Source organism: Meriones unguiculatus, chromosome 1, assembly GCF_030254825.1.
Source record: "Meriones unguiculatus strain TT.TT164.6M chromosome 1, Bangor_MerUng_6.1, whole genome shotgun sequence".
Taxonomy (NCBI): domain Eukaryota; kingdom Metazoa; phylum Chordata; class Mammalia; order Rodentia; family Muridae; genus Meriones; species Meriones unguiculatus.
In genome coordinates this window covers 89,422,163-89,566,341 of record NC_083349.1, presented here as the reverse complement: position 1 = coordinate 89,566,341, position 144,179 = coordinate 89,422,163, and positions in this window count along the sequence as shown.

Here is a 144,179-nt window from a genome sequence, read left to right as displayed (position 1 = left end):
AGAAGATATCAGAAGATGGAAAGATCTCCCGTGCTCATGGATTGGTAGGATTAACATTGTGAAAATGGCCATACTGCCAAAAGCAATCTATAGATTCAATGCAATTCCCATCAAAATACCAACTCAATTCTTTACAGACCTTGAAAAAAAGATTCTCAGCTTCATATGGAGAAACAAAAAACCCAGAATCTCCAAAACGATCCTGTACAACAACAGATCATCTGGAGGTATCTCCATTCCTGATCTCAAGCTGTACTACAGGGCAACAGTAATAAAAACTGCATGGTACTGGCATAGAAACAGAAAGGAGGATCAATGGAACCGCATAGAAGACCCAGAAATAAATCCACACACCTATGAATACTCGATATTCGACAAAGAAGCCAATTCCATTCAATGGAAAAAAGACAGCATCTTCAACAAATGGTGCTGGACCAACTGGATGTCTACATGCAGAAAAATGAAAATAGATCCATATTTATCACCCTGCACGAAACTAAAGTCAAAGTGGATCAAGGACCTCAACATAAAACCAGATACCCTAAATCAACTGGAAAAAAAGTGGGGAACAGCCTAGAACTCATTGGCATAGGAGACAACTTCCTGAACAGAACACCACAGCACAGGCTCTAAGAGCGACAATCAATAAATGGGACCTCATGAAACTGAAAAGTTTCTGTAAAGCAATGGATACCGTCATCAAAACAAAACGACTGCCTACAGATTGGGAAAGAATCTTCACTAACCCTTTATCTGACAGAGGACTAATATCCAGTATATACAAAGAACTAAAGAAGCTGAAAAGCAGCAATCCAAGTAATCCAATTAAAAAATGGGGAACAGAGCTAAACAGAGAATTCTCGACAGAGGAATATCGAATGGCAGAAAAACACTTAAAGAAATGCTCATCCTCATTAGCCATCAGGGAAATGCAAATCAAAACGACCCTGAGATATCACCTTACACCCATCAGAATGGCCAAGATGAAAAACTCAAGCGATAACACATGCTGGAGAGGTTGTGGAGAAAGGGGAACCCTGCTCCACTGCTGGTGGGAATGTAAACTGGTACAACCACTCTGGAAAGCTATCTGGCGCTTTCTAAGACAAATAGGAATAGTGCTTCCTCCAGACCCAGCTATACCACTGCTAGGTATATACCCAAAGTTTGTTCAAGTACACAAAAAGGACACTTGCTCAACCATGTTTATAGCAGCTCTATTTGTAATAGCCAGAACCTGGAAACAACCCAGATGTCCATCAACGGAGGAATGGGTACAGAAATTGTGGTATTTTTATACAATGGAATACTATTCAGCAATCAAAAAGGAGGAAATCATGAAATTTGCAGGCAAATGGTGGGATCTAGAAAAGATCATTCTGAGTGAAATATCCCAGAAGGAGAAAGACAAACATGGGATATACTCACTTATATAGACCTATAAGATATGATAAACATAATGAAATCTATACACCTAAAAAAGATAATCAATTGAGCGGACATGGGGTAAGATGATCAATCCTCGTTTAGAAAGACAGATGGGATGTGCATTGAACGTATGACAGGAGTCTACTGAGCGCATCTGAAAGACTCTAACTAGCAGTGTTTTCAAAGCAAAGACTCATGACCAAACCTTTGGCAGAGTACAGGGAATCATAAGAAAGAAGGGGAGTTAGTCTGATGGGGAAAGGATAGGAGCTCCACAAGGACCAAATATATCTGGGCACAGGGTCTTTTCTGAGACTGACATTCAACCAAGGACCATGTATGGATATAACCTAGAACCTCCACTCAGATGTAGCCTGTGGTAGCTCAGTAACCAATTGGTTTCCCAAAGTGAGGGGAACAGGGACTATTTCTAACAGGAACTCGATGACTGGCTCTTTGGTCTCCCCACCCCCGAAGGGAGGAGCAGTCCTGTTAGGCCACAGAGGAGGGCTTTGCAGCCAGTCCTGAAGATACCTGATAAAACAGGATCAGATGAATGGGGAGGAGGTCCCCCCCATCAGTGGACTTGGAAAGGGGCACGGTGGAGATGAGGGAGGGAGGGAGGGAGGGACTGGGAGGGAATGAGGGATCGGGACACGGCTGGGATACAGAGTTAATAAAATGTAACTGATAAAAAAATAAAATAAAAAAAAATAAAAAAAAAAAACAAGGAATTAGGGTGACTGTTATTGACACTTCATTAGATTCTCATCATTATTTCCAATAGACACCTTTAGCTTTTGTAAATAAACTTAATATATATATTCACCTTAAAAAAAAAAAAAGAATCAATCCCTGACAGTATTAACGTTACTCTACTATTCTTATAAACAGGAGCCTAGCATACCATCTGTGAGAGGCTTCACCCAGCACCTCATGGAAACAGATGCAGAGATCCACATTCAAACATTAGACAGAACTTGGGAAGTCACATAGAAGAGTTTTGGGAAAGATTGAGGGAACCAGAGGGGTCAAGGATTCCACAAAAGTCCTACAGAGGCAACTAACCTGGAATTTGAGGGCTCACAGGGACTGAACCACTAACCAAAGAGCATGCATGGACTGGTCCTAGGTCCCCTGCACATATGTAACAGATGTGTGGCTTAGTGCTTATGTGGGTCCCCCAACAACTGGAATGGGAGACCGTCTCTGAATCTGATGCCTCCCTTAGAATTGCATGCCTTTAACTGGGCTTCCTTGTCTGGCCTCGTTGGAAGAGGATTGCCTAGAACTGCAGGGACTAAGTGTGCCAGGGCAGATTGCTTCCCATGGGAGACTTGCCCCCTCTGAGGAGAAGGAAAGAGGAGAATGGAAAAGTGTTTTATAAGGGGAGCACTAAGAGGGGAGGAGGGGGGCTACAATCATGATATAAAGTGAATATGTATATATATATGTATATATGTATACTATATGTATACATGCATATACATATATATTCATACATATACACATATATACATATTCATACATATATACATATTCACTTTACATCCTGATATATATATCCTCTTCAGCCGATATGTTACTTGTATGTACATATTTCAAGGCTGATCCCTTACTTATGGATAACCAATTAGAGGTTCTTTACAATGTCTTTTGATTAAGCCAAGTTACTGGCCTATATCAGTTAGCTCTGGATACTATACACTTTAATGGTCACACAATAACACAAGATTCTAATGTGATATTCCTTAGGGCATATCCCCATCATTAAATAAGCCAAGGTTGTACTTAGCTCAAAAACTGAGACAGTGAAATAATCCCTAAGATTAAATATATTGCTTTCTCTTACTGGATAGGGACAGATTTAATGAGATAAAAATCTCATAGTTAGGAGAAAAGTCTTCCCTAGCGCCTAAGAAATCCAGTCATATAAGAGTCTTATGAGCTACAAAACAATACTTCTAAATACGTAGTTATATATTTAATGTTTTGAAACCCATTAAGCCAAGTTGTACTTGACACCATCACCACCTTCTTTCTGTTCTTTCTCCTTTCTCAGTCTGTCTGTCTATCTGTATGTCTCTCCTGCCTTCACCCCCTCCCCCAAAACACAGACACATTCCGTGAAGTAGAAGAAAAGTATCTAAAGGAGTCATTTTAACAAGGAGAAAATGGTAACTGCAGGCTCAGGAAAAATGAAATCAGAACTAGCTGTGTAACTTGGCTCCTGGTGACCCACATATGAGAGCCAGTGGATAACGGTTGTAGCTCAGTAATCTAACTAAACACAAAAATGTGGTCTTACAACTATAAAAAATAAGAATAAAACGTGATAGTGAACCTCCTACATGAAAGTAAAATATCAAAGAGTCATGATTTTGTAGAATTGTATCTATCTCATGCTTGAAACGAAAACCAAACCCTTCCCTTTCTATTTGGTGACATGAAAATTAAAATGAGTTAGACTCATAGAAATTGTTCTGAAAAACTCTGGAAGACACTGTTTTCCAAGGTCACAATTAACCTAAATACCCATCTAAGACTGTTGTAAACTTTATGTTCCCACAGAAGCCAAAGAGAAGCTGCTGAAGAAAGGTTATCCAAGGATGACCAGAAAAAGAATAAAAGCAAATTATCATGAATTCAGATTACATCAAGTTCTAAAATAAGAGACAAAACAATCCCCTTTGGATCTCCCTAGGAAGCTGCCTTGCTCTTACTAGTGAACACATGTCTTTACACGCCTTTATATTCTGTTATTCTACATGAGGCCTCATTCATTACGGCATCTGAATGACTTGAGTTAATTTATTGACCATCTGTGGTGTAACCATAAAATAATTAAGGATTCCTCTACAAAGATCAGAAGATCTTAGTGACACACCACATCCTTTGAATATGCCAGTGACATGAGACAGGATAAGAAACATTTTTAGTTCTAAGGAAACATACTTTGTTGTATCCAGAGAATTCTGTTCTAGCTACTAAAACAAATAATTCATAATAAAATATACAGAATATTTAGAACTGTCTTCAGAATGTATATACAAGCTGTGGGGTACAACTGAGTAGTTCTTTTTCATTCTTTGAAACACAGTCTTGATATGCGGCTCAGGCTTGTGTCTAACTCACAAATCTCCCTACCTCATCCTCCTGAATGGTAGGATAAATAGCTGTTTTAAAAGCTTTACAGCTTTACATTTCTATCTCTCTGTCTGTCTGTTTCTCTCTCTGTATCTGACTCTCTCTGTCTCTGTCTCTCTCTCTCTGTCTCTGTGATTCTGTTTCTCTGTGTGTGTGTGTATCTCTGTGATGTTCAGTGTTATACACGTTATACACTCAGTGTTTGGGCTTATGTGAGTATCCTTCCTTGAAGGTCAGAGAAGAACATGGAGTGCCCTGCTGTGTCATTTCTCTAATAACAGAAAGAATATCTCTCAGAAAGCCCAAGAAATCTTCCTGTCTCCACTTCCTCTATCACTGTTTGAGATACAGGTTTATCTGACATTTTATGTGGATTTTGGAACCTAACCTCTGGTTTATGCTCATTTTTTACTCAGCAAGTACTCTTATGCATTGAGCCATCTTCTTAGCCTCATGCTTAAAAAGTATTTAAATTTAAAGAAATTTCTGGGTGGGTATAACACACAGATAGCTTACTCCAAAGTGGGAGAACCTCTGTCATAAGCCTTGGACGCAATCTGGAGACATTGTTCTCTTTTGAGTTGCTGCAATCTTTTGGGTCTGTTCATTAGATGCTGAAAAAGCCTTTGACAAAATCCAACACCACTTCCTGGTAAGCCTTGGAGAGATCAGGAATATAAGGCCCAAACCTAAAATAATAAAGGCAATACACAGTGAGCTAATAGACAATTCCAAATTAAAGGGAGAGAAAGTTGAAGCAAGTACATTAAAATCAGGGACAAGACAACGTTGCCCTCTCTCTCCATATCTATTTAATATAATAGTAGAAGCTCTAGCTAGAAAAATAAGACAACTAAATAAGATCAAAGGGATTCAAATTGAAAAGAAGTCAAAGTATCACTATTCACAGAAGACATGAAAGTATATATAAGTGAATCTAAAATTCTACTAGAGACCACCCACCCATGAGAAACAATTTCAGCAAAGTGGCTGGAGACAAAATGAAATAAAAACAATCAGTAGTCCTCATTTATAGAAGCAATAAGTAGGCTGAGAAAGAAATTAGGGGAAAACAATCACCTTTCGCAACAGTAACAAAAATATAAAATACCGTGGTGTACCTCTAGCTAAGCAAGTAAAAAATCACAAGAACATCAAGTCTTTGAAGAAATAAATTGAAGATATTAAAAGATGGAAAGATCTCCCATGTTCATGGATGAGTAGAATTAACATAGTGAAAACAGGCATCTTTCCAAAAAGAAAAAAGAAAAACAAAACAACAAAAAAAAGTACAGAATCAATGCTATTCCATCAGAATTCCAACAGAACTTTTTAAAAATTATTTATTTATTTATTTATTTATTTATTTATTTATTTATTATGTATATAGAGTTCTGCTGACATGTACACCTGCAGGACACAAGAGGACACCAGATATCATTACAGATGGTTGTGAGCCACCATGTGATTGCCAAGAGTTGAACTCAGGATCTTTGAAAGAGCAGTCAGTCCTCTTTTTTTTTTTTTGGTATTTTTTTTGTTTATTATTATTATTATTATTATTATTTTATCAGTTACATTTTATTAACTCTGTATCCCAGCCATATCCCAATCCCTCATTCCCTCCCTCCCTCCCTCATCTCCACCGTGCCCCTTTCCAAGTCCACTGATGGGGGGGACCTCCTCCCCATTCATCTGATCCTGTTTTATCAGGTATCTTCAGGACTGGCTGCAAAGCCCTCCTCTGTGGCCTAACAGGACTGCTCCTCCCTTCGGGGGTGGGGAGACCAAAGAGCCAGTCATTGAGTTCCTGTTAGAAATAGTCCTTGTTCCCCTCACTTTGGGAAACCAATTGGTTACTGAGCTACCACAGGCTACATCTGAGTGGAGGTTCTAGGTTATATCCATACATGGTCCTTGGTTGAATGTCAGTCTCAGAAAAGACCCTGTGCCCAGATATATGTGGTCCTTGTGGAGCTCCTATCCTTTCCCCATCAGACTAACTCTCCTTCTTTCTTATGATTCCCTGTACTCTGCCAAAGGTTTAGTCATGAGTCTTTGCTTTGAAAACACTGGTAGTTAGAGTCTTTCAGATGCGCTCAGTAGACTCCTGTCATACGTTCAATGCACATACCATCTGTCTTTCTAAACGAGAATTGATCATCTTACCCCATGTCCGCTCAATTGATTATCTTTTTTAGGTGTATAGATTTCATTATGTTTATCATATCTTATAGGTCTATATAAGTGAGTATATCCCATGTTTGTCTTTCTCCTTCTGGGATATTACACTTAGAATGATCTTTTCTAGATCCCACCATTTGCCTGCAAATTTCATGATTTCCTCCTTTTTGATTGCTGAGTAGTATACCATTGTGTAAAAATACCACAATTTCTGTACCCATTCCTCCGTTGATGGACATCTGGGTTGTTTCCAGGTTCTGGCTATTACAAATAAAGCTGCTATAAACATGGTTGAGCAAGTATCCCTTTTGTGTACTTGAGCAAACTTTGGGTATATACCTAGCAGTGGTATAGCTGGGTCTTGAGGAAGCAATATTCCTAATTGTCTTAGAAAGCTCCAGATAGCTTTCTAGAGTGGTTGTACCAGTTTACATTCCCACCAGCAGTGAAGGAGGGTTCCCCTTTCTCTACAACCCCTCCAGCATGTGTTGTCACTTGAGTTTTTCATCTTGGCCATTCTGATGGGTGTAAGGTGATATCTCAGGGTCGTTTTGATTTGCATTTCCCCGATGGCTAATGAGGATGAGCATTTCTTTAAGTGTTTTTCTGCCATTCGATATTCCTCTGTCGAGAATTCTCTGTTTAGCTCTGTTCCCCATTTATTAATTGGATTACTTGGTTTGCTGCTTTTCAGCTTCTTTAGTTCTTTGTATATACTGGATATTAGTCCTCTGTCAGATAAAGTGTTAGTGAAGATTCTTTCCCAATCTGTAGGCAGTCCTTTAGTTTTCATGACGGTGTCCTTTGCTTTACAGAAACTTTTCAGTTTCATGAGGTCCCATTTATTGATTGTTGCTCTTAGAGACTGTGCTGTTGGTGTTCTGTTCAGGAAGTTGTCTCCTGTGCCAATGAGTTCTAGGCTGTTCCCCACTTTTTTTTTCAATTGATTTAGGGTATCTGGTTTTATGTTGAGGTCCTTGATCCACTTTGACTTTAGTATTGTGCAGGGTGATAAATATGGATCTATTTTCATTTTTCTGCATGTAGACATCCAGTTGGTCCAGCACCATTTGTTGAAGATGCTGTCTTTTTTCCATTGAATGGATTTGGCTTCTTTGTCAAATATCGAGTATTCATAGGTGTGTGGATTTATTTCTGGGTCTTCTATGCGGTTCCATTGATCCTCCTTTATGTTTCTATGCCAATACCATGCAGTTTTTATTACTGTTGCCCTGTAGTACAGCTTGAGATCAGGGATGGAGATACCTCCAGATGATCTATTGTTGTACAGGATAGTTTTGGAGATTCTGGGTTTTTTGTTTCTCCATATGAAGCTGAGAATCTTTTTTTCAAGGTCTGTAAAGAATTGAGTTGGTATTTTGATGGGAATTGCATTGAATCTGTAGATTGCTTTTGGCAGTATGGCCATTTTCACAATGTTAATCCTACCAATCCATGAGCACGGGAGATCTTTCCATCTTCTGATATCTTCTTCGATTTCTTTCTTCAGAGACTTGAAGTTTTTCTCAAACAGGTCTTTCACTTGCTTGGTTAGAGTCACACCAAGGTACTTTATGTTATTAGTGGCTATTGTGAAGGGTGTTGTTTCCCTAATTTCTTTCTCAGCCTTTTTGTCTTTGGTATATAGGAGGGCTTCTGATTTTTTTGAGTTGATTTTGTATCCTGCCACTTTGCTGAAGGTGTTTATCAGCTGAAGGAGTTCTCTGGTTGAAATTTTGGGGTCGCTCATGTATATTATCATGTCATCTGCAAATAGTGACACTTTGACCTCTTCCTTTCCAATTTGTATCCCCTTGATCTCCTTTAGTTGTCTTATTGCTCTGGCTAGGACTTCAAGTACTATGTTGAAGAGATATGGGGACAATGGACAGCCTTGTCTTGTCCCTGATTTCAGTGGGATTGATTTAAGTTTCTCTCCATTGAGTTTGATGTTAGCTATAGGCTTGCTGTAAATTGCCTTTACTATCTTTAGGTATGTGCCTTGTATCCCTGATCTCTCCAAGACTTTAAACATGAATGGGTGTTGGACTTTGTCAAATGCTTTTTCGGCATCTAAGGAGATGATCATGTGGTTTTTTCCTTCAGTTTGTTTATGTAGTGGATTGCATTGATGGATTTCCATATGTTGAACCACCCTTGCATGCCTGGGATGAAGCCTATTTTGTCATGGTGGATGATATCTTTGATATGTTCTTGGATTCGGTTTGCAAGTATTTTATTGAGTATTTTTGTGTCAATGTTCATAAGAGAGATAGGCCTGAAGTTCTCTTTTTTTGTTGGGTCTTCGTGAGGTTTAGGTACCAAGGTGACTGGCTTCATAGAATGAGTTTGGTAGTGTTCCTTCTGTTTCTATTTTGTGGAATAGCTTGAGGAGAATTGGAGTTAGCACTTCTTTGAAGGTCTTGTAGAATTCTGCGCTGAAGCCATCTGGCCCAGGGCTTTTTTTGGAGGGGAGACTGTTAATGACTGCTTCGATTTCCTTGGGAGATATAGGAATATTCAGTCTTTCTACCTGATCTTGACTTAATTTTGGTAAATGGAATCTTTCAAGAAAATTATCCATTTCATTTAGATTTTCAAATTTTGTAGCATATAGGCTTTTGTAGTATGACCTAATAATTGTTTTGGATTTCCTCAGTGTCTGTGGTTATGTCCCCATTTTTATTTCTGATTTTGCTGATCTGGATAGTTTCTCTCTGCTTTTTAGTTAGCTTGGCTAAGGGTTTGTCTATCTTGTTGATTTTCTCAAAGAACCAGCTTTTTGTTTCATTGATTCTTTGGATAGTTGTATTTGTTTCTAATTGATTGATTTCAGCCCTTAGTTTGAATATTTCCAGCCGTCTGCTCCTCTTGGGTGTATCTGCTTTTTTTTTCTAGGGTTTTCAGTTGGGCCATTAAGTTGTTTGTATGTGATTTTACAATTTTCTTCTTGCAGGCACTTAGTGCTATAAATTTTCCTCTGAGCACTGCTTTCAATGTGTCCCATAAATTTGGGTATGTTGTGCCTTCCTTTTCATTGAATTCTAGGAAGTCTTTAATTTCCTTCTTTATTTCTTCCTTAACCCAGCTGTCATTGAGTAGTAAGTTGTCCAGTTTCCATGTGCGTGTCGATTTTTTGTTGTTTCTGTTGTTGTTGATGTCTAGCTTTAGTCCATGGTGGTCAGATAGTATACAAGGGATTATTTCAATCCTTTTGTATCTGTTGAGGCTTGCTTTGTGGCCCACTATATGGTCTATTTTGGAAAAGGTTCCATGCGGTGCTGAAAAGAAGGTGTACTCTTTTGAGTTTGGGGGAAACGATCTGTAGACGTCTATTAGGTCCATTTGATTTAGGGATTCTGTGAGTGCTTTTATTTCCCTATTTGGTGTCTGTCTAGTTGATCTGTCCCTTGGTGAGAGTGGAGTGTTGAAGTCTCCCACTATTAAAGTATTAGGATCAATGTATGATTTAAGATTTAATAATGTTTCATTTACGAATGTTGGTGCTCTTGTATTTGGGGCATAGATATTCAAGATTGTGATGTCCCCTTGGTGGATTTTTCCTTTGATGAGAATATAGTGGCCCTCCTTATCTTTTTTGATTAACTTGGGTTGAAAGTCTATTTTGTTAGATATTAGGATGGCTACTCCAGCTTGTTTTCTGGAACCATTTGCTTGAAAAACAGTTTTCCAGCCCTTATTCTGAGATAGTGTTTATCTTTTTTGCATAGGTGTGTTTCTTGGATGCAACAGAATGTTTGATCCTGTTTCCTTAACCATTCTGTTAGCCTGTGTCTTTTTATTGGTGAGTTGAGTCCATTGATATTGATAGATAATAGTGACCAATGCATGTTAGTTCCTTTTGTAATGGAGTCGGTGATCTAACCCTGTTTCATTGCTTGTTTTCTTCTCATTTTTATTGGGATATTATCTGTATGCCCTGTTTTCTTGGATGAATTTGTTTTCATTGGATTGGAGTTTTCCTTCTAGTATCTTCTGTAGGGATGGTTTGCTGTGTAGATATTGTGTAAATTTAGTTTTGTTGTGAAATATTTTGTTTTCTCCATCTATGTTGATTGAAAGCTTTGCAGGGTATAGTAGTCTGGGTTGACATTTGTGATCTCTTAGAGTCTCCATGATACTTGCCCAGGCCCTTCTGGCTTTCATAGTTTCTGATGAGAAGTCAGGTGTGATTCTGATAGGTCTACCTTCATATGTTACTTGGCCTTTTTTCCTTGCTGCTTTTAATATCTTTTCTTTATTCTGTAGATTTAGTGTTTTGACTATGATGTGACATGATGTGTTTCTTTTCTGGTCTAGTCTATTTGGAGTTCTGTAGGCTTCTTGTATATTTATGGACATCTCTTTCTTTAAGTTGGGAAAATTTTCTTCTATGATTTTCTTGAAAATATTTTCTGGACCTTGGAGTCTGGAGTCTTCTTTTTCATGAATTCCTATTATTCTTAGATTTTGTCTTTTCATAGCATCCTTGATTTCTTGGATATTTTGTGATTGGAACTTTTCTGATTTTACTTTTTCTTTGAGAGAAGTATCCATTTCTGCAAGTGTGTCTTCAGCTCCAGAGATTCTCTCTTCCATTTCTTGTATTCTGTTGGTGATGCTTACTTTTGTGGTTCCTGATCTTTTCTCCAAGTTCTCTAGCTCAAGGGTTTTCTCATTTTGTGTTTTCTTTATTGATTCTAATTCTGTTTTCATGCCTTGCACCATTTCTTTCATGTGTTTGAATTTGGATTCCTGTCTCTCTACGATGGCCTCTATTTCTTTTTTCATTTTTTTTTTATATGCCACTAATTTTTCCTCTACTTGTGTATCTATTTGTTTGGCTATGTTTGCCTGTGTTTCTTTAAGGATATTGTCTATTTCTTCTTTCTTTGCCTCCAATTAACTGGGCATCTCTTTGAAAGACTTGTTCATTTCCTCCTTATGAGCCTCAAATAATTGGGCAAGCATGGCTTTAAAATCATTTTCCTGTGCTTCTGCTGAATTGGAGTATCCATTGATTTTGGGGTTTGCTGGTGAAGTCATGATGTCCTGATTTATGTTGGAAGTGTTCTTTCGCCTACCCCTGGCCATTGACTTATCTGAAACCTTCCCTGTTTGTTTTTGGATTCTGCAGATCAGACTGGTGCTGTCTCTCTCTGGTGTCTGGAGAGTTCTTCAGGAAGCTGAGCACTCTCAGCGTGTGCTGAGGACTAGCTGTACCTGTGGGAGGAAAGTACGCAGGTGCAAACGGGGCAAATGCAAGCGTGTGTGTGTGTGTGCGCGTGTGTGTGTGTGTGTGTAAGTGTGCGTGGACATGTGTCTCGAGGGACAGAGTGATGGCTAATGTTGAACCCTTGAGTGTGGGACGCGCTCTGCACTGTATATGTCGCAGGCGCTAATGATGATTGCAGCGCAATTTCTGGCATTAACTGCCTTAACTCCTCAATTAGGCCCACAGGGCAGGAACTTCAATGTCCCTAGTGCCCCTCTGTTTCCCAAAGTGGGTATGTGGGTGGGAGGGGGGTTTGATGCCTGCCTTCTGATTTAGAAGGACCCAGGATCTGGGGAACTGCAGATTCTCGAGGGTGCACTCACTTACAGGCAGGTCACTTGGCAGAGATTGTGGTATCTGGGGCTCTCTGCTCTCTGGTTTGGCCCTGCTTCTTTGATGTGCTCCGCCAGTTCTGTGCTGCTGTCACTGCCAGGTTCTGAGGTCTTGCTGCAGCTGGAGATTTCAGGGTGGTCACTTCAGCAGGGATGGGGTAACCAGGCTCTCTGTTCTCTGGTTTGGCCCTGGTTCGTCTTAAACTGGAGGGCTGTGGTTCTCTGCCAGTTCAGTGCTGCTCTGCCATCACGTCCCGCTGTAACTGGAGACTGGGTCGCTAGTCTGGATGCTTTCTGGGAAGTCCTGGGATCTCTTCGTTGTGCTCTCCAAGCTTGGGAGGCCCAGCGCCTGGTGTGTCCAGGTTGTATGACGTTTCTGCCTGGTTTTGGTGAGTATATAGCATATTCTCTGTCACTGTGGGATTGGGCGGGCCGTACTGTCAGTGATGGCGATCCTGCGGAGCTAGTATGGTGTCTAGCAGATTCGCGCCCTGGGAGGATGGTGCAGCCGCCGAGGCGCAAATCTGGGACTCTGGGACATTTACTTCTGGCTTTTGTCTGCCGCTAAAGTGCTTGGGGCTCCTTCTCAGTGGCTGTATACCCCAGGCAGTTAGGTCTGCGCTGAGAAAGATGAGTCTGCTGTGCCGCTGTGCTGAGGAGGAAGGAGGTCTGGGGGAAGGGAGTGCCGCAAGATCAAAGGATCATTTCTCTCCTTCCCCAAACAAGTCCCCGGGTGACCCGAGACCAAAGTTTTCACCTCCTGCGATGTTCACTGTTGTTTAGGAAGCCTCACCGTGGTTTTCCTGGGTTAGAGGTCCTTCCAATCACCAACTCAGAAGTTCAGGTATCCCACCACTCAGAAACTGTGTGTGCTAGTCGCCATCTTGGCTCTGCCCCTCCTCGCAGTCAGTCCTCTTAACCTCAGAGTCATCACTCCAGCCCCCAACAGAAATTTTTATAGGTCTTGAACCAACAATTCTCAAATGTCATATGGAAAAATAAACAAACCCATGATAACTCAAATAATTATATACAATAAAAGAACTTCTAGAGGTATTACTATCCACGATTTCAAGCTGTACTACAAAGCAGTGGTAATAAAAACAATATGGTATTGGCATAAAAACAGATAGGATGACGTTGATCAGTAGAATTGAATCAAGGCCCATAAATGAACCCACACATCTACAGACACTTGATTTTTTGACAAAAAATCCAAAACTATACAGTGCAAGAATGATAGTATTGTGAACAAATGGTACTGAAGTAACTGGATATATGCACACTGAAGAATGCAAATAGATTCGTATTTATCACCCTGAACTTAAAACTCAAAGTCCTCAACATAAAATAGACACACTAAATCTCTTAGAAGAAAAAGTGGGTAATAGCCTTGAACTCATTGGCACAGGGGACAACTTCCAGATCACTATCTCCCTACATGCAACACCAGCTGGATTGGTGAGTTCCCTCATTGGTCAGCATAAACATCTCTCTTGGTGAAGATTGAGCGTCCGGCAACTTCCTGGTACTTTTTGAGATGAAGAAACACCCAGCCAAGGCTTTCACTGGCCATGGTTGACCCTTTTTGCTGACCTCCATTTAGGGCCTCATTTTTACCTTGTGTGAGATTTTCTTTCCTTCTACTAGCATGGTTTCACCCCCAGCTCATCTACAAAAATCCTAGCACTAGGTAAATCATATCTGACTCCCTTCTCCACAGGGAGAAGTCTTATCACTGGCCTTTAAGGTGTACCATGGAAGAGACAAGAAAACCCTAGGTCTGGCTATGGATGACTGAAGGTGCCCAGGTTCCCTTGACCTGACAACTGCCATCACTAGCTGGGAGACATGGGTAATTATCATGGTATAATGGTATCAAGGTGACCCATCTTCCTTGTGGACACTGGAGCAGCTTACTCAGTCCTGATGGAATATTGTGGGCCAAAATCTCCTTCTAGTTACTCTATTGTAGGGGTAGAAGAACAGCCTTGCCAGCCTTGCCGGACTCTATCACTCATTTGTATTCCCTTGACTCATTCCTTTTTAAATATGCCAAGCTGTCCAGTTCCATTACTGGAAAGGGACTTTTTAGCCAAAGTGGGAGCCTCTATCTCCTTTACTCCACCCATTCCCCTGATCCCAAGCTCACCAGTGTCCTCTCTCCTCCTTCTCCTAGCTACCTCACCTACCAGTTGTGACATGTCAATTTCTCTATCAGTCTCCAAGTCTAGGATGTCCAAAATCCCTGTCTTGCTAGGCATCATTCCCCTGTGGTCATTCAGCTACAGGAACCTACCTGGTATATTACCCAAACCCTGGGGATGGGAGAAGTAGAAAAGGTAATTAAACACTCCTCTAAATTCATTGCCTCTTTGACATCCTCCTTCCTAAATAATGCAAATCTGTCATTTCATATCCTATTTCAGGCTCTGACCTCGGCCTACAAGCTCCTTAATGTGACCCAACTGGGCCATTTTAAAACTTGCTGGCTGTGTGTCCCACCTGGGACCATTTCAGAACTACTGCTGATAGGTTCTCCGGTGATTCTGTCAAGTAACCTTACTTCATCATTCACTAACTGCCCTGACTCTGATGTTGTCACAACCTCCTACCTTTTTCATATCACCCTCCTAGGCATGACAAGCATTTTCAAGACACCCAGTACACACTCTGTAGGAATGCTAAGTTCCTTATAATGTAATAAAACTATAATCCTTGATACGTTATCTACTGCCCTGCTGCTAATAAGACCTGGATTCTTTGTGGCACTCAAAGACTCAGGTCTACCATTATCTGCCTGCTTGTTGCTCAGGAGTTTGCACACTGGTACTCCTCTTCCCCTAGCTGGGGGTGATAAATGAAAAGAAGCCCCTACCAATCCTGGGCGTGGACTCAATAGATGCCCAGAAGGATAGGATTGCAATTCAAATCCTGCCCCTCTTGGCTATTGAAGGAATCTCAGTAGCTATGAGGACTAGAACAGCAGGACTAGCCACTTCATTAACTTTATTTTATCAGCTTTCTTCCCAGTTCATCCAGGACCTCTAGCAAGTGGCTCAGACAATACTAACTCTCCAAGGATAGACAGACTCACTGGCAGCAGTACTACATCAAAACCAATGATGATAGGATCTCCTTACAGCTAAAGAAGGTGGTGTTTGCATCTTCCTCCAGGAGGAATGCTGTTTTTATGTCAACTAGTCAGGTGTAGTAAAAGACAAAATCCAACAACTCCAGGCAGATCTACAAAAGCTAAAGGAACAGCTCAAGGCCTCTAGCTCCTGGGTCTGCGAGAACCCCATATAGAAATGGATTCTTCCCTTCCTCACACCTCTTCTGCTCATCTTTCTGCTTTTGTTTTTTTATACCACGCATTATTAACTTATTTTCTACATTCCTCCAACAACAAATGCAAAAATTCTCTGACCAAACGTGTAATCAGTTACTCTTAAGGGATTATCAACCTTTGCTCCCAGAACCAGATGACAATGACCCTCCAATTGACCCTGATGGTGGGGACCAGCTATACTCTGAGAATGACAATGCCCCTAATCAGCAGGAAGTAGCTTGAAGAGCAAAGGTCACCCCTATGCTGTCCCTACCATATTCCCTTCCTAGCTCCTCACTTTTAATAAAACAAAAAAGGGAGGAATGTTGGAATCCATAATCAGGCATCTCTACGGACAACCCCAAGGGACCTGACAAATCAGATATCAGGCATCTGTGAGTTCACCTATGGACCACCTGTGGACCACCTGAAACCACCTGCACATGCTCTGAGTCTCTTATAAAAGAACTCACACCACCTGCTCTCTCTCTCCTACCCTGTCCAGAGACGGTCTCTGTGACCTCCTCCCCCTTCCCTTAATAACCTTCCATGTGGAAGCAGTAGGGTGGCTTGATCTGTGAACCTGCTGTGTAACTTTGCTGCACAATCCTAACAGGGATCACACCTCCGTTGCTGGTAGGAGTGCAAACTTGCAGAACCACTGTAGAAATCAATCTAGTGGTTTCTCCGAAATTTGGCAATAGTTCTCTATCTCAAGACCCAGCTATAACACTTCTAAGCATATACCCAAAAGATGCTCTCTATCAAACCAAAAGTCACTTGCTCAACTATGTTCATAGCAATATTTTCATAATACACAGAAACTAGAAACAACCAAGATGTCCCTCAACTAAAGAATGGATGGAGAAGATGTGGAACCTTTACACAATGGACTACTACTTAGCTACTAAAAACAAAGACATCATGAAATTTGCAGGCAAATGGATTGAACTAGAAAAGAGCATCCTGAATGAGGTAACCCAGACCAAGAATGACACATATGGTATTATGCATTTACAAGTGGCCATTAGACATAATGTACAGAAAAAAAAAACATGCTACTACTCACAGACCCAAGAAAGTCAAGGAGGCCAAGGAAGAATGCTTGACTCTCATAAGAAGGGGAAATGAAATAGTCGTCTGAAGTAAGTGGAGGAAAGTAGCTGTGTGGGAAGGGCGGAGGTAACGGAGGGTGGCAATCAGGTATGGGGAAAGCAGGAGGTGAAGGGGGTGAACAGTGGGGAATAGTGGGAGAGAAAAGACCAGGAAAGAGAACAAAAATTAGTGGGGGAGCATCTCTGGGCCAGAGAAGGCCCCTGAGAGTTTGTGGGGGTGATCTTAGCTGAGATCCTTAACAGTAGGAACATGGAGCCTGAACTCACCCATAGCCAGGTGGGACTTGCAGTGGAGGAAGTTGACACCAACCCACCCATAAAAACTTTGACCCCAAATTTGTCTTGCTAATAAGAAGTGTAGGGGTAAAGGTAGAGCAGACATTGAATGACAAACCAATGACTGGCCTAGCTTGAGACCTACCCCACGAGAGAAAGTCAGTGCCTTACACTACTAATGATACTCTGCTATGCTTGAAGACAGGAGCTAAACAATAGTCGGAGCCAGGGGAGTTACATGAAAGAGTGAGTGGGAGAAAGGATTGAGGGAGCTGGAGAGGTCAAAGACACCACTAGAAGACCTACAGAGTAAACTAACCTGGGCTCATGGGGGCTCTCAGAGACTGAAACACCAACCAAAGAGCATACATGGGCTGGACCTAGAACCCTATACAGATGTAGCTTATGTGCAGCATGGTTAGCATGTGGGTCCTCTAACAATGGGATTGGGGCTGTCTCTGACTTTGTTAGCTGCCTTTGGGTCTATTTCCCCTAGTTGGATGCTTTGTCTGGCCACAATGGGAGAAGATGCACTTAGTCCTGCTGTGATTTGAAGTGCCAGGATGCATTGGTACCTCTTAGAGGCCTCCCCTTATCTCAAAAGAAAGGAAAGGATAGAATGTAGAGGGGAAGGGTGTAACTGGGAAGGGCACAGTGGGGGCTGGGATCAAACTGTAAATAAATTAATTAATTAAATGGAAAAAATTAAAGAATCCATGATGGCAAGAACATAGGGCTTTAATGACCATGAAGGAAGAAGACCTGTCCCTGCTATCCCTTCAAAACCCTCCTTCCTTTGCCTCTCAATTTGGCATTAGGGATCATTGAGGAAGAAGGAGGAACCAGAAAGAAGAGCAGAGAGTTTGCTGTGAATGTATCACTTAAGAATGTCAGCTAGGATAAACATATTAAAATCTGTACACCTAAAGAAGCTAAGCAAGGAGGAGGACCCTAGGGAGGATGATCAATCCTCATCCATAAGAACATCAGAAGAGAGAGAAATCAGGAAACAGGACAGGAGCCTACCACAGAGGGCCTCTGAAAGACTCTACCAAGCAGGGTATTAAAACAGATGCTGAGACTCATAGTCAAACTTTGGGCAGAGTATAGGGAATTTTATGAAAGAAGAGGGAAATGAAAGACTTGGAGGGGGCAGGAGCTCCACAAGGAGAGCAACAGAAACAAAAAATTGGGGCACAGGGTCAAATAGGCTAGGGTCAAATGGAAGGGGAAGTGAACCTTCCCTATCAGTGGACTTGGGGAAAGGAATGGGAGGAGAAGAGGGAGGGAAAGTAGATTGGGAGGGGATGAGCGAAGGGACTACAGCTGGGATGCAAAGTGAATAAATTATAATTAATAAAAATAATTAAATTAAGAGAAAACTAGAAAAAGAAACAATGTCAGAAGCTGCACCTATATAAGGTCTCAGTGACATGACCACCTAAACAAAAGCTGAAGGAGGACAAAAGACATGTTAATGTGGGTGGGAGAAAGCCTGCACACAGAGCTACAGGCAGCTAAGGAATGCTGAGAGGAGGAGAAATAGTCTTTCAGAGGGAAGCTTACACCCCTGATTGGTTGTAGAACACCAAATGGTCAGCCCCAAAAGGGTCTGAGAAGAGAACAAGAAAGGATATATGGATGGATGACTGGAGAAAAGGGAGAGGAAATGGTAGAATCATATTATAATCTCAGAGATTAAAAGAAATATTTTTAAAAGAAAAAATATAGAGGGACTAAATGGTTTCTGAAGGTCAAGAACAAGCTCTTCCCCACCATACTTTAATTCTAAACAAGGCAACAGTGAAATATACACCATGAGAGAGAAGTGAACAGGTTGAACATCAAGAAAGGAGTCTTTCTTCAAAGAAACCCTCAGGAAGCTTGCAGAAATATTACCAGTGCTAAGAAATGAGTTTAACACTGTTGCTGAATACCAGCAAAACAAAAGCTAATTGGGTTACACCACACTGGCAATTAGTAATTATAAATTAGAATGATAAAAACTTTATTTACTTCAAAAATTAGATATAAATATGGCAAAATGAGTACAGAATGTATTAGCTCTATTTTTTTCAGTCAGTGAAATGTCTGGAATTCAGAACACATTTTAATGAAAACACTTTTTCACTATCTTTAAGTAAGAGCCATTTACAATTTTGTAGGCTAAAGCCTTTGTAGTGCCAGGAAGTCATTGCTTCCTGCGGGGGTTTTAGGTTTCTTTGCTCTTCCAAGTCCCCTGAGCTCCTCAGACAGTTTCTCTGTGAGGGGTCCTCATGGCAGTTACAGGGGCTGAATCTGTGCAGCTACTCTCAGGGCTGCACTGGCTGATGGGAAGTGTCTACGAACTTAAGGAAGTATGCTGATTCCCATCAAGTTATGAGTATTCTTTTGTGCTATTTATTCTGGAAACATTAGGCAATTGTCAAGGGTACTAAGTATTCATCCTTGTTGAATTTGTCATGAGCTAAAGGTGAAAGCTGAAATATTTATCTACAGCTATTGAATTGATACATGGGTGTACATCGAAGGGCCTCTGAGCTTTTTGTCATGGTCTTTACTCTTTCTGAGACCTGTGAACTATAAAATTTCTATTGTGAGTATGATGTTTATTCATTTATTCAAAATTTCCTTGTGTTTATCATGTAGATGTCCAATTTTTCCAGAAGTTTTTGAACAGTGCAAATGCCCTGTCCTGTAAGGCAGCCTGTGACATTCATCTGTCTATATCTTACCCCTACTCATACCCACCCACTGAGGGCTTTACCTTATTAACCAAACTCATAAATACAGATCTTCTTGAGACAACTTCATGCTCTGAACCTATGATGGTAGCCAGTTGCAGCAATTTCCTGTAGAACCTCCAAGTGTACTTTCTCACCAAAGGTAGACTAAATTCACCATTTCTCACTCACATGTGCTGTAAAAATCACTGGAGTCCAGTGACACATAACACAAGGCTTCCTTGAATACAGGAGGAGACTCAGACAGGGGGATTACCATGTGTGAAGAGTCATGATTTTCTGCAATAGGAAATAGTACTACTGAAAGGAGTTTTCATAGATGGATTTCAATATTTACTCATTTCTGTACAGGGAATGAAGTAGCTAATTTCCATTTGAAGCTCATCTGTATTTTTTCAGTTCTGTTTTTCTGCATATATATGAGTGTGTACGAATTTTAATCCCCTTCCTTTTAGAATTATTGCTTCCAAAAGTGAAGCTAGTTGTCCAGAAAACTGTTTTTGCATATATTTTCTCTAATCCTTTTGAGTTAAAAGGAAGGCAAAAACACAAATCTCCAACACTTAAAATTCATTAGTATTAAAAGTAATACAATACCACATTTCTGTTACACTGTCCACTCCTGATAGACCCCACTATGTCATTCTCGGAAATTTTTTTTCTTTTTTTTTGTTTTTGTTGCTTTTGAGGAAGAGTTGCAATGACATTGATTTTCTTATGGCAAAAATAATTACAATCACATCTCAAAGATTCTGACTCAGGGTACCTGATAAGCATATATCTGCCAGCACACAGCTTTCTAACCAATCATGGAAACTCAGCTAGACACATTTCTAATGCTAACAAAGTTGGATGGTTTATTGAAATCTAAAGTTAGACAGTAAAGGGTATTGAAATTGGCTCCATTTAAAACTTTAAGAATAATTACATATATTATTTTGGTTTTTATTTTTTGTTTATTTTTTTAGGATTTTAATTGGAAGAAAAAAGTGTCCTTTTTTTTAATATAGAATCTCTTGTGTCAATGTTTAACCCTGTGATGTTGAATTCATCATGTAGCTGTAGCCCAGGCTGGCTACAAATTTATGTTCTTCCTTGATCAGCCTCCTAAGTGCTGGAATTACAAACTGGCACAACCATGCCCATCAATTTCAGGAAGTGAATGAGGAAAGACACATGACAGCAAGTAGTTGTCTTTCCAGGATGTGTGCAAGCATGAAGAAATAATTTTAAAGACTGCCCTTCCTTTAATGTATTTTTGACATAAGTATCTTCCCATAACCAATATGACTTCAGCTCATTAAATTTTAAAATTAATATATCCTGGATTTAATGTCCTTCTAAATAAAATGACCATAGAGAATATTGAATTGTTTCCAAATTTTAAATTTATTAAGAACTTTCTCTTCCTTTTCTAATTCCAGGTCAGCTACGGGAGTTATGGATTTGCTCACTGCACTCCCTCTGCCCTTCACATCCCCAGGACAGTAAATTCTAAGGAAACTACTTGAGGTAATTTGGCCTCAAAATTAATGTGAAAAATCACTTGACATTTCTGAAGCATCCTAAAGGCTTTCCTTCATGGCTTGGCAGGTGCTTCTTCCCTCTCTTTTCACTTTCTCTCTGAGGAGGACAATGACTTTGGGATTTTCTGACTTTTAAAGCTCATCTTCATCTTAAGATGTTCCCAGAACCTACCATTAGCTCTGTGCTATGACTTTACAGTAAACATCCAATCAATGAAAATACAATCTAATAAAAAATCAATAGATAAAGAAGGATCAGAAATTAATAAATAAAGATCAGAGCTTGGATAAATGTGGCTTCCATGTTATTTCCTCTTAAATCATTTTTAGTTCACTCTCCCAAACACTTTTCATGTGTTTGTCTCTCACTTCTCCCAGGTTGGGGTGCACATTGCTGAGGTGTGTGTTTGAGGTGACAGAGACAGCCCCAGGAAGTCTACAGACTGCCATTAGGTTATGTATACAGAAAAAAACAGTGCTTCTCAAAGTTCAGAAGCTTTTGTTATTGTTCCTTTTGCTTTTGGTGTAAAGCATATTTGGCTTCATAATGGGTTTGGCTGCTTGTTAAAGATGTCTGGATCTTTAAAGAGTCTGGTTCTGTGTGATGTCCCAGCTTTTTCTTTTGTATGATTTTAAAGCTGTTTGTGTTTATGAACTGCAGAACTGATATAAAATTCAAAAGTTTTAAATAACTACATGCATAGATTTGTACATATCTTTAGCGAGTTTATTTCATACTTACTTTATGCTCATCTACGGATTAAGGAATGGAAAACCTTAGTTCTTCTGAGTTCTTTTGATTTATGTATACTGAAGTTCCTTCCTATCAGGTCTGATATTCACTTAGTGCATTGTTTCAGGTTGCTATCCTTCAGTCATCACTCACTATTTTTAGTTTGTTTGAGGGCAACTGATTGGGTGCTAACTTTTTCTTTATGTTTCTATAACATTTTCCATTCTTTTCTAATTCTAAATCCTTTCCAAATACTATCCTACAGGCGTTTAGCTTTTCAATCTGTTTATTTCCAACTTTCATATGCATATTTTGTGCATGTGTGATAATAAATAGGCCTAATATTGACTTGTGTATTTCTGTTTAATTTTCATACTTACTTGTGCCTCATCTCGCTCAGGTTTTAGTTCACAGAATGGCTGTAACAGCATTTTGGAGACATATTAAGTTTCTGTATGTACACTCAGTGCAGACTTCTCTCCCTATGTGTAGGATTCTACCTTAGATGTCTGCTGAATTTTCTCATCAGCCTTTCAGAGTGATTACCAAATTAGCTTGCAGGCTTCGCTGTAAGTGGTGTTTCTCTGTACTCTTTGTAACATTTTTTTTTCCTAAAGTATAAATATCCAGCCTAAAACATCTAAGTTCTGTGAAATACTCATACAAATTTCAGTAATTACTACCATTTTTTTCCTATAATAATTACACAAATGGTATTGACTGCATGTCAATATTAATAATTATTTGTTTGTGAAGCACTGGGATTGTACATTTTCATTATTTCAACAGAGAAACTTTAGTTTTGGTATCAAAGCTAAGAAGATGCTCAGTGATGATCATCATGGTGTGGAGGGAGCATCTGTCCCCACTTGTGTCATTTGTGCTCTCCGGCCCTGCTTCACTGCTGCTTGTTCCCTCTGCAATGCCTAAGCTCAGCCTCGGTGGTTTCACTCTAAGTGCCCCTTTCACCTGGAGGGTTCTAAGCTTGCTTATTTTGTTTTGTTCTGTATTTAAAACAGTGTCTCACTAGGTAACTTAGGCTGGCCTTTACCTCTCAATTCTCCAGCTTCTTTCAGCCTCCCTCTTGCTGGGATGACACTTCTGCAACATCGTAAAGCAAAGATTTTTATCTTAATTACAGTCAATATCATGTGCAAATGTATAGGCTGCCTTAACTTTCTCAGTGTGATGTAATATTCTGAGTAATCATTTGGTTTTAAAATATAATACTACATTATTTAAAGACTGATATGAAAGTTAAGAGGGAAATGTAGTTTTGTTGTTTTTGTTTTTGTTTTTTTTGCTGTTGTTTGTTTTTTAAACAGAGATTGAAAACATTTTTCAACTCTTTATTGGGAACAACTTTTGCTTCCAAAAGTCCATAATGTCTTGAAGAGTAAATTTCCTCTTAAGAATGATTGAAGCGGCTGGGGCTGAAGAGATTGCTCCTGGTAAAGGACTTGCCACTCTTGCTGAGGACATGAATTCAGCTTCCAGAGCACATACATGTCAGGCAGTTATCAAATGCCTATAAGTGCAGACCCGAGGGATCCAACCACTTCTTCTGCGTGACAGTTTGTCGGCATGCATATCCAACTGTCTCTTAGTGTAGAGCAGGCTAAGGAAGTAGAAGTGAATCTGAGCCTTCTACCCCAGCAGCTCCTGTGCATTGGTTTCAGTACTACTCTCTTCCAAGGTAAATTTTCTGAGAACCTCACCAATTTACAACCTACACATTTTGCCTTCCAATTATCCAACATGAACCTTATAAGAGGATACCCTGAGGAAATAGAAACAAATGCACCTCGAAAGTAACTGTCATTAAAGTTAATAAAAGAAACCAAAGAATATTATTTTAATAAAGCCAAAACACAAAGAACAAATTTTGCATGCCTTTAACAATTTGTCACAGGAAAGAATTAGTATTATTTACAGTAACTAATGCAGCATTACACACATCCTCCTTAAGTGGTAATTTGTTTAATAATAGATCATAATAAAAATGCACAAAAAACTATCATCTTTGTTTTCTCATCATGAACTTGAACTTTACTGTATCTGTATTTATCTATCTTTTACTCAATGAATTAATAACAACTAATAGACTGTGAAATATATTTAGTTGGTTATAGCAAATATTTTTAGAATATAGAAAAGCACAGATATTATTCTATAAAATTTGCTTATTTAAAAGGTTAAAATATTTTCATCTACCTTTTAAATTGCCTCAGCTTACTTTTGAGTTATGTGTTTTTGACTTTATGAAGAAGTATTGCTATAAAATGATATTAGAATCGTTTCATTATTTAACATTTTATTTTTTATGTTATTGTCTTATATTAAGTCAAATTATAAAAAAAAAAAGCTAAAAAGACAACTGTTCCCCAGTGACCCACTTCAAGCACAGTAATTTCTTAAATCTCTCTCATGATTTCCCTTTAATCTCTCTTATGATTCCCCCTAACACAGTGGTAAAATGGGGAATAAAAATTAGAAGAACAAAAGAACACAAGGGGAACATTATTATGGGACAGTTTGACCAAATTTTAAGTATATAAAAAAAGCAAGTACACTGATAATTTAAACTTTGTAGGCAGCTACAGATAAAAGAAGCCAGAGGGGAGGTGAACACAAAATAATTCTCACTTCTTCAGTACACTTGCAGGGAGAGTCCTGTCGTGGGAAAATCCATGTTAGCCCTCACTACCACTACCTCAGCCTGGTCTATGGTAAGAGACAGCTGGGTATGCTTGCCAAACAAACTATAGAACCCATTCTATAACCCATTCTAAGGTGCACATCCCTTTCCAGACAGTCAAAACTAGTAATGACAACTAACATATTAAGAAAAGGTAGAATAGAACATACAAGGTAGAGAATATTAGATTCCGTTTCATAGGTTAAATGTAAAATTTTCCTAATGAACATTTTATTTCAATACCGTGCATGCATGTGTATGTGTGTATGTGGTGTGTGTGTGTGTGTGTGTGTGTGTGTGGGTGTGGGTGTGTGTGTTCTAGCTGTAAGGGAAAATTCTGTTTTTAGCATGAACCAGAGTCAAGTAAGCTGGGAAAACACTAGAGCTGTCATGAAATCTTCCTTACTGGACTCTGTGATCTCCATGCACCTGGTTATCCTGTAGAAACATTTCTGTTCATTAACTTCTAAATCTATGAGAGGGAAACTGCAGAATCTGTGATTTAAAAAAAAAAAAAAGTTCTCAGTTACTATTAACACAAAATTCTCCATTCAAATTAATTGGAAGAATATCAGTCACTGACCTGAAGTCTTACCTTAAGAATAGATTTTTGCCTATGGTGCTTTGTTAAGGAAGATTTCACAGAATGACAGTACTCAATTGACAGCTTTGTGATCTCTTCCACTATTGGCAAGACAGAGATGAATTTTATCTTTTTCTCAGAATGGGACCCTGTCTTTACCTGTATCCATGGTGCCTTCTATAGTAACTACAACTTAGTAAGCAAATAATTATTAAATTAAAATACATATTTAATCAATACAATAAATATAAAAATGCTTTTAAAGTATATTACTTTAAGATTCTAAAATACAAAATATCTTCTTTGTGATGTGCTTTATATGTCATTTAGCTTATATTTCAATTCAAAATTATTGTGTGAGGTTCTAAGCTAATGAGTTTTTAATGTACATTATTGTACATTCAATGTGCATTAAATATATAGAGAAAATGTGCAATATCCAATATAAAGATCTAATGCAAAGAGTTTCTGAAGAACATGTGAGACGTGGTCGACAGTTCATAAGTGTTTGATGATGTAATTTGATTTGATAAGTAACTTAAAGATTTGAGGTAATTAAATGACTCAACCAAACATTACTTTTACTTCATCCTTATGAGGGAAACATATTTCCATCTCACTATGAAACCAAAGGTGTAAGCTTACATATTTAAATATGTTTGTATGACTACCAGATTTAGCAACCTAAGATATATAGTGCTATATTTAATAATTCTCACGTGCTCGGAAATATTGCACTAAAACAAAAACCATATATCATAAAGATGTTCTTCCTAGTCCCCAACATGTTCCCTAATCAAGATTATTTTACTTGATGCAGACATCAACCTTCCTCTAGACACCCATTAAAAAAATGATGTGCTATTTTTGGTGCTTTGTTATAGGCAAGAAAACACTATTTTTACTGTTATATGAATTTAAAAGAAATCTATACATAAACCATGACAAAACTGGAAACAAGTGGAAAAAAGAGGAGGCTCCAGGATCACAGATACACATGCTCAAGGTGAGCTGTGCTTTTTCCTCTGACAGTCCAGGCTAGAGAAGGCAAATCAAAGGCCAGTTGTTAGATTAAACTCCACAAGAACGGCGATTAGAGCATCTGTCCAGAAAACTTACCCTTTAGCCCAGGTGGCAAGAATAAGAAAGAAAGCGTTCAAGAAGATTGCCATAAATATCCAGAGTTTTGGCATAAATGAGCCCTAAAAATTTTTCTTAGAATTGTTTCTTTGGTATGAAAAAAGCCCTGATGTTCCAGCACCAAGGACCATACAGGATTTGAAAGTAAAATATGACTGAGAGCAAAAGGAGGGCGATAGCCTCGCTCTTTTCTCTTGCCATTGACCTAAATTAATGCATCTTGACCTTCTGCAAGCTGACACCCTTGAATGCAGTTGTTCATGTTGTGATGATTGCCAACCCTAAAATTAGTTTTCTTCCTACTTCATAACTATAATTTTTGCTACTGTTATGAGTTGTAATGAAAATACATTTGGAAACACAGGTTATCCAAGGGAGTCCTGACCTACAAGTTGAGAAACACTTGTCTGAATATTCAGAGACTTGAAGGAAAGGGACAGCATCATCAGCACATTGAGATCTGAGCTCTGCATCAGAGCACATTGAGATCTGAGTTCTGCTCCACCCTATAGAGACTCAGTCATAATGTCTGTATTATTTTCCACATCGATGCTAACAACTGTTGTTATCTGCTGCCTTGGGGCCCACAGTCCCAGAGAGGAAATGATGCCTCAGTCTTTCTTGTGAAAGCTGGTAATTATATAAACTGCTTAAAGGAATAGGCCCTGATCCATAGGATGTTTGCCTCTGATTACATTTGGACTGAAATGTAATTTATTTTGTTATTTTAAAAACCCTCACAAATAATCAAAAATGCATTTGAGGAATATACTGTACTTGAAAAATATTACTCCAAATTATTTACTCCATTTTTTTCTTTAATGTATGCATGTTGTCTCTATAAATTTCATTATAACAGTCATTTTATAGCTTCCATAAAGGATATGGGACATTAAAAATATATTCAATAATTATCTGCTCAGTGACAAAGTACAATTTCCCCCTAAAGCAGTATTTGCATTTATATTATCTATCTAGTTTTACCTTAAGAAATATATAATCATATCTGCCATTTTTGGTATATGTAGTACATATGTATCCATATATATTATATGAAAACTCACACATTATTTAAAGTTAAGCAATTAGATACCTGCATATGAATAGATACCAAATGAGTATACACAGAGACATTATACCAATAATATTCTTATTACTACTGTGGTATGTTTAGAAATAACATTTTAGGAAATCCAAAAATCCGTATCATGCAGTTTTAAGAATAAGTTGTTATAATCCAAGGCTAGCATAATAGAGAAGACCACATACAAGTCAGCTGACCATGACTTAATGTGCAAGAACCAGGTCTCTGCCCTGGTGTTAAATGTTTCTTCCAACACCATGAGGTAGGTGACATGACTATTCTCTGTTACTATTAAGATATGAAGCTAAAAATGAAGCAAATTGTTCAAGCACACAGAAATACTTATAGGACTAAAAATGTGCAAACATAGGTTCTAACCCTGAATATTCTTTGTTGCCAGCTTTGATCTTTAACAAATCAGTTATTTCGGTTTTTTTCTCTCCTAAAATAAGATTATTGTGAGAATCCAGTAAGATACATAGGGAAACACATTGAAAAGTTCAACTCCATTATTGGGACTGAAATAGTTGAGGTATTTCTATCCTTGCACCACAGTATGTTGTTTTTCTGGCTCCTCTCCCTTTGACTTCTTCGTGGCTGCCTCAGCTAAAAGTTTCACATGTATTTGGCACCATCAAGTCCCAATAAACACTTTGAGACAACTATGTACTCTTTACCAGTAGAAATGGATGATCTGCCTGTTTTCTATTGGCAAAGACAGGCTACTTAAAAAAAAAAAAAACAAGGCAGAGATTAGAGGGCAACAGGTATAGCTGTCCGGAAGATAGACACCAACCTAATAGCCCCACTCCCTCCATTTCCACAATCAGTGATAACCTGTGCTCTAAACCCGAGTCTACACTTGAATCATTCCATATGGGAATGCTCACTTATTCCTGTCACTTAGTCCTTTTTAGGTAATCTGGTACCAGGCTGACTATTTCTTTTGATACATTACATTTTCTATTTCTAGTAGGACAGAACTCAGGGCCAAATGTATGCTAAATGATCAGTCTTCCCCTGTGCTAAATCCACTAACCTCATTTCTTTTCAATAACTGACCTCCTTGTTGGTGCTTATGAAGTTGCCTGTTTGCTTTTACTTCTCTGGCGTCACGTATTTTCTTCAGTGTGATACATGCTTAACTAGTGCTTCATGAGATGGGACGTGAGGCATTATAGAACGCGTCACCTTTAGGTATTAATACTGGGGTTTGTGTTTTAAATGATAAATATTCGTAAAATATTTCTAAACACCTAAATACACATGTTCCTCAGTTCCATCTCAAAATCATCTCCAGAGGCAGGACAAGCATTTTAACACAATCTATAAATCAAAAGATGTGACTCTGTCAAGATCTCCAGTTAGCAAATTTGAACGTGAAATGACTTCTCCCAATTTCTGGATTTTGTCTGTGTGTCTGTGTCTGTCTGTTTGTCTATATGTTCAATAGTTAAACTTCATATTTAAGCTAGGAAGTTTTGGTACATGTCTTTAATCCCTGCAGTTTGGAGGCAGAAGCAAGTAGGTTTCTGAGTTCAAGGCCAGTCTGATCTACAGAGTAAGTTCCAGGACAGCTAGTGATACACAGACAAACTCTGACAGCCCCCCACCACAAAACAAAAACTTACAACTATCACCACCACAAACAACAACAAAAGAAAACCAAAAACATACCAACAAAATAACAAACCAAAAAAAAAAAAAAAAAAAAAAACAGCAAAAAAGAAAAAAAAAACATATTTTGAGGCAGGATTTTCTAGTGATGACAGGAGGTGCAGGTCTGTGTGTGTGGGTGTGTAAGGAAATTAAAATGATAAACAATAAAGGAGATTGGGAAAGACACTTTTCTCTCTAGCAGCTGCAGGGCAGCTCCATGCTCAGCTGCCCCTGTACACCCATGAGGAGGAAGCCATGCTTTCACGAACCATGGAAAATAGCACTAGGCACCTCTGGGGAAGCACTGGCACGAGTACGACCTCTCCCTTCGCCCTGAACGTGGCACATATGTCCAGACCAGATTCTCGGCCTAATCTGCATTTCACCCTTTTTTGTTTTCTCATGTCAGGAAAAGCCATCAGACCAACTCTATGGAAAATGCCTCCTTCCTTTATTTCATGCCTATCATAGCTACTGTTATGAATTAACTGAAAAAGAGTAAAGCATAGATGCCCTTTCCTCTTAATGAGGAATTCAGATAGGAATATCACTTAAACAGTAATTGAAACAAAACCCAATGATTAACTGTCCTAGATGGTCTCATAGAATTATAAGGGTTTTGAAGTTTTTCTACAAAAGTGAAGAATAGGCCAAAATAAAATAAATTAGCCACTAAAGTACCTGGAAAAAAAGAAAGTAAGAGTAAAACAACTATTGCTTCAGAAAAAAAATAGTGTTAGTATTTTGGCAGCCTGCTTCTGGGTTGCCTAGCAACCTATGATGTCATCATGTGTTGCCAGCCAGGTAGCCACACCTGGCAGGTGTGGTTACATTGCTCCTTAAAGGAAGCAACCTGCCACTTAGTCTTCCTCTTTCTCTCTTGGCCCCTGGCTCTCTTGGCTCTTGCCCTCTCCCATTTCTCTGTCAGGGCAGCCCTTTCCCCATATCATGTCTAACTCTTTCTTTCTCTCTCTATCTCCATCTAATAAACCTCTTTCATATAAAATCTGCTGTGCACATCATTGTCATTTTTATTTGATCCTAACAAATATTGTCCATGCCTTAAAAAATTGTTTTAAAAGCGAATAATAGTACTGAATAGTTTTTTTTTTTTAATTTTTAAATGATAGGTTAAGATAGAGAAAAGGCCGACAGGCTATGACCCTACACTAAGAACTATAGGCAACTAAGGAAACCTTATTATGTGAGAGAGGTGACCTTTCCCAGGGAAAAGCACATCAACTGGCTGTTCAGGGCCAAGTGGTCAGTACTCAAAACATGCATACAGGTAGCACTGTATAGACCAAACCAGTTATGTTTAGGTATATATAATGTATACATATATATGTATATATACACACATATATACATGTATATATGTTTGTGTGTATATATGTCCACATATGCGTACAATAACAGCATATAAAGGAAGCCATGAATTTGAGGGAGGGAAACATGTGGATAATATAGAGGGATTTGGAGGAAGGGAAGGAAGGGAGGAGAAGGGAATGGAAGGGAAAGGAAGAGACGGGAAGGAAAGGGAGAAGCGTAAATAAATTATATAATCTTAAATAAATAAATAAGAAAAATGAGAGTTTATTCTTTAAAGGATAGATCAATGCAAAGCTCAAAAACAAAACTCATTTGTCCACACCTACTTCTCAAAAAGCTGTCTCAAGGAATTCCATGATTATCTTGAGAAGTGATGGAGAACCCTGTGATCTTGATGGCAGCAATGCATCCTATTGGGGTGACCTCTGAATCTTACTCATCAAGCACAAGGTCATTTGCTCACTAGTGATCTGCCTTTCTGTTCAGTTTTAATTTTTCTGAGCTTCCATTATCTACATTTGTCTGATAGTACTTAATCTGCATTATTGCTTTGACAGCTATCCATTTATTTAATATGTTTAAAATCTTCTTAAAAAAAATTTCCTTCAAGACAAGATTTTACTCTGTAGCCCAGGCTGTCCTCAAACTGCTCGTCTTCCTGCTTCTACCTCCTGAGTGCTCGGATTACAGTACAGTTACGTGCCAATACACTGCTCTTGTTTAAAATTCTTATATAAAATTTTCTTGTGTTGATCTCATCTCCTTTTTCCCAGAAGACTGTAGCTCTGTAAGAGCATAAATATTCCCTTCTATAAATTTTATTTCTTACAAAAGCTAACTTTTTCAGTCAATAAACATTTGTTTCTTTTTATTTTATTGGAAAAAATAGACAATGAGAGGTAGTACATCAAAAACGTAGTAAAATTATGCACCGGGAGCTCAGAAAGTGGAGAAATCAATATTCACAGCAGTAGTGTAGAAAATCTTTTCGTTAATTTTTAATCATTAATTGAAGGAAATACAACAGCTATAACTTTACAAATATTTCTAGTTTGGTGCCATAAGCATAATAATCAAGGCACTCTTAATTGTGTACAATTTTGCCGTAATACTCTAGTGATTTGATAGATACCATGTTTCATTTTAAATTTTAAGAAATTGAACATTTTCTTTGTGAGATCTAAGTTTTATTCTATTTCCCCACATAGTTTGATGCTAAGAAAATATACTTTTACATTAAGTTCTTGTACTAGCCCTTTCCTATAATAGTCTTAACAGTGATTATAAATTTAATGCTGAGCTATTTTTAATTTTATTTTAATTGTGCCACTGGCACAAATTTTGCTGTCTATACTCTTAGGATTATATCCTACTCCTGAGAAAATGGGTGGCTACCAGGAGACACACTGAGAGACCAAAGAATTGAAAATTATTTTGGGTGGTATTAGTTTAAGGTTTGGAGCACAGGCCTTGGTGAAGACCAGCCAGATGGAGACGTGTCCAGCCATCGGGGGAAAGGATCTAGTTTTATTGCATTCTTTCCTGCCCACTAGAGATACAGTTGCTAGGAAACCTGCCCAGATGGCCAGGCCAGAACCGTTTATGGTCTTGGAGACTAAAGTAAACCAATTATTTCAAAAGCCAATTTCCCTTACCCAATCATGTAACGCCAAGGCATATAACTCCCTGCTTGTGTTTTTTTCCCTTTATAAACCTTGTTTCCCTAGGCCACGGGGTCGCATTCCTCTCCTGATTCCACAGGAAGTTTTACAACCCAGTCTCAAGCTTGTCATAAAAGATCCTCATGTATTTGCAGCAGAATTTCTTCTTGGTGTTCTCTGGGGGGTCTCATGAACTGGGAATAACAACATACTTTTCTGCAATAACTTCATGGTAACCATGTGTAATGCTCAAGTCTCATGGACCACAAAGACTAACAGAAAAGAAAATTGACTCTCCTGTCAACTATCCATAATTTCTCAGCAATGTGACTTCTCTCTAGAGAGAAGATGACTTCTCTCTAGCTCAGGAAATCTTCAAGGAACAATACTTTAATTGGAATAAAAGCTGAGTTACTTTATTAGGGTCTGGAACTCGATGAAGGAAAGAAGGAAAGAATCATACTTACATAGTATGTAAAAGCAAGGAGCATTTATGTTGCAGAAAATTCCAGCATGCTGGGATCACCACCATTAATATGGCAGAAACCCCAAGGGGTATCAAAGTCCTCTTTTAGTGGCAAAAAGAGTAATTCCTTCTGTGGCCAAGTGACCTCAGTTGGGATTGGAAGGTGTCCCTGGAGGTTCTGATTGGGATTGGCTTGTGCCCAGATGGCCAGCAGGCCACATTCTTGTGTCATGAATGTTTAACCATAAGATGTGATGCTTCATCAATATAAGGGCATCAAGCACGGATGACCAGTCTTGAGATAAGACTACTCTAAGTGCTCTTTACACTTCCTGCCTGCCATTTCTTCTGATTGGCTGGCCTTGGAGTGGAGGATTTTTATAGTCTGTTCCTGGAACTGATGATTTCTTGAGATCAGAAATCTAGGACAAGCCTAGGTTAGGCTTGTCTTCCCAATTTACCAGAGATGATGCTCATACTTCTCAAGTACCTGTGAAAGAACCAGACCTGCCCCACCCCACCCCAAAAGCTATCAGTCCCAGGAACTAGGTCATAGGACACCAATTCCAGAAAGAAAACAATTGAGTCCCCTACCCAAGAAACATCCTAGAGCAAACCCCTAGTGAAACCCCTAGCTAATCGGTGAATTCCTAAAATTCACCCAGGTGTTCTTTACAATGGGATGAGTAAAACCATCACAGTTTGGCTTGGCCCTCTGGGCAAACAATTTCCTCCCCACACCTGATATTTGCTAAATGTCAATCAATCATAAAACTGCCTAGTTAGGATTTCCCAATTTACCTTGCCGTGATCCTAAATAAAAACCCTTCTGCCCATGAGCTGGGGCCTCTGCACTAGACAGCTGTGTCGATGAGGGTATGGGCTTGAGCTTCTAATAAAAAGACCCTTCTGCATTTGCATCGAAATTGGCTCCTTGTTAGTCTTTGTGGTCCATGAGACTTGAGCATTACACATGGTTACCATGAAGTTATTGCAGAAAAGTGTGTATGCTGTTGAGTATGAAATAAACTGCTCATCTTCCAAGTTGAAGCCACACATAATTGGGCTGTGGCTCAATGTAAGAAAGAGGTGATGGGCAGTGAAGATTTTTATATGTCTATGTCTGCTCAAAGATACACTGGCTATCTACTTTTCCTCTCTCCTTGAAATTGTCATTGGAATGAAATGTAACCATGTTTAACTTGAGGAAAGAGCATATGTTTATATATGTTTTAGAAGTTAAAGAAATGAGACAACGAAGAGAGGTAGCAACCATGAAGCCAGCATGCTAAACACAGAGTGAAGGTATTTTGCTTGGTTGCTTGTTCTAACAGTCTAACCCAAGAAACGTGGTCTTTCTCACCATACAAAATACTAGTCACCTTTTTCTAACTGTGTGATTCAGAACAACATGTATTTGTGGAGTTTTCCTTGCTTTTAGTTTCTCTATGACTTGTACCCTACACCCCAATGCCATTTCCACTTTGAGAAGCTTTATAAACACCGCATTTACACTTCAAAGCTCAGGACATTACTGCTCAGAAACTCCTCTCCAACCCTTTGTGGTGGGATAAATCCCTCACTGAGAACTTTTTAAGTAGCTTTACTGCAAATAGATATACTATGTAGCTGTAGGGGTTTCTATTGATTCATATGGGTTTATTAGAATCTAGCATGTTTTCTTGCAAGCTATAATTTTTCAGTATTTTCTGTTGCATAAATAAGGTAATGAAGGAAACAACGTGTTTCAATCAATCATAAACTAAACAACTAAACAAGGAAAGACAATCCTGATGAGATCTGATAGGCTAGAGTCAGAAGGAAGGGGAGGAGATCCTCCATTATCAGTGGAGTGGGGAAGGGGCAGGGGAGGAGATGAGGGAGGGTGGGCAGGAATGGGAGGGGATGAGGGTGGGAGCTACAGCTGGGATACAAAGTGAATAAATTGTAATAAATAAAAATTATATATATATATATATATATATATCTCACTTGAACTAGTCAAACTATCTCAGGAATGGATTAAGATGTTTGATATTTTATTTCATAAAATGTATGAAAATGTTTTCATCCCCAGAATTGATTAGTGCCTGGAACTCTCTGGTTATTGCTAATTTATTGATTTGTTTACATCAACAACCCAGTTCTCACCAACTAGAGCACATGAGAATATGTTTTTTAAAACAGAGTATCTCTGCATTGTTCTGCATGTTGTCCTGGAATTCATTTTGTATACCACACTGGCCTCAAGCTCAGGAGGCCTGTCTTTGCCTCCCAAGTACTAAATTAAAGGTATGTGCCACTATGTTTGGCTCTAGAATATGTGTTTTCTTAAACTGCATTTTGTTTCCTGCTATACACCTGATACCCCATAAAGGTAACATGAGAACAATAATATTCAATAAATATTTGTTAAACATATAAATGAATTAATACAAGTGTTCTGAGTTCACAAATTGACATTACTAATTTCTAATCTTCACTAAAACTAGATCTAAGTTCTATCCTGCCACCAAGAGAAGTTTTAAAAAGAAAAAAAAACTCTGTACAATGCAGAACAGTTCTCAAAATATGCTTTGCTTTGTTTTTTCTTTTTTTACACAATAATCCAGTATAACCTTTTTCTCAATTATTACTATCTTTATACATTTCTTTGATATCGAAATCTGGGTTTAAAAAAAAAGGTAAGGATGAAAGTAAAAGAGAAAAAACAAAAAGTGTCAACATTAATGGTAGCAATAAATAATGTTTTGCTAAAAGCTGCCTAAGAATAGATGGCGCACAGTCTATGTGGGAGTATGCAAATGAAATGCAAATAAGAATCTAATTTTAATGCAAATGCATATGTGGTCCGCCTAACTATTTCATGCACCTGGATAGAGCCCCTAGGAAAATTCTAGCAGAGAGAAATGTGCTCTCAGCAATGTTTTAATGACTGGGTGGTTTGGAGAGCAGTGGGTACCACACCTGGCATGCATTATAAGGTCTGCTAGTTAGCTGCTGAAAACAAGCGCTTGTAAATGTCATATTGCTTTGCAGCTTTGGTGGCTACCAATCTGCCTTACACATACCTTCACTGCAGGTTCTGTGAATATGAGGCTGATTTACTTCAGGCTACTAGGCAGAGTTTATCTGTTAACACACCACTAAAATCAGGAATGTGTAAAAATTTGGGACCATGGATCTGCTGAATTTGAATGATCCCAAATGGATGCTATGATTATATTTCATTATAAAATGCCCTACTTATGGCCTGTCAGAAAAGGTAATTTGCATCCTCTTTGAAATATGAATTTTCTAAAATAAAGAAAAATTAGAGAAAACTTTGTGGTCAAATAAACATATCACTATTGTTTTTAAAAGCTTAGTGAAAGTAAAATTGACAGGAAATCAAGTAAAATATCAATGGGAATATCTTATCGCAAAAGCCATGGATGAGGTATAAAGAAAGCAACGCATTTGTTTGCTGACGGAACCATGTGATTGCTCTACCCTAAGAATGACAGTTAGGAAAACCACAACCTTATATTTCTTTGTTATTATCAACTATTTGCCTTCTTATCTTCACTGATTTAATAGAAAATAAACAATATTCTTTGCAGTTACTGTAGGAGTACTATTTATTTTTGTCGTATTTTTTAACTGATACATAGAAAAAGAAAACAATTGCAATTTTTTGGTACCATGTGATATTTCAATATATTTATACATTATGGGAATATATCAGTTAAAAATGAAACTGACTTTGGTTTGTGGCATTATGGTACTTTAAATGATTTTCCTGCCTCCATCATGATACTTTATAGTGTACAGTCTACATGTTTTTGTTGTATCACTAGCCTAACAGAAATAACTTTAATGTTTCAGAGAAAAAGATACAGAGAGACAGAGAGGGGAGAGGGAGGGAGGGAGGGAGGGAGGGAGGGAGGGAGGGAGGGAGGGAGGGAAGGAGAGAGGGAGGGAGGGAGGAAGGAAGGAAGGAAGGAAGGAAGGAAGGAAGGAAGGAAGGAAGACTAGCTAATGTGAGACTTTTTTCTTTTCATATAGAAGAAATAGGATTTTTCAGAGAACAAACACCAATAACATTAGGTTGTCAGCGTTCTGACCTTTGAGTAACTTTGGGTAAAGTAGCTTCCTACACTGTTTCTTCCAAAGGAACCAGTTAATGTAACCTTATTTCCAGGTGGAAGCACCTAGTAGTGTGTAATAGTAACTTTTATTTGCCTGATTTGATTGTTGTCTTGGAGACTTAGTGCCTCACTCTGCTAACTTAGGCCTAGTCCTAGTCCTGGAAGTTTCTGGCCTCTGTAATATGTAACCTAGGCCTAGAATGTTCTCAGCCTCTAAGACTTACTTCTGAATAAGCTCACCCATTGTCCTGTTTTCTGAATTCTGGCTGGCTGGTTAAAATAAGGACTTCCAGCTCAATCTCCTCTCCAAGTTGACTGATTCAAACTGGCTTCTCTCAACTTCTAACTGAATTACTCTGCTTGGCATCAAACTAACTCTAGAAATATGTTCTAACCTTCTGGCTCCTTTTCATCTATGGTTCATTCTGTCTTCACCTGTTCTCTCTTTAACCCGTCTTTGTAAAACTCTCCCAGTAAAACTGCCTCTGAATTCTACAAACTGAACTGCTAAAAATTCAACTCCACTGCACTGCTTCTCAACTCACTGACTCAACAGAACTGCCTGACTAAAACCCAGAGATTTTCGTCCAACTGCCTCCTGAGTGAAGAGATTAAAGGAGTATACAACCATGCCTGGAGCTAAGTTTTTGTTTACCAGAAAACTTGCTCTATACCTGTTATTCAAGAGTATGAAGTTTCAGGATTTTTTTTTTTTTTTTTACTTGTGAGATCTCAACATAACACCAAATACACTAAATCTGTTGGAACAAAGAGTGGGGAAGAGCCTCAAACTCATTGGCACAGGAGAAATTTTCTTGAAAACTAACAGCTCAGGCTTTAAAATCTACAATTAAAAGAAAAATGAGACTTCGAAAAATAGAAAAGCTTCTTTAAAACTAAGGACAGAGCCTACAGAAGAGAAAAAGATTTCATCAACCCTATATCCTATAGAGGGCTAATATCCAGAATATATATAGACCTCAAGAAATTAGACACTAACAAATGAAATAGTCCATTAAAAATGGGGTAGGGAGCTAAACAGAAAATTCTCAACAGAAGAATATCGAAAGCCAGAGAAACACTTAAAGGAATCTTCAAAATCCTTAGTCATCACGGAAATGCAAATCAAAACTATTCTGAGATTCCATCTTACACTGTTCAGAATAGCTAAGATCAAAAACTCAAATGATAATACATACTGGAGAGGATGTGGATAAAGGGGAACCCTCCTCCATTTCTGGTGGGAGTACAAGCTTGTACAACTACTTTGGAAATCAATCTGATGCTTTCTAAAAATATTGGAAAAAGCACTATCTCAAGATCCAGCAATACCACTCCTGGGTATATACTCAAAATATGCCCCATCATTCAACAAGGATATTTGCTCAGCAATGTTCATAGTAGCTTTATTTGTAATAGCCAGAATCTGGAAACAACCTGATATCCCTCAACCAAGGAATGAATGAGGAAATTCTGGCACATTGACACAATGGAATACTTACTACTCAGCTATTAAAAACAAGGAAATCATGAAATTTGTAGGCAAATGGATGGAACTAGAAAAGATCATCCTGAGTGACATAATCCAGAAACAGAAAGACAAGCATGGTACATACTCACTTATAAGATATTTCCCATATATTATAGAATAGCTGTACTAAAAGCTACAGATATAAAAAAGATAAACACTACGGAGGACTCTTGGAAGAATGATTATATCTCATTCAGAATGGCAAACAGGGTAGAAACAAGAAGCAGTGGAAGAAAAGAGACAGGATGGAAGCCTACTATAGAGCATCCTCTGAAAGACTCCACCCAACAGGGGATCGAAGCAGATGCTGAGAATCACAGCCAAACTTTGAGCAGAACTCGGGGAGTCTTATGGAAGAAGCAGTGGGGGAAGGACAGAAGGACATGGAAGGGACAAGAGCCCCACAAGGAGACCAAAAAAACTAAAAAATCTGAGTGCAGGTGTTCCTTCAGAGACTGATGCACCAACCAAGGACCATGCATGGAGAAGACCTACACCTCCTGCTGAGATATAACCTATAGACAGCTCAGTCTTCATATGATTCCCCGATTAAAGGGAGCAGGGGCTGCCTCTTTGATCACTTGCCCCTGGTGATGCAGTCTTGCTAGGCCACAGAGGAAAAAGATCCAGGCAGTCCTGATGAAACTTGATAAGCTATTGTCAGATGGCAGAGGAGAGCTCCCCCTTTCAGTGGACTAGGGGAAGGGGATGGGAGAAGAGGGAGGGAGGATGGGACTGGAAGGAGTTGAGGGAGGGGGCTTCAATCAGTATATATAATTAATAAATTGTGAAAAAATAAAAATAAAAACTATTAAAAAAGAAAATATTTTCTTTTCTTACACAATATATACCAATTATAGTTTCTCCTTCCTCTTTCTACTCCTGCCAGTTTCTTCCCATATTCCTTCCCCTATGGAACCACTCCTTTTTGGTTTTTCATTAGAAAAGAACAGGCTTCTAAAAGATAACAACTAAATACGGCAAAATATAATATTAAGATGAAGCAAAAACCATCATATTGAAGTTGGACACTGTAACCCAGCAGGAGAAAAAGAGTCACAAGAGGAGGCACAGGAATTAGAGACTCATTCATTCTTATGGTCAGGAGTCCCATAAAAATACTAAGCTAACAGTTATAATATATATATGCAAATAGCTAGTTTTGTTTTTATTTTCCCTTTGGGGTGCATGGTTGCTGGATATGATAGTGAGTCTCAACTCTACCACATGCAACCCACATCTTTTTTTACTCTGATATCCTTGGCTATTATCAACATAAATTTTGTTTCAAACGGTATTTTGCTCACATCAAAGCCAGGGCTTTTTAATGTTGCTAATTTTCAGTTCCTGTATAGAGTGAGAATGACTTTGTGCTTTTCATGGCTGATTCTGTCATGAGAAATCAGAAAAGTTCTGGCCCTTGAATTCAGAGATCTTTCTCTGAGATAGAATCTATCTCTTTTGCCCAAGACTTTAGAAACACCAATGATGGTAAGAAGTTTGTTGAGATGTGTATCATACTATATTTGGATCTCTTGCTTTCATTGGTACTGACTCTATAGTACAAAAACAAACAAACAAAAACAAAAACATAACAAAACAATAACAACAACAACAGCACTTAGGACACATGGAGGTAGTGCAGTGGGTAAAGTCACTTGCTACCAAGACAGAGGACTTGAGTTCAATGTCCAGAACACATGTGGCAGAGAAAAAGAACCTACTCCTGCTGGTTGTCTTCTGACCTGCTCATGTAAGCTGTGCATACCAGTGTCTGTTTTCACACATAGCAATTATTAAAAGGAAATTCAGCCTGTTTCATTAAACCAGATTTTCTAACATGTGGACACTTTCTCTTAGGGGCTTGATTTCTTTTTACTCAAGTTCAGTCTTTCTGAGAAGAAAAAGAATTCTTAATGGAACCATACATATTTTTATACCATGTAACAGACAAGTTCATGTTGTCTTATTTTATTGCATGTATAATGTGTTCTGTGACAATCCTGCAGGGACTAAATATCTATTTTAAAGACCTGGAATAGCTGATAAGGGTCTCAAGGATAACGAAGATGCTTCCTTACTCCTTTTACAGTACTGGAAGTCTATATGGAGGCAGATGGAGGTAAACGTAATCAACAGTAGTACCTAGCTGTGAGCCCAGATAGCTACACTAAAATCCACCCTGGTAAGCTAGGCCTGCCTATAAGTGCAATAGTGGCATAATGTTAGGAGAGTAACTATTGTATTCAAAGCCCATCAAGCATGAAAAAGTAAATGCCTAGTACTGTAATCGTGGTCAAGGACCCATCGCTAGGGAGCTAAGACCGGAGTTATCTACTAGTATCATTTGATGAAGTGGGAACAGTATGAAAAGATTGTCTCATACTTCATATGTCTATATGAATGGATTATAGTAACTCTCAGACCTAATCATAGAAGCTTCTCTGTATAGCAGATAGCCGTTATAGTAGAAACTCACAAATATTATGGAGAATAAGCTTCTGTGCACTGGTAATCGAAAAATGGAATATCTAATCACACCCACTCTTCTCAGGGCCAGTAAACCATCACCTAAAAAAAAAATTATATGAGCCAGATGTTAGAGAAGATCTGGGAGAAACAGTCTCTCCTGGTTGTGAGAGGACCAATGCATTCAAGAACTCACAGGCGCTCTGCTTGTCTGAGCAAGCCAGTCCAGTCAACCAATATCCCACATGTAGTAGCAAGGGTATCACAAGTCCTAGATCCTAGCCCTGGAATTAGTAACAGTTACTTACTCTCAATGCCTAGGAAACCAAAAACTAATTAATTTTCAAATGAATTCTCTGTCATTTGTACTCAGATATCCAGCTCCTCAAATCCTGTCTCTGACTCATTGTGTCAAATCTTTCTCTGATCTGTCACTTTGTCTGACCCTCAATCAGATGTCATTGTTTGGGACTAAAGGTGTGTACTAAAGGCCTGTCTGTATTCCAGACAAATCACACAGAAATAGGTCTTAGGATCTGATCCCTTGCTAGAGTAGCTATTTTGCTGGTTTAAAATTCCTCTACATTCTCCTTGGATATCTTGGTTTTCTCTGGCCAGCTACAGCTTTTGCACTGTCTTCAACTCAGTGATTCCACAAATACGATTCCCATACACTCTGATTCTCCACTGAGCACTGGATCTTTTGATACAAAAACACATCTTTTCTGTTATTCACAACTGGAGACATTGGGCTTTGTTTTCTGAAACTTGTGTCTAATTGTTCCTGCAGTGGAAGGGTTTCTAAAACTTTTTTTTTTTTTTTGTAATTTTACCTTTTGTCTAAGATGTGTGAGGAAATATAAAAACAAAACACGTCTATGGAAAAAAAATCATTGAAAGTAGACAAATGACTAATACAAAACTGTCAAGAACATCTTTCCTCTGACTCAGACTCCAGCTACACACCTTTGAATGGTAGCATGCTATTGTCGTTGGCACACAGACTTGACCTTCTCTGGCCACCTTGCCTCTGATGCTCCTCAATTCCCCATACAAATGTCTCTATTATGTTCACTAGCATCAATTGGACAATAAAAAGGTATGCCCTTACCTCAGTCCCAGAACAGAGTGTCCATTATCATTAATGATGATCATAACCTGAGAAAAAAGTCAATTGACCTCCTAGCATATGCCCTCTGGCTACATAATCATGCTTCCCTGGTGACTTGGTTCGCATTCGATAGGACAGGATTAATTCTGCATAAAAATATTCTTTGGCCTACTTGAACTTTAAGTAGAATATAAAATGACCTACTTTAACAATATGTTTAACTTTTCTCATGGTTGCTATTTTTCCCAGCTCTTTGTTCATTACCTTGCCAAAGTATTTATGTGAAAAGATTCTTAAGTTCTACTCTACACCTGAATCAGAATGTTAATTTTTTTAACAGCACTATATTATCAAGAAACAGCTACAGCAGGGAGTAAGCAGGAAATTAGTATTATCAAGAAAGGGATTGTGATTTTAAAATAAAGATGGTTGAAGGAGATTTTTTAAATTTTCATTTGGCATGTATTTCTGACCTGAGGAAATGCCAAGACATTTAAAGAAGAGCATAATTTATAACGTGGATAATCAATACTTTAAAAAGAATCAAGTTGCCTTTGCATAGAGGTAGCATATTCACCCTGATAGATAATCTAAGAAAAATTACCTGAGCATAGCAGGTAGCAGCACATACCTTTAATCCCAACATTTAGAATGCTGAGGCAGAAAGATGATGAATTTGAGGCTACCCTGGACTGTGTACTCAAAGGCTTGTTTCAGAGAGAGAGAGAGAGAGAGAGAGAGAGAGAGATCCAAAAAAACCAAAACAAAACCAAAAAACCCCAAACTAAGAAATTTTACTATTTTCTGTTTACTCATAAAACTCTCAAGTTAGGGATACTTAAAAAAATTATAAAGCTGGGCATGGTGGTACAGCAATTCAGCAAGTTCAAGACAAGTATAGGCAACTTAACAATATTGCAGTTCAAAATGAAAAGGATACTATATATAAATCAATATAGAGTGTTTGGGGCTCCACATTCTACTCATAATGGTAAAGAAAGCATCAATGGAAAGAAAATCTTTTAAGGTGTTATCTCCAATGGGTGCTGCTATAGCTCAATTTCAGTGGGTCAAAACCCCATAATTAAACAGTTCTATCTAGAATATGTTAGAAAAATCCAAACCTACTCACTTCATGTTCTATACCTTTATTTTATCAGGATAGCAAATATTTAGATGGATAATTTTCTTTTGCATAGTTTTGGTTCTCTACATTTGTTTCTACCAGCTGCTGGATGGACCCTCTCTAATGATGATTATCCTAGGTTTCTGGTCTGTGAATATTGAAAAATATCTTTAGGGATCATTTTATTGACTTTTTCTTTTTAAAGTTGCCATTCCTGTTTGGTTCTATCCTGGGTCTCTGGACTATCCAGTTTTTGATTCCTGGCCCTCAAGGTAGCATTAGGTATGGGTTCCTTCTCAAGGATTGGGTCTCAAGCTGGACCAGTCATTTGGTTGGCCAATCCCATAATTTCTGCATTACCTTTACCTCAGTGCATCTTGTAGGCAGGATAAATTGTTGGTCAATGGTTTTGTGGATGGCTCGGTGTCCCAATCCCTCCACTGCAAGTCTGGCCTGGTTACAGGAGAAGGCCTGTTCTGACTCCACTTCTCCCATTGCTAAGAGTCTTAGCTAGAGCCACTCTTGTAGGTTCTCTCTCTTTGTTTTTTTGTTTGTTTTTCTTAGTTTTTTAATTTTAATTTTTTTTTGAGACACGGTTTCTCTGTGTAGCATTGGGTATCATAGATTCACTTTATAGACCAGGCTGGCCCCGAAAGCACAGAGATCTGCCTATTTTCTGCTTCCCTGGTACTCGAACTCCAGGCGTGTGCAGCACCCCTATCTTATTTTTGAGACAAGATCTTTCATTGACAAGTGGCTGACCAGTGGTTCAGCCTGTCTCCATTGACATCATTTAGTGCTAGGGCTCCAGATGGACCACAGTGCTCAACTGCTGTGTCTGTGTGTGCATGCGTTTGTGTGTGTGTGTGTGTGTGTGTGTGTGTGTGTCTGAATTATACCTTCATGCTTGCACGGAAGTTCTACAAATGAGCCATCAGCAGTCCTACTCACTGGTGCTTTTCAAACATGGAAATCCATATCCTCTAACTATACTGTAGATCAGTCTGCCATAAATGAAAATTTTAGCTATACCGTTTTAAGATAAGCATATAAAATAGAGAAAAATCTTTACAGTTCATTAGAATAATAAAATTAACTATGTGTCAAAGATTATAGTTTTTAACAAACAAGTTTTTTACTTTTAAATGTAAAGTTGTATTTCTTCACAAATGTTATTGTCAAAAGTTTGTTGAACACTTCTTTGTAAAAAAAAGTACCAACAAAATATGTGCTACTCAATAATGAAAATTAAATAATCACGTATGTGTTTTAAAATAACAACTTCTACTGCAGATTTTAGACTCTGGGTTGTGACCTCAAATAGAATAATATAATGGGAAGTGAGAACTGCAAAATAAAAAGGCAGTAGTAAAAGATTTCTGAACATCCAATAACCAAAAAATTATTCAAAACCAAAGGAGTAGTAAACAAGGAGTTTCTGTTAGCACATGATTCATTGTGTTGTGTCTTTATCCCAGTCTTGACTCTGAGTAGGTAGCAAGTACAGTCTGCTCCAAGCATGTCATCATACCCTGTGACACCAACCATCACTACTGGAAACACCTCAGCTCAGAATGTATACTAACCTTTGTAATGAATTATGTATTTTAATGTCTGTACCAAGTGTTCTGCTTTGATGAAAGCATATAGCTTAGTTATAGAAAACAGATTTTGATGTTTTCTTATCTCCATTACTCATAGGTAAGTCTGTCTGTCATTGGATTGTGTAACTATAATGCTTGATTCAAACAATTTGCTATGTGAGTTATTGATTTTGGTGTCATAAAATATAATTAAATTAATTTTACTTTGGGTTTAGGGCAGAATTGCCAACCAATTTTGAAGAGGCCCTAAACATACTTCTGCCATTTTTTACCATGTATTTATGCAAAGCAATGTTCTCAGCAATGAGATTATAAAATCAAAACATAATCAAATGTGAAAATGATAAAAATAACCAGCAGTATGAAATACTCACCCAAGATTTAACTCTTTATAAAAAGTACATAAACACATATATCTAATTAATACATAATAAAATTATATGTATACCAAAGAATTGTTTTAAAATAAATATCTTTATGGATTACTTATCAGCAAAGGTTTAAGTTGTTTAGCTATTTTATATAATTTTGTGTGAAGAAATTTCTTGTGCAAAATAAGGTGATGAGCAGAAAAAGTTTAAGAAGTGCTAATTTAAATGATGACCAAGTGAATTACTGAGATATTTCCAGTGCCAGAGTGTGGGAAGCCTATGCCTTAAATAAACTGTTTTGATACCAGTAAGCAAGAACATCAGGAACCAATCTGAGTTGCTATTTTGTCACAGAGTGAAACATACAGTTTTAATTGTTAGCAAGTTGGACTCAGAAATGCTTGGTTTGGTATGAAAGGGAAACTGAGTCATTGAACTGGTTGGTATAAGATAGTCAAGTGACTAAGTGAGGTCTTAAGTAAAGACAGACTGTCTGATAGTCAGAAGCCAGCTAACAGGCTAAGTGATGTTGAAGGGTGGCTTCTGTACTTTTCAGACACTCCAACTGTTGGCTGTCCTCTGGTCTGGATGAAAGATCATCCACAAAGAGGTCTCACTCCCAATTTACAGCACTATCATGATCTCTGAGATAATTTTCTCAACACAAATGAAAACAGTATAGAGTCAATCTCTGGCTAGAAGATAAGTGTGTTTTATTTATTTATGGTATTAAGGATTGACCCTAGTATACCAGAAAAGTGATCTACTACTGAATAATATCACCAGCCCATCAAAAACATCTGATGTAAAAATGGGGCTCTGTTACACAATAATAGAACACTGGACTTTTATAACAATGTCTGCAGAGAAACATTAAATGCAGGATTCCTGCATTCATTAAATGTCTGATGAAAATATTGCAAAGACAAGTGAAAGAAATGATCAAAAACCTTGCAGCCCACATAAAAATTGTCCCACTGAGGCATGGTTGCCATTTGCCTCAACAGTAGCGTGTCAGTTATTTCTACCTTGAGAAAGGCAAAATTCGTAGGTATAGCTTACTGTGATGGATAATTTTCATTGTCAATTTGACTGGATTTAGAGTCACCATGGAAACACATCACTAGCTATGTCAGTGAAGATGTTCCCAGAAAGGTTTCAGTGAAGAGTGAAGGCCTACTCTGAAGGTGGAGAGCACAGTCCCTGGGGTGAGGGTGCTCACTGAATAAAGAGGGGAACGTGACCTGCGAACAGGCGATGATCTTTCTCTGGTCCTGCTAGATACATGACCAGCTTCCTTAAGCTCCTGTGCCGACACCTTCCCTGCCATAATGAATGGCATCCCCTCTCACTTCAAACGAAAACAATCCCTTCTTCTCTGCAGCTGTTTCTTATGAGGTATTTGGTCAGAGCCAGAGAAAGGCCGCAAATACAGTGAGTAACTCCTTTTAAGTGGGATTGAAAATCAATAAGAGAAACCGTGAACTAGAAAGAACAGCCCTGAACAGTTCCTTCCTCTGTTGTATCTCTAACCATGTGGATAGTGTTCTAATTATGTTTTTTCAAAATATGTTGTCATTCTGGATCTTGGCTTGTACATTATCAAAGGTTAGTGTTTGTAGGTATCTTTCTGGTACTCAAAGCTTACAGTGGAAGATAATGACTCTCTGAAGAGATTAGGGAAATGACAAGGAGATTTATTTTTATAGCTTGGATCAAATGGTTGGCGAAAAATGCAACAGTAAGTAAGGAGTAAGGCTATATTTCTGGTCTTGGATTCAAACAATAGAGTTAGCTAATACCCTAGCATCCCATTTAGAAAAACAAAACTATGATGATCATTAAAAGGAGAGTCCTGGCATAAACAATAATGCTTTTCAGAGCGGTTTAATGGCATGCCCAGTAAAATGAGAACTCAGATAATAGAAAGGTTGCATGGGATAGCAGTCAAAGGGAGAAAAAAAAATAAGTTGCATCGTTTTTTGTTTTTTGTTTTTTGTTTTTTTTTTTTTTTTGTGTGTGTGTGAGTGTGTGGAGCCCCAAGGTAAGAGCACAAGAAAAATATTCATATGAATACTTAATCAAAGGCCATAACTTTACGAAGTTTGTGTGGAGGTAGGCAAATTTACCCTGAAATTTCAGCTTTTTTCTTCGTGTGTTTGTTTACAGTACCAAGTCCTGAATAAAAAGAGGCCTTCTATACATTAGCCAAGCATTCTACTACTGAGTAATATCCTTAGCTCCACCTTCATTTTTGTTTTGTTTTCAAAATTTGTGTGTGGGTACGCGTGTGTGTGTGTGTGTGTGTGTGTGTGTGCATGTGCAGATGTGTGTGCATGTGTGGGTGTTTATGTGTGTCTGCAGCTGCACATGCAGTTGCACAAGGGCATAGGTGGCCAACGAAGGAAGAAGCGAACATCAGATCTGGAGCTGGAATTATAGAGGGCTGTGAGTGACATAGCACATGGGTGCTAGAAATTGGACTGTAGGCTTCTGCCAGGAAAGCAGATACTGAGCTGTGTCTCCAGCCCTTAATGTTTATTTTGAAATAATATCTCACTAAATTGCTTCGAACTTGAAGTCTTCCTATATTCTTAATGTTCTGTCTTGATACCTTTTCCTGATTATTTCATCAGCAGGTAAGCCATATACTAGAAATATTCCACATCATTTTTTTTCATAGTTCCTCACCAGTACTGATGTAGAATGGTGGCTTGTAATTTTTCCTTGTCATAGTGACTGACTTCACATAAAATCTTTACAAATTTCCACTTAAAAACTTCTGTCACCTAAACAGGCTGTGAATTCCCATAATTCTAGAATTTGACATACTGAATCAGGGGAATTCATGTTCAAGGCCTGCTTTAAACACAAAAAAGTCTCTAATATTATGAGTAGAGTTATATATCATAACATATAATTAAAATGTGGTATCTAAATATTTGTGATAGTTGAATTAAAGTTAGTGCTAAATGTAGGCAACTATAATTGCTTATTAAATTAATCAAAAACTTGTTTGGGGATTGTTTGTATAATATTCTTGTGGAATGTACCCTTGTTAATTCAACTGCTGATTTCTCTACCCCATTACCTGGTTTCAATCTGGACGCTGCATTGTGATGCTTATTCTAAACATCACCAGTCCCAAGTTTGTGTAAACATGCCACCATTTGTTCTCTGTATTTTCAATTAAACAACCAGCCAGTGTTGTGCAATGGAGAGAATAGGGTGGGGCATCCTGGTCCAGAGAGGAGGAGAAGGAATCGAGTGGGAGGAGAAGTAGGAGCAGAGATCAACAGAGAGGTCTTGGAAACACCTGAAGAGATGAACCAAACCAAAGATATAACTAAAAGCAAGTATAAAGGGTGAAATCTGAATGGTAGGAAACTATGTGGGCTTGGAAGTTTAGGATGGAGTAACTATTGCCCAGCATTGTGCTCTAGGTTAATTAAATCAATCCTAGTCTCTGTGTGATGATTTGGGTATACAGCTTGTTTCAGGAATAACTGCTGCTTAACTAAAATAATTATCAATAGTAAAGATTAATAATCAACAACAGGGGATGTAAAAAAATTGTTTTCTTAAATGGCAGTTTTATTGGCATAACGATGAGCTAGTGAATTCCTTTTCATATCTTGGTACCTATCTTTTATTGTTTATTTTATAGTAGGTATTTTGCTTAATCACACTGGATTGTCGACAAATTCCTTGGCTTTTTAACAGTTATTGATTGGGGTGCTATCTGGAATTAGAAGATTTCATCATTTCCATTGTCATTTGATGGAAGTTTCCTTTGACATGTTTTTTGGATCTGTTTATGTAGTGACTTACTGGTCATGGAGCATTTTTGGGATTTTGGGAGGGCTTTGAGTTCTTTCTCTTGACCCTGATTGGAGATTATTTCATAGTCTAAGTTTGAACTAAGCTCTACTATGGGGCATGCAAGCTGATAATTCTCCAGTTTTACATTTAGATATGATTAATCAATAAGCATAGATAAATAGAGATTCTGTAAAGGAATTTCTAAGCATGCACAAGTCATGAACAATTCTCACAAGACAAGAAGGTATGTGAAAAATAAGTGATGTATAAAATATTTGAGTGGTGAACTAAGACAGGATTTCTTTTTGTCTGTCTTTTGGCCTGTCTTTCATCATAGAACATTAAAATGTTGCATCATGCCCATGTTGTCATTTCTGTCCCTGTGAAATATTCCTATGTCAAAGAATGCTAGAGCCGGTATCACTAGCAGGTCTAGTCAAAGTCTTATTTTAAACTTCATTTTTGGTTATGCTCTTCTATAGCAAATCTGATTTAATTTTTCTTTTGGCCATAACAGAAGTTCTAATTTTAATATCATGTACTATCTGAAATAGTTAAGAATTTCAAAAGCATTATAAATCCTGGGTCCATTTGTTTAGTGTTCCCTTCAATTCAGTCTCTCCCTCCTCCTTTCTCTTTCTCTCTCATCATTAGGGGGAGGGGAAATCACAGGCAATACCTTCTTTGTTTTGGTTACTGTGGCTGATTGGCAGCTCAGTCTCCATGTGGATCTCCCAGTGAGGGGAGCAGGGCCAGCCTCTATCATGAACTCCACTGCCTTCTCTTGGATCACTTGGCCTTGGTGATTTGGCCTTGCCAGGCCACAGAGAAAAAGGATCCAAGCAGTCCTGATGAAACTTAATAAGCTATGGGCAGATGGCAATGGTGGAGAACTCCCCCTTCCAGTGGACTAAGGGAAGGGGATGGGGGGAAGAGGGAGGGAGAGTAAACTGGGAAGAGTTGACGGAGGGGGCTTCAATTGGGATATATATTGAATCAATTGTGAAAAAAATAAAATTAAATAAAAAAGAAGTCTCCTTAGCTATATTACCCACTTCCTAAGGCATGTTTTCTTCTTGCCATGTCACTGTAGGCAACAATATTGCCAAATTACTATCTTGTAATGAATAGGAGCTCTGGTATCATCTCTAGTCTTCAGCAGCCCCTGCTGCCTTGTGAGGCCTCACAGCTGTTTTTAGAGCCCATGTTTTTTGCAATCATTGAGTTCAAGGCATTTTAAGCTCTAAGTAATTCTTTCCTTAACCCTTATCTCCATTCCAAAGCCAGTCTTCTGTTTTAAATTTCTGTATGACAGCATTCCATTTCATATACTACATTACAGAAAAAGGACACATGAATCAGAGGATATAGCACTATTTTTAATTAATTAGAATAGAGTGTTTTATTTTTAAATGTATATTCTAAAGGTACCACATAATTACATACTGTGTGTCTGTTATAATGTGGTAAATGTGTCTAGTCAAAATCCAGGTACTTTCTGCTTCTGGGTTACCTCACTCAGGATGATCTTTTCTAGTTTCCACAATTTCTCTACAAATATCATGATTTCCTTGTTTTTAATTGCTGAGTAATATTCCATTGTGTAAATGTACCACAATCTGTGTATCCATTCTTCAGTTGAGGGACGTCTGGGTTGTTTTCAGATTCTGGCTAATATGAATGAAGCTGCTATGAACATAGTTGAGTAAATGTCCCTGTTGTATGGTTTAGCATCTTTCTGATAGATGTCCAGGAGTGGTATAGCTGCATCATGAGGTAGCAGTATTACTAATTGTCGGAGAAATTGCCAGATTGATTTTCAAAGTGATTGTACAAGGTTACACTCCCAACAGCAATGGAGGAGAATTCCCCTTTCTCCACAACCTCTCCAGCATGTGCTGTCACTAGAACTTTTGATCTTAGCCATTATGATGGGTGTGAGGTGGAATCTCAGGGTCATTTTTATTTGCATTTTCTGGATGACTAAGGATGCTGATCAATTCTTTCAGTGTTTCTCTATCATTCGATATTTTTCTGTCAAGAATTCTCTGTTTAGTTCTGTATCCCATTTTTTAAAGTATGGTATATACTCTCTTATAAGTGCATATTAGCAATATAATATAGGATAAACATACTAAAATATATAGTTCTAAAGACATTAAACAACAAGGAGGACCCTAGGAAAGAATCTTAATCTTTTTTCAGAAGGGCAAACAGGATAGACATCGGAACGTAGGAGAAGACAGGGAACAGGACAGGAGCCTTCCATAGGAGGCCTCTGAAAGACTACACATTCGGATATCAAAGCAGATGTTGAAACTCATATACAGGGGGCGGAGCTAAGATGGCGACTAGCACACACAGTTTCTGAGTGGTGGGATACCTGATCTTCTGAGTTGGAGAATGGAAGGACCCCCAACCCAGAAAAACCACAGCGAGGCTTTCTGAACACCAGGGAACATCTCAGGAGGTGAAAACTTTGGTCTCGGGTCACCCGGGGACTTGTTTGGGGAAGGAGAGAAACGATCCTTTGTTCTTGCTGCACTCCCTTCCCCCAGACCTCCTTCCTCCTCGGCACAGCGGCACAGCTGACTCATCTTTCTCAGTGCAGACCTAACTGCCTGGGGTATACAGCCACTGAGACGGAGCCCCAACCACTTTAGCGGCAGACAAAAGCCAGCAGTACGTGCCCCGGAGTCCCAGATTCGCGCAGCCGCTGCACCATCCTCCCAGGGCGCGAATCTGCTAGACACCATACTGGCTCCACAGGATCGCCATCACTGACGGTACAGCCCGCCCAATCCCACAGTGACAGAGAATATGCTATATACTCACCAAAACCAGGCAGAAACGTCATACAACCTGGACACACCAGGCGCTGGGCCTCCCAAGTTTGGAGAGCACAACGAAGAGACCCCAGGACTTCCCAGAAAGCATCCGGACTAGCGACCCAGTCTCCAGTTACAGCGGGACGTGGCAGCAGAGCAGCACTGAACTGGCGGGGCACCACAGCCCTCCAGTTTAAGACTAACCAGGGCCAAACCAGAGAACAGAGAGCCTGGTTACCCCATCCCTGCTGAAGTGACCACCCTGAAATCTCCAGCTGCAGCAAGACCTCAGAACCTGGCAGTGACAGCAGCACAGAACTGGCGGAGCACATCAAAGAAGCAGGGCCAAATGAGAGAGCAGAGAGCCCCGGATACCAAGATCTCTGCCAAGTGACCTGCCTGTAAGTGAGTGAACCCTTGAGAATCTGCAGTTCCCCAGATCCTGGGTCCTTCTAAATCAGAAGGCAGGCATCAAACCCCCCTCCCACCCACCTACCCACTTTGGGAAACAGAGGGGCACTAGGGACATTGAAGTTCCTGCCCTGTGGGCCTAATTGAGGAGTTAAGGCAGTTAATGCCAGAAATTGCACTGCGATCATCATTAGCGCCTGTGACATATACAGTGCAGAGCCCCTCCCACACACTCAAGGGTTCAACATTAGCCATCACTCTGTCCCTCGAGACACACGTCCATGCACACTTACACACACACACACACACACACACAGACACACACACGCGCACACACACACGCTTGCATTTGCCCCGTTTGCACCTGCGTACTTTCCTCCCACAGGTACAGCTAGTCCTCAGCACACGCTGAGAGTGCTCAGCTTCCTGAAGAACTCTCCAGACACCAGAGAGAGACAGCACCAGTCTGATCTGCAGAATCCAAAAACAAACAGGGAAGGTTTCAGATAAGTCAATGGCCAGGGGTAGGCGAAAGAACACTTCCAATATATATCAGGACATCATGACTTCACCAGCAAACCCCAAAATCGATGGATACACCAATTCAGCAGAAGCACAGGAAAATGATTTTAAAGCCATGCTTGCCCAATTATTTGAGGCTCATAAGGAGGAAATGAACAAGTCTTTCAAAGAGATGGCCAGTCAATTGGAGGCAAAGAAAGAAGAAATAGACAATATCCTTAAAGAAACACAGGCAAACATAGCCAAACAAATAGATACACAAGTAGAGGAAAAATTAGTGGCATATAAGAAGGAAATGAAAAAAGAAATAGAGGCCATCGTAGAGAGACAGGAATCCAAATTCAAACACATGAAAGAAATGGTGCAAGGCATGAAAACAGAATTAGAATCAATAAAGAAAACACAAAATGAGAAAACCCTTGAGCTGGAGAACTTGGAGAAAAGATCAGGAACCACAAAAGTAAGCATCACCAACAGAATACAAGAGATGGAAGAGAGAATCTCTGGAGCTGAAGACACACTTGCAGAAATGGATACTTCTCTCAAAGAAAAAGTAAAATCAGAAAAGTTCCAATCACAAAATATCCAAGAAATCAAGGATGCTATGAAAAGACAAAATCTAAGAATAATAGGAATTCACGAAAAAGAAGACTACAGACTCCAAGGTCCAGAAAGTATTTTCAAGAAAATCATAGAAGAAAATTTTCCCAACTTAAAGAAAGAGATGTCCATAAATATACAAGAGGCCTACAGAACTCCAAATAGACTAGACCAGAAAAGAAACACATCACGTCACATCATAGTCAAAACATTAAATCTACAGAACAAAGAAAAGATATTAAAAGCAGCAAGGGAAAAAGGCCAAGTAACATATGAAGTTAGACCTATCAGAATCACACTGGACTTCTCATCAGAAACTATGAAAGCCAGAAGGGCCTGGGCAAGTATCATGGAGACTCTAAGAGATCACAAATGTCAACCCAGACTACTATACCCTGCAAAGCTTTCAATCAACATAGATGGAGAAAACAAAATATTCCATGACAAAACTAAATTTATACAATATCCACACAGCAAACCATCCCTACAGAAGATACTAGAAGGAAAACTCCAATCCAATGAAAACAAATTCACCCAAGAAAACAGGGCATAGATAATGTCCCAACAAAAATGAAAAGAAAACAAGCAATGAAACAGGGTTAGATCATCAACTCCATTACAAAAGGAACTAACATGCATTGGTCACTATTATCTATCAATATCAATGGACTCAACTCACCAATAAAAAGACACAGGCTAACAGATTGGTTAAGGAAACAGGATCCAACATTCTGTTGCATCCAACAAACACACCTATGCAACAAAGACAAACACTACCTCAGAGTAAAGGGCTGGAAAACTGTTTTTCAAGCAAATGGTTCCAGAAAACAAGCTGGAGTAGCCATCCTAATATCTAATAAAATAGACTTTCAACCCAAGTTAATCAAAAAAGATAAGGAGGGCCACTATATTCTCATCAAAGGAAAAATCCACCAAGAGGACATCACAATCTTGAATATCTATGCCCCAAATACAAGAGCACCAACATTCGTAAATGAAACATTATTAAAGCTTAAATCATACATTGATCCTAATACCTTAATAGTGGGAGACTTCAACACTCCACTCTCACCAAGGGACAGATCAACTAGACAGACACCAAATAGGGAAATAAAAGCACTCACAGAATCCCTAAATCAAATGGACCTAATAGACGTCTAAAGATCATTTCACCCAAACTCAAAAGAGTACACCTTCTTTTCAGCACCGCATGGAACCTTTTCCAAAATAGACCATATAGTGGGCCACAAAGCAAGCCTCAACAGATACAAAAGGATTGAAATAATCCCTTGTATACTATCTGACCACCATGGACTAAAGCTCGACCTCAACAACAACAGAAAGAACAAAAAGCCGACACGCACATGGAAACTGAACAACTTACTACTCAATGACAGCTGGGTTAAGGAAGAAATAAAGAAAGAAATTAAAGACTTCCTAGAATTCAATGAAAAGGAAGGCACAACATACCCAAATTTATGGGACACATTGAAAGCAGTGCTCAGAGGAAAATTTATAGCACTAAGTGCCTGCAAGAAGAAATTTGTAACATCACATACAAACAACTTAATGGCCCAACTGAAAACCATAGAAAAAAAAAGAAGCAGATACACCCAAGAGGAGCAGATGTCTGGAAATATTCAAACTAAGGGCTGAAATCAATCAACTAGAAACAAATAAAACTATCCAAAGAATCAATGAAACAAAAAACTGGTTCTTTGAGAAAATCAACAAGATAGACAAACCCTTAGCCAAACTAACTAAAAAGCAGAGAGAAACTATCCAGATCAGCAAAATCAGAAATGAAAATGGGGACATAACCACAGACATTGAGGAAATCCAAACAATTATTAGGTCATACTACAAAAGCCTATATGCCACAAAATTTGAGAATCTAAATGAAATGGATAATTTTCTTGAAAGATTCCATCTACCAAAACTAAGTCAAGATCAGGTAGAAAGACTGAATAGCCCTATATCTCCCAAGGAAATCGAAGCAGTCATTAACAGTCTCCCCTCCAAAAAAAGCCCTGGACCAGATGGCTTCAGCGCAGAATTCTACAAGACCTTCAAAGAAGTGCTAACTCCAATTCTCCTCAAGCTATTCCACAAAATAGAAACAGAAGGAACACTACCAAACTCATTCTATGAAGACACAGTCACCTTAATACCTAAACCACACAAAGACCCAACAAAAAAAGAGAACTTCAGGCCTATCTCTCTTATGAACATTGACACAAAAATACTCAATAAAATACTTGCAAACCGAATCCAAGAACACATCAAAGATCATCCACCATGACCAAGTAGGCTTCATCCCAGGCATGCAAGGGTGGTTCAACATACGGAAATCCATCAATGTAATCCACTACATAAACAAACTGAAGGAGAAAAACCACATGATCATCTCCTTAGATGCCGAAAAAGCATTTGACAAAGTCCAACACCCATTCATGTTTAAAGTCTTGGAGAGATCAGGGATACAAGGCACATACCTAAACATCATAAAGGCAATATATAGCAAGCCTATAGCTAACATCAAACTCAATGGAAAGAAACTTAAATCAATCCCACTGAAATCAGGGACAAGACAAGGCTGTCCATTGTCCCCATATCTCTTCAACATAGTACTTGAAGTCCTAGCCAGAGCAATAAGACAACTAAAGGAGATCAAGGGGATACAAATTGGAAAGGAAGAGGTCAAAGTGTCACTATTTGCAGATGATATGATAGTATACATGAGCGACCCCAAAAATTCAACCAGAGAACTCCTTCAGCTGATAAACACCTTCAGCAAAGTGGCAGGATACAAAATCAACTCAAAAAAATCAGAAACCCTCCTATATACCAAAGACAAAAAGGCTGAGAAAGAAATTAGGGAAACAACACCCTTCACAATAGCCACTAATAACATAAAGTACTTTGGTGTGACTCTAACCAAGCAAGTGAAAGACCTGTTTGAGAAAAACTTCAAGTCTCTGAAGAAAGAAATCGAAGAAGATATCAGAAGATGGAAAGATCTCCCGTGCTCATGGATTGGTAGGATTAACATTGTGAAAATGGCCATACTGCCAAAAGCAATCTACAGATTCAATGCAATTCCCATCAAAATACCAACTCAATTCTTTACAGACCTTGAAAAAAAGATTCTCAGCTTCATATGGAGAAACAAAAAACCCAGAATCTCCAAAACGATCCTGTATGACAACAGATCATCTGGAGGTATCTCCATTCCTGATCTCAAGCTGTACTACAGGGCAACAGTAATAAAAACTGCATGGTATTGGCATAGAAACAGAAAGGAGGATCAATGGAACCGCATAGAAGACCCAGAAATAAAACCACACACCTATGAATACTCGATATTCGACAAAGAAGCCAATTCCATTCAATGGAAAAAAGACAGTATCTTCAACAAATGGTGCTGGACCAACTGGATGTCTACATGCAGAAAACTGAAAATAGATCCATATTTATCACCCTGCACAAAACTAAAGTCAAAGTGGATCAAGGACCTCAACATAAAACCAGATACCCTAAATCAATTGAAAAAAAAAGTGGGGAACAGCCTAGAACTCATTGGCACAGGAGACAACTTCCTGAACAGAACACCAACAGCACAGGCTCTAAGAGCAACAATCAATAAATGGGACCTCTTGAAACTGAAAAGTTTCTGTAAAGCAAAGGATACCGTCATCAAAACAAAGAGACTGCCTACAGATTGGGAAAGAATCTTCACTAACCCTTTATCTGACAGAGGACTAATATCCAGTATATACAAAGAACTAATGAAGCTGAAAAGCAGCAAACCAAGTAATCCAATTAAAAAATGGGGAACAGAGCTAAACAGAGAATTCTCGACAGAGGAATATCGAATGGCAGAAAAACACTTAAAGAAATGCTCATCCTCATTAGCCATCAGGGAAATGCAAATCAAAATGACCCTGAGATATCACCTTACACCCATCAGAATGGCCAAGATGAAAAATTCAAGCGATAACACATGCTGGAGAGGTTGTGGAGAAAGGGGAACCCTCCTCCACTGCTGGTGGGAATGTAAACTGGTACAACCACTCTGGAAAGCTATCTGGCGCTTCCTAAGACAAATAGGAATAGTGCTTCCTCCAGACCCAGCTATACCACTGCTAGGTATATACCCAAAGTTTGTTCAAGTACACAAAAAGGACACTTGCTCAACCATGTTTATAGCAGCTCTATTTGTAATAGCCAGAACCTGGAAACAACCCAGATGTCCATCAACGGTGGAATGGGTACAGAAATTGTGGTATTTTTATACAATGGAATACTATTCAGCAATCAAAAAGGAGGAAATCATGAGATTTGCAGGCAAATGGTGGGATCTAGAAAAGATCATTCTGAGTGTAATATCCCAGAAGGAGAAAGACAAACATGGGATATAGTCACTTATATAGACCTATAAGATATGATAAACATAATGAAATCTATACACCTAAAAAAGATAATCAATTGAGCAGACATGGTGTAAGATGATCAATCCTCATTTAGAAAGACAGATGGGATGTGCATTGAAGGTATGACAGGAGTCTACTGAGCGCATCTGAAAGACTCTAACTAGCAGTGTTTTCAAAGCAAAGACTCATGACCAAACCTTTGGCAGAGTACAGGGAATCATAAGAAAGAAGGGGAGTTAGTCTGATGGGGAAAGGATAGGAGCTCCACAAGGACCAAATATATCTGGGCACAGGGTCTTTTCTGAGACTGACATTCAACCAAGGACCATGTATGGATATAACCTAGAACCTCCACTCAGATGTAGCCTGTGGTAGCTCAGTAACCAATTGGTTTCCCAAAGTGAGGGGAACAGGGACTATTTCTAACAGGAACTCAATGACTGGCTCTTTGGTCTCCCCACCCCTGAAGGGAGGAGCAGTCCTGTTAGGCCACAGAGGAGGGCTTTGCAGCCAGTCCTGAAGATACCTGATAAAACAGGATCAGATGAATGGGGAGGAGGTCCCCCCCTATCAGTGGACTTGGAAAGGGGCACGGTGGAGATGAGGGAGGGAGGGAGGGACCGGGAGGGAATGAGGGATCGGGACACGGCTGGGATACAGAGTTAATAAAATGTAACTGATAAAAAAATAAAATAAAAAAAAAGAAACTCATATACAAACTTTGGGCAGAGTGCAGGAAATCTTATGGAAGAAGGGGGAGATAGAAAGAGCTGGAGGGGGCAGGAGCTCCACAAGGAGACAAACAGAGCCAAAAAAACCTGGACCCAGGAAGCCCTGCAGAGATGGGTAGTCCAACCACGTATAATGCATGGAGATAACCTAGCCCCTTTGCTCAGATGAAACCCATAGGCTGCTCAGTTTCCAAGTGGCTTCCCTAGTAAGGGGAGCAGGGGCTGTCTCTGATACAAACTCAGTGGTTGGCTCTTTGATCACTTCCCCCTAGGGGGTGCAGCCTTGCCAGGACACAGAGGAAGATGATGTGATAATACCTGATACGCTAAGGTCAGATAGAAAGGGAGGAGCTCATTCCTTCTCAGGGGACTAGAGAAAGAACACAGGGGGAGAAAAGAGTGGGTGGATGTGACTGGGAGGAGATGAGGGAGAGGGCTACAGCTAGGATACAAAGTGGATAAATTGTACTAAATAATAAATTAGAAAATCATTTCTTGAAAAATAATAATAATAAAAAAATCTAGGCATTCTGATACGGGGCCTGGTATAAAGCAGCAGCCGAGTTGTCCACAGAGGCTGCAGTTGCTTAGAGCACAACCAGTTACTATCCAATTCCAAGCTCACTCACATGTCCACTGGCAACCCTCAGGCCTCCCTGGTTTGTTAAGGGTAGCCATCACTTCTTTGTCATGCTCCTCTCCAAGAGGAAACTCACGTCAGGACAGCTGTGTCCATTCAGACTTGAGTGGGCTGGGGAAGCCACTGTCCCTCATTTTTCAAACTTGTTCTTGGAAAAGATGGCTCATCCTTTTTGTCCTATTTTTCAGTTAGGGTCAGGTTGCCCTGTCTCTCTCTTCAGTGGAACAGAATTCCACTAGGACATGAACAATGGGAGGTGGGATCACTAGAAGTGGTCTGGAGCTTGCCCACGATGAACTCAAGTCTATGCAGAATCTACAGTGAGGGGATGTGATGTCTGTGGAACAGAACAAAGTTGATGCTCTGAAGGTCAACACAGTGAACCCTCAGCCTGACAGCACCACAGAGCTCCGTGTTTTATATCGGGAAGCATTGAGCTGAACAAGTACAAATGTCCTCGAAAGATTACTGCATATGCAGATCAAGGTGAGAGGACGCAGCTGCAATTTACTGAGCATCCAAGTTGCGAAAGACTGTATTTTACATGAATTATCTCATAGGATACATATAATATAAGCTTTATTGACTTCAACAAAGAAAGGCTACAAGAAAGACAATTCAAAAATGGTGTTTCATTGGAAGAAGCAAATGACAGGTTTGCTGTTGAAATAAGAAGGAGGGGATATTAGCAGTGAAGTAGAGTTTTTGGACTGATTGGGGTGAGCAAAGTTTTATGTATGTATAGATTTTATAGCATGTTATAAAATGTTGGGCACTTACAGCTGTGTGTAAGTATAGGGGTTATTGCTCCAATTTTAATAGCAAATATTTAAAACACATAGGTATCATTGTCTGACTAATATAATACTTCTAGAGCCCCAAATTTTGTACTTATCCAGTCAAATAAAAATGAAACCACTGAATAGGTCCTTCCCTAGCATTGACGTTAAAATATTAGTTGACCACTGTATAGTTTTCAGTAGTTCTAGGCCAGGAAAACAAGAACATGTGTTCACATTCAGTTTCATGAGCCATAAAAAAAACGATGACATCCCATGTTGCCTTTACCTCCCAATGTTCTTGCTGTGTGTTTTAAAATAGATATGACAAATAATATCTCTACCTTATTGTAGCTTTGAGGTTAAAATGAGTTAATATATGCCGATATTTAGAATGTTGTCTGATAATAAATAAATAGTAGACATGATTTTTATTTATTTATTTTTTCTTAAATTTTTCATCAATTACACTTTATTCATTCTGCATCCCCCCATAAGCCCCTCCCTCCTCCCATCCCAATCCCACCCTCCCTCCTTCCTCTGCTTGCATGCCACTCCCCAAGTCCACTAATAGGGGAGGTTCTCCTCTCCTTTCTGATCTTAGTCTGTCAGTTCACATCAAAAGTGGCTGTATTGTCCTCTACTATGGCCTGGTAAGGCTGCTCCCCCCCCAGAGGGAGGTGATCAAAGAGCAGGCCAATCAGATTATGTCAGAGGCAGTCCCTCTTCACATTACTATGTAACCCAATTGGACTCTGAACTGCCCTGGGCTACATCTGTGCAGGGGTTCTAGGTTATCTCCATGAATAGTCCTTGGTTGGAGTATGAGTCTCTGGGAAGTTCCCTATGTTCAAATTTTCTTGTTCTTTTGCTCTCCTTGTGGAGACCCTGTCCTCTCCAGCTCTTACTATTTCCCAGTTCTTACCTAAAATTCCGTTCACTCTGCCCAACAGTTGCCCATCAGGCTCAGCATCTGCTTTGATAGTCTGAAGGGCAGAGGCTTTCAGAGGCCCTCTGTGGTAGGTTCCTAGGTTGTTTCCTGTTTTCTTCTTCTTCTGATGTCCATCCTCTTTGCCTTTCTGGATGGGGTTTGGACGTTTTAGTTAGGGTCCTCTCTCTTGCTTAGTTTCTTTAGATGCACAGGTTTTAGTGGGTTTGTCCCATGTTGTATGTCTATATGAGTGAGTATATACCATGTGTGTCTTTTTGCTTCTGAGACAACTCACTCAGGATGATCCTTTCCAGATCCCACCATTTACCTGCAAATTTCATTATTTCCATATTTTTCATTGCTGAGTAATATTCCATTGTGTAGATGTACCACAATTTCTGCATCCATTCTTCAGTTGAGGGGCATCTGGGTTGTTTCCAGCTTCTGGCTATTACAAATAAAGCTGCTACAAACATGGTTGAGCAAATGTCCTTTTTGTGTACTTGAGCCTCTTTTGGATATATGCCCACTAGTGGTATGGCTGGATCTTGAGGAAGCGCTATTCCTAGTTGTCTGAGAAAGCGCCAGATTGATTTCCAGAGTGGTTGTACAAGTTTACATTCCCACCAGCAGTGGAGAAGGGTTCCCCTTTCTCCACAACCTCTCCAGCATGTGTTGTCACTTGAGTTTTTGATCTTGGCCATTCTCATGGGTGTAAGGTGAAATCTCAGGGTTGTTTTGATTTGCATTTCCCTAATGGCTAATGAGGTTGAGCATTTCTTTAAGTGCTTCTCTGCCATTCGGTATTCCTTTACAGAGAATTCTCTGTTTAGCTCTGTTCCCCATTTTTTAAGTGGATTACTTGGTTTGCTGCTTTTCAGCTTCTTTAGTTCTTTATATATACTGGATATGAGTCCTCTGTCAGATAAAGGGTTGGTGAAGATTCTTTCCCAATCTGTAGGTGGTCGCTTTGTTTTGATGACGGTGTCCTTTGCTTTACAGAAGCTTTTCAGTTTCATGAGGTCCCATTTATTGGTTGTTGCTCTTAGAGCCTGTGCTGTTGGGGTTCTGTTCAGGAGGTTTCCCCCTGTACCAATGAGTTCTAGGGTATTTCCCACTTTTTTTTCAAGCCGATTTAATGTGTCTGGTTTTATGTTGAGGTCTTTGATCCACTTGGACTTCAGTTTTGTGCAGGGTGACAAGTATGGATCTATTTTCATTTTTCTACATGTAGACATCCAGTTAGACCAGCACCATTTGTTGAAGATGCTATCTTTTTTCCATTGTATGGTTTTGGCGTCTTTGTCAAAGATCAGGTGTCCATAAGTGTGTGGGTTTATTTCTGGGTCCTCTGTTCGGTTCCATTGATCCACCACTCTCTTTCTATGCCAGTACCATGCAGTTTTTAAAACTATTGCTCTATAGTACAACTTAAGATCAGGGATGGAGATACCTCCAGAAGATCTTTTATTGTAGAGGATTGTTTTAGCAATTCTGGGTTTCTTGTTATTCCATATGAAGTTGAGAATTTTCCTTTCCAGATCTGTAAAGAATTGTGTTGGTAATTTGATGGGCATTGCATTGAATCTGTAGATTGCTTTTGGTAAGATGGCCATTTTTACTATGTTAATCCTACCAAGCCATGAGCATGGGAGATCTTTCCATCTTCTCATATCTTCTTCTAATTCTTTCTTCAGAGATTTGAAATTTTTTTCATACAAGTCTTTGACTTCCTTGGTTAGGGTTACTCCGAGGTACCTTATGTCATTTGTGGCTATTGTGAAGGGTGTTGTTTCCTTAATTTCTTTCTCAGCCCTTTTGTCTTTTGTATACAGGAGGGCTACTGATTTTTTTGAGTTAATTTTGTATCCTGCCACTTTGCTGAAGGTGTTTATCAGCTGTAGGAGTTCCCTGGTAGAGTTTTTGGGGTCATTCACGTATACTATCATATCATCTGCAAATAGTGATAATTTGACTTCTTCCTTTCCAATTTGTATCCCCTTGATCTCTTTCAACTGTCTTATTGCTCTAGCAAGGACTTCCAACACTATGTTGAAGAGATATGGAGAGAGTGGGAAGCCTTGTCTTGTCCCTGATTTCAGTGGGATTGCTTTAAGTTTCTCTCCATTCAGTTTGATGTTGGCTATAGGCTTGCTGTATATCGCCTTTACTATGTTTAGATATGTGCCTTGTATCCCTGATCTCTCCAATACTTTGAACATGAATGGATGTTGGATTTTGTCAAAGGCTTTTTCAGCATCTAGGGAGATTATCATGTGGTTTTTTTCTTTCAGTTTGTTAATATGGTGGATCACATTGATGGATTTCCGTATATTGAACCACCCCTGCATACCTGGGATGAAGCCTACTTGGTCATAGTGGATAATATCTTTGATGTGTTCTTGGATTCGGTTTGCGAGTATTTTATTAAGTATTTTTGCATCAATGTTCATAAGGGAGATTGGCCGGAAATTCTCTTTCTTTGTTGAGTCTTTGTGAGGTTTAGGTACCAAGGTGACTGTGGCTTCATAGAATGAATTTGGTAATATTCCTTCTGTTTCTATTTTGTGGAATAGTTTGAAGAGAATTGGTGTTAGCTCTTCTTTGAAGGTCTGGTAGAATTCTGCGCTGAAGCCATCTGGTCCTGGGCTTTTTTTGGATGGGAGACTTTTGATGACCGCTTCTATTTCTTTGGGGGATATAGGTCTATTTAGTTGATTTACCTGGTCCTGGTTCAGCTTTGGTAAGTCAAATCGATCAAGAAAATTGTCCATTTCATTTAGATTTTCAAATTTTGTGGCATATAGACTTTTGAAGTAAGTCCTAATGATTGTTTGGATTTCCTCAGTGTCTGTAGTTATATCCCCCTTTTCATTTCTGATTTTGTTGATTTGGGTGGTGTCTCTCTGCCTTTTAGTTAGCCTGGCTAAGGGTTTGTCTATCTTGTTGATTTTCTCAAAGAACCAGCTCTTGGTTTCATTGATTCTTTGAATTATTTTATTTGTTTCCAATTGATTGATTTCAGCCCTGAGTTTGATTATTTCCAGCCGTCTACTCCTTCTTGGTGTGTCTGCTTCTTGTTTTTCTAGGGTTTTTAAGTGAGCCATTAAGGTGCTTGAATGAGCTGTCTCGAATTTCTTCTTGAAGGCACTTAGTGCTATGAACTTTCCTCTTAGCACTGCTTTCATTGTGTCCCACAAGTTTGGGTATGTTGTGTCTTCATTTTCATTGATTTCTAGAAAGACTTTAATTTCTTTCTTTATTTCTTCCCTGACCCAGCTGTCATTTAGTAAGAAGTTGTTCAGTTTCCATGTGTATGTGTAGGCTTTTTGCTATTTCTGTTATTGTCGAGGTCCAGCTTTATTCCATGGTGATCAGACAAGATACAAGGGATTATTTCAATCTTCTTGTATCTGTTGAGGCTTGCTTTGTGACCCACTATATGGTCTATTTTGGAGAAGGTTCCATGAGGTGCTGAGAAGAAGGTAAATTCTTTTGTGTTTGGGTGTAAAGTTCTGTAAATGTCTGTTAGGTCCATTTGATTCATGACCTCTGTCAGAGACATTGTTTCTTTGTTTAATTTCTGTTTGGTTGACCTGTCCTTTGTTGAGAGTGGGGTGTTGAAGTCTCCCACTATTAATGTGTGGGGATCTATATGTGCTTTAAATTTTATCAATGTTTCTTTCACAAATGTGGGTGCCCTTGTATTTGGGGCATAGATGTTCAGGATTGTGATGTCTTCCTGGTGGAATTTTCCCTTGATGAATATGAAGTGTCCTTCCCCATCTCTTTTGATTAATTTTGGTTGAAAGTCTATTTTATCAGATATTAGAATGGCTACTCCTGCTTGCTTCTTGGGTCCATTTGCTTGGAAAGTCGTCTTCCAACCCTTTACCCTCAGGTAATGTCTATCTTTGTGTCTTAGGTGTGTTTCTTGTATGCAACAGATTGCTGGGTTTTGTTTAGGTATCCATTCTGTTAACCTGTGTCTTTTTATTGGAGAGTTGAGTCCATTGATGTTGAGAGAGATTAATGACCAGTGGCTGTTAGATCTCTTGATTTTGATGTTGGCTGTGGTCATCAGGTTGTGTGCTTGGTTGCTTTTTGTTTTACTGAAGTGCGGTTATTTATTTCCTGTGTTTTCTTGAATGTAGCTAGCTTTCTTGGGTTGTATTTTCCCTTCCAGTGTCTTCTGTAATGCTGGATTTGTTTGTAGGTATTGTTGAAATTTGTTTTTGTCATTGAATATCTTGTTTTCTCCATCTATGAGGACTGAGAGTTTTGCTGGGTATAGTAGCCTGGGCTGACATCTGTGTTCTCTTAGGGTCTGCATGATATCTGTCCAGGCCCTTCTGGCTTTCATAGTCTCTGTTGAAAAGTCAGGTGTGATTCTAATGGGTTTGCCATTATATGTTACTTGGCCTTTTTCCCTTGCAGCTTTTAGTATTTTTTCTTTGTTCTGTATACTTACTGTTTTGATTATTATGTGGCGGGAGGATTTTCTTTTCTGGTCAAATTTGCTGGGTGTTCTGTAGGCCTCATGTATTCTAATTGGCCTCTCCTTTAGCTTGGGGAAATTTTCTTCAATGATTTTGTTGAAAATATTTTCTGGGCCTTGGAGAAGGGAGTCTTCTTTTTCCTCTATACCTATTATTCTTAGGTTTTGTCTTTTCATATTGTCTTGCATTTCTTGGACGGTCTTTGTCAGGAATTTTTCAGATTTAACATTTTCTTTGACAGATACATCGATTTCTTCCATTGTATCTTCTACACCTGAGATTCTTTCTTCCATCTCTTGTAGTCTGTTGGTCATGCTTACCTCTGTAGTTCCTGTTTTCTTCCCTAGATTCTTCCTTTCCATTATTTCTTCCATTTGTGTTTTCTTTAATTTTTCCAATTCTATCTTCAGGTCTTGAGTTGGTTTGTTTACTTCCTTCACCTGTCTGATTGTACTTTCCTGTTTTTCTTTTAGTTCCTTCAACTCTGTTTCTTTCATTTCATTCAGTGTTTTAAGCATTTCCTTTCTAAAGGCCATAAACTGTTTGGCTGCAGCTTCCTCTATTTTTTTACGGATGGCAATATTCTGTTTGAGTTTATCTTCCTCTATGTCTTTACGAATCTTATTTGTTTCCTCTGTTATCATCTTCATAAGCATACTTGTTAGGTCATCTTCTTGGATTTCAGTTATGGTGGGGTGTCCAGGGCTACTTGCCCCTGGGTAACTGGGTTCTGGAGATGCCATATTGCTCTGTCTTTTGTTGCTTGAGCTTTTACGCTGGCCTCTACCCATTGTGTTATCTTAGGAGTTTGGGGTTATTTTCTGGTGGTTCCTGGGGATCCTGTGGTGGAGAGAATCCCCTTTGCAGAAAGCTGGATTTTCCTGAAGGATGTCTTCTCAGCTTTTTGGGTATAGTCCCTGGATGGCTGGTGTTTTTTCAGGAGTTGCTCACCTCAGGGATATAGACCTGAGTGGTAACTGTGGTCTTTGTTAGTCGAGAGGGTTCTCCTCTCACCCAGGGAAGTCCTGAGGGCAGCTGCCCTGTTTCTGGGTTTCTTGTTGCAAATTTAATGATCAGCTGCTGTGACCCAGTTGGACATCAGGCACACCTCAACTGTTTGTGCTTGTGTCTGGAGCACAGCTGAGTGCTGGCGCCTTGGCCCCACTAGACTACTAGACTTTTTCTAGGGAAGGATTGGGTGATTTAGATCAGTACAGTTTCCTTCCTTCCCCGTGGATTCTCTGGAGACATGGACTCCTAGTGTCTTTTTTTGCCCTGGTGCACACTGCTCAGTGTCCGCCAGCTGGCTGGCTGCAGAAACTGCCTGTGCCTGGAGCACAGCTGTGTGATGGCGGCTCAGTCTCTGCCAGCTGTCTGGTGCGCAGAAACTGCCTGTGTCTGCCTTTGTGGCTTTTGGGAGTCTGAGTGGCTCCCTAAGCTGGATAATTTTCCGGGGACCTTTTCAGGTTGGGGGTGAGCTGAGTGCTCTGAGATCAGACCCGCCGTTTCTATCTCTGGCGGCGAATCAGGCGCGCAGGCATGCAGGGCTATGTGCCGGAACCTGGGTCCCCAGCTCTGGCTCCGGGCTGGCTCCTGGGGTGCCCGTGGAACCCGCCCGAGTCTTTTCCAGGGTATGTCTGGGTGACCTAAGGCCGGTCCCAATCGTTTCCTGTACCCTGGGGTTATCTCTCGACTGAAAATTCCAGTCTCTGATAGTGTGGTGCCCAAGGTTCAGTCTGGGACCGTGACCAGAGACACTGGCTTGTGGCTCTGGGCTGGGGCTGGGGCTGGCAGCTGGCAGCCAAGCGTCTGGAACCGGGATCTCTTCCGCGGTTTAGCAGGGTGAGTTAAAAGCTGATTGAATCCCCCACCGTGGGGTATCCTCTCACCTGGGAAACACAATGACTGTGTTTTATGGCCGAGAGTTCTGATTGCTGTTCACTGTGCTGATCCTGCTGTGCTGCTGCTCAGAATGAGAGTCCTCCCGGCGCCGCCATCTTGCCCCTCCCGACATGATTTTTAAAATGGTGGTAATTAATAGTAGTAATCACATAAATGGTACTCTCTGCCAAAGATACCTTAATACATCCTGTATGATCAATCCTCGTTTAGAAAGACAGAAAGGATGTGCATTGAACATATGACAGGAGTCTACTGAGTGCATCTGAAAGACTCTAACTAGCAGTGTTTTCAAAGCAAAGACTCATGACCAAACCTTTGGCAGAGTACAGGGAATCATAAGAAAGAATGGGAGTTATTCTGATTGGGAAAGGATAGGAGCTCCACAAGGACCAAATATATCTGGGCACAGGGTCTTTTCTGAGACTGACATTCAACCAAGGACCATGTATGGATATAACCTAGAACCTCCACTCAGATGTAGCCTGTGGTAGCTCAGTAACCAATTGGTTTCCCAAAGTGAGGGGAACAGGGACTATTTCTAATAAGAACTCAATGACTGGCTCTTTGGTCTCCCCACCACCGAAGGGAGGAGCAGTCCTGTTAGGCCACAGAGGAGGGCTTTGCAGCCAGTCCTGAAGATACCTGATAAAACAGGATCAGATGAATGGGGAGGAGGTCCCCCCCTATCAGTGGACTTGGAAAGGGGCACGGTGGAAATGAGGGAGGGAGGGAGGGACCGGGAGGGAATGAGGGATCGGGACATGGCTGGGATGCAGAGTTAATAAAATGTAACTGATAAAAAAAATAATAATAATAAAATAAAAAAATACATACATCATTTCCTCCTTTACATGTTCTTTCTCCATCCCTTCCCATATACTTCATTTTGATTTTTCCTATTAAATATGTAAGTTTATATAAATATATAAACAATATTTGCTGAGTCCAAAAAAAATACATCCTGTAAATCAAACTGTCAATATATAACTGTCTTCAACATTTAGGTTGTTTTAGGGGATTCATTTTAAAACTTCCATAGGTACCAAAATTCTAGTGTGCTTAAGTTCCTTTTATAAAAGATAATGTATTTTTGTGTCTGCTGCCTTCCTACAGTGTAGTTTACCTCTGGAGGGCTCGACTTAGTGATGTGTTTATATAATCCAAATGCTTAGGTAGGCGAGGTGGGACAATTGATCAAGGCTAGCCTTGGCTAAATAAGAAGACTAAGAAAAAAATATGTGTATAGTATTTACAATATCTGATTCAATGATATGCAAATAGTTGTGTCTTATGGTTGAGATAATGTAATAACGACAAGAAAGAAAATCTGTACATGGTTCCTGTGTAGACAACATGGATATTTACTACATAGTTTCAATAAGCAGTTGGCTGAATCTACGGATGAAGTACCTGTACTATATCTGTACACCAAGAGAAAATAGCATGAATGTACACATACTTATCTTCGGGGTGTCATATGGGAAGTTTCATTACATTGTTGGCTATTTTGATATGGGGTAAATTCATGTTTGAGTTGCTTGATTTTCTGTCTCTGAATTTTCTTACATGATGTTTCCCAGCCTTTCGGTTTTGGTATCTATAACTGAATACAAGCAACAGATATGCCTGCCTTTTAGAAGTCTATATTACTGAGCAAAACTCTCAGTCATCATAGATGGAGAAAACGAGATATTCAACAACAAAAACAAATTTAAACAATACCTACCCACAAATCCAGCATTACAGAAGATACTAGAAGGAAAAAATTCAACCCAGGAAAACTAACTACATTCAGGAAAACACAGGAAACAAATAACCTCACTACAGCAAAACTAAAAGTTACACACAACCACAACCAACAGCAAAATCAAAGCATCTAACAGCCACTGGTCATTAATCTCCCTCAACATCAATGGACTCAACTCTCCAATAAAAATACAAAGACTAACAGAATGGATATGTAAACAAGCTACAACAATTTGATGCATACAAGAAACACACCTAAGTTACAATGATAGACATTATCCGAGAGTAAAGACCTGGAAGATGGTTTTCCAAGCAAATGGAGCCAAGAAGCAAGGAAGAGTAGCCATTCTAATATGTAATAAAATGAATTTTTAACCAAAATTAATCAAAATAGATGAAGGTCATTTCATACTCATCAAAGGAAAATTACACCAAGAAGACATCACAATTCTGAAAATCTACATCCCAAATACAAGAGCACCCACATTCGTAAAAGAAACATTAGTAAAACTGAAATCACACATAGATCCCCACACATTAATAGTGGGAGACTTGAACATCCCACTCTCAACCAAGGAGAGGTCAACCAAACAGAAATTAAACAAAGAAACAATGATTCTGACAGAGGTCATGAATCAAATGGACCTAACAGACATCTACAGAAACAGTCACCCAAACAGAAAAGAATTTGCCTTCTTCTCAGCACCTCATGAAACCTTCTTCAAAATAGACCATATAGTTAGTCACAAAGCAAGCCTCAACAGATAGAAGAAGATTAAAATAATCCTTTATATCCAATCTGACCACTATGGACTAAAGCTGGACCTCAACAACAACAAGAATAGCAAAAAGCCTACATATACATGGAAACTGAAAAACTTGGGTCAGGGGAAAAATTAAAAAAAAGAAATCAAAGTCTTCCTAGAATTCAATGAAAATGAAGACACAACATACCCAAACTTGTGGGACATAACAAAAGCAGTGTTAAGAGGAAAATTCATAGCACTAAGTGCCTTCAAGAAGAATTTTAAAAGATCTCATACAAGCAACTTAAAGGCTCCCCTGAAAGCCTTAGAAAAAAAAGCAGACCTACCCAAGAGGAGTAGAGAGCTGGAAATAATCAAACTCAGGGCTGAAATCAATAAATTAGAAACAAATAAAACATTTCAAAGAATCAATGAAACCAAGAGCTGGTTTGTTGAGAAAATCAACAAGGTAGACAAACCCTTAGCCAAAATAACTAAAAGGCAGAGAGACACTATCTAAATCAATAAAATCAGAAATAAAATGGGGGACATAACAACAGACACTGAGGAAATCCAAACAATCGTTAGGACTTACTTCAAAAGTCTATATGCTACAAAATTTGAAAATCTAAATGAAATGGACAATTTTCTTGATCAATTCCACATGCCAAAGTTGAATCAAGACCAGGTAAATCAATTAAATAGTCCTATATCCCTTAAGGAAATAGAAGATGTCATCAAAAGTCTCCTATCCAAATAAAGCGCAGGGCAAGATGGTTTCAGTGCAGAAATCTACCAGACCTTCAAAGAAGAGCTAATACCAATACTCTTCAAACTATTCCACAAAATAGTAACAGAAAGAACTTCACCAAATTCAATCTATGAAGCCACAGTCACCTTGATACCTAAGCCTCACAAAGACCCAACAAAGAAAGAGAATTTTAGTACAATCTCTCTTATGAACTTTGATGCAAAAATACTCAATAAAATACTCACAAACCAAATCCAAGAACACATCAAACATATCATCCATTATGACCAAGTAGGTTTTATCCCAGGTTTGCATGTGTGGTACAATATACAGAAATCCATCAATGTAATCTACCATACAAACAAGTTGAAAGAAAAAAGACCACATGATAATCTCCTGAGATGCTGAAAAAGCATTTGATAAAATACAACAATCATTTCTGTTTAAAGTCCTGGAGAGATGAAGAATAAAAAGGTACCTACCTAAATACAGGAAAGGCAATATACTTCAAGCCAATAGCCAACATCAAACTAAATGGAGAGAAACTTAAATCAATCCCGCTGAAATAAAGGACAAGGCAAGGCTGCCCACTCTCTCCATACCTTATTAACATAGTACTTGAAGTCCTTGCTAGAGCAATAAGACAATTAAAGGAGATAAATAGGATTCAATTCAAAAAGGAAGAAGTCCAAATATCACTATTTGCATATGATATTATAGTATACCTGAGTGACCCCAAAAATTCTACCAGGGAACTCCTACCTTCAGCAAAGTGGCTGGATACAAAATTAACTCAAAAAAATCAGTAGCCCTCCTGTATACAAAAGACAAAAGGGATAAGAAAGAACTTAGGGAAACAACACCTTTCACAATAGCCACAAAGGACATAAAGGACCTTGGTGTGAACCTATCCAAGCAAGTCAAAGACTTGTAAAAAAAAATTTAAGTCTCTGAAGAAAAAATTAGAAGAAGATATCAGAAGATGGAAAGATCTCCAATGCTCATGGCTTGGCAAGATTAACATAAGAAGCATTCTACAGATTCAATGCAATTCCCATCAAATTACCAACACAATTCTTTACAGACCTTGAAAGAAAAATTCTCAACTTCATATGGAATAACAAGAAAGCCAGAATTGCTAAAACAATTCTCTACAATAAAAGTTCTTCTGGAGTTATCTCCATCCCTGATCTTGAGCTGTATTATAGAGCAACAGTAATAAAAATTGATTGGTACTGGCATAGAAACTTACTGGTGGATCAACGGAATCAAATAGAAGTACCAGAAATAAACCTAGAGACTTATGGACACCTGAATTTTGACAAAGATGTCAAAACCATACAATGTAAAAAAGATAGCATCTTCAACAAATGGTGCTGGTCTAACTGGATGTCTACATGTACAAAAATGCAAATAGAACCATACTTATCACCCTACACAAAAAAATACTATAAAACCAGACACACTAAACCTGTTAAAAGAAAAAGTGGGGAAGAGCTTTGAACTCATTGGCACAGGAGACAACTTCCTGAACAGAGTACCAACAGCACTGACTCTGAGATCAACAATCAATAAATGGAACCTCATGAAATTGAAAAGCTTCTGTAAAGCAAAGGACACTGTTGTCAAAACAAAACGACTGCCTACAGATTGGGAAAGGATCTTCACCAAACTTTTATGTGACAGAGGGCTAATATCCAGTATATATAAAGGACTCAAGAAGTTAAACAGCAACAAATCAAGTAATCTAATGAAAAAAATGGGGTACAGAGCTAAACAGAGAATTCTCAATAGAGGAATATCGAGTGGCAGATAAATGCTTAAAGAAATGTTCAGCATCTTTAGTCATAAAGGAGATCCAAATCAAAATGCCCCTGAGATTTCACCTTACACTCATCAGAATGGCTAAGATCAAAAACTCAAGTGACAACACATGCTGGAGAGGATGTGGAGAAAGAGGAACCCTACTCCTTTGCTGGTGGGAATGTAAATTTGTACAACCACTTTGGAAATCAATCTGGTGCTATCTAAGATATTTAGGAATAGTGTTTCCTCAAGATCCAGCTATACCACTCCTAGGCATATATCCAAAATATGCTCATGTATACAACGAGGACATTTGTACAACCAGGTTGGTAAGAGCTTTATTTGTAATAACCAGAAGCTGGAAACAACTCAGATGTCCCTTAGTTGAGGAATGGATACAGAAATTGCAGTACTTTTACACAATGGAATACTACTTAGCAATTAAAAACAAAGAAATCATAAAATTTGCAGGCAAATGGTGAGATCTAGAAATGATCATCCTGAGTGAGATATCCCAGAAACAGAAAGATACACATGGTATATACTCACTATAAGTGGATATTAAATATATAATATATATTTTATATATAATATATATAAAAATCTTACTAAAATCTATATACCTAAGTAAGCTAATCAAGAAGGAAGATCCTAGTAAGATGCTCAATCTTCATTCAGAAAGACAAATGAGATGGCCTCCAGAAGAGGGAGAAAAGGGAACAGGACAGGAGCCTATCACTAAGGGCCTCTGAAAGACTCTACCCAGCAGGGTATCAAAACATATGCTGAGATTCATAGCCAATCTTTGGACAGAGTGCAGGGGATCTTATGAAAGAAGGGGGAGATAGAAAGACCTGGAGGGAACAGGTGCTCTGCAAGGAGAGCAACAGAGCCAAAATTCTGGTCACAGGGGTCTTTTCTGAGACTGATACTCCTAACAAGGACCATGCATATAGATAACTTAGAGCCCCTGCACAGAAGTAGCCCATGGCAACTCAGTGTCCAAAAGGATTCTCCAGTGCTAGGAACAGGGACTGTCTCTGATAGGAACTCAGTGGCTGGCTCTTTGATCAATTCCACCTGAGGTGGGAGCAGCCTTACTAGTTTACAGAGGAAGACAAAGAAGCCAGTCCTGATGAGACCTGATAGACTAGGGTTAGATGGAAGGGGCAGAAGACCTCCCCTGTCATTGGACTGGGGCAGGGCATAGGAGAAGAAGAGGGAGGGAAGGTGGGACTGGGAAAAGTTGGGGGAGGGGGCTACAGCTGGGATACAAAAGTGAATAAACTGTAATTAGTAAAAAAGTCTAAAAGTCCATCTTACCCTTAGTTTAGGAGCTAAAGTGTTTCAGTGTATTTCCAAAAGAATTTGCTTATTAACAAGTGAGTTCTATTAATTTGTGGTGGAGATTAGACATTATGACGGCTAATACTAAAACCTTATGAGCTATGCTTCCAGAAACCTGCTAGAAAAATATCACTTTTTTTTGCCTGTCCTCTTCAATTTTTCATCATGTAATGCTGTTTCTAGTCTGTATCACAGTCAATAATTTTTTTTTTTAACTTCAGGTCTTGGCGAGAAGTCAGGTTGTTTTAAAGTCACTTGCTCGGGCAAAAGAAAAAGAAGGGGAGAGAGAGAGAGAGAAGAATGATACATTTGGAGTGGAAATGTCCTGGAGGGCATTGCTGCAATTAGATAGATAAATGACTATGGGTCTTAATTACAATGTTAGGTACACAGATTACACCATTACTCTAAAAAACAAAAACAAAAACAAAAAAACCTCTGCACTCATAGAGTGAGGCAGAACAGTACCATTGAGTCAATAGTCTATAGGTCTGCAAACAGAATTCCTAGGCAAGGCACCATCTTAATTCTATTTATTTATACATTTACTGTTTTATAGACTGAGTAACTCCTGATTAACATTAATGCATAGTTACTGAGTCAGTTTATTTAAAATCAGTCCAAAGACAAGAAAGAAGCATTATAAAGAAGAATATTTATTCCTGCTGTTATCTCCATTCCTCAGTAATAATGTCATTACTTTGTAGTTCTTAATATACACTATCTTTAAAAGCTAATGTTAAAAATTATTCAGAAAAAGGAAATAAAATAGCTTCCTTGAAGTCTTCTTTTGAATTCTATGATTAAAGAATTGAGACAGAGTTTTAATTTCTCCTTACCATTTAAAGATTAAAAACCGAAGTTCAAAATAACTAAGCTCATAACTATAATGAGTTATAAGTAAAATATATAAATAACATTAAAGCAAATTATTTTCTTAATAAACTACCCCTTCCCTTCATTTATTCACAGCTTTAATCAATTCATGGGACAAATTTTTTTCTGATATTTTTACTCAAGTGTTCAGAAGGCAGAATAAGGAACAGTCCAGAAATATGAGGGTGCACAGAAATCATCTTAGTGTATTATAGGCTATATTTGAAGAAAACAGAGATATTTTAAAAACTAACAACACTACTGAAAATCAATTTTCAAGACCAACCACAGTGTTTTTCAAACAAGAAATAAGAAAACTCCCTGTTCTTCTTATCCTAAAGGTAGAATTTTCTCAAAGCTCTCTTTGTCTCTTTCTCTGTCTCTGTCTCTCTCTTTCTCTTGCTCCCCTTTGAAGTGCTACAGAGATTGGACAAGGCGTATCTCTTGTCCATCTACAATACAATTTATAAGATTTTTGTGGCTTTTCTTTCATACCAATTGTTCAAGCCAGGGTCTTCTAAACCACAACTAGAAAGCCATCTAGGCTCTTATGAAAACTCATTCTACTTTTTTATCCTCACTATTCTCTCTGCTTGTCCTAACATATTGAAATTTGGTGTACCCTGCAGACACTTGCTGTTGTCTAACATGGCAAACATTGATATATAATTTATTTACGATATGTAACTAGTATCATAAAAAATAGATTTGGTGGCTTATAAACAATAGAATTTTATGTTTCATATTTCTAGGTGGTGGGAATTTTAAAATCATGAAACCAATAGATCAGGTGGGTGGCAAGAACCTGCCAGACCTGTATTATTTTCTCTGTGTAACTTACCATGGTAGAGGAGGCAGGAGTTTTCTGGATCCTATATTGTATGGGTACTATGGAGGAAAAAAAAAAAGTCTTCTGTTCTCAAAGACTCGCATTCTCCATTCATCTGGTTAGCAAAATGCAAATTTCCTTATCACTGACCAATTCCAACATGAACTGGAAGGACTGTAATTCAAGCCTAAAGTTGACTAGAATTACACTCCACAGGTTAAGGGCTCCATTTAGAAAACTTGTTCCCACTATAGAAGCTAATTCAGGTCTCAGATCGTTGTAAAGTGTGTATCAGAAGTTCCTGAACACCCTTTACATTCTTCAGTCATGTATTAAGGAGCAAACAGGACTCAAAGGCACTTTACCTATAGTGACTTGCTCATTAAAAAGAATATTGCAAAGGGTATTGATAACCAACTGACACAAAGGAGCCATAGTTCACACTGCAATGGCATAGCTTCCAGGCTCTTCCGGGGTGTCACCTTCAACAATGCCACAAATTCAGTAGTGGAGAAGTTCTCCAAATCTTGTCACTCAAGGGGAGAATTTGCCATATAGTCATGGTTCATTAATAGCTATTTTTTTTGCTCAAGTACACCTTCTATCACCTTGGATTATAAAGAATAAAACTGGAAACTCAAACCCTCCAATCATATGGCTGGTTCCTTAGCAACCTGACCCTACCCAGAGACTGTGTAGAAATCCAGAGCCACCAGTGATCTCGTTACCATGAGAAGAAACGTGTCACTCCCACACCCAACATTGCTGGTCAAAACCATACTACTTTTATTTAAAAAGCACCCATTCACTCATGAAGGTTCTTTCCTTCCAAAATGATCCTCTCATACCTTGTTAGTGTTTACATTAGGGTTTCAACACTAAATTCTGGAAGAACTAAATAGCCAGCAAAGCATTTCCTTTTCATCAATCTTCAAAATAACTTGCAAAATAGATAGTTATTCCAAAGAACTCTAGCAAGGAACATAGGAAGGCTAAACAATGTGCAGCAATTTATGAAGCTACAAAGTAGCAAAAACCAAAACAAATAAACAAACAAAAACAAAACAACTTACTTTGGCTCCCCTAAAGAATTGTTCCTTCCCCAGATAGGGGAAAGAATTCTCCAAAGAATCCATTCTCCTGTTCAATATCACAAGCGCAGAAAACAAAACAAAAGTAAACCTTCAAGCAACACAGGCCAGAGAGTTGAAAAGCAGCAAGCTATCTGACAAATCCACATTTCAACCTTTCAAGGTGGGAAAGTAACATGGATAGGGTAAAAGAAATGTGGGAGGGATACATGAAAAGAGGTGAGGGATGTGTCCTATTCCTGGAATAAGCATATTTTTAGAACTCAAGCACAACCTCTCTAGTTTCTTTCATAGTCCAGTGCCTTTTGCCTTGAAAGTTGGCAGATATGTCACCTAGTGTGATTATTAGATTAGAATAAAACTAGAGGAAGTCGAAAGAATCCCTCCCATCTCAACAGGAATCTATTTTGTAAAGAGATTTTTTTTCATGTTAGCTTTCAGTACTTTTCTCCACCTATTTATTATTATTATTATTAGAATTTCAAGCACTTCTGCCTCAGTTCCTGGGGTCTACAAATATTTTGAATATAATGTTCATCTCAGTAAAATCTTCTCCAACACAACATGAGAGCTCAGCAAGGAAAAAAATTTCACATCTGTATACCTAAGGCTGTTCACATCATTACTGAAGGTTCTGCTTAATAATTTAAAAGGGAGCCAACTATACTACAGTCCAGACAAGGGGACAGGAAAATGTTTTTAAAAATAAATTAACACCCAAGAGGACAGTTTGAAGAAGCTGGCATTATGTATCTTGTAAGAGAAAAACAACTAGGTAGAAGGATTTAAAGAAATGCCCCTAAGAGTATGGAAACACAGAGAAAGGATATAAATTCTGCCCATAAGTCTATGTGTGAAGCCTTGTGCCAGGCACTTTGAAGACACAAAATAGACCAGTTATGGCCTCTGTCCAGAATGGGGTGACACATTCTTAGACAAATACCCCAAAGGCAAGGTTCCACATTTGAAGTTCATACAAGTTGTCTAATGCTTAAGAAAACCACAATGGCTGTCTATTCTTATCTTTTACTTTGGTCATTGTAATGATTTCTTAATATGTTTCATTGTTTCTACTCTTACTCCACACCTAATATGGATCCTTGTAAGGTCTAAGTTCTCAGGCCACTTCTTGGTCCACAACCTTCCAGTCTTTCCATATTCTTCCTCTTTATGACATAAAGGCTCTTAATAGTTTGATACTCTGTTGTTTTTCCTGGGTTACATCTTTTACTCTCTAACACACTCACTGCATTCCAAAACTAAGTACCTCCAGGTTATTCCTCATGTTCCTCTGGGAAGTTCTTCATGTATGCCACCTAAGGACATTGGCAACTTTTATTCTCTTTAAAGCAAGAACTCCTCCTTCAGAAGATAAAATGATAAATCACATGATTACTTCATTCAATTGTGTCCTCCCAAATGTCAACTCTTCAGAAAAAGGTTTTTCCTCATCTCCTTACTTATAAAAACACATCTCCCAAGTACAAATCTTTACTCAGGTTTCCTTTGCTCTCAAGCATTGACACACATATGACTATGCTCTATGTACACAAAACATACAAAAATACACACACCACCTCTAAGCTCCTGAAAGTATGGACTTTGTCTGATTCACAGTTGCATCTTATGAGATATATACAATAAAATTCTCAAGGTATATACAATATGATAACCAGTTAAATTATTTGTTGGTAAATTACTTCCTAGTTTTGATTGCAGAGGTGTAAAGCATTTTTTATGGTATGAATATTTTTATAGGTATGAATGTTTGAGCCAGGCCTTAAACAATTAGTGAGATTTTCATTAGAAAAAAATAAAGAAAAGGAGAAGATATCACAGTATTCAATGCTATTGTTGATAGAATACTATAACTTTTATTTAAGAATTAAATAATTCTTAAATGACAGGGGTTGGCACTGTAGAAAGAACAACAAGGATAAAACTAGAAGAGCCAGATGCTGTGGTCTCATAGATGTCTTCAAGCAACACATCAGGAATTTGATTTTCAGGAAAAAAAAAAAGACTTAATAACATCTGACTTATAAGACAGCACTAGATATAAAGCTATGGAAATAGTTTAGGTGAGAGGAAAATTCTCATAGAGAGACATAGGGGTGAAATGAGATTAGGGGAGGAAACAGAATTCTATGTTTTACTCAGAAGATTCTTAACTCAGATTCCAGTGGCATATTCCAATGATAATAAATGGTAAATCCTTTTTCTTTTTTTTTTCTTTTTTTTTCTTTATTTCTTTATTTCTTTATTTATTTATTTTTTATCAGTTACATTTTATTAACTCTGTATCCCAGCTGTGTCCCGATCCCTCATTCCCTCCCACTCCCTCCCTCCCTCCCTCCCTCATCTCCACCGTGCCCCTTTCCAAGTCCACTGATGGGGGGGACCTCCTCCCCATTCATCTGATCCTGTTTTATCAGGTATCTTCAGGACTGGCTGCAAAGCCCTCCTCTGTGGCCTAACAGGACTGCTCCTCCCTTCGGGGGTGGGGAGACCAAAGAGCCAGTCATCGAGTTCCTGTTAGAAATAGTCCCTGTTCCCCTCACTTTGGGAAACCAATTGGTTACTGAGCTACCACAGGCTACATCTGAGTGGAGGTTCTAGGTTATATCCATACATGGTCCTTGGTTGAATGTCAGTCTCAGAAAAGACCCTGTGCCCAGATATATTTGGTCCTTGTGGAGCTCCTATCCTTTCCCCATCAGACTAACTCCCCTTCTTTCTTATGATTCCCTGTACTCTGCCAAAGGTTTGGTCATGAGTCTTTGCTTTGAAAACACTGCTAGTTAGAGTCTTTCAGATGTGCTCAGTAGACTCCTGTCATACATTCAATGCACATCCCATCTGTCTTTCTAAACGAGGATTGATCATCTTACCCCATGTCCGCTCAATTGATTATCTTTTTTAGGTGTATAGATTTCATTATGTTTATCATATCTTATAGGTCTATATAAGTGAGTATATCCCATGTTTGTCTTTCTCCTTCTGGGATATTTCACTCAGAATGATGGTAAATCCTTTTTCTTAGATGGTATCTCAAGGTTAGATTGAATTTTTTTCAATGAAAATATGAATAGAATAAAGAAGAAACAGATCCAGCACTTAAAGTTCTGAAAGACACATGTTCTGGTGGTCAGCAATGAAGGAAGTGATGACAGAGGCTGGCAGCTGAGGGGAGATGAAGTCAGGGGAGTCTTTCAGCACAAAGGCCCATCAGCACTGCTCTTATCTTCATTTCCTGAAGCCACACACGGCAGCACTGCCAGGAGGAAGTGATCCAAAAGCAGGGGCCCTTCAGAGACTGAGACACCAACTAAGGAGCATGCATTGTCTCGAGCTAGTGCCCTTATACATATGTAGCTGACACTCTGCTTGGTCATGTGGGGTACTAGTGAGCGGAGGGGTTGCTATTTCTAATATGAACTCTATGGCCTGCTTTTGGATCACTTCCTTCTACATTCCAATGTCTATTCTGTTTGCCCTTCTGAATGAGAATCAGCTATATTTCTTAGGTTCCTGCTCTTGGTTAGCTTCTTTAGGACTATAGATTTTAGTATATCTATCCTATATTATATAGATAATATCCACTTAAAAGTGAGTATATGCATTTTGTGTCTTTCTAGTTCTGGGTTACCTCACTTAGAATGATCTTTTTTAGTTCCATCCATTTGCTTACAAAGTTTTCCTTGTTTTTAATTGCTGAATAGTATTCCATTGTGTAAATGTGCCATAAATGTACCTGCATCCATTCCTTGGTTCAGGGACATCTAAGTTGTTTCCAGTTTTTGGCTGTGAATAGAGCTGCTATAAACATGGTTGAGTAAATGTCCTTGTTGTACACTTGAGCATATTTTGGATATATGCCTAGGAGTGATAGAGATGTATTTTGAGGTAGCACTACTCCTAATTTCTGAGAGAGTACCATATTGATTTCCAAAGTGATTGTGCAAGTTTACATTCCCACCAGCAATTGAATATGATTTAATATGCCTTCTATGCTTATAGCTTGAAATACTTCTTCTGCTCCTGTGATTCGTGGATTCGGCCTGTCACTGTTTTCTCTCGGATTCTACATGTTCCATTCGTCTTATCCCCACATCCTCTCCAGCATGTGTTGTCACTTGAGTTTTTCATCTTAGCCATTCTGATGGGTGTAAGGTGAAATCTCAGAGTTGTTTTGATTTTCATTTATCTTATAACTTAGGATGTTGAGCATTTCTTTAAGTGTTTCTTTGTCATTCGATATACTTCTGTTGAGAATTATCTGTTTAGCTCTGACCCCATTTTTTTTTTGTGCCTTCAACATTTATTGTGTTATTCAGGATTGTTTTTTTTTTTTCATCAATTACACTTTATTCATTCTGCATCCCCCCATAAGCCCCTCCCTCCTCCCCTCCAAATCCCACCCTCCCTCCTCCCTCTGCATGCATGCCACTCCCCAAGTCCACTGATAGGGGAGGTTCTCCTCTCCTTTCTGATCTTAGTCTATCAGTTCACATCAAAAGTGGCTGCATTGTCCTCTACTATGGCCTGACCCCATTTTCTAATTGGATTACTTGGTTTGTTGGTGTTTAACTTCTTGAGTTCTTTATATATTCTGGGTATTAGGACTCTGTCAGATGTAAGTTTGGTGAAGATCTTTTCCCAGTCTGCAGGCTGTCTTTTTGTTCTGTTAATAGTGTCTTTTGTTTTACAGAGGCTTTTCAGTTTCATGAGGTCCCATTTATTGATTGTTGATCTTAGAGTCTGTGCTGTTGATGTTCTGTTCAGGAAGTTGTCTCCTGTGCCAATGAGTTCAAGGCTCTTTTATTTCCTACAGATTTAGTGTTTCTGGATTTATGTTGAGGTCTTTGATCTACTTGGAAGCCTATTTTTTTTCTTCAAATGTCAAAATTACTACACCTGCTTGCTTGCTAGTTCTTTTTAACTTAGAAGATCTTTTCCTATCCTTTCACCCTAAAGCTATAGTAATCTTTCCCAATAATGCTTGTTTCACATACCCATACATATGTGTGTGCTGTATGCATATATTGATATCGAGATATAGATATAGATATAGATATAGATATAGATAGATATAGAGGTGGGTCTCATTAACTGTTTTTTATTGTGTGATGGGAGTCATGTGTGCAGAAATCAGAAAAGACTTTATAGGAGTTGGTTCTCTCTTTCTAGCTTGTTGGTCCTAGTATCAAACTCAGGCTTTAGACAAATATCTTTACTAACTGAGATATTTCAAGTTCCAATCCTATTTTTATTCTGGTAGTCTAGGTCTTTTCTTCAGAGACTTTAAACCAATAATATTCAGAGATATTATTAAAGCTGTGTTTTCCTTGTTGTCATTTTGTTTTGCTTTGTAAGGTTTGGTATTAATTTCATTCCTTTTTTCTTTATTCAAGTGCTGCTTTTTCCATTCTTACAGTGTCATGGATGTGTTTATCTCTCTCTTCTATGCAGGAACCCTTTGTGTATCTTTTATGGAGGTGGCTTAGTGATTATAGTTTTTTTTTCAGTTTTTCTTTTTCCTGGAAGATTTTTATTTTTGTTTTGATTATGAAGGATAACTGGGCTGGGTTATTAATTTGGGTTAGAGCTTAATGGTTTTCCGATTATGTCTGTACTTGAATGTGTGAGTTTACTTTGATATGGGAATTAGTGCTTCTCCCTGTGTTCTGCACATTTCATGTTGTTACTGCTCTGTGAAATAGCACATTTTCTTCTCTCCCCATTGCCTTCCTAGTTTTAAAACTTGTGGTATGATGATTTAGTATGCCTTCTCTGCTTATAGCTTGCAATGCCTCTTTTGCTCCTGTGATTCGTGGATTTGGCCTTTTACTGTTTTCTCTCAGATTCTAGAGGTTCCATTGACCTTATTAATTTACTTTTGTCACTGCTTGGATGTTCTAACATATTAACATCCTGGTATTCTATCTTCTACTTGATCTAGTCTATTAGTAGGTCTTCCTATTTAATTTTTACCCGACTTATAAAATTTTCAGTTGTAACATTTTAGTTTAATTTTTCTAGTATTTTTATCTCTTTATGAAATTATATTTTCAGAATCTGAGTTGACTTCACTTAGTTATTTGTGCTCTCTTCAGCTTTGTTCTTATCCCCTTTAATTGTGGTGAATATTATTTGAAAACATTTGCCTGGAATAACTCACTCTCATTTTAGACATACTATGGGATGTAATTTTTGCAGAATTTTATATATTGTGAGCATCTGGATTAGATTATTGCTTGGGTTTTTCTATATCACCCATAATCATTTGAAGCATTTGTAATATTCAAGTTGGAATCAGTTGTTACAGGATTGAGGTATTTATTTTTGCTGGACTGACTTTGGAATACAATTTCTTTCAGCTTTTCCTTTAAACTAGTCTTTTCTAAATAGACACATCTGTAGCTTTATATGGTGAACTTTGGTTACAGGCATAAACTTCAGGCTTCTGAAGGGCATAAAAAAACATTATTCTAGCATTTAACCTGAGCAAATGAAACTCATGAGATTAATTATGATAATAGTTTGAAATCTTGTACTTACCCTACCGTGACCCTAATAATACACCTTACCTATTTTCCTTTTATGTATTGCATCATAAACTTCATTAAGTCAAGAGCTTATTCCTGTCTTCCTCATTGTTGTTTCCCTAATAGCTAGCAGAGAGCCTGGTATATAGTAAATGCTAAAAATATTATTTATTGAATAAATGAATAGATTGTAATTGGGGCTTGAAGAGAGTGTGGAACAGCTGTTAGAACTATAATGCAGGAATTATAATTGGAAGTCAATTAGAAAAGACTGAAAGAATTGCTGAGTTGCTTTTTGGAATGTGCCAAGTTAGGGATAAAATGTTTGTAGTGGATCTAATCATCACTGCTGAGTGAATTTCAAAAGTAAGCCAAAAAAAAAAAAAATAGTGTAGAGAGTAGAATTTAAGGATCGAAACAAGTTTGTGGTTGAACAATTGAAGAGCACAAGACTAACGACAGTGTGGACTTAAACTAAGTGTAACATATGTGAAATGACTGACTATAAAATTAAGTTTACTTGAGAAATTAAAGCAGCAAAGTGCTGTGAGATATAAGAATGTGCATAAACAAAATATTGACATGATAACCAAGGCAAAAACATAGTTTAGTGAATGAGAGCCGGAAAGCAGGTTACTCCACATTTCCCCACATAGTTCAGTTGAGTCTCCTGTGCTAACCACACTTACTCATTAGTCTTGGATCCACCATTCTTGGTTAGCACGGGGTCACCTGCTGCTGTGTCCCTCCTCTTACCACAATCAACATTACTGAAAATTAAATGGCCTCTTCCGAACCATTGAAGAAAACCTGCCTGTTGTATTTGTTCTTAACGAGAAACCAATGCTTATAGAATTATCTGGAATTATTGAGTTTTCCTCTCTTTTCCACGTCTGTCTATATTTGTCCAAGAGTACTTATCTGTCACTACCACATTCTGTCTGTTTACTCTTTAGAACTGCCTTTCTCATTTCAGCTTCATTTGTTACTCCTTAACAGACTTGCTCTCTATTTCTAGGATGTGCTCAGAATGCTCGTGTATGCTTCAGAAGCCTTCAGTTTTGTCTGTCTACATCTATCTTCAGTTTGAGGACCAGAACCCTGGCTCAGTTATGCCCTGGCTAGAGGGCTTCTATTTTGTTCTTGCAAAGAAAAGTTACTTGTCCCATTGCCTCTAATCTGAGATGGCCATAGAGATGGCCAAGAACTGTGCTATCACCAAGGCTTTGTGATTTTGCCAGTTACGATTGAGCTAAATGTGCCCTTTGTCTCTGTTTCTTGCTCACTTCATTGGATGTTTTTCTAGAATAAAATTTTTCTCCATACTTAGGTCATCTTTGCCCTCATACAAGACTGAAGGTCAATAGATAGATAGATAGATAGATAGATAGATAGATAGATAAATAGATTTAAATAAATGTTATTGGGGTTGATATTTGTTGTTAATTTCAAAGCTTATCAATGAAAAATACTCTAGCTGAGCTCCAATAATGAATGACTTGTATCTTAATGACTTGGAGAATGGGAAACATCTGCAAAGGACTAGTTGTCAAATATTTTTCGCCTTGTGGACCCAACAGCACTTATCACAACTATTTGACACTATACTTAAAGCTAAAAACAGCCATGGCCCTTATAAAAAACAAGGAAATATGGCATGTGTCGATAAAACTTTATTTAAAACTAAGGGAGGTCTTAGTTTATAAACAAGATTTATGTCATGCTCACACTTTATGTTCATGAGGGAACCTAACAGGTGCTGTCACTGGTGTTACTCTCAACCCAACTTAGGAAAAGAGCAACAGTCTGTGACCTTGCAGTTGTGGCAAAGGGACAAACTATAAAATACTTCCTGTCCTGACATGATAGGCAACATTTTTACTTGGATTTAGTCAGCTTATTCAAACTACATGTTTCACAATCAAGTTCAAGAAAGGAGAAAAGCATTGGTCTATGGCTCAGGCTATAAAGAAAGGATTTGTGATAAGAAAGAAAATGAAACATATTACAATGCTTGATGGTGTCATTTCAGGTAATGAAGCTCAAAGTGCTGGGTTCTAGGACAGCTAGTGAAAAACAAAACTGAACAGGGCTGGAGCTCAGGAAATTAGGTAATTTTACATCTACTTCAGACATCAAAGTTCATTTGTACACAGAATGAATATTAGCTTCCCAATTTTTTGGTAAAACTGATAAATAAAATAACAATGCAATGTATTCTCTAATACAATATAACAAATATGTGTAGAATCTTCTCTAAACATGCTGGATTTATATGTAGAGATAAGAAAGGGACCATATTCTAAAAAGTATTGTGAACACACGATTTTTCACAGCACTCACCAGACTATATGAGACTTCTCAGTTGGTGACCAAATTATTTATTTTGTAATTTTTTTAATTTTATACATGTATGTTAAACATAAATTTATATACATAAAATTTTTGATGTAAAACATCACTATTATTATTATTAATTACAATTTATTCAGTTTTTATCCAGACTGTGGCCCTCTCCCTCATCTCTTCCCAATGGCACCCACTTCTCCCTCTATGTCCCTCCTCTAGCCCACTAATACGGGCAGGCCTATCAGGTCTCATCAGGACTGGTTGCATTGTCTTCCTCTGTGGACTGGCAAGGTTGAACCCACCCCTAGGGGAAGGTGATCAGAGAGCCTGACATTAAGTACATGCCAGAGAAAGTCCCCGTTCCCCTTACTAGGGACCCCACTTGGAGACTGAGTCTATGGCCTACATCTGAGCCAAGGTTAATATCCAGAATAAATAAAGAACTTAAGAAGTTAAACACCAACAAACCAAGTAATCCAATTAAAAAATAGGGTAGAGTTAAACCAAGAATTCTCAATAGAGGAATATCGAATGGCAGAGAAACACTTACAGAAATGTTCAATACCCATAGTCATCAGGGAGATGCAAATCAAAACTACCCTGAGATTTCACCTTACACCCATCAGAATGGTTAAGATAAAAAACTCAAGTGAGAACATATGCTGGAGAGGATGTGGAGAAATGGAAACCCTCCTCCATTGCTGGTGGGAATTTTAAAAACATCTGGTGTTAAGAACACATCAAAGATATCATCTACTACGACCAAGTAGGCTTCATCCCAGGCATGCAGGGGTGTTCAATATACGGAAATCCATCAATGGGAACCAACACATAAATAAACTGAAGGAGAAAAACCACACGATCATCTTCTTAGATGCTGAAAAGGCATTTGACAAAATCCAACATCCATTCATGTTTAAAGTCTCGGAGAGATCAGGGATACATGGCACTTACATGAACTTAGAAAAGGCAATATACAGCAAGCTTATCGCCAATATCAAACGCAATGGAGAGAAACTTAAATCATTCCCCCTGAAATCAGAGACAAGGCAAGGCTGCCCATTCTTTCCATATCTCTTCAACATTGTTCTTGAAGTCCTTGCTAGAGCAATAAGACAATTGAAGGAGATCAAGGGGATACAAATTGGAAAGGAAGAAGTCAAAGTATCACTATTTGCAGATGATATGATAGTATACCTGAGTGGCTCCAAAAATTCTACCAGGGAACTCTTGGTAGAATTAACACCTTCAGCAAAGTGGCTGGATACAAAATTAACTAAAAAACAAAACAAAACAAAACAAAACAAACAAACAAACAAAAAAAAAAACAGTAGCCCTCCTGTATACAAAAAAACAAAAGGGCTGAGAAAGAAATTAGGAAAACAACACCCTTCACAATAACCACAAAGGACATAAAGTATCTTGGTGTGAACCTAACCAAACAAGTCAAAGACTTATATGAAAAAAAAAATTTCCAGTCTCTGAAGAAATAATTAGAAGAAGATATCAGAAGATAGAAAGATCTCCCATGCTAATGGCTTCGCAGGATTAATATAGTAAAGATGGTCATCTTACCAAAAGCAATCTACAGATTCAATGCAATTTCCATCAAATTACCAACACAATTCCTTACAGACCTTGAAAGAAAAATTCTCAACTTCATGTGGAACAACAAGAAACCCAGAATTGCTAAAACAATTCTCTACAGTAAAAGATCTTCAGGAGGTAACTCCATCCCTTATCTCAAGCTGTACTATAGAGCAACAGTTTTAAAAACTGCATGGTACTGGCATAGAAACAGAATGGTGGATCAATGGAACCGAACAGAGGACCCAGAAATAAACCCACACACTTATGGACACCTGATCTTTGACGAAGACGCCAAAACCATTCAATGGAAAAAAGATAGCATCTTCAACAAATGGTGCTGGTCCAACTGGATGTCTACATGTAGAAAAATGCAAATAGATCCATACTTATCACCCTGTACAAAACTAAAGTCCAAGTGGATCAAAGACCTCAACGTAAAACCAGACACACTAAAGCGCTTGGAAGAAAAAGTGGGGAAGAGCATTGAACTCATTGGCACAGGAGACAACTTCCTGAACAGAACACCAACAGCACAGGCTCTAAGAGCAACAATAAAAAAATGGGACCTCATTAAACTGAAAAGCTTCTGTAAAGCAAAGGACATTGTTGTCAGAAGAAAACGACAGCCTACAGATTGAGAAAGGATCTTCACCAACCCACCAACCCACCAACCCACCAACAGAGGACTAATATCCAGTATATACAAAGAAATAAAGAAGCTAAAGAGCAAAAAATCAAGGAATCCAGTCAAAGAAATGGGGTACAGAACTAAACAGAGAATTCTCTGTAGGGGAATATCGAATGGCAGAGAAACACTTAAAGAAATGTTAAACCTCATTAACCATCAGGGAAATGCAAATCAAAATGACTCTAAGATTTCACCTTATACCCATCAGAATGGCTACGATCAAAAACTCAAGAGACAACACTTGCTAGAGAGATTGTGGAGAAAGGGGAACCCTCCTCCACTGCCGGTGGGAATGTAAATTTGTACAACCAATCTGGAAAGCAATATGCTTTCTCAGACAACTAAGAATAGCGCTTCCTCAAGACCCAGCTATACCACTCCTTGGCATATACCCAAAAGAGTCTCAAGTACACAATAAGGACATTTGCTCAACCATGTTTGTAGCAGCCTTATTTGTAATAGCCAGAAGCTGGAAACAGCCCAGATGCCCCTCAGTGGAGGAATGGATGCAAAAATTGTGGTATATCTACACAATAGAATATTACTCAGCCATAAAAAGCAAGGAAATCTTGAAATTTGCAGGTAAATGGTAGGTCTGGAAAAGATCATCCCTAGTGAGCTATCCCAGAAGCAAAAGATACACACAGTATATGCTCACTCACATAGACATATAATACAGGATAAACCTACAAAAATTTGTACCCCTAAAGAAACTAATTAAGAGGGAGGACCATTGCTAAAATGCTCAATTCCTATCCAGAAAGGCAAAGAGGATGGATATCAGAAGAAAGAGAAAAGAGGGAACAAGTCAGGAGCCTGACACAGAGGACCTCTGAAAGGCTCTGCTCTGCCCTGCAGACTCTCAATGCAGATGCTGAGACTTATGGGCAACCTTTGGGCAGAGTGCAGGGAATCTTATGAAAGAAGTGGGAAACAGTAAGATCTGGAGAGGACAGGAACTCCACAAGTAGAGCAACACAACCAAAAAATTTGAACACCGGGGTCTTTCCTGAGATTGATACTCCAACCAAGGACTATGCATGGAGATAACCTAAGACCTCTACACAGATGTAGCCCATGGCAGTTCAGTATCCAAGTGGGTTCCATTGTAATAGAAACAGGGACTGTCTCTCATATGAACTGATTGGCCTGCTCTTTAATTACCTCCCCCTGAGGGGGAAGCAGCATTACCAGGCCACAGATGAAGACAATGCACCCACTCCTGATGAGACCTAGTTGAACAGGATCAGAAGGAAGGAAAAGAAGACCTCCCTTGTCAGTGGACTTGGGGAGGGGCATGCATGCAGAGGGTTGAAGAAGGAAGCAATTGGGACAGGAGGAGAGAGGGAACCACAGGGGGGATACAAAGTGAATAAAGTGTAATTAATAAAGTATTTTAAAAAAGGAAAAAAAATCAATCTGGTGCTCTCTCAGAAAATTAGGAATAGTGCTACCTCAAGATCCAGCTATATTCATAAATTTAAGTAACTGCATACACAGTAAGTAAATTAAATTTTATCATATATGAAATTGAAAAAATCAATGGTATGAATTTGGTGACAGGGTATTTTAGTATTTTATTGATATATTTGAATAGACTTATTGTAGCTTTATTTACTTGTTGGGCACATTGTATGACAGGAAAGGTGAAAAAAAAAGATAAGAATGGATTAGTCTGTTAACATTACAATTTTTTTTAAAATATGCTTGAGGTGTAATGTTTTTGTAGTCAACAATTGCTGAGCTGGAAGCCCTACACTGCTCTGCATTCATAAACTCACACTGAAGTGCACAGATGCTGAAGTAAAATCGTAGCTAAAACCTTGAACCCACTCCATTCCATTTCAAAGCAAAACATTCATAAACAGTGCTTGCTTTTATTGTTTTGTTTTGTTTTTTTAACCATTGTTTGTTACAAGCTCTATGTAGCAAGTATTGGAAGTGATGGTAACAGGGCAAAGCTACCACACCCAGATTCCGAGCTCCCAGATTTGAACATTTTCAGTGCTCTCAGTCTGGAACACAGACATACTATTGTCAGCTCCTGTGTTCTGTGTCAGATCCAGTCTGTCACTAGTGGAACTGAACACAGTAGGTGCTTGTCAGGTTCATCAGTCAAGGACAACCTTCAGGAAAAGTTGCCTTGACTTGTGTCTTGAATATAGAACTGTATACAGCACCTGCTTTCAATTCTATAGCGAAAGATGCAGTCAGAATGAGGGAGGTCTTTCATTCAATTCATTGGGCTTTTGCATTGTAATCTTTATAGATTTTGTTGACTTATTTTTACTTGGCTGTGGAAAAATGCTCATGGGGTGAAAGGATAGAACATAATGCATTTATTTGAAGAAAAAAAGAGAATTGCCATGTGAAATTATGTTCTTCAATTTTTTTTCTACATTACACGTGTTTTGCATTGGAATGCAGAAAACAGAAGCACTCTGGGAAAGCTTATCATCTTTGTTTACCTTTTGACTGCATTTTCCATTTTGAATCTTGAGCTATATCACCTCTAATCTAATTGCAAATACTAATTTTCCCCTGATTTAAAATAAATTTTGTTACTGAATTTGGAGAACGTTTTTGCTTGTACCTTTCTACCTTTGCATCTTATTGATTGTGTTGCTGGTTTCTATGGTAACAGAATGAAGAAGCTAATTAAGACCAAGAGGTTAGAATTGAAGAAAAATGGAATTTTCAACACCATTCATTTATCATGTACATTTGAATTAGTTTCTTTAATAAAATATCTTTTGGATTAAAGTGGTGATGGGTGAATCACTTTAATAAAAACAAATGATAGAATGTTAAAGTTTAACATCATTTATTTATATTCAATTCATCTCATTAAGAAGCATTTACCTTTGTAATCAAATTAACAAAAATCATTAATAACAGCAGCAGCCGTGTCTCAATATTGGCCCTCTAAGACTTTTGGCTTTGAGCTCTTCCTCATATGTATCGTTCTCAATATTTAACCAGAATGAGCCTACAGCTTCTGTTAATATATCATCTTCTATTTACAAATCCACTCTTTCTTATCTGTTTTCATGACTCTCTTGCTAGGACTATACAATTTCTGAATTTCCACGAGAGTTCTAGGTTTTGCCAGGGAAGCATAAATTGGAAAAAAAATAGTTAAATAAAGGGTGAGAAAAGAAACTTCTCTTGATATTTTGTTTCTCTCATGATGAATACAGCAGTGATTCTTCACAGAGGACAAGATATTATCCTAAACTCTATCACCCAGCCCTGTAAATTATAGAAATCCCTACTTTTGGAATATCTAGCATATTTTTGTCTTCCTAGCTAGTACCAAAAGCATGACATGTAAAATATAATGGCAAGTAGCTTAATGAAGCACGGAATTTACTTTTTCTATTATAAAATGGTTGGAAGGGTTTTTTTTTCTTCAAATAAAACCAATACTATTGAAAGTGAGGATAGCTCAGTGTAAAGTACTCGCTTAGGATGCACAAATCCATGAGTTCCATACTGCAAACAGACAAACACACAACCTATTTTGACAGGTATGTAATATATAGACAATTTTACTACTACTTGGTATTTGTATATTTAAACTATTTGAACCTAATTTAAAAATACTAAATAATTCTGTTATGAACATTTTTCATTGTGAGCTATTTTTTTATATGGAGGTCTCTTTCTTTAGAATTTAAACCTTTGCTTTTATAATCTTACCATTTTAGTAAGACACAGATCCATAACCTTCTGCAAAGATTGCATACTCATAAGTATTTCTGGTTTTATGTCATTATGGGACATATAATAAATTCCTCCATTTGTCTACAGTTTGTTGTAGGCATGTGTCTGTCCACATGAAGAGGAATAGTTTTCTTAATACATCAACGTATTACAGGTAAATAGTAGCTGAAAACAGTTTAGATCGAATTAAAGGAATAATAAAAGCAATTCTGGTTTGCTAAAAGAAACTTCACAGTAATATTCACCAAGTACCTACCTGTAAAATAGGTTAATATTTTCATAAACAAACTATTGTTTTTATAGTTGGAGACTGGAAAGGGAATGATATTATTTAGAGATACTTCTCATAAGATTATTTGGGTTATGAGCTGAATGGAGACATTTAAATGTTAAAATCATGTACCAACTAGAAGTTCAATATAAGCCACAGTAAATAAATTCTTACAAGGTAGAATAGTGTAATACTTACCACTATCCTTACTTACAGGGTTGTAAGTCCAAATTGCATACATATGCTTATATTAATATTCATATATATTGAAGTATTCTGAACATCACAAAGAAACAAAAACACAAAGCAAACATTCATAATGTTAAATATCACAAGAATATATAAGTGCAAACATAAATTTTTGTTTAAAAATATTTATTTACAAGTTCAGAAAAGAGTAGGTGTAATCAGTTAGGCATCTCTGTAAGTTTTGTGCTGTGCCTTAATCAACTGTAGTGTCAATGTCATCTTTGATACTATTTTCTGATTCCTTCATCAGCTTCCTCTGCCTTTGAGAAATGACAGCTAACTATAATATAGAAAACCAGCCTTTAATTTTAAGAGGCAACTCCTTCACACAATTGTGGAGATCATAATGTGCTTCTTCACCTGCCACATCATGACTAACAGCAAGGAGCAACATAGTAATTGACTTAGAATTCTTTTTGAAAGACCCTTTTAAAGTTATGCCAATAGCCAGATAACCTTCAAAATCTGATTTAATTTCCTTCTATCACAAAAATTACTGAATACATGCCAGGTATTTGATATTGTTTTTTGCTTTAGATGATCTTATTTATACCTGATTACTGTGTAAGGTATTTTATTGTTAACTATGCTTTGCAAAAGAGATGACTGAACATCACAAAAGTAATGTGCCATTTCCAAGTTTAGACAAAAGAGCATAACAAGAATTTGAATGTCACTTGATATGACCTAATAACATTTTCTTCCAGAGATAGTTATTATATTTTTCAAAGCAATTAATGTGACAAAGGCTCTTGGAGTCTGTCATTGCCTAGGCACTGAGTTTTATTCAGCAATTATGATAGTTGATATTTAAAAAACATAATCAGTATATAATTGTAATAAAGTTAGAATATTTAATGGTAGTGCTGTGTGGTGGCTTAAGGCTGTGTTTTCTGCACTCAGGAAGCTGAAATAAGAGAATTACTTCAAGTTTCAAACCAATATAGGTTAGTTCTACACATGAATATGCTACCAAATGAGATCAGGTCCCAGACAACACAATGCAAAGAAAGTTAGACAAGTTCATTAGAAGCATGCATTTATCAGAAAGTTTTGATTGTTGCTTTATGGCTGTGAATTTCTTGAATCTTAAAACTCTAAAGAAAAAAAGTAACTTTTTCCCAGCTTCGTACATTGAAAATCACTTTATTCTTACACTATTTTCCTTTACAGTGTTGATTGTAAAATAAATAATACAAACATTGTATGTTGAAATATGGCATTTAGGGAGTTCTCCAAGATGGCAGTGCCCACCTCTTACTGAATCTGAGTAGCAGAATATCAGAGACTATGAAACAAGTAAGTAATCTGGCTGCTGACTCCAAAATGCCAACTTCTGCGTTTCTTTGACAAGAGAAGGCATTCGGGGATATAGGGTTGCACAGTTCCAGGCCCCTCACTGAAGACTCCAAGGTTCAAGAATCACACAGGGCCCTAAGCTCTAAGGACCCAGAGACTTCTGCCTTCTGGAACAGGAGTCCCAAGTTCCAAAAACTCACAGATCAAGCATGCAGACCCCAAACTCCTCCTGTCTCCCTGAGTACACCTCAGGAAGGTGCAAAACTACTCAACAATATACACACAAACCAAATAGAAGAACACATAAAAATATCATCCACTATGATCAAGTAGGATTCATTCCAGGAATTCAGGGGTGGTTCAATACATAAAAATCCAACAATACAATCCACCATATAAACAAACTGAAAGAAAAAAAAAATCACACACACACACACACATACACACATATGATCATCTCATTAGGTGTCAAAAAAGCATTCTACAAAATCCAACACTGCTTCATGTTTCAAGTCTTGGAAAGATCAAAGAAACAAGCACTATCTTAAGCCCAACAAAGGCAATATACAGCAAGCCTATAGTCAACATCAAATTAAATGAAGACAAACTTAAAGCAATCCCACAGAAATCAACAAGACAAGGTTGCCCACTCTCACCTTATTGCTTCGATATAGTACTTGAAGTTCTAGCCAGAGCAATAAGACAACTAAAGGAAATCCAGAGAATAAAATTGGAAAGGAAGAAGTATCATTATTTGCAGATGATATGACAATATACAAAAGTGACCCCCAAAATTCCACCAGAGAACTTCTACAGTTGATAAACACCTTCAGCCAAGTAGCTACAAGAGTAATTTTTTTTTAAAAAAAAAATCAGTAGCCCACCTCTGTACAAACAATAAACAGGCTGAGAGAGAAATTAGGAAAGCTGTACCCTACACAATAGCCACAAGTAATATAAAGTATCTGGGTGTAGCTCTAACCAAGAAAGTCAACAACCTTTATGACAAGAACTTTATGTCTCTAAAAAAATTGAAGAAGCTATCAGAAGAAGGAAAAATGTCCTATGCTCATCGATCTGTAAAATCAACATAATAAAAATTGCTATGTTACTAAAAGCAATCTACAGGTTCAATCCCCATCAAAATTCCAACACAATTCTTTACAGACCTTGAAGGAACAATTTTCAACTTCATATGGAAAAAACAAAAAAATCCAGAATAGCAAAAACAATCCTATACACTAAAAGAAAGTCTGGAAGTCTCTCCATCCCTGTTGTCAAGCTATACTGCAAAGCTATAGTATTGAAACCTGCAAGATACTGGCACAGAATTTGACTGGTTGATCAACAGAATAGAATCAAAGACCCAGAAATAAACCCACACATCCAAGGCCACTTGATTTTTTACAAAGAATCCAGAACCCTAAAATGGAAAAAAGAAAGCATCTTTAATAAATAGTGCTGTTCTAACTGGTTCTGTACATGTAGAAAATGCAAATGAACCCATATTTATCACCCTGCACAAAACTCAAATCCAAGTGGATCAAAGATCTCAATGTATAACAAGATATCCTAAATCTATTATAAGAGAAAGTCAGGAAGAACCTTAAACTCATTGGCAGAGAGGACAACTTCCTGAACAGAAGACCACAAGCTCAGGCTCTAAGATCAAAAATTAATAAATGAGACCTCTTAAATCTGAAGAGCTTCTGTAAAGTGAAGGACAGTGTCAATAGAACTAAATGGCAGTTTAGAGACCAGGAAAAAAAATCTTCATCAATCCTTCATCTGACAAAGCACTAATATCCAAACTATATAAAAAATTCAAGAAATTAAACACCAATAAGCAAAATAATCCAATTTAAAATAGGATACAGTGGAAATCTTTTCTGTTGCTCTATAGTACAGCTTGAGATAAGCGATGGAGATACCTCCAGAAGGCCTTTAATTGTAGAAGATTGTTATAGCTTATTCTGTTTTTTTGTTTGGTTTTATTTTTCCATATGAAGTTGAGAGTTTTTTTCAAGGTCTTTAAGAATTGTGTTGCCATTTTGATAGGAATTGCATTGATTATGTAGATTGCTTTTGGTTGTATGGCCATTTTTACTATGGTATATACTCACTTATAAGCAGATATTAGTCATATAATATTAGATAACAATACTAAAATATGAAGACATAAAGAAGCTAAACAACAAGGAGGACCATAGGGAAGATGCTTAAGTCTCATCCAAAATGGCAAACAGGATAGACACCAGAAGCAGTGGAAGAGAAGGATCAGGACAGGAGCCTATCATAGAAGTCTTCTGAAAGGCTCCGCCCAAGCATATGCTGAGACTCAAGCCAAACTTTGAGCAGAGCACAGGGAGTCTTATGGAAGAAGGGGGAGATAGAAGGACCTGGAATGGACAGACTTTCAGAAGGAGACCAACAAAGATAAAATATCTGAGCCCAGGAGTCCCCGCTGAGAGTGATGAACCAGCCAGGGACCATGTATCAGGTGGACCTAGATCTCTTGCTCAGATGTAGCCCAGAGGCAGCTCAGTTTCCTTCTGGGTTCTCAAGTAAGGGGAGCAGGGGCTGCCTTTGCATGAACTCAGTTGTCTGCTCTTTGATCACTTCCCTCTGGGGATGTGCCTTGTCAGGCTATAGAGTAAGAGGATCCAGGCAGTCCTGATGAGACTTGATAACCTAGGGTGAGATGGCAGAGAAGGAGAACTCCCCCTTTCAGTTGACTCCAGGAAGGGAATAGGGAGAAGAGGGAGGGAGGAAAGGGTAAGGATAGGAGAAGATGAGGTAGGGGGGAACAATTGGGATATAAAATGAATAAATTGTAAAAAAGAAAAAATAAAAAAGTAAGAAAATGGGGTACAACGCTGAAGGGAAAATTCTCAATAGAAGAATCTCTTAATTGCCAAGAAGCACTTAAAGAAAGATTCAATGTCCTTAGTCATCTGGGAAATGCAAATCAAAATGACTATGGGATTTCATCTTACACCCATCAGAATGGCTAAGTTCAAAACTCAAGTGACAGCACACGCTGGTGAGGATGTGGAGAAAGGGGAACCCTCCTGCATTGCTGGGGGGAGTGTAGACTTGTACAACCATTTGGAAATCAATTTGGTGCTTTCTTGGAAAGGTGGGAATAGCTACACCTCAAGTTTCAGCTCTACCACTCCTGGGCATATATCCAAAAGATGCTCCACTATATAACACGACACTTGCTCAACTATGTTCATAGTGGCTTTATTCATAAAAGCCAGAATGTGGAAAAAACCTAGATAACCCTCAACCAAAGAATGGATAAAAATAATTATGGTGCACTTATAGAATGGAACACTACTCAGCTCTTAAACACAAAAAAGTCATGAGATTTGCAGGCAAATGGATGGAACTAGAAGACCATCCTGAGCGAGGAACCTAGACCCAGAAAGACACACATGATATGCACCCACTTATAATTGGACTTTAGTCATATAGTACAGGATATACATTCAGAACTCACAGACCCAAAAAATATAAGTAACAAGGCGATCCGAGGAAGGATGCTTAAAACTCACTGAGAAGGGAAAATAGAATAGTCAGCAGACTTGGTTGAAGAGAGGGAACATGGTAGGAGAGGGAGTACAGAGAGAAGTGAGGGTGGAAACTAGACCTGGAGAGTGCAGAGCCTGGAACACAGAGGACCTACAGTAAATGAGTAAATGAGAAACCATAGGTGGGGGCATCTCTGTGACAAGTTGGAGACATAAGACAGGGTAAGATTCTGGGAAGATATGGGGATGACTTTAGTTGAGATTCTTAGTAGCAGGTGTCTAACTAGACAAGACTCCTAGTGGAGGGAAGAGAACATCAACCCATCCACAAAAGCCTTGACCCCAAATTACCCTGCTTACAAGCTGTATAGGAATAAAGAAAAAGGAGAAATTGAGGGAATGTTCACACAACACCTGACCCAATCTGAGACCCACACCAAGGAAGGGAGCCAAACCGTGACACTATTAACTGTGTTCTGCTAAGTTCACAGACTGGAGCTTATCCTCTGAGAGGTTCCATCCACCAGCAAATTGAAACAGATTGAGACTCACAGCCAAACATTGGGCAAAGCATAGGAAATCTTATGGAAAAGTGGGTGGAAGGATAAAAGGACCTGGAGGTGCCAGGAGCTCCAGAAGAAAACTAACAGAGCCAACTATCCAGGGCCTAGAGGGGCTTACAGAGACTGAAGCACCAACCAAGGACCATCCATAGACTGGACCTAAACCTAGACACAGATATAGCCCATGGGAAGTTCAGGCTTCATGTCGGTTCCCTAGTAAGAGGAGCTGGGCTGCCTCTGACATGGACTCTGTTGCCTGCTTTATTTGCCCTGGTGGGGCTGCCTGGATAGGCCACAGGGGAAAAGGATGTTTTCAGTTCTGATGTAACTTAATGTGCTGGCGGTGGGAAGGGTGGGGGCTCCCCTTATCTGAGAAATAGGGAAGGGAAAAACAAGAAAAATATGTGGAACCTGGAGGAGGGGAGGGAGCGGTCTATCATTATATGTAAAGTAAATAAATAATTAATTGAAAAACATGTTTCATATATTATAGTAAAACTCCGTTGTGTCCTTCATGGGAAGTACATGGAGGGGATTCATAAAACTGAGAAACAAACAAACAAACAAACCAAAACAATGGAGGTAAGCCTCAGGAAACTTCTGAAATTTGCAAGATTTACCAAGATGAGCAACTGCTGGAGAAGACTCGCCGAACACCGGCTGAGCTGTAGGCAAGTCTGGCGGGGAGGTCAGCGAAGCAGCTCCTGTGAGTTCTCATCCATGATGAGGCAGTCGGTGGTTCTCCTCCCGCCCTGCTCCAGGAGAGGGCAAACTGTCAAGAACAAACAGGAGGACTTTACTGTCCGTTTAGGACTAACAACCTAAAAAATGTAAACCTACTTTAGGGAGACTGCCCTGTGAAGTTTTGACAATCTAAACACAGCAGGTTTGGACTTTAAGTAGCAGCAGGGTGCTAGCCCAGAGACTTAACAGCTCTGAGAGCTCCAGGAAGTGATACAACTCAGGATTCCGAGAGGGCTTTGTGCAGCTACCATGGACAGTCTTAAGAACAAAACTGTAGGTCCCTGATGGACCTGGCGCAGAATGAACAGCAAGCGTTCTGCCTCCAGTAGATGCATCTTAGGCTGTGGGACAGCGGGTCTTGGAGAACAGTCATAGCTTCAGCCCAGCTGAGTGTCACGTATTGGAGGCTAAGGCAGGAAGGAATTCCCCTGCTTGCAGCCACTGATGAGATTCTCAAGTCTGCTACAGGAAGCCTCAAAAAGTACAGAGGCCCTCAAATGTGTCTGTCTAGGTACCTGTTAAATGTAATCTTCCTTCTCGGGCTCCCCCATCAGCTTCTGCAGCAGCTCTGGCTTTCCAGCCCCAGAAAGTCAGACTGTGAAGAAGTGGCAGGGTATCAACTTGGTTCTGATTGGCTGTGTATTCAAATATGTTGAGAAATAGGACCAATCAAAAAAGAGGTGCCAAACTTGGTCAGGAAGGAGAAGAATGCTGAGCCGGAAGTGCAAGGTCAGGTTCACAGTTTCTGTCTCTGCAGACAAAGGGACAGGAAAACTGAGAAAGTTTTGCTTTTTGCCAGTTGCTATGGTTACTTTTGCAGGTCATGTGTTGCTTTACCTAACTAGCGTAGAAAGGTATTTTTTGTATATTGCAGCTCCATTAACATTTGTCACTGCTCTACAGTTCTTTTCCCTATGAGAAAAGGGTTGACAGAAAACCCTTTATTGGAATGCGAGCTACAACTCTCAGTAATGCTGCCTTGGGATGCTTTGAGCACTCAGGCTCTTGTGAGTAACTGCTCAACTTTATGCTATAAGTAACCGTAATAAACTCATTGTCTCTCCAAGTTAGACTTGGGTGTAACTTTTGCTTTGGTCTGCTGTTGATTCCCTCTCTGGGATGAATGAACATTTGTTCACATCAACTAAGGAACATTCAATATTTCACAAAATGCATAAAATTGTATACTTCGCTATTATTTGGGTGTGGTTTATCTTCACAAAATCTCATGTTAGAGTTTGGTTATCTATTTACACCTAAGGGCACAGTGGTGGCACATATACTTTGTCAGTAACCAATAGCTTTATCATTAAACTGAAGACCAGCTCAACAAGAGGCAAATCTTGCCTAGCAATGGAAACCTAACCATCTGTCCAGAGCTAGGGAAGTCATGGATCTTCGAGGAGAACTTACAAACACCATGTTATTAAACCAGTATAATATATAACTACATTCTAAATATTTGTCTTTATACCCACAGATAAGTGTAGTGTTCACTCTCTGATTAAGGAAACATCTTTTTGAAAAAGACAGAAACCAATACTGGAAACGACAAGCAACTGAAATATAGAGTTGTGGAGCTTAGTCAGAATGGATACATCTATAAAGCAACTATCAAACCCAAAGCTCAGGGAACACTGTAGAAAAGAAAGTAGAAAAACTCCAAAAGCCAGAGGATCAGTGAGTTTCCTGTGAGATTGTGTCTTGGGTAAGGTTAGAAGCTATACCCATAAGGTTTCAGCAATAATGTGAGCTAAACAAGAATAGCAATAACATAAAAAAGAATAGTGGTCTGGTGGGATGACCACAAGGCTTCTCCCCTACACAAAGAGTTAGAGAACAACTAGAGAATGCTGAGAGCTGGAGAAATGGCCTTCCTCAGGCAAGAGCGCACAAGTTGGTTATCCAATACCAAATATTCAACTCTGAAATCATACAGACACGTCACATTATGCAAAATTCACAGGTTATATTTATAAATTAGGAACATATGTATATACACATACGTTGATGTATAAAACAACAATTAATTAAAAAATAGGCACAAAATTGAAAGAGAGAAAGACATAGTGTCTTATAGGGTTTGGGAGGAGAAAAGAAATGAGAGAAATGATACATTTATAATTTTAAATAATAAAAAACAATAGCTTTTAAAAAGTGGTTATCAATGCCGCAGTGTTAGTAAGTGAGAGCTTTCAAGGTGATTTACATTTTTGCCCAGAGACTAATCCCTTTTTCTAATAAGGAATTAGTGCTCATGAGCTTGTGAGAAAGTATTTCGTCACTTTTGTCCCTTCTCTTTTCTTTTCACATGTCTCTCTGCCACCCTTGTACACACCTTTGATAGGTAATGTTATCTGCCAAGTTTCAGTGCATCCTGGTACCATCACCAATGTCACTGCCTTGTCTTAAAGTTGTCTTCAAAACTATGAGCTAAATAAAGCATTTTTTGATAAACTACCTATTTTCAGGTATTATGTTGTATTGACAAAGAGTAGAAGATATACAGTATACATGCATTTAATTTTACTGTGCTTTCCTTTGTGGACTTAGCAAGAATTACTTTTACAAATTAAAGGTTTCTGTTTTGCTTCCCATCTTCCCCTTGCTCCACTGAGTAATTTCCACTAACTCTTCATGCACATAACTAGTTAAACTCAGTGGACCACAGACAAAAAGAAGGTAGGCAGGAGACCCATTGAAAAGAGTGCTAGTGGAAGAGAGAGTGGGAGGAGAGAGGGGAATAGGAGATTAACATTACCAAAATTAATTACATAACTGTGCTAAATTGTCAAATAATATACAAACAAATATTAATAAAAGTAAAGAAAGAAATCTTAGATGTTGTTCTAAAAGCAAAATTTCTGGCTATGCTCTGTATACCAAGCAAGTCCATCACCTCTATATACCAATAGTACATGTGGGTTTTGTATCTCTGTCTCACATTTTGATAGTGCTTAAAATATGTCTAGTTTTTATTCTAATATATAGACTATTGCTAGTGGTCTATGCTGATACTGTACCTCAGAGAGTTAAGTGATTTTAATTAGTATGTGTGAGTCCTAAGATTGAGTCCATCATACCACTAAAATAATTTAAAAAAAGAATGGAAGAAAAATTACCTGTGATAATGAATAATCTTGGATGCTATTATGTAATAATTGTTTGGAGAATCTCAAATTGTGCTCATAAAAAAGCAAATTCAATCAACAAGTGCATATGTTTCCTATTCTGATTGTCCCAATGACTGATCCATCTTATCCATTCAAATATATAAATATATATATATACATAAAATCCCCACATATGTGTATGCCTGAATATATATATGCCACATATGTATATATATTTATATATATTCCACAAAAATATATTGGGTTCCCTTGTTTCCAGAGACACAGTAATATTGAATTTTACAAAACAATAATCACATAGCATCTATCAAATATCCCATATACAAAGAACTAATTTATTCATATTATTTTCACAAGTTTATAGACAGTAATTAGTCTGATAGATTGGCTCAAAATGAATGAAAATCATCCTGTATGGGATTCAACCTTCTGGATGACACTAAAAAGGTTTCCAATGCATGGTATGGGCCCAATATAGAAACTGTAACAGAAGTTTGAACGAGGTTAAGTTCGGTCCTTAAGGCAGTTCTGATAGGCATAGAATGTCAATGAAAAGAAGTAGCATTTAAAGAGAACTAGAGTTAGAAGTTCTGTCTGAATTAGTACAATCTTATAATAAAAAGTTAGTGCATGAAAAGCTGTTTCCTGTATATGAGCAGAGAGTGGTTTCTTGAGATGGGATACAGGAGAAGATACCAGGCACACTGATAAAATGACAACAGAGGACTTAAGCACTTAAACACTGTATGGGCCTGGTTGTTAAAGTAGGGCAGAGTAGAGGTTGTGGGTTATGTGGGTCAGATAAATCTTTTGTGAAGAGTCCGCACAATAAACTGTGGAGTTCCTCTAACACTTTGCCCCAGTCATCTGAGCCTTCTGCAACCACCACCCTGAGTCATCATTTAGGTAAGACCCTTCACTAGGAAAAGGAATGCCATTTGCTGAGGGCTTAGATGTCCATTAACATTCTTTATCAATAAAATATTTTAATAATACATATTGGTTTTTTTTGTTTTTGTTTTTGTTTTGTTTGTTTGTTTGTAGCAGCTTTATTTTTTTTTTTTCAATGCAGTTTATTCAGGAACCTTGAACAATCATCTGACCCTGGGGAAAGCCAGCCCACAGCTTAAATAGCCTCTGGGTAGCCAACCCCAGCGTGCCACGTGGGCAATGCAGATAGGTCCACATACATGGAAGCAAGCCAGATCCTCAGCCTTAGCCAAATGTGGAATTGTTCGTGACAGAGAGCACTCACCATCGGGAAGGTGGAAGGCAGAAACCAGCTCCATCTTTAAGGCGTGGCATTACGCAGCTCTTTACAGTTCCCCCTTTTTGTTTTAGACGCATCAGGCAAGAGTAGAGGTCTGATCTCTGATATTAGAAATAAATTGGGACTTTGTACTGATGTTCATTTAGGTGTCATCCACCCAAAGAGCATCAGACCCGACCGATACCTTTTTCTCAGAGGCGGGACCAGGGGCATCAACCCGCATGCAATCAGACATGCTCTTCTCTGGGTCCAAAGCGGCTGACCCTGAGTGCAGTGCTTATATGTAAAATGACCACATACAGTAACTATACCTAGCTAACTACATTAACTGACTTTAGAATAATGTAATATAGTTTTACATACGCCAAGAAGCAACAAAAAAAATGGAGTCACCTGAAAGTGACTCTAATTATGACTATGTAATTTTCTCTCCATATAGAAATGTTGATATATGTGTGTGTATAACTGTCTGTACAGCATACACATAGTTACACACAAATGCTATATGAGAACAGCAGAATAGTATTTGCTCACTATAAGGCCACAGTTAGTCATATGTTGGGAAACACTTGCCTCCCATGAAACTTTGCCTGTTGGTCAGCCTCCCTCAATGCTCTGTTTGAGAAATCCAACAACTGCACATTCATTATGGATATACCTGCTAAGTCAGTAATTACCATAACTTGATATAATTTTACAAATAAAGAAAAGCTAAAAGCAAGCACATATGATGCTTGAGGATTCTAATGAAATTCATTACACATTTCTATGAAGACATGCTCTGTCATACAAATTCCAACAGGTATCCTCAAGGAATATTCAAGAAAGACATTCTGTTTAGCTTCCCTTTATTTACATTGTGAAAATGTCAGAATTACATTCTTTGGTGCTATTTTCTAAAAGGTGTATGTTCTTAAGACAATTTGGGGGTCAATCTCTTCAATCATGTACATGATATTTGTTTGAAAATAATATGATTATCCTTGCCACTGAATTGGCTAAAAAGCCCAATGCTGAAAGGTGTGAAGATGTTTACACAGACTATTATGAGTTTGAATTATTATAAATAGATTTACACAGAGATGATGGTTTCCAAAAAGTTATTAAATCAGTACAGGTAGTGTTTCTATACATGACACAATCAGATGGAAATTGTTGGTAGTTGTTCTTTTAACAATAACTTGCCATATCAGAGTAAAGCTATAAACTACTCAGAAAACAGGAATCATGATTTACCACACTAACTCTGAAGAGAAATTAAAAGGTTAAGACACCAGGAGTAAGCTTGTAGCTTCTGACATTTTCTTACTTTATATACATAAGGAAATGTGTAGTACCAACTTGCATAAAAATGACCTTGTCTCAGATCAGTCTCCGGGTCATTAGAAAAAAAAAAAAGATATACACGTTGGAAGAAAGTTTTACATGACTCTGGATATAAATATGTTTTAATGTGAAAATTATATGCTCACTGGCTTATTTGTTGTGTTACGAATATGTGTCAGACTTGCGAGCTTTTAGTACCCCTTAAAAGCAAGGCCCTTGAGGGAGTCGGGGAGACAGCTCAGCAGGTAGGAACACTTGCTGCTTTTGAAGGGACTAGGGCTTGGTTCTCAGCACCCATGTAAGTGGCTCACGACTGGCTGTGGTTCCAGCTCCAGGTGATCCAGTACCTTCCTCTGCATGCGTGTGATGCACAAACACACAGCTGAGTTCAGATGTACACATAGAATAAAATACACAACTATTCTACGTGTCTTTAAAAATACCTGGCTGTGAGCTTCTGTTATGATCTGATCATCACTAGTCTTGAGCTGTGTCACTCACCTAACTCAAAGGTGGGAAGAATTCATTTCCCTAAAGCTGGTCTGAAAAGGAGGGATGAACTGACATTTCAGTGAGAAGATTTAAAGCAGCACTGACAAGGATGACTGTATATAGACGGCTAGGGCGCCATCTACTTTGACCATGACTACACACCTTTTCAGGAAGATGCATTGCTGGTTTTGGTTGCCTTAAAAAAAAAAAAAAAAAGAAACCTACTTTTTCTGTTAGAGATATTTGTACCTTCATTTAACTGTGGCCTTTTTCTTCAGTGAATGGAAACTTTCTGACCTCAAGGCAGAGATTCTTCCAAATGTGCCCCTCATTGTGACCCCTTATGTGGTTGTGGAGATTTCCTTTTAGCGTGAGGGAGGCCTGATCTCAGTCTAACAATGGCTCTGTCGGCCTGCCAGAACCCTGAAAAGATATTGTCTTTCCCACCTGCTCTGGTATAGAAGATGATTTCCTGTGCTGTGTGGAGGGCATGAGTGTTTCTTTTAATAGAATCTCTGTCATCTTTTGGGCCCTCTCTAGTCCTATGGGTGACTGCAGAAACTGTCCCTATTCTGTTGAAAGTCAATACCATCTGACCCTTTGCTTTACTGGAAGTTATTCTATTTTGCTGAATTCTGAAGTCCTGGCCATTTTTTGACAATGCTTTGTTTCATTGCACTTTCAGCCAAAACACACTGTTGAACTCCAGAATAGATGGTGGCAGTGATGGAATGGGATTCCAGTTTCTTAGAGAAAATTGTTTTCAATTATTTGAGTTGAATCTGTTATAATCAAAGCCTCCTTTGTGTAAGCTTTTTATGTAAATGTGGTTTCTCTTTGAACTAATAAATACCACCATCTTTCTCGTGTCTAACTGACTAGAAATGGTATCTACTACATTCATTGCTAAATGTATTTATCCTGAGCAACGAGCAAGGACATGATATAAAGGGAGAGTTTTGCTTAGTAGGGGTGTTCGCCTATTAATAGAAACACATTTATAGGTTGAATTTTTTCTAAGAAATTTTTGAGCACAATGCCTAAAAGACCATTGTAGGACTGGAAGTGAAGACATTCAGGTGGCTTTTAAGTGATAGGTGTAGGGAATCAGAGCAGACTGAGGAGGTGTGCGCGCACGCGCACGCACACACACACACACACACATACACACAAGCTGGACTGTGCAGGATCATGGAGATGCAATGCTGCAAGGACTGATGCATGCTTTGGAGTTGCTGTGTCTTCTGAAGTGCTGAACACTGCTCGTTGGCTTTTGCTGTGTGGCACACAGGAAAGAGGAGCAAGATCTTGGCAAGTGGCTCTCTCTATTCCTGAGAAAACGTCTTTGTCATTATAAATTAATGTATCCAGAAGAACAATTTTCTGAAGAATGAATATTGTATTCCTAAGAGAAATTCTGTAATCTCTGAATGCAATAACATTTCTAGCCACAATATAATTTCATAAAGAATACTACAGTAATAGGCCTATATTTATAAAAGCCTTCAGTGGTGAGGCTATTTGATCTCTCCGTGTGTCTCACTTGTCTCTGCCTTATCTGGTCTCACTTTTCTCACTTTCTCTCTCTCTCTCTCTCTCTCTCTCTCTCTCTCTCTCTCACACACACACACACACACACACACACGCTTAACTAAGGCTAGCTAAGCAATTCATAAGAACAGCTAAACTGAGATAATATATAGACTCCCTAAGATAGAACCGCTTTTCTATAAAACAGACAGTTCCAGTGGGCTACTAAGAGTTATTTTAAAAGATGGGCATGGGAACAGGTTTATAATCCCTGAACTCTGGAGGCTGAGATAAAAGAGAAGATTAGGAGTTTAGGCCTGTCTGAGCTTCATAGATGATAATATTCTGTCTGGAAATATAAAGGCCTAGAGCTGTAACTCAGCAGTAACACACTTGCATGTCATTCATAAGCCCCTGTGTTAAATTCCTAACACTCCATAGAAAAACCTAAAATATTTTTGTACTTAAACTTATATATGCTAGAGTTTAGCAGGCCTAAAAGAGGCTCATAAAAAACTACATACTTGTAATCTACTTGCTTAAGAAGAAAACATGACCTAGGTTAGAAATGGCAGCTGGATCTCAGAGTTTCTCAGAAAATCTTGAGATACATCTCAACATTTTCTCAAGAATAGAATCTTTCATAAATGAGAAATCCATTAATAAATTCTGTAACAAATTTTTAAAATATTCTCTAAATACTGGCTGTTCTTTTTATAATTTAAAGACAGACTGACCTACTTTGCTCTGACTGTCATCTCCTGTGCTGAGACCCTGTAAGTCAGGGGCTTCTTCTGTCACACCGCAATCATAATGACAATCACCAGTTACAAGATGCACATGAAATCTGTAACTAGAAACAAAACAGTACAAAAAGGTGATAAGTGAGCCTGGCTCCCAGACAGTCTCTGGAGTCCTGGGAGACAACACCAGATTTCCCACAGGGTTTAGAAAGAGGACTCAAGCAAGTTTCATTTGAAATTGAAGGGATAGAGAGCACTCAGCTAACAGGCATCCCATGAGAGTGGCGGACGCCAAGGACATTAAGAAAGAGGTCTTCTGAGATTCTCCTGAGCTAGCTGCAAGAGGTTCGCGTCTTTACATCTCCCAGGGGGATGGTTCCAAAAGAGTGCTTAGGATACCTGCCTGGTTGGTGGAGCATCTCAATCGTAGGGTAGTAACTCATATATAAAAGAAGAAAGGCTAACATGGACCTCACTGGGAAGGATAAATCTATATTCTGATCGGAAGGGAAATGTAGAAGTTCCCATGTCCTTCCAAAAACAAAGGCAGTCATTTAAAACTTTGTTCACTGACTCAGAGTATCACACATATGTCATGCAAAGATTCTAGCCAAGAAAAAAAAAATCAAAATCTACCATAAATATCTATGGCTAGGGAGATAAAGAATTGGTGTCTTCTGGACGTGACCTCATAGGAAGAAATAAATATTTCCCCCTTCAAATGTATATATATATATATATTTTTTATTTATTCATTTATTTATATTTATATTTATAAATACATATATATGTATGTGTGTTGTTTCATTTCAAATTGAGAGATCAAGAAAACTGAAGCTCTACCGTAACTTAACATTGTGCCTAGGTTTTATATATGGTTAACAGCTTTGGGTGCTTATATTATATCATGCTGTCCTGGGTACAGCAACTGGAAAGCCCCTGCTGCTAACACAGTCAAGGAACCTGACATTCTTTGAGTCAGTAGGAGTCTCCAATCCTGGACTCCTCCCTCACACAGAATCACATGCAGCCTCCATTCCTACAGAGCCCACTTGGGTGAGAGAGAAAGGAACTTACTCTCAGATTTTATGACCAATGAATAAAGAAATCAGTGCTCTGCAGCAACAGATAACAGTTCTAAGGAATTCATCAGATCTTTATTAAACTGTGCTCCTTCCTCACATAATAGAGCATGCTATGTCAAGCATATTGGAGGCCATAGAGTGTTGGATAACACCCCAGAATGTGCAATGACCAAAAACCTGCTCACTCTCTGCCTTTCTAACCTTAGCCCTTCTTTCCCCAGAGACATCTATATCCAAAGATAAGCCAGGACTATGGTTTACAATTTCCACACCTAATTTGAACCCTTATAAAAGGTGTACATACATGCACTTGGGTTTGAGACCTAAGGTAGGATTTCATAAAATACTTCTGGACCTGTTGAAGTTCATAAATCTGCCTTCCACAGTCAAAATTTATTCTTACATTTTGTTAACTTAGAATCTTTTCATTACACACTTCCTTTGATTGTTTGATTTTTTAAGTGTTTAAAAGTTAGTTTCTTTTGTTTGAAACTAAGTTAGCATAGAAGAGAGTCTAAGAACTTTTGGCACAGGGTAGACCCAGGAAATGACCCCTTTCAAAACAAATGTGAAAAACTGAAGGAATCCTCAATATACTGGGCAAGAGAAAAAAATAGAAAAAAATTTGGACAAGATTAGTTGACCCTAATATTGAGCTAAAGTAAGTTTTGTACTATTTTCTGAACTATGTGGATTACTTTACTTATATTCATTCACAAAGTCCAAGAAAAAGAAGGGACTAAAAATTAAAGTCTTTCCCCCTTCCTAAGAACTTGTATCTCTCAGCTTATGTGACACGTAGCTCTGCACATGTGTAACATTTTACTGAGCTATAGAATTCTACATTAAAGTAGAGGGGGGAAGGAATCAAAAAACGTAGACAATGAGAACAAAGAAAGGGAAAAGAAATATGAGTAAGAGAGGTGGCAGAGGAAGGAGAGTTTAGTTGTTCCCAAACTCAGCACACACAGAAAACCAGAAAACCCCTTATTCCTTCTGACCTTCTCAGTAGCACACACATGTGCCTCAGCATGCATCACGATCTCAGCACAGCACACACACTGAAGAAGATATGACAGACAGCAACATTTTAATGCACTGAACATCACAGTCCATGGCAAATGACAGAAAGTCATTGTAGAGTGTCCTTTGTTTATTCTTACAGTAGGAGGGAATGCTGAAGCTGCATCCCAGTCTCCCTGCCAAGTGGCACAACAGAGTATCACACATTTGTCATGCAAAGATTCTAGCCAAGGAAAAAAATCAAAATCTACCATAAATATCTATGGTTAGGGAGATAAAGAAGAAATGGTGTCTTCTGGACGTGACCAGATAGCTGCACTTGTGAATTCACAAGAGCTATGGCGGCCTAGAAAAGACCCCCGAAAGATCAAGTCAGTAGCATTCTTGAATGGAGTGGGAAGGATTCAGTAGACCCCATTCCTAACTGAGTTGCTATGGAAAGCTTATGGAGTATGAGGTAGGGAGAATCAATTCCCTTTTAGGGTGTGGCCCTCCTGGATTAACCATTCTCCAGTGAGTGTGAGTATACAGCTATCTCAAACTGGACTCTGTGGATTATGAAGAGGAATGAAGAAGAGGACTTAAAGTATAGAACAGAATGGATGGGGATGGATATGAAAGGAGTTCAGGGGGATAAATATATTTGAATTACATTGTATGCATGTATTACATTCTCAAAAATATTTTTTTAGAAGTCTGGTTCTTATCAAATGTGTTGTGTACCAGTAAATAATCAAATCAACGTTAATTAGAAATGTTTCATTGTGAAGTCAAATGGATTTTTACCCAACTGAGAGGTCAATCCATTAATGAAAGCTGAAGGTTGTGAAAGATAAGTTGAAAGGCCCCCTCTATAAACTTACAAACAAACAAGCAAACAAAAACACAGATGATACATTCAAACTTCTTTACAGGGGTTATACTCCCCTTTGATATATATATATAAAATAATATGTTTTGCTTTAAAGATCCAACATTTTATATGTTATAACAATGAAATTGTACAAATTAAATGTTTTAACAAATAACTCCCTATATGTCAGAGAATTGTTCTAGATTCAGTTTAATAACTGTTTCTCCCTCACATTGCACTCTTGTACATGCCTAGAACATTAAAATATGTTCTAGTTAATATGAACACAGCACGTCTATCTGTTATAAGAAGAAGTACTATGGGACATATAATTCTTTCGTGTATTTGATATTGTGCATTTCATCGCAGGAACAGCTTCATACACTGAGGGTCACAAGCTGACAATGGATCTTGTAACTGAATGTGATAGTTACATCACAGTCAATAGTAAATGGTCTCTAAACATGCAATGGCACTAAAAATTATTCACAATTAAGTATGTAATAGGTCAAAGGTACTTCTGGGAAACATGCCTGTGTTGCTTCATATGACCTTAGTGCAACTTGCTTCAGAACATTCAGCATTCTTACCACATCACAGAACACCAGTCAGCATTGCCTGATTACAAACTATGGGGTGTGATGAATTGTAAGGTTTTTAGTGCACAGGCTACATAAAAATAATTTTTGTTAGGATGTATTATCTACAAATTTCTGATTCTCATTTTTGTTTTATATATCTCTTTGCCCAGTTGTACAAATGTCCCAGGCAAGCAAGAGCTGGCCGTAGAAGTTGAAACCGCCCTGCTTACAATGGCTTCTCTGGATAGATATAGTATTCAAGTTCATGGACTGACAACACAGGTGGTCTTTGGAAGCTCATAGGAAATGTGTCATTTTAGGCTTCATCTCTGACTTACTGAATCATAACCTGAGTTTTGAGAAGATTTTGATTGATGGTTTACAAGAAAACGAAGAGTAATGAAAAGAAATTCATTTTTCTGTGGAGTTCTGTAAACATTTCACTTTTTGCTTTCAATGTCATCATACAATAAGAAAGTGGAGCCTTCTATTTTTAAATTAAATTTTTATTTTTTATATTAATTTCAGTTTATTCACTTTGTATCCCAGCTGTAGCCTTGTCCCTCATTCCCTTCCAATTCTACCTTTCCTCGCTGATCTCCTCCCATTCCCCTCTCCAACTCCACTCATAGGGAAAGTCCTCCTCCCCTTCCATCTGATCCTAGCTTATCAGGTCTCATCAGAACTGGCTGCATTGTCCTCCTCTGTGACCTGGCAAGGCTGTTCCCCCCTCGGGGGGGGATGGTCAAAGAGCTAGCCACTGAGTTCATGTGAGAGACACTCCTGTTCCCCTTACTAGCTAGTCCACTTGGACAACGAGCTGCAATATCTGAGCAGGGGTTCTAGGTTATATCTATGAATGGTCCTTGGTTGGAGTATCATTCTCAGAAAAAAATCCTGTGCCCAGATGTTTTGGTTCTGTTGCTCTCCTTATGGAGCTCCAGTCCCCTCCAGTTCTTACTATCTCCCTCTTCTTTTATAAGATTCCTTGCCCTCTGCCCAAAGCTAGGTTATGAGTCTCAGCATCTGCTTTGGTACACTGCTGGGTAGAGTCGTTCAGAGCCGTCTGTGGTAGGCTCCTGTCCTGTTTCCTGTTTTATCCTTCTTCCAATGTCTAATCCATTTGTCTTTTTTTGGTTTATGGCTCAACGGTTTATCTATATTTTAATCTAAGATTTTGATATTTTCTGGGCTAGCAATCTCTTATGATATGTAAGTCATTACTTTGGGCTATGCGGTGGTCAGGCACAGCATCATGGTGCAATAAGCATAGAGCCATTTTATTCATGTAGCTAAGCCTGGAAGGTAGCCAGGGCCAATGCATTGGCCCCGAGAATACATCTTATGTGTCCTACTTCCTGTAACTGGTTTGCCCCTCCTAGTTTCCAGAACTTCCCCAAAGGGCCCTTACAGTCAGTGATGAAGCCTGGAATTCTGTGACATTGCTGGAAAATGGCACTTCAAATCCATAAAATCCTATCTGAGTATTTAGTCTTGCCATAATCACATGGGCATCTTTATAAGTGCATCTTTATCTCTACATAGAAACATCCTGTCCTGTTATTTTCTCTAGAGAACATGACCAAAACATCCAACTAAAAACAGTAGAATATGAATACATTGAAAATAAACTTCTGTATATCTAACACAATTTATCAAAGAGTTGTGTCTGAGGAGCAGGACACCAATGTCGGTACAGTGACCAAGAGACTAAATTCGGGGGCCTAAAACAACAGTGATCATGTTTTCCAGGTGAGAGGACACTCCACAGTGAGGGAATCAGTCAGGTCCACTCTCAGGTCACCCAGCCAGAACCCAGAAGAGATCTCAGGTCACGCAGACACTAAGTTGCCAGACCAGAGCCACATGATTGGGTGTCCTTATCACCTTCCCAAGCTGAACTGTGGGCACCAAAAAGCCAGAGATTGAGAGTCCCAGTCCAGAGAAAACCCCACAGGGAAGGAAGTAAAGAGGTCTGATCTCAGGTCACCCAGTCTATCCCTGCAAAAGGTCCCAGAGACTGACGGGCATCCATCCGCCAGCCCTGAATGGGGTTCCAGCCCCCAGCTCAGAGACCTGCTGCAAGCCAACTCTCCATCACAGACAGAACTATGTGCCCAAGGGCACCAGAGACTGGGTTTCCCTATCTGGAGAAAAACCCACAGGGAAGGAAGCAAACAGGGACTGACTTCAGGTCACCCAGTCTATCCCTGGAAAATGTCCCGCAGAACCAGCAGGTACATGCCACCAGCCTAGAGATCTGTTTCTGCCAGACTCTCTGTCACATACAGAACTGTGAGCCCCAAGACACCAGAGACTGGATTTCCCTCTTGGGAGAAAAAGCCACAGGGAGGGAAACAGCAGGCACCAGCTTAGAGCACTCAGCAGACCCCACCACCACCACCACCACACATGGAAAAGTTCTTGGGAAAAGGTCTCAGGTTCCTTCCCAATCACCAGCTTAGCACCACCATCCACCAGTGCCTGTGTGCTCTATGCACCACCCCAAACACTACAGACTGGATCTTCCTGTTGGGAGAAACCCTAAGATGGGGGAAACATCTGGCCCTACCTCAGGACACCTCGCTCTGGAAAACTTTTTGGTTATCCACAGGCTCCAGACTCTAGCATCCTGAGGCATGCAAGAGAGCAGTGTTCACCTGCCACTGATTACAGCTTGGGCACTGAGGAACAGAGCTTCAACCTCAGACCTACAAAAGCCTAGGATCCCCGAGATCAACCCCCAGATACTGCTCCAAGGGACAGCCAGTTATCCCTAACTAAACAGACCAAACCTCAGGGCACCCAGGTTACAGCAGCAGCTCTAAATTTACAGCAAGAAACCCAGAAGCAGAGCAGCTGTCTCCAGGACTTCTCCAGGTGACAAGAGAGCCCTCCTGACTAACAAGGACCACAGATACCACTCAGATCTGTATGCCTGAGGTGACCTGTGGAAATTCTTGAAAAACACTGGCCATTCAGTGACCATATCAAAAAAGCTGAGTAGGCCTCCTTCAGGAAAAACCATCTTCCTGGCAAGGGGATTCTCCACACCACAAGATTACAGAAGCACCAGAAACTAACAGCCAACACCTAAGATAGCCCAATGGGTAGAGGCCAGCATAAAAGCTCAAAAACAAAAGACAGAGCAATATGGCATCTCCAGAACCCAGTTATCCAGGGGCAAGCATCCCTGGATACCCCAGCATAAATGAAATTCAAGAAGATGACCTTAAATATATGTTTATGAAGAGAATAATAGAGGAAACAAGTAAAATGTGTAAAGAACTAGTGGAAGATAAGGTGAAAATGATTATGGTCATCCATAAAGAAATACAAGAAGTTGCAGCCAAACAGTTTGTGGCCTTTAGAGAGGAAATACTTAAATCACTGAAAGAAATAAAATAAACAAAGTTCAAACAAACAGCTGACAAGATTGAAGGAAATACAGGAAAATACAGTCAGACAAGTGAAGGAAATCAACAAAATGGATGAAGATCTGAAGGTAGAATTGAAAAAATTAAAGGAAACACAAATGGAGGAAATTGTGGAGAGAAAGAACTTAGGGAAGAAAACAGGAACTACAGAGGTAAGCATATCCAATAGATTACAAGTGATGGAAGAAAGAATCTAAGGTGTGGAAGATAAAATGGAAGAAATCAATATATCCATCAAAGAAAATGTTAAATCTAAAAAATTCCTGACAAAGATCGTCCAAGAAAACCAAAACAACATGAAAAGACAAACCTTAAGATTACTAAGAATAAAGAAAAAAGAAGATTCTCTCCTCCAAGGCCCAGAAAATATTTTCAACAAAATCATAGAAAAAAATTCCCCAACTTAAAGGAGAGGCCAATAAGAATACAAGAGGCCTAAAGAACACCCAATATATTAGACTAGAAAAGAAAATTCTCCCACCACATAATAATCAAAACAGTAAGGATACAGAACAAAGAAAAAATACTAAAAGCTTCAAGGGAAAAGGCCAAGTAACATATAATGGCAAACCCATTAGAATCACACCTGACTTTTCAACAGAGACTATGAAAGCCAGAAGGGCCTGGATGGATATCATGCAGACCCTAAGAGAACTCAGATGTCAACCCAGGCTACTATACCCAGCAAAACACTCAGTCCTCATAGACGGAGAATACAAGATATCCAAAGACAAAAACAAATTTCAACAATACCTACACACAAATCCAGTGTTACAGAAGATACTAGAAGGAAAATTACAACCCAAGAATACTAACTACTTTTAAGAAAACATAGGAAATAAATAACCTCCTCAGTAAAACAAAAAGCAACCAAACTTACTACCACAGCCAACATCAAAATCAAAGGATCTAACAGCCACTGGTCATTAATCTCTCTCAACATCAATGGACTCAATTCTCCAATAAAAAAGACACAGAATAACAGATGGATGCATGAAGAAGACCCCAAAATCTGTTACATACAAAAACACATCTAAGTCACAAAGACAGACATTACCTGAGGCTAAAGGGCTGGAAGACAGATTTCCAAGACACAAGAAGCAAGCAGGAGTAGCCATTCCAATATCTGGGAAAATAGACTTTCAACCAAAATTAATAAAAAGAGATGGGAAAGGAAACTTCATACTCATCAAGGGAAAATTCTGCCAGAAAGACATCACAATCCAGAACATCTATGCCCAAAATACAAAGTCACACACATTTGGAAAAGAAACGTTAGTAAAACTGAAACCACACATGGATCCTCACACATGAATAGTGGAAGACTTCAACACCCCACTCTCAACCAAAGACAGGTCAACAAAACAGAAATTAAACAAAGAAATATTATCTCTACCAGAGGCCATGAATCAAATAGATCTAACAGACATCTACAGAACCTTACACCCAAACACAAAAGAATTCACCTTCTTCTCAGCACCTCACGGGACCTTCTCCAAAATAGACCATATGGTTGGTCACAAAGTAAGCCTCAACAGATACAAGAAGATTGAAAGAATCCCTGTATCCTGTCAGATTTTCATGGACTAAAGCTGGACCCCAACAACAACAGAAAAAGCAAAAAGCCTACACACATGGAAACTGAACAACTCGCTACTAAATGACAGCTCGATCAGGGGAGAAGTAAAGAAAGAAATTAAAGTCTTCCAAGAATTCAATGAAAATGAAGACACAACATACCCAAACTTATGGGACACGATAATACCAGGCCATAGTAGAGGACAATGCAGCCACTTTTGATGTGAACTGACAGACTGAGATCAGAAAGGAGAGGAGAACCTCCCCTATTAGTGGACTTGGGGAGTGGCATGCAAGCAGAGGGAGGAGGGAGGGTGGGATTGGGAGGGGAGGAGGGAGGGACTTATGGGGGGATGCAGAATGAATAAAGTGTAATTGATGAAAAATTTAAAAAAAATAAATAAATAAAACAATGAAAAACAAAAGCAGTGCTAAGAAGAAAGTTCATAGCAGTAAGTGCCTTCAAGAAGAAATTTGAAACATCTCATTCAAGCAACTTAATGGCTCAACTAAAAGACCCACCCCCCCCCAAAGAAAAAGTAGATACATCAAAAAGAAGGAGATGGCTGGAAATAATCAAACTCATCAAACTCAGGGTTGAAATCAATAAATTAGAAACAAATAAAACTATTCAAAGAATTAATGAAACCAAGAGCTGGTTCTTGGAAAAAATCAACAAGATAGACAAACCCTTAGCCAAACTAAGAAAAAGGCAGAGAAGCACTAACCAAATCAACAAAATCAGAAATGAAAAGGGGGGCATAACAACAGACACTAAAGAAATCCAAACAATCACTAGTTTATATTTCAAACGTCTATATGCCACAAAATTTGAAAATCTAAATGAATGGACACTTTTCTTGATCAATTCCAGTTACCAAAGCTGAAGAATCAATACCAGATAAATAAATTAAATAGTCCAATATCCTTCAAGGAAATAGAAGCGGTCATCAAAATCTGCCATCCAAAAACAGCCCAGGACCAGATGGTTTCAGCGCAGAATTCTACCAGACCTTCAAAGAAGAGCTAACTCCAATTCTCTTCAAACTATTCCACAAAATAGAAACAGTAGGAACATTACCAAACTCATTCTGTGAAGCCACAGTCACCTTGTTACCTAAACCTCATAAAGACCCAACAAAGAAAAAGAATTTCAGGCCAATCTCCCTAATGAACATTGAAGCAAATATACTCAACAAAATACTTGCAAACTGAGTACAAGAACACATCAAAGATATCATCCACTATGACCAAGTAGGCTTCATCCCAGGTATGCAGGGGTGGGTCAATATAGGGAAATCCATCAATGTGATCCACCATATTAACAAACTGAAAGAAAAAAAAACACATGCTAATCTCCTTAGATGCTGAAAAAGAATTTCACAAAATCCAACATCCATTCATGTTTAAAGTGTTGGAGAGATCAGTGATAAAAGGCACATACCTAAACATAGCAAGCCTATAGTCAACATCAAACTAAACAGAGAGAAACTTAAAGCAATCCCACTGAAATCAGGGACAAGGGAAAGCTGCCCACTCTCTTCATATCTCTTATACATAGTTCTTGAAGTCCTTGTTAGAGAAATAAGACAATGAAAGGAGATCAAGGGGATACAAATTGGAAAAGAAGTCAAAGTATCATTTACAGATGATATGATAGTATATCTGAGTGACCCCAAAAATTCTACCAGAGAACTCCTACAGCTGATAAATACCTTCAGCAAAGTGGCTGGATACAAAATTAACTCAAAAAAAAAAAAGAAAGAAAAAAAAAAGAAATCAGTAGCCCTCCTGTATAAAAAAGACAAAGGGGCAGAGAAAGAAATTAGGGAAACATCACCCTTCACATAAGCAGTAAAGGACATAAAATACCTTGATGTGACCCTAACCAAGTAAGTAAAAAAAGGACTTGTATGAAAAAAATTTCAAGTCTCTGAAGAAAGAATGAGAAGAAGATATCAGAAGTTGGAAAGATCTCACATGCTCATGGCTTGGCTGCATTAACATAGTAAAAATGGCCATCTTACCAAAAGGAATCTACAGTTTCAAAGCAATTCCCATCAAATTACCAACACAATTTTTCCAGACCTTGAAAGAAAAATGCTCATTTCATAAGGAATAACAAGAAACCCAGAGTTGCTAAAACAATGCTCTACAATAAAAGGTCTTCTGGAGGTATCTCCATCCCTGAACTATACAGCAACAGTAATAAAAAACTTCAGGGTAGCGGAATAGAAATAGAATAGTGGATAGAAGACCCAAAAATAAACCCACAGACTTATGGGTTACCTGATTTTTGACAAAGATGTCAAAACCATACAATGGAAAAAAGACAGCATCTTCAACAAATGGTGCTGGTCTAACTGGATGTCTACATGTAGAAAAATACAAATAGATCCATGCTTTTCACGCTGCACAAAACTAAAGTCCAAGTGGATCAAAGATATGGGGACCTATCTGCATTGCCCACGAGGCACGCTGGGGTTGGCTACCCAGAGGCTATTTTAAGCTGTGGGCTGGCTTTCCCCAGGGTCAGAAGATTGTTCAAGGTTCCTGAATAAACTGCATTGAGAAGAACAAAAAAAAAAAAAAAAACACACTAAACCTGTTAGAAGGAAAATTAGGGAGGAGCCTTGACCTCATTGGCACAGGAGGCAACTTCCTTAACAGAACACCAACAGTACAGGCTCTAAGAGCAACAATGAATAAATGGACCTTAATGACACTGAAAACCTTCTGTAAAGCATAGGACACTGTTGTCAAAACAAAATGACTGCCTATAGATTGGGAAAGGTTCTTCACCAACTCTATATCGACAGAAGGTTAATATCCAGTATATATAAAGAACTCAAGAAGCTAAACAGCAACAAATCAAGTAATCCAATGAAAAAAATGGGGTACAGAGCTAAACAGAATTCTCAAGAAAGGAATATCGAATGGCAGAAAAACACCTAAAGAAATGTTCAATGTCCTTAGTCATCAGGGAGATACAAATAAAAAATGACCTGAGATTTCACCTCATACCCATCAGAATGGTGAAAATAAAAAAAACTCAAGTGACAACACATACTGGAGAGGACCTAGAGTAAGGGAAACCCTCCTCCACTGCTGGTGACTATGTGAACTTATACAACCACTTTGGAAATCAGTCTGGTGCTTTCTCAGACAATTAGGAATAGCACTTCCTCAAGATCCAGCTATACCACTCCTAGGCATATATCCAAAAGACACTCAAGTACACAACAAGGACATCTGCTCAACCATGTTTGTAGCAGCTTCATTTGTAATAGTCAGAAGCTAGAAACAGCCCAGATGCCCCTCAGTTGAGGAATAGATTCAGAAATTGTGGTATATCTATACAATGGAATATTACTTAGCGATAAAAAAGAAGGAAATAATTAAATTTGTAGGTAAATGGTGGGAATTGGAAAATATCATCCTGAGTAAGGTATCCCAGAAGCAGAAAAACACACAGGGTATTTATGCACTCATAAGTGGATACTAGACCTATAATATAGGATAAACAACCTAAAACCTGTACATCTAAAGAAGCTAATCAGGATGGAGGACTCTGGCTAAGATGCTCAAATCCCATTCAGAAAGGCAAAGAGTATGTACATCTGGGGAGGGAGAAAACAGGGAACAGGACAGGAGCCTACCACAGAGGGCCTCTGAAAGACTCTACCGTGCAGGGTATCAAGGCAGATGCTGAGACTCATAGCCAAACTTTGGGCAGAGTGCAGGGACTCTTATGAAAGAAGTGGGAGATAGTAAAACCTGGAGAGGACAGAAGCTCCACAAGGACAGCAACAGATCCTAAATATCTGAGTACAGGGGTCTTTTCTGAGACTAATAGTCCAGCCAAGGACCACTCATAGAGATGGCCTGGAACCCCTGCACAGAGGTAGCCTATGGAAGTTCAGTATCCAAGTGGGCTCCATAGTAATGGGGACAAGGACTGTCTCTGCCATCAATTGATTAGCCTGCTCTATGTTTACCTCCCCCTGAGGGGGAAGCAGCCTTGCCAGGCCACAGCCACTCCTAATAAGGCCTGATATACTAGGATCAAAGGGAAGGGGAGTAGGACCTCCTTCATCAGCGGACTGGGAGAGGGACATTGGTGGGGAAGAGGGAGGGTGGGACTGGGAGGGGAGAAGGGAGGGTGGTACAGGGGGATACAAAATGAATAAACTATAATTAATAATAAAGAAAAATAATTAAAAAATAAAATGAAACCTGCTTTCTACCAGCTATTGTTGTTTCTTGAAGTCTATGACTAATTAAGATACATATTCAGGTACCATATGACAACCTACCATTCACTCTAAATTAGTCATAGTAGAGTCATCCTTCAGCTCTAAAAAAAATAAATGCTGCACATTTCCAGACTGCCTGACTTTATATTTTTTTTCTTTTGCTTAAGATCAAAAATAATTTTCTCAGCCAGTATAAGGAAATCACTATGATAAATTTGTAACAAAATTTCATCCCCTGATTTTCAATGACAGTTTAGAAAACCTACTCTGAGTAAGATGATGAAATAATTTGCCAAGGCTTTTAAGTTTATAATTATTATTTCATCCATAATATCACAGAGATGGATTGAGTATATGACTGAAACTTTCTCAGTTCTTTATAAAAAAACAATATTTTTGTCTAAATTTCAGTATAAAAGAATATGAATTTGACATTAAACAGTCTGAATAATGAAAATACTTAGCCTCCAGAAGCAGAGAGCAGGAAGTCATGGTAGATAAATGCCAAATTCCAGAAATAATAGGTCAAAATTTAATGTATAACTTTTGCCAAATCTCAGCCCTAACTTGTTTGTCAGAAGAGCATTAAATATGACAAGTCCATATAAAGCTCTGATGAATAAATAAATATTAAATAACTAATCAGTATAAAATGCTAAGCATAATTTTTGACTCATAGCAAGTACTTGTAGGTGTTGGTTTATTGTTCATATGCACACTTGTACACCACTTGTAAAATGAAACTGCTTGCCTAATGTGGTTATAATTAATGTTAGAATTTGGCTGAGTTTTATTTTCTATTTTATGTACACTTAAATGTTGCATAATGGGTTACTATTATAATAGAGCATAAATTATTTTAAGAATAATAAAATGAAAGCACTGGTAGAGAAGTATTCAAAACTTTTATTGGAAAGCCAGAATGACAAAATGAGGGTAAAACAACAGACTAAAAAGACAGTGGCCTGAACAATGTCTGCTTTAAAATGCCACCAGTAAGCTGGATGCAGTGGTGCATGCCTGTAATCCTAGCACTGGGGGAGATAGAGACAAGCAGATCTCTATGAGTTTGGGGCTAGCCTGGTCTACAAATTGAGTCCTGGACAGCCAAGGCTACACAAACAAACCATGTCTAAAAAAATAAATGTAAATAAATTAAGAATAATCAATCAATCAATCCATCCATCATTAAAGCGTGCCCAGGTGGAATTTATACCTGAGAAGTTAGTGAAGCTATTGAATTGAGAAGTGAGTTTAGAAGTGACATGTTAGGTAGATATAATAAGCAGAGACCCAGAATACCACTTATCTGCGAAAACAGCTGGGTAAGTACTGCAGTGACATAATTTTGAAAGGACAGTGGCTTAGTTATGGCAAAGGCATAGGTTTATGACTTAGAAAATGGGACTAGTAGCACAGGCCTCTAATCCTAGAACTCTAGAACTTGGGAAGTTGAGGCAGGAGGATAGCAAGTTTGCAGCCTCTTTAGGCTATAAAGTGAGTTTTAGCCCAGACTGGGCTATTACCATTACTATTTGTCTCAAATAACAGTAATAATAGTAACATTGATATTATTATTTTTGTTATTAAGGCTGTTAACATAGTCCAGTGGTAGAGTGGTTGCCTGAGCTGTACAAGGCCCTAGATTCATCCCTAGTACCTCGCACACAACAAAATAGAAACATAGAGATTGGGCCATTTGAAATCATTTAATAGATAATGGAGCTTGTACTAAATTTTGTTTTAATTTTTTATTAAAATATTTTTTCTCTTTTTAATTATTTTTTCTTCTTTTTTTTTCTTTTATTGAAATAGATTATTTTCTAATGCAATACATCCTGACTATACTTTCCTCTCCCTCTAGTCCTCCCAGTTCCTCCACACATCTCCTCCTCTTCCCTCTGAATCCACGCCCTTTCTGTCTTTCATTAGAAAAGAACAGGCTTCTAAGAGATAACTACCAAAATTGACAAAATAAAATATATGATGGAGAAGCAAAAACTCAAAATTTGAAGCTTAACATGGAAACTGAACAAGGGAAAAGTTCCCACAGCAGTTACAAGAATCAGAAACATTCATTTTCATTGTCAGAAGTCCCATAAACATACTGAGCTAATAGCTTTAACATATATACCCAGAGGGCCTGTTGTAGACCCATGTGGGCCCTGTGCCTCCTGTTTCAATCTCAATGAATTCATATGTGCCTTGCTTAGTTGATTCAGAGACCCTTGTTCTTCTATTGTCCTCTATCCTTTCTGGCTCTTATAACCTTTCTGCCTACTCTTAGGCAGCTCCCTAAGCTCTGAGGGATGGTTTTGATATAGACCTCCAATTTAGAATCATTTTGGTTTTAACCTAGGTCTCTGGGATATCTGGTCTGATTCTTGTTTACCTAAGTAGTGTCAGGCATGGGAGTGTGACCACTCTCACAAATTCTGTATCACCACAGCCTTAACAGAATTTGCAGGCAGGACAGAAGGTTTTGAGGCTGGGTTGCTGTCTACATTTCTCTTTCTTTAAGAGTGCCTCCTGCACCAGAGACTAGAACATAGGGGTGAAGGCACCATGGAGGTGTCTGCTCAGTTTCTCTGTTCAATGAGTTGTGTAAGTGTTGCCCTGGACAATGAGGCCCTGGTGCTGGTTTGTGAAGAGCACCCCTTTGTCTAAGCAACAATCTGGATGGTTTGAGACTGTCTATGGGATCCACTTGGCCAATAACTCTTCAGTCCCACCATTGGAAGCCTTATGACAACTTATGATAAAAGGTCGACAGTGGAGACTTCATATTCACCATTCCTCAGAGTCCTCATAAGACCAACTGTATACATTCCAGGAAGTTTCCACAGCACCGGGTATCTACACCACTCCCCAAATAACCCTCAGTTTTAGTCGTCTCTCCTCTCACTTTCTTCCTCCACTATATTACCCTCTGCTCCCATTACTGCTGGCCACCATTTCACCTCTAAAATCTTTTATTTATTGCTTCCTTCCCCTTGAAATCTATTCTAGGAGATCCATGCATCATCTCTGGACAACTCCTTTTTACCTATCCTCTCTGAGTCTATAGATTGGAGACTGATTATCATTTACTTAACTGTACTATCCACTTACAAGCAAATACATACCATATTTATCTTTCTGGATTTGGGAAACCTCACTCAGATTGTTCTTTTTCTAGTTCCATCTATTTGACTACAAATTTCATGATGTCATTTTTAAAAGAGTTCCACTAGGTAAATGTACCATATTTTTTGTCTCCATTATTTGGTGGAGGAATATCTATGTTTCTTCCTATTTCTGGCTATTCTGAATACAGCTGCAATGAACACTGGTTAAGCAAGTATTCTTGTGGTAGGAACAGAGTATCCTTTGGGTATCTGCTCAAGGGTAATATAGCTGGATTTATTTAAATTTAATTTTATTTATATATTTATTTATTACAATTTGTTCACTTTGTATCACCACTGCAGTCCCCCTCTCTCATCTCCTTCCAGTTCTACCCTCCCTCTTTCTTTTCCCCCTATGCCATTTCCTTCCCTAGTCCCCTGATAGGAGAGGACCCCTCCACTTCTAAATTACCCTAGCCGATCAGGACTCATCAGGGCTGGCTGCATCATCTTCCTCTGTAGCCTGGCAAGGCTGCACCCCCATGGGGAGATGATCAAACAGCCCACTGAGTTCATGTCAGAGATAACCCTTGATCCCCTCACTAGGGAACTCACTTGAAAACTGAGCAGCCTTTGGGCTTCCTTTGAACAAGTGGTCTATGTCCTCTCCATGCATGGTCCTTGGTTAGAGTATTGGTCTCTGCAGCCTTCTCCCTGCCCTCTGGGACTATCCTGAGTGAGGTAACCTAGAAGCAGAAAGACATATGATATATACTCACTTATAAGTGACTATTAGCCATAAAATGAAAGATAAACATACTAAAATCTATAGCTCTAAAGAAGCTAAGCAACAAGGAGGGAAGATGGTTAATCCTCATTCAGAAGGGCAAACAGGATAGACATAGGAAGTAGGAAAAGACAAGGCACAGGACAGAAGCCTTTCACAGTGAACTTCTGAAAGACTATATCCAACAGAGTATTGAAGGAGATATTGAGACTTAGCCAAACTTTGGGCAATGTGCCAGAATCCTTATGAAAGAAGAGGGAGGCAGAAAGACTTGGATAGGACAGGAACACAACAAGGAGAACAACAGAGGCAATATACCTGGATCTTTTTTTTTTTTTTCAATGCAGTTTATTCAGGAACATTGAACAATCCTCGGACCCCGGGGAAAGCCAGCCCACAGCTTAAATAGCCTCTGGGTAGCCAACCCAGGCGTGCCACGGGGGCAATGCAGATAGGTCCACATACATGGAAGCAAGCCAGATCCTCGGCCTTAGCCAAATGTGGAGTTGTTCGTGACAGAGAGCACTCACCATCGGGAAGGTGGAAGGCAGAAACCAGCTCCATCTTTAAGGCATAGCATTCTGCAGCTCTCTACAGTTCCCCCTTTTTGTTTTAGACGCATCAGGCAAGAGTAGAGGTCTGATCTCTGATATTAGAAATAAATTGGGACTTTGTACCGATGTTCATTTAGGTGTCATCCACCCAAAGAGCATCAGACCCGTCCAATACCTTTTTCTCAGAGGTGGGACCTGGGGCATCAACCCGCATGCAATCAGACATGCTCTTCTCTGGGTCCAAAGCGGCTGACCCTGAGTGCAGTGCTTAGCCTCGCATCCTGAGCATATCATTTTAGCTTTTTATGGTATCCAACCATGCTTGGGGAGAATGTCCTGCTTCAATGGCTGTAAAGGCCTGAATGATCATGGCTGCATCACACTGTTGTGAGACTCTAATCTTGCATATATACCACAGGCAAACCAAGGAGACCAACACCAGAAGGCCTGCTAACACTCCCATGCCCGCCCATTCCTTCAGATGATTCATGGCTGCAGCAATCCATGTTGATAATCCTGTGGCTAGTCCTACGTCCACTACGGTAGAATTTACTGTGACAATGGCCACTCTCAGCTGCTCCATTGTAGTATCGAATTCTCCAGTCCAATTACCTAAAATATAGCTCGACAATTGTTTAGACAGATTTGCAGCACAGGAAAAATTCTCATGTTGTATGTTAGTGACACAAAGTCCAGCATACTTTCATTGACAGCCAGGTTGAGCGATTTGCCATAGGGTATCAATTTGCTCCTGCAAGAGGTCAATCCTCTGATTGAACACCATCAAGCTTCCTTGTAGTTGAGCATTAATTCTTTTATGTACAACTAAGGCATGAGCTACATTGGATAAATGATTATTCAGGGTCTGAGCAGTCTGCCCAGTATGACTCATGGCTAATGCCCTGGTGGTAGCTCCAACAGCCGTCAATGAGATGGTAGTATCAATGGTGGCTGTAGTTCCAAGATCCCTTTTCTGTCTGAAGAGAGTCATAGCATGAGGGGCATCAATGGGCATAGGCACCCAGGGAGGCATGCGAGTAACCAGGGCATACCTAACTTTACTAGCATTCCAGCATTGGGCAAAAAAGCAAGTATCATTACCACAATTACTTGGCTCTATCTGGCTAATAATGAATAAAAATGGGGGATATAGACAAACAGGTGTGGGCTTATAGGAAATATTATGAGAAGCCTTAACCCCTCGTTGGAACATCCTGCGTCAGTTCTAGAACTAGCAGTGGTGGTGTCCGAGGTCTGAGTAGGTTCAGGAGACCATTGCCCCCAGGGGCGAGACGTGCTCCATGCCAATTGACTAACTCCATGTTTTCCTCCAATTTTGAAAGTCATTTAAGGTTCTTAAATTATTTTTTTCCCTTTTTTCTTAAATTTTTCATCAATTACACTTTATTCATTCTGCATCCCCCCATAAGCCCCTCCCTCCTCCCATCCCAATCCCACCCTCCCTCCTCCCTCTGCTTGCATGCCACTCCCCAAGTCCACTAATAGGGGAGGTTCTCCTCTCCTTTCTGATCTTAGTCTATCAGTTCTCATCAAAAGTGGCTGTATTGTCCTCTACTGTGGCCTGGTAAGGCTGCTCCCTCCCCCCAGAGGGAGGTGATCAAAGAGCAGGCAAATCAGAGTATGTCAGAGGCAGTCCCTCTTCACATTACTATGTAACTCAATTGGACTCTGAACTGCCCTGGGCTACATCTGTGCAGGGGTTCTAGGTTATCTCCATGAATAGTCCTTGGTTGGAGTATGAGTCTCTGGGAAGTTTCCTATGTTCAAATTTTCTTGTTCTGTTGCTCTCCTTGTGGAGACCCTGTCCTCTCCAGCTCTTACTATTTCCCAGTTCTTACCTAAAATTCCGTTCACTCTGCCCAACAGTTGCCCATCAGGCTCAGCATCTGCTTTGATAGTCTGAAGGGCAGAGGCTTTCAGAGGCCCTCTGTGGTAGGTTCCTAGGTTGTTTCCTGTTTTCTTCTTCTTCTGATGTCCATCCTCTTTGCCTTTCTGGATGGGGATTGGACGTTTTAGTTAGGGTCCTCTCTCTTGCTTAGTTTCTTTAGATGCACAGGTTTTAGTGGGTTTGTCCTATGTTGTATGTCTATATGAGTGAGTATATACCATGTGTGTCTTTTTGCTTCTGAGACAACTCACTCAGGATGATCCTTTCCAGATCCCACCATTTACCTGCAAATTTCATGATTTCCTTATTTTTCATTGCTGAGTAATATTCCATTGTGTAGATGTACCACAATTTCTGCATCCATTCTTCAATTGAGGGGCATCTGGGTTGTTTCCAGCTTCTGGCTATTACAAATAAAGCTGCTACAAACATGGTTGAGCAAATGTCCTTTTTGTGTACTTGAGCCTCTTTTGGATATATGCCCAGTAGTGGTATGGCTGGATCTTGAGGAAGCGCTATTCCTAGTTGTCTGAGAAAGCGCCAGATTGATTTCCAGAGTGGTTGTACAAGTTTACATTCCCACCAGCAGTGGAGAAGGGTTCCCCTTTCTCCACAACCTCTCCAGCATGTGTTGTCACTTGAGTTTTTGATCTTGGCCATTCTCATGGGTGTAAGGTGAAATCTCAGGGTTGTTTTGATTTGCATTTCCCTAATGGCTAATGAGGTTGAGCATTTCTTTAAGTGCTTCTCTGCCATTCGGTATACCTCTACAGAGAATTCTCTGTTTAGCTCTGTTCCCCATTTTTTAAGTGGATTACTTGGTTTGCTGCTTTCCAGCTTCTTTAGTTCTTTATATATACTGGATATGAGTCCTCTGTCAGATAAAGGGTTGGTGAAGATTCTTTCCCAATCTGTAGGTGGTCGCTTTGTTTTGATGACGGTGTCCTTTGCTTTACAGAAGCTTTTCAGTTTCATGAGGTCCCATTTATTGGTTGTTGCTCTTAGAGCCTGTGCTGTTGGTGTTCTGTTCAGGAAGTTTCCCCCTGTACCAATGAGTTCTAGGGTATTTCCCACTTTTTTTTCAAGCCGATTTAATGTGTCTGGTTTTATGTTGAGGTCTTTGATCCACTTGGACTTCAGTTTTGTGCAGGGTGACAAGTATGGATCTATTTTCATTTTTCTACATGTAGACATCCAGTTAGACCAGCACCATTTGTTGAAGATGCTATCTTTTTTCCATTGTATGGTTTTGGCATCTTTGTCAAAGATCAGGTGTCCATAAGTGTGTGGGTTTATTTCTGGGTCCTCTGTTCGGTTCCATTGATCCACCATTCTGTTTCTATGCCAGTACCATGCAGTTTTTAAAACTGTTGCTCTATAGTACAACTTAAGATCAGGGATGGAGATACCTCCAGAAGATCTTTTATTGTAGAGGATTGTTTTAGCAATTCTGGGTTTCTTGTTATTCCATATGAAGTTGAGAATTTTCCTTTCCAGGTCTGTAAAGAATTGTGTTGGTAATTTGATGGGCATTGCATTGAATCTGTAGATTGCTTTTGGTAAGATGGCCATTTTTACTATGTTAATCCTACCAAGCCATGAGCATGGGAGATCTTTCCATCTTCTCATATCTTCTTCTAATTCTTTCTTCAGAGATTTGAAATTTTTTTCATACAAGTCTTTGACTTCCTTGGTTAGGGTTACTCCGAGGTACCTTATGTCATTTGTGGCTATTGTGAAGGGTGTTGTTTCCTTAATTTCTTTCTCAGCCCTTTTGTCTTTTGTATACAGGAGGGCTACTGATTTTTTTGAGTTAATTTTGTATCCTGCCACTTTGCTGAAGGTGTTTATCAGCTGTAGGAGTTCCCTGGTAGAGTTTTTGGGGTCACTCACGTATACTATCATATCATCTGCAAATAGTGATAATTTGACTTCTTCCTTTCCAATTTGTATCCCCTTGATCTCCTTCAACTGTCTTATTGCTCTAGCAAGGACTTCCAACACTATGTTGAAGAGATATGGAGAGAGTGGGCAGCCTTGTCTTGTCCCTGATTTCAGTGGGATTGCTTTAAGTTTCTCTCCATTCAGTTTGATGTTGGCTATAGGCTTGCTGTATATCGCCTTTACTATGTTTAGATATGTGCCTTGTATCCCTGATCTCTCCAATACTTTGAACATGAATGGATGTTGGATTTTGTCAAAGGCTTTTTCAGCATCTAGGGAGATTATCATGTGGTTTTTTTCTTTCAGTTTGTTAATATGGTGGATCACATTGATGGATTTCCGTATATTGAACCACCCCTGCATACCTGGGATGAAGCCTACTTGGTCATGGTGGATGATATCTTTGATGTGTTCTTGTATTCTGTTTGCGAGTATTTTATTAAGTATTTTTGCATCAATGTTCATAAGGGAGATTGGCCGGAAATTCTCTTTCTTTGTTGAGTCTTTGTGAGGTTTAGGTACCAAGGTGACTGTGGCTTCATAGAATGAATTTGGTAATATTCCTTCTGTTTCTATTTTGTGGAATAGTTTGAAGAGAATTGGTGTTAGCTCTTCTTTGAAGGTCTGGTAGAATTCTGCGCTGAAGCCATCTGGTCCTGGGCTTTTTTTAGATGGGAGACTTTTGATGACCGCTTCTATTTCTTTGGGGGATATAGGTCTATTTAGTTGATTTACCTGGTCCTGGTTCAGCTTTGGTAAGTCAAATCGATCAAGAAAATTGTCCATTTCATTTAGATTTTCAAATTTTGTGGCATATAGACTTTTGAAGTAAGTCCTAATGATTGTTTGGATTTCCTCAGTGTCTGTAGTTATATCCCCCTTTTCATTTCTGATTTTGTTGATTTGGGTGGTGTCTCTCTGCCTTTTAGTTAGCCTGGCTAAGGGTTTGTCGATCTTGTTGATTTTCTCAAAGAACCAGCTCTTGGTTTCATTGATTCTTTGAATTGTTTTATTTGTTTCCAATTGATTGATTTCAGCCCTGAGTTTGATTATTTCCAGCCGTCTACTCCTTCTTGGTGTGTCTGCTTCTTCTTTTTCTAGGGTTTTTAAGTGAGCCATTAGGGTGCTTGAATGAGCTGTCTCGAATTTCTTCTTGAAGGCACTTAGTGCTATGAACTTTCCTCTTAGCACTGCTTTCATTGTGTCCCACAAGTTTGGGTATGTTGTGTCTTCATTTTCATTGATTTCTAGAAAGACTTTAATTTCTTTCTTTATTTCTTCCCTGACCCAGCTGTCATTTAGTAACAAGTTGTTCAGTTTCCATGTGTGTGTAGGCTTTTTGTTATTTCTGTTATTGTTGAGGTCCAGCTTTATTCCATGGTGATCAGACAAGATACATGGGATTATTTCAATCTTCTTGTATCTGTTGAGGCTCGCTTTGTGACCCACTATGTGGTCTATTTTGGAGAAGGTTCCATGAGGTGCTGAGAAGAAGGTAAATTCTTTTGTGTTTGGGTGTAAAGTTCTGTAAATGTCTGTTAGGTCCATTTGATTCATGACCTCTGTCAGAGACATTGTTTCTTTGTTTAATTTCTGTTTGGTTGACCTGTCCTTTGTTGAGAGTGGGGTGTTGAAGTCTCCCACTATTAATGTGTGTGGATCTATATGTGCTTTAAATTTTATCAATGTTTCTTTCACAAATGTGGGTGCCCTTGTATTTGGGGCATAGATGTTCAGGATTGTGATGTCTTCCTGGTGGAATTTTCCCTTGATGAGTATGAAGTGTCCTTCCCCATCTCTTTTGATTAATTTTGGTTGAAAGTCTATTTTATCAGATATTAGAATGGCTACTCCTGCTTGCTTCTTGGGTCCGTTTGCTTGGAAAGTCGTCTTCCAACCCTTTACCCTCAGGTAATGTCTATCTTTGTGTCTTAGGTGTGTTTCTTGTATGCAACAGATTGCTGGGTTTTGTTTATGTATCCATTCTGTTAATCTGTGTCTTTTTATTGGAGAGTTGAGTCCATTGATGTTGAGAGAGATTAATGACCAGTGGCTGTTAGATCTCTTGATTTTGATGTTGGCTGTGGTCATCAGGTTGTGTGCTTGGTTGCTTTTTGTTTTACTGAAGTGAGGTTATTTATTTCCTGTGTTTTCTTGAATGTAGCTAGCTTTCTTGGGTTGTATTTTCCCTTCCAGTGTCTTCTGTAATGCTGGATTTGTTTGTAGGTATTGTTGAAATTTGTTTTTGTCATTGAATATCTTGTTTTCTCCATCTATGAGGACTGAGAGTTTTGCTGGGTATAGTAGCCTGGGCTGACATCTGTGTTCTCTTAGGGTCTGCATGATATCTGTCCAGGCCCTTCTGGCTTTCATAGTCTCTGTTGAAAAGTCAGGTGTGATTCTAATGGGTTTGCCATTATATGTTACTTGGCCTTTTTCCCTTGCAGCTTTTAGTATTTTTTCTTTGTTCTGTATACTTACTGTTTTGATTATTATGTGGCGGGAGGATTTTCTTTTCTGGTCAAATTTGCTGGGTGTTCTGTAGGCCTCATGTATTCTAATTGGCCTCTCCTTTAGCTTGGGGAAATTTTCTTCAATGATTTTGTTGAAAATATTTTCTGGGCCTTGGAGAAGGGAGTCTTCTTTTTCCTCTATACCTATTATTTTCATATTGTCTTGCATTTCTTGGACGGTCTGTGTCAGGAATTTTTCAGATTTAACATTTTCTTTGACAGATACATCGATTTCTTCCATTGTATCTTCTACACCTGAGATTCTTTCTTCCATCTCTTGTAGTCTGTTGGTTATGCTTACCTCTGTAGTTCCTGTTTTCTTCCCTAGATTCTTCCTTTCCATTATTTCTTCCATTTGTGTTTTCTTTAATTTTTCCAATTCTATCTTCAGGTCTTGAGTTGTTTTGTTTACTTCCTTCACCTGTCTGATTGTACTTTCCTGTTTTTCTTTTAGTTCCTTCAACTCTGTTTCTTTCATTTCATTCAGTGTTTTAAGCATTTCCTTTCTAAAGGCCATAAACTGTTTGGCTGCAGCTTCCTCTATTTCTTTACGGATGGCAATATTCTGTTTGAGTTTATCTTCCTCTATGTCTTTACGAATCTTATTTGTTTCCTCTGTTATCATCTTCATGAGCATACTTGTTAGGTCATCTTCTTGGATTTCAGTTATGGTGGGGTGTCCAGGGCTACTTGCCCCTGGGTAACTGGGTTCTGGAGATGTCATATTGCTCTGTCTTTTGTTGCTTGAGCTTTTACGCTGGCCTCTACCCATTGTGCTATTTTAGGAGTTTGGGGTTATTTTCTGGTGGTTCCTGGGGATCCTGTGATGGAGAGAATCCCCTTTGCAGAAAGCTGGTTTTTCCTGAAGGATGTCTTCTCAGCTTTTTGGGTATAGTCCCTGGATGGCTGGTGTTTTTTCAGGAGTTGCTCACCTCAGGGATAGAGACCTGAGTGGTAACTGTGGTCTTTGTTAGTCGAGAGGGTTCTCCTCTCACCCAGGGAAGTCCTGAGGGCAGCTGCCCTGTTTCTGGGTTTCTTGTTGCAAATTTAATGATCAGCTGCTGTGACCCAGTTGAACATCAGGCGCGCCTCAACTGTTTGTGCTTGTGTCTGGAGCACAGCTGAGTGCTGGCGCCTCGGCCCCACTAGACTGCTAGACTTTTTCTAGGGAAGGATTGGGTGATTTAGATCAGTACAGTTTCCTTCCTTCCCCGTGGATTCTCTGGAGACACGGACTCCTAGTGTCTTTTTTTGCCCTGGTGCACACTGCTCAGTGTCCGCCAGCTGGCTGGCCACAGAAATTTGCCTGTGCCTGGAGCACAGCTATGTGATGGCGGCTCAGTCTCTGCCAGCTGTCTGGTGCGCAGAAACTGCCTGTGTCTGCCTTTGTGGCTTTTGGGAGTCTGAGTGGCTCCCTAAGCTGGGTAATTTTCCAGGGACCTTTTCAGGTTGGGGGTGAGCTGAGTGCTCTGAGATCAGACCCGCCGTTTCTATCTCTGGTGGCGAATCAGGCGCGCAGGCAGGCAGGGCTCTGTGCTGGAACCTGGGTCCCCGGCTCTGGCTCCGGGCTGGCTCCTGGCGTGCCCGTGGAACCCGCCCGAGTCTTTTCCAGGGGATGTCTGGGTGACCTAAGGCTGGTCTCAATCGTTTCCTGTACCCTGGGGTTATCTCTCGACTGAAAATTCCAGTCTCTGATAGTGTGGTGCCCAAGGTTCAGTCTGGGACCGTGACCAGAGACACTGGCTTGTGGCTCTGGGCTGGGGCTGGGGCTGGCGGCCGGCAGCCAAGCGTCTGGCGGAACCGGGATCTCTTCCGTGGTTTAGCAGGGTGAGTTAAAAGCTGATTGAATCCCCCACCGTGGGGTATCCTCTCACCTGGGAAACACAATGACTGTGTTTTATGGCCGAGAGTTCTGATTGCTGTTCGCTGTGCTGATCCTGCTGTGCTGCTGCTCAGAATGAGAGTCCTCCCGGCGCCGCCATCTTGCCCCTCCCCCTACCTGGATCTTAAGGAGGAACAATTCCCATTTTTTTGAGGAACTGCCATATTAAATTCCATAGTGCCTATATAATTCTCACTCACACTAGCGATGGAGGAGCAGTTCAATTGCTCCAAATCCTCACCACCATGAGCTTTCACTTGTGTTATTGATCTGAGCCATTCTAACTTGTAAAAGATAAAATCACAAAATAGTTTTGATTTACATTTCCCTGATGGCTAAGGATGTTGAACATTTCTTTAAGTTTCTCAGCCATTTGAATTTTCTCTATTGACAGTTCTGTTTAGATTGGTTCCCCATTTCTAAATTATCTTATTTTGTTTTTTGATATCTAGTTTCTTGAATTCTTTATATAGTTTTGATACTAGTCCTCTGATGTGTGAAGTTGGTAAAAATATTTACTCATTCAACAGGCTGCTGCTTTGTTCAATTGATGTTCTTTAACTTACAGAAGCTTTTCAGTTTTATGAATTTCCATTTATTAATTGTTGATCTCAATGTCTGTACCAATGGTGTTATGTTCAGGAAGTTGCCTTCTGTGACAATGTGTTCGAGCCTATTCCCCACTTTCTCTTCTATCAGATTGAGTGTATCTGGTTTTATGTTGAGATCCTTGATACATTTGGACTTGAGTTTTATGCAGGGTGATAAGTATGGATTGTTTGTCATTCTTGAACATGCAGGTATCTAGCTTAACCAGCATTTGTTGAAAATGTTAAGTTTTTTTCCAGTGTTTATTTCTGTGTTCTTTAGCAAAATTCAGTTGTCTATATGTGTGTGAATTTATATCTGCACCTTCAGTTTCATTCTACTGATTAATGTGTTTTTATGCCAACACTATGCTTTTTGTTGTTGTTCTTGTTTGTTTATTCATTTTTAATTACTTGAATTGAGGAATGATGAGACCTCCAGCAGCTTTTGGTTTTTCAGGATTGTTTTAACTGTCCTGGGTTTGTTGTTTTGCCATATTGAGAATTGTTCTGTCAAGTATTACATTGAATCTATACATTGCCTACTCAACTATTAGCATGGGAGATCTTTCCATCTTTTCATACCTTCTTCAGTTTCTTTCTTCAGAACCTTGAAGGTTTTATTATACAAGACTTTTACATGCTTGGTTATAGTTATACCAAGATATTTTATATTATTTGAATCTATTGTTAAAGGTGTTGTTTTCCTCATTTTTTTCTCAATCCATTTGTCATTTATACGTAGAAAGACTACAGATTTTTCTTTTGAGTTAAATTTGTTTTGTGTGTATATGTGTGTATCTTGATTCATTATTAATATTAAAATGTGTTCACTTTGTATCCCGGCTGTAGCAGCCTCCCTCATCTCCTCCCAGTCCCAACATCCCTCCCTCTTCCGCTATTATGTCTCTCCCTTAGTCCACTGATTTTAACGGAATTGCTTTAATTTTCTTTCCATTTAGTTAGATTTTAGCTATAGACTTGCTGTAAGTTGCCGTTATTATGTTGAGGCAAGTCCCTTATGTCCTTAATCTCTCCAGGACTTTTGTCATGAAGAGGTGTTAGATTTTGCCAAAGGCCTTTTCTGCATCTAATCAGATGATAATGTAGCTTTATTTCTTTCAGTTTGATTGTATGGTGGATTACATTTATTGATTTCATTATATTGAACCATCACTGCATCTTTGGGATGAAGTCTACTTGATCATGGTAGATGATCATTTTTATGTGTTCTTTGATTTGGTTTGCAAGTATTTTTTTTGTGTATTTTTGTATGTATGTACACATGGAAATTGTTCCACAATTCTCTTTCTTTCTTGAGTCATTCTGTAATTGAGGTAACAGGGTAACTGTCACTACTTAAAATCAATTGGTCAATGTTTCTTCTTTTTCTATTTTGTAAAATAATTTAAGGAATTATAGCATTAACTCTTCTTTGGAAGTATGATAGAATTCTGCACTAAAACCAGATGACCCTGGGTGTTTTTTTTTTGGGGGGGGATAGGAGTCTTTTAATAACTGCTTAGATTTCACTAGGGTTTATAGGCCTATTTAAATTGTTTATCTGATCTTCATTTAAATTTGGAAGTCAAACCTATCAAGAAAATTATTCATTTTATTAAATTTTCCAAATTGGTGGAAAATTTTATCTCACTATCACTTAAGTTCATTGCATTTCCACTGTCTCTATGAGTTGAGTATTTCTTTATGAAACAAGTGCACTCTTCTACCTCTGTCTTGTTTGCTATCTCTAATTCACTCTATCTCCTGGTCTCTCTCTCTTTTTGTCAATCTCTGTTTCTCCCTCATGTCCTTACTCTGAGAGGGCCTTAGGCTCCCCTCTCCCCCCAATAAATCTCTCGTATTAGATCTGTTGCATGGCATGATATTTTAGTTGCATACCTTGCCCAGACCTTCCAGAGTACCTTTCTGCCACTTCATCCTAACATGTGTGTTTGATATTTTCATATTGTGCCAGATTTCCTTGATGTTTATGCTACAAATTTTTTAGATTTAACATTTTATTTGACTAATGAATCCATTTCTTTTATTGTGTCTTCCATGCTTGATACTCTCTTCCATCTCTTACATTCTGCTGCTGTAGCTTACCTCTGTACTTCCTGTTCAAATTCCTAAATTTTTCCTTTCAAGAATTTTCTCAGCTTGCATTTTCTTTACTGCTTCTATTTCCTTTTTAAGTCTTGAACAATTTTATTTGTTTCCTTCAACTGCTTGTTTGTGTTTTCTTGGCTTTCTTTAAGAAATTTAGTCATTTCTTCCAATTGTTTGTTTGTGCTTTCCTGGATTTCGTAAAAGGATATACTCCATTTCCCTCCAATTGCCTGCATTTTCCTGAATTTTCTTAAGGGATTTATTCTTTTTCTCCTCAAGGACCTCTATTACCTTCATACATTTGATTTTATGATCTTTTTTTCTTGTACCTCAACTATGATGGAATATTTAGGGCCTGTTGTAGTGAAACATCTGTGATCATGTGGAGACATATTGCCTTAGCTATTATGTTGATTTTAAATTTTCATTGAAGCATTAATGGCTGCTTAATGGAGGCTGGAATACTGTGATGAGTTGTGGAAGAAAATCATTGTGATTCACTGGGATGGAGTCAAAGAGAAAAGGGAGATCACAGCAGGGTTTCCTGCTACAGATCTTGGAAAGAGATTGAGGTTATTAGATCTTAGGAGAAGGAGGAAAGATGAGGGTCTTTCTTCAACCTACGTGTTTACCTGGGAGGAGTGGTCCTTGGCCTATCAAGGATTGCCTGCTGGAATTGGGGTCTGGGACAAAGAAATTAGTTTGGAGAGGGAGGTTAGAAAAGGAAGATCTGTGGGATACAGAGGAAATTTGAGCAGGGGTCAGGGAAGGCTGCCAAGAGTTTTCTGCTGCAGATCTGAGAATGAGGTTAAGGTATTGGACCTGACAGAAAGGAAGTCTGAAGGCAGCCTACCTGGTGTTCTGGCTGGCATGGTCAGTGGCCTAGCAAGGGTTGCCTTTTGGGAGCTGCGGACCAGGATAAAGCTATAGAGTGAAAGAAAAGGTATTATGAGGGGATGAACTATGAGCTCCAAAGAAGAGACAGGCAGGAGGAAAGCAAGGCTGTAGCTGGTATTCTGTTGCAGCACTGGAGATGAGACTAGCATTTTGAATCCAGGGAAACAGAGCCATTGTTCTAAATTTAAGTGTCAAGGAAACAAATAAATAAATAGAAAGTGAGAGGGAAAGAAAAAAAGAAAGGGAAAGAAAGAAAAGAACTTTGATTAGAAAGAAAACAAGCAATTTGATTTTTAAAAGGCAAAGTTGAATGGGGAGATGGCCCAGTGAATAAAGTGCTTTGCCACCAAACAAGCAGGACTGAATTTCATTCCTAAGAATTCACACAAAAAGCCAGTCATGGTAGTGTGTATCCATGATCTCAGTTCTGGTGAGGTAGACAGGATGACCCATAGGCTTGTTGACCAGGCAGTCTATCTGAATCAATTGACCCCCCCAAATAAGGTGAAAAGCAATTGAGGAAGACACCTGTTATCCCTGAATCTCTAGCTTCTACTCGTATTCATACAAATAACATACACGTGCCACACGCACACACACACAAACACGCACGCACACACAAACACGCACGCACACACAAACACGCACGCACACATGCACACTGAGTGGGGAGAGGGAGTGGAAGAGGGAGAGAGAGAGAACACAAATGACTTAAAAGGATATTTCTCAAAAAGAGATATACAAATAGCTAATGATTGTGCAAAGAATTCATTCTTTTTTAACAATAAATGCAAATTGAAACCATAATGTCACCTCAAATCTGTAAGGAAGGCTATCATGAAAAGGATGATAGCTAGCAAGTATTGACAAAGTGGAGAAGACACTTTTGGTAAGAATGTAAATTAACACAGCCATGTTCCCCCAAAACTTAGGACTAGCTTACAGAAAGGAATGCCACCACTGTCTATATGTCAATAGAAATGAAATTGGGATACTGAAGGATAATTTCTCTTCCACTATTTATAGAAAAATAATAGCCAATATATGAAAACAACTACATCCATAGGAACTAAAGAATGAACACTTAAATATGCAGTATGTATATACAATAGACTCAGTAATAACAGAAATTGGAAAGTATGTGGTGTTTTACATTGGTGAACTTGGTGAATATTAAACCAAGGGCAGAAAGGCAAAGGCAGAATCATCTCCCTTTTATACCGATTCTAATGAATGTTGATCTCTCAGAAGCAGAGTAAAAGGACTGATAGAGAGACTGAGGTTACTTTAGAAATTGAGTGGGAGGATGTTAGTGTAAAGACAGAAAAATCTCAGTTGCATGAAAGACTAACAATTTCTCCAGATTGAATGTACAGCATGGTGACTTCAGTTACCTTTAAAAATTCCAAAAGAGTGACAGCTATGTTTAGATATATAGTTTTACACACACACACACACACACACACACACACACACACACAAACACATCACACTATGTATGATATCTCATACAATATTATGTTTAAATTTTAAAATAAAGAAATGTCAGCAAGCTTGTAACACTGGCTAGCTGGATGCCTCCAACAAAATGAGCTTGTTTGAAAGCTAAAGGTAGCTTTAGAAAGAAAACCTCATCTTGGGAGAAGCCCCTGCTTTTACCACACTGTGGTAGCTACATGGGGTCAAACCTCAGGTCTACAGGAACTCCATGTCATCAATAAAGCAAAACAGAACTAGGGGAAACCTTGTAGGTATCCTAATCTATACTTCACTTCCCAGTTCCAAAATTATGTGATAAAAATGATACAGCCTTGTCTCCCACCATGCTGCAAAACCTCAGCAGGGATGTGCTGGCTCCCATATCCAGGCTTTTTACTCATCAATCCGTACCAACATGGACAGATCCCCAGCTTCAGCTGTAACTAAAATCCTGTGGGTTTGTACTGGATGGGATATTTCAAGAGGGCATTTTTTTTTTATTCTAAATTTTCAAAATGTGTACTTATTATATATAGCATGGTGCTTATTATCTATTTCCATTACTACACATGTCAGGATATCTGCATGGCACAGGCTTCTCCAAAATGGCGAAAACATTGACTTAGCAAACATTAGGTGATAGTCACTATTTTTATTCAAGTGTCAGGACAATCTATTTTCACAGACATTTTATTTTTTTCTTTCTTTTTTATTGCATCTGTATTTGTTTGGGGGAATACACACACACACACACACACACACACACACACACACATATATATAATGTATATCGTTTAGAAATGAAGGTGTTTTTTTTTTTCTCACAGTCTTTTAATGAGGTTAATAATAGATGTTTCAAAAAATTCTTATCAGTTTAGTCATAAAATGTTCTCACTTTTCCAACATTAGACTACAGTGACAATTGATTAACAAGAAGGCTTTGTTAAGTTGAATATATTAGATATTTCAACCAAGTTGTCAAACTAATCATGATTAATATTAGCTTAAATATTTTATTACATGTCAGTTTTAAGCCAAGTTGTGTTCTTCATCTTAGATTGTTTTTCAGCAAAGTCATGACCCTGTCAACCTTTTAAAATTGCCCGAGTTGCACCATTTAAAAACCTTCCAATGACAGAGAGAGAGAGAAAGAGAGAGAGAGAGAGAAACAAAAGCATTCATAGCACTCAAGTGTTTATACTATTATTCAGTCTTTTTTAATGGTTTCCCTTTGTTATCATTAGGGATTAAAATAACCCCATTCAACATATATTAACTTAATCAATGATGTTTATTAAGCACATAACACAATCCAGATTTGCTATATACATGACAGCTACTTTTTCTTCTTTCTTTTCTCTATTTTTTAGTGTTAGTAATAAAGCCCAGGGTCTCAGCCATGCTCATAGTCAAATATCCCACCAATGATGTCTTTGGCAACCACCAAAGGATACAAAAACAACTGCTTGCTATCAAGATAAAAAATGAAATCAAAGAGACAGTAGGAATTCAGTAAGATTTATAGGTTTAGTGTAGTTTTTTGTTTTCATTTCCTTGTTTTGGTGTCTAGAGATATAAAATTCATATTATTCCTGAATCAGTTAGCGAGTCCTATGATCATGGAATTTTATTCTAAGGGAAACCATCCTACCATTCTAAACTATCCATTTTTGTTTTTGTTTTTTTTTTTTTTTATCTCCCATGTTTTAGGCTTTACAAGTAAAATGAAGTCACAGGATATATTGATATATTGATAACTGAAATGATGACTCTTAGACAAAGGGTCAAGGACAGTAACAGTAAGGTCTCAGCTTAAATACCAAGAAAAAGGGGGGTATCATATTCTAAGACTAGAGAAGCAGGGGCTTGAACAATTGCTAAATCATTAAGTGCGTTTGTCCTTGAAGAGAAATAAAGTTTGATTCCCAGCACTGATACATCAGTCAAAGAAACTGCTAAATCTAAAAAATTCCTGACACTGCTACAGAGGGCCTCTGAAAGCCAGAAGAAGAAGACAGGAAACAACCTAGGAAAGTGCCACAGAGGGCATCTGAAAGCCTCTGCCCTGCAGACTATCAAAGATGCTGAGCCTGATGGCCAACTGTTGGGCAGAGTGAATGGAATTTTAGGTAAGAACTGGGAAATAGCAAGAGCTGGAGAGGACAGGAACTACACAAGGAGAGCAACAGAACAAGAAAATTTGAACACAGGGAACTTCCCAAAGACTCATACTCCAACCAAGGACTATTCATGGAGATAACCTAGAACCCCTGCACAGATGTAGTCCATGGCAGTTTAGTGTCCAAGTGGCTTACATAGTGATGGGAAGAGGGACTGCCTCTGACACAATCTGATTGGCCTGCTCTTTGATCACCTCCCCCTGAGGGGGGAGCAGCCTTACCAGGCCACAGAAGAAGACAATGCAGCCATTCCTGATGTGATCTGATAGACTAAGATCAGTAGGAAGGAGAGGAGGACCTCCCCTATCAGTGGACATGGGGAGGAGCATGCATGCAGAAAGGGTGGGAGCGGGAGGGGGAGGGGGAGGGGCTAATGGGGGGATATAAAATGAATAAAGTGTAATTAATAATAATAATAATAATAATAAAAGAAAAAATGAAATTATTGATGAGGGAGGTAGCTTACAAGGTTGCTCCCATTGGACCCCTGGATTCAAATGAAAGGACAATCAAATTGTTTCCTTATTCAAGAAATCCAATTTTAAAAATTGTTGTTTTTTTCTATTGATGTTCCATTTTAATATAATTGATTACTTTAGCTCATTTATTTCAGAGTGGTGACAGGGCTGTGAGTAAAAGTAGAATGGAATAAAAAAAAAAAATCCTGACACAAAACATCCAGGAAATCTGGGATAGTATTTAAAAAAAAAAAGACCTAATCAAAGAATAATAGAAGGTAAAGAGTCCCAGCTCCAAGAATCAAAAAATATTTTCAATAAAATCATAGAAGAAAATTTCCCCAACCTGAAGAAAGAAATGCTTATAAATATACGAGAAGCTTAGAGAACACCACTTAGATTGGATATACAAGAAAATCCTCTTTCCACATATTAACTAAAATACTAAATCAACAAAACAACAAAAAAAGAATATTAAAAACTGCAAGGAAAAAATGTCAAGTAACTGGCAGATAACGAAGAGGGACAAATGCAAAGACAGCATTCCTAAAAGCTTCTGCCTTCACTAGCTGAGGATGAGGAGGGAGCCAGAGGAGTTTGAAGAAGAAAGAATGTGGAATGTGGAGCAGAGCTTGCTCATTTATAAATGGCCAGGAAGTTGATAGAGAGATGAGGGAAGGGTCTGAGAAGGAGGTGTCACCCCCAAAACACACTCCCAGTGACTTACCTTCTTTATCTAAGCCCTACCTGCTATTTTTTTTTCAGAAAATACAAAACTATTGCTATTAGGTGACATATTTCATATTCACACCATAGCAGTGTCAGCAATAGGGAAGGCAGGTGATAACAACATGAAAATAAAGACTGTCTTCAAAGTAGTTGTGCTTCAGTGGAACTTAGATTTTTAGGATGAAAAAGGAATGATAGCTTAGAAAAAGCCTTGAAGACAAACTGCACATCATTCTATCTCTATGGCTAGTTGTGCATTGAACATGCAAGACAAAGAGTTCCTCCATTTGAGGAGTCCACCAAATCTTCAGAGTTCACAGGAGAAAATCTAGCTCAGAAACACAGTTGAAGGTAGTTTTAGGTAATAATGATGTAACAAAGCTACAGGAGGAGGAACTACTCAGAGGTTGAGAGCATTTCCTCCAGAGGACCAAATTTCACTTCCCAGAGACCACATGGAGCAGTTTATGCCCGCTTGAGGATGATACACACACACACACACAGAGAAGGCCACACATAAGTAAAAATATAAGTAATTATTTAAAAAAAATTAAAATGTGTGGGAGGAGAAATCAGAACTAGGGGGTAATGTAAGAATGCTAGCTGAAAACTTATAGCAGAAGATTCACACCTCAGAAATCTATCTCAGACTGTGGCAATGCTGGTGGGGTCAGCAGAGAAACAGTGAGTGTTACCATGCTGCTCTGACGATGGAAATATTTATCCTCAAAATGTAGCATTTTCTCCTGACTTTCTAAAATATACTACTTTATTTTTTTTTGTTTCTCCTCTTGAAAATTTTCATAATATCTCTATCTATTCCATTGGCCAGAAGTGTGCTAGCAATTCTTCAAAGTGGGCAATTATTAGACTTATCCTTAATTGTTGAAAATTTCTGACACTTGAATTATAACAAAATTCATAGAATTGAACCCAACTGCAATGTAATAAGCTTAGAATTCTCTTTAAAAAATGCAATAAGGATGTCCATTATTTCTTTAACTCAGAATTCCATTACATTTCTAAAGCATATGATCTTTTTATTTAAAAAAATAAAAATAAAAAAAGCAAAGCCAGGCATGGTAGCACATACCTTTAATTCCAGGACTCAGGATGATGAGATAGGTAGATCTCTGAAAGTTCTAGGCCAACCTGGGATGCCTACTGAGATTCTCTCTCTCTCTCCAACAACAACAATAGTGATGGTGATGATGATAGAAGCTGGGCAGGGGTAACACACACACAGTACTCAGGAGGCAGGCTGATCTCTGAGTTCAAGGCCAACCTAGTCTACAAAGTAAGTTTCAGGCTAGTCAGCCCTATCTTAAATTAATAGATAGATAGATAGATAGATAGATAGATAGATAGATAGATAGAATGAACTTATAAGTAATAGAAGTAGTATGGTAGTATTTACTTGAGGCTCAAGTTTGTGTCACTATGTATTTATGCATTCTCTTCTTTTATTTTTATTTATTTATTTATTTAATATTAGTTACAGTTTGTTAACTTTGTATCTCTGCTGTATCCCACTCCCTCATTCCCTCTCAAACTCACCCTCCCTCCCTTATCTCCTCCCTGCCCCTTTCCAAGTCCACTGAAAGGGGAGAACCTCCTCCCCTTTCATCTGACCCTGGTTTATCAGGTATCTTCAAAGTCCTCCTCTGTGGCCTAGAAGGGCTGCTCCTCCCTTGGGGGGGGGTTAAAGAGCCCACCATTGAGTCCATGTCAGGAACATTCCCTGTTTCCCTTATTAGGTACCCACTTGGATACTGAGCTACCAAGGGCTACATCTGAGAAGAGGTTCTAGGTTACATCCATACGTGGTCCTTGTTTGGAGAAACAGTCTCATAAAAGACCCTGTGCAGTGGAGGAATGGATACAGAAATTGTGATGCTTTTCCACAATGGAATAGTACCCAGCAATTAAAAACGAGGAAATCATGAAATTTGCAGGCAAATAGTGGGACCTAGAAATGATCACCCTGAGTGAGGTATCCCAAAAGCAGAAAGACACACATGGTATATACTCACATATATAGACCTATAAGATAGAATAAATATACTGAAATCTATCCACCTAAAGAAGATAAACAAGAAAGAGGACCCAGCGTATGATGATCAATCCTCACTTAGAAAGACAAATGGGATGGACATTGGATGTAAAAACAAACAAGTAACAGGACAGGAGCCTACCACAAAGGGCCTCTGAAAGACTCTACCTAGCAGTGTATCAAAGCAGATATTAAGACTCATAACCAAACCTTTGGCAGAGTACAGGGAATCATAAAAAAATGGGAGGAGTTAATATCCATTCTCTTCTCATGAACAATATCTGTTTTCCAGAAATATATATTTATTAGTTTGTGCAAATAAATGAGGTTGTTATGCTAGAAACTCTATTAAATTTAAGAGGTAAACTGAACATATGTTTTCATTTTAATGACTTCAAATTTTTGCAGTCATATAACAAACCTTAAATTATGGGAAAATATATTTTCTATGATGATTAAATAACAGAAAAATATGAGAGATCTTTCTTTGGAGACAAGTCTTGAGAAATATGTAAAGATTTCATAGTGAATATTTGCTTTCATTTCTATAATCAAGGCCGAAAAATACAAAAACCCCAAATTTTCCTTTATAATTCTGTCTCAAAGATAAGTGCAAAGAGAGAGGATAGAATAATTTGCAAATCATTTCCTCCCTCTCTTTTATTCTTTCTGATCTGTTCGGATAATGGCTGAACAGGTTTTAATTATTCAAACCACAATACAACTTCCCAAGCTTGCCACAATTTCATGTCACATGGTCCCTCTAAAAGAAAACAAGTATCATTGTCTAAGCCTTCTTCTTTTTCCTCCTCCTCCTCTTCCTCTTCTTCATTGTTTGAAATACTATTTGGGGATGCAGAGATGGCTCAGCAGTTGAGATCATATCTGCCTCTGCCAAAGACTCAACTTTATTTGTATTACCATGTCATGCAGCTGCAAGTCCAGAGATCTGACACCCTTTCTGACCTCTGAAGGCACTACACACATATGGGGCACAGACATACATGTAACCAAAACACACACAAAAAGCAAAACTATAAACCTAAAATAAAATAAATGAACAATAAAGTACTATTTGATCTCTACTATTTTCTTCATATATTCTAAACTACTCAAGTTGGAAACAATTTTTTTTTTATTAAAGTTCAGGCTGGGCCTTGAAATCATCTTTCAGTCTCAGCATCCACAAGGGTGACATCACAGGTAGGTGTTACTGTACCTGATTTTCCAGAAATTTTTTTGAGATGTTAAAGTCAGAGTGTGAAGCAACGCTTAAAAACAAGCTCCCTGTAGAGAGGAGAACATTCAAGACAAGAGTAAGAAAAAGGACCAAACACAAGAAAGGAAGATGAGCAAGCATTCCATGATGTCTATAACCAGGAAGAATCATTTAAACCCACTCTTCTGGGGAGAGCATCTATCCAGAAAGAAGTAGAAGCATTTTGGATAGGTCCTGCATGTGTTCTTTTGTTCCTAGGTCAAGGATCAGTCCACGATTTTAATACCTCCTCTGGACTTTGGAGGATTCTACTTGACTTGTCCAGGTGACTGATGGAAAATCAGAACCATTTTAGGTCTGTTCAGTATGAACTTGGATACTAGAGATGCTAAGGGTATCTCCTTGAAGCTCCCACTTGCAGCCAAGCTAAGGTGAGGCTCTTGCCATAGAATATGTTAGCTGATGGTGTTTTATGACACATCAACAATAACAATGGCCAAAGAATTAGAATCATGAGCACTTTAGCAAGACTTCTCAAACTAAAAAGCTGAA